This window comes from Mesoplodon bidens, assembly GCF_964165515.1.
Source record: "Mesoplodon bidens genome assembly, chromosome: 9".
NCBI lineage: Eukaryota > Metazoa > Chordata > Mammalia > Artiodactyla > Ziphiidae > Mesoplodon > Mesoplodon bidens.
In genome coordinates, this window is record NC_138166.1 from 22,883,083 (window position 1) to 23,000,145 (window position 117,063).

Below are 117,063 nucleotides of genomic sequence, written 5' to 3' on the forward strand. Positions count from 1 at the left end.
TTGCTGCAGGGTGACAAACAACAGGAATTCTAATTCATGGTTGATGGAATGACTACAGCCACTTTGGAAGATAGTTTTACTGTTTTTTTTCCAAAGCTAAACAAGTCTCACCTTAGGAGCCAATAATCATGACTCTAAGTATTTAGGCAGCTGCTTTGAAAAACTGTCCAAACAAAAAACAGCATGCAACTATGCACAGCAGCTCTATTCCTAATAGCTAAAAACTTTAAGAATTCAGGAAGCCCTTCAGTAGATGAATGCATAAGCATGTCAAGGGGAGCAGAATATGCCACCCCCAAAATATGCCTCTTTGGCATAAAGATTATTGGGGGGCTGATTAATTTTTAAAAACAACACAGGGCCTCCCTGGTGGCGCAGTGGTTGAGAGTCCGCCTGCCGATGCAGGGGATACGGGTTCGTGCCCCGGTCTGGGAGGATCCCATATGCCGCGGAGCGGCTGGGCCCGTGAGCCATGGCCGCTGAGCCTGCGCATCCGGAGCCTGTGCCCCGCAACGGGAGAGGCCACAACAGTGAGAGGCCCGCGTACCGCAAAAAAAAAAAAAAAAAAAAAAAAAAAAAAAAAAAAAAAAAAAAAAAAAAAAAAAAACAACACAGAAGAATCTCTGAAAAGCAGAATAGAATTGCCCTTTTGAGAGGGAAATTTACACTTTTAAGGGAAATCTCCATTTTTAAGGGTGTCTCCCTCTCTACCAGGAATAGAAGGATGACTAAATTTCAAGAAACTCTTATCAAAGGAGAAGCCTGGACTTAAATCTGCATAACAACCACTCCCTCCTTTACTGTGCTTGGCCTGATAACCTCTATTACCTGGATCCCCACTCCCTCCACATCTTCCTTTTGTTTTTAGATGAAGATGGTATTTAAGGATGATGGCGTAGGCCACTTTGGGGAGTTACTCATTTTTCCTGGGTCTCTCCCACGTATATAGGAGGTATTCATGTTATTAAACCTCTGTTTGTTTTTCTCCTATTAATCTGCCTTTTATTACAGAGGGCTCTCAGCCAAGATCCTCGAAGGGGAGAAAGAAAATTATTTTCCCTCCCACACACATACAGTGGAATACAATTCAGCAGTAGAAAGGAATGAAACATCAACTCACGTAAGGACACGGATGAATCTTCCGTGCACGTTGCCAAGTGAAAGAATTCAAACCGAAGGGGCTACAGTATGACCCCCATTTATACGGTATTCTGCAAAACTATAGTGATGATAAACAGATCACGGGGCAGGGGTCTGAAGTATTCCGTATGATATTTAGCGATGGACACTGCCCCTATACATGTGTCAGTGTAATGGAGCAGGGACCTGTGAGCCCTTCCCAAGACAGATGCCCCTCCCCCATGTCCTCCACCTGCCTCTTGTCTGTAGAAAAACTTTAGCCAGAGAATAACCTTCATCAGAGAAGTGAGAAAACGCAGAAGCAAAGGAAAGCAGTCAAACAAGACAGCATAATTATAGTTTAGCCATTACACAAAGTCAGGGACCTTTAGCTCCTCCTCAAGGGCTAGAGATAATTTTCTGAGCCACGTCCTTTGAGCTGTCCTGCAGATACTGAAAGCCCCACCAGGCGGAAGAAGTTAACTACATAATGACCAGACTGTAGCCATGACATAAGCTGTTCCACCTTGCAAAATTCCAAGAACTGGCCTCAAGGAAATGGGAACAAACCGACCCTAGAACTGAAGATTAGCTGTACTTAAAGCAATCAAGATGACACTGATCAGACCACCGCATGACCAATGTCAAGACGACTGTCAGAGCTGACTGTGCTGTTCCGCACATAGCCCCCTCCCTCTGCCTATACACTCCTAAAACTCCCCTTTAAAAGTTCTTCCCTGCCCCGAACAGCAACTGGAATTTGGTTTTTGGATGCAAGTCCACCTTCTCCCCAGGTTGCCAGCCTCCTGAATAAAGCAAACTTTCCTTTCCTACCAACACTTGTCTCTTGAGTATTGGCTTTCAAGTGGCGAGCAGCCAACCCTGAGTTTGGTCACATCAAAACCTATAGATTTTTACAGAACAGTGAGTAAACCATAATCAATTTAAAGTAAGTTATTTAGGATATAGGAGTGGTGCAGGATGGAACACAAAGTATGAAAAAGAATCTAACTGCACTAGAAACATATGGGAAAAAACTCACTGTAGGTTATGGAGCAGAAGGTACTGAGCTCAGTGATTTGGAAACGAATGGAATAACGGCAAAATGTACGGTTCCTAAACAGTGCACTGTATTTCATAAAGTCCTTTCCCAAAGGGTAGTAGCTAACAATTCTGAAACCACTATATCTCTAATCTGAAAAGGAGCAATGAATTGAATAAATGGCAGGTAGTGGGAGCCAGGTTCCTCACTGTTGGAGTGGTAGTTTGTAAGGGGAGAAGGCTCTGCCCTCCTAATCCTGGGTCTGAGCTTCCTGGGAGGATGGTGCGGGGAACTGACTGGCCCTAGGGAGTGCACAGCTCTTTACGCTGGGAAGGCCCTGCAGACAAAGGAACCTCACACCCAATCTTTCCACCCAGAACAGCTGGGCATTTAACTCTCAGCGCTCTAGAATCAGTTAGATGCAGCTTTCAAGACATTCTCACCCCCAAGCACATAAAGGGGTATGAAGGTCTTGTCTTATCCCTAAGTTGCCCCAGAATGCAGGCCCTTCCAGGTCCTGGGACGTGGAGCCAGGATGGAGGTGCCTGGGCCTCTGAGCAGCAGCAGAGAGCAAGGAGGGAGCCCAGTCCAGAGGGCAGGGTTCTCCTGAAGTCTGTGAGTCCTGGTGCCCTGATGAGATCCATTCCCAGTGGGGACACTGGCAGGGCCTGCAATGGTTCCATTTTCCACCTGAGTCCCTTTGATTAAGCCACGGCAAAACCATCACTGGATTCAGGTGTCTCCTGGTGGTGTTTCAAACTCTGACACAACAGCTTTACAAGGGAGCACAAGAATGTGCTTCAGAACCTTCTAAAATGAGGAGGGAAGAGTGAAATTGAAAGAAATGAACCCCGAGGAGCTTTTCCTACAAAGACCCCCCGGGGAGAGAGGCAAGAACGGAAAAGCAGGGAACTGTTGAAAAACAGTCCCCGCCAAGCACCTCCCTTGCACACGGGAAAAGCATAAGGGCCATTGTGGAACACAAAGGCCTCATTCCTGATTGAGGATGCCATGCTGGAGGCCGCCCACAAGGGGACCCTCCCCTGAAGGTCCCTGAGTGGTGGGCTGCCAAGCACATGGTACAGAGACCTGGGAAATCCCTTGACCCATCCAGCCGCGGTGTGCACATCTCTAAGATCAGGCCACTGCTCACTGAATAGTAAAGCACGAGACTCTTGGACCCAAAGAAGCAGCCCTGACACCAGCTGCCCCATCTGCTGCTAACAGTTTTCCAGTCTTCTCTTCCTGTCATGGCTGCCAGTGAACCTCTCCTGCACAGCAACTGCCCCTACCTTCCATCTGCTATGCTCCAGCCCTCCTACAGCTAAAAATTTTTAGAACAGAGTGCAGAAGAAAACAAGTGGCCATGAGCCAGAGCCTGAGGGGCACACCAGTGTACAAAGCTGTGCCCTCACCATCACCATCTGGACATGATGTGGCCCTCAGGGATTCCAGGATGTCTGGGTCAGCCTCACACGGGTGTCAACCTGGTCATGTGCACATACGTGAGCACCTGGCTGTACCTAGCTCTTAGTAGTCAAGATGTTTGATCTTAGGGAGATTTCAACTCTGTAAGCCAGGTTATATACTACAGGGGTTGATGACTGTGAAGGACAGATGCTCCCCAGATCTAGGCTGCCCAGATCTTATCTCTGAGTCAGAGAGGCAGAGGAACACAGGGTCTGTTTGCTGGAGCCAGAGGCCTCCATAATCACACGTTTCCTAAAAGGCAGGCAGGAAGTCTAGCTCCCATTCTGGAATGTGCACATGCACTTGCAGAATGAGAACAGCCCATGCAACTGACCCTTTAATTATAAAAAGAAAGAAAATCAAGTAAAGCAAATTGGCATCTACTAAGATGGCATTTTCATCCCGAACACTACTTGAGTGTTTTTTTAGGAAGGTTAATTTCATTTATAATAACTTAAAAAACTGAATATTCAGCAGCATGGCACTGACTAAATAATGCGACATTATGGAAACTTTGCAAACCACTTATTGGCATGAGAACACGCTTATGTAACAACATTGACTGAAACAAGAAGAATGCAGATTATGGAACAGATGTGAATGGGTGTGTGGTTCTGTGCACACAAGTGACACGACAACTGTGGAGCCAGTCTGGGGACTGGCCAAGGATTCTGATGTCAGGCAACAGCAACACCAAATAAGGGCCAGGCATCATCAAAAAATCTGCAAACAGTAAATGCTAGAGAGGGTGTGGAGAAAAGGGAACCCTCCTGCATGTAAACTGATAAACTGATACAGCCACTATGGAGAACAGTATGGAGGGTCCTTTAAAAACTAAAAATAAGGCTACCATATGATCTAGCAATCCCACTACTGGGCATATACCCTGAGAAAACCATAATTCAAAAAGATACATGTACCACAATGTTCACTGCAGCACTATTTACACTAGCCAGGACATGGAAGAAACCTAAAAGTCCACCGACAGATGAATGGATAAAGAAGATGTGGCACATATATACAATGGAATATTACTCAGCCATAAAAAGGAACGAAATTGAGTTATTTGTAATGAGGTGGACAGACCTAGAGTCTGTCATACAGAGTGAAGTGAGTCAGAAAGAGAAAAACAAATACCATATGCTAACACATAGATATGGAATCTAAAAAAATGGCACTGATGAACCTAGTGGCAGGGCAGGCATAAACACACAGACGCAGAGAACAAACTTGAGGACACAGCGGGGGAAGGGGAAGCTGGGACGAAGTGAGAGAGTAGCACTGACATATATACACTATCAAATGTAAAATGGATGGCTACTGGGAAGCTGCTGCATAGCACAGGGAGATCAGCTCGATGCTTGGTGACAACCTGGGGGTGGGGGATAGGGAGGATGGGGGGGAGGGTCAAGAGGGACGGGATATGGGGATATATGTATATTTATAGCTGATTCACTTTGTTGTATAACAGAAACTAACACAACATTGTAAAGCAATTATACTCCAATAAAGATATAAAAATAAATAAATAAATAAGGGCCAGGTTTCCACCTCTCCCAAACCTAGACATGCTTCCTGAGAGCAGGTAAACACAAAAAGGTTATAAATGAGCAAAAAAACTCACTTGTGGGCTTAAAGTCCTCAAGGCCATTTGACCTATATCCTCCACCCAAAGATCTAAGAGCCTTATTAAACAGGAGCAAACCAGGACCAAAAGACCAAACACAGAACCTGCCACACAGTAGATATTTAATAAAGAACTGTTGAATTAATGTAGTTGCTCCTTTGTGGAAGCTGAGTAAGGGATCTGATACATCACACAGTTCTTTATAAAATAATCACTGAAAATACCAGCCCTCTAACAAGGTCTAAGCTGACTAATTATAGAATTTAACAAATTTAGTTTAAAAGGTAGCACTAAAGAGTGTCTTTGTAAAGAACATAAAAACCTGTCACATTCTTTGTCATACAGATTGACCTGTGTGCAATGTAGCCATTTAATAAAAAGCTAGGGCTTCCCAGGTGGCACAGTGGTTGAGAATCTGCCTGCCAATGCAGGGGACATGGGTTCAAGCCCTGGTCCCGGAAGATCCCACATGCCGTGGAGATACTAAGCCGGTGCGCCACAACTACTGAGCCTGCACTCTAGAGCCCGCGAGCCACAACTACTGAAGCCCGTGCACCTAGAGCCCATGCTCCGCAACAAGAGAAGCCACCACAATGAGAAGCCCGTGCACCGCAATGAAGAGTAGCCCCACTCGCCGCAACTAGAGAAAAGCCCACGCGCAGCAAGGAAGACCCAACACAGCCAAAAATTAATTAATTAATTAATTAAGAAAAAAAGCTAGCATTTATTAAACGTCAATTATTAGCAGGTGACCACTGGAAATAATGTTCTAGACCTGTTCTAGATGTATTTTATATATTCGATCATGCATATAACCAACTCTCTAGATGTAGCAAAAGATACACAACATGAGTTGCCAATTTATTTCTATTCATGATCAGGTGGTGGGCAGAGGGGAAGAAGAGAAAAACAAAACATCAAACCATGGTCCTTTATTCTTAGAGACCTCGGTGCTCCATACACGAAGGACAGGCTTGGCTGAAATAATGGCTAAAGTGGGTGAAAATGAAAGAGTAACTTAAACGCATTTACCCAGGAATGTTTCCCAGTTGAAAAGCATGTGAAGCAGGTATCTTCAGGGCAGGTGGGCATCTGGGAGCAGAGTGGGTGTCCACCAGCATTTGGGAGCCAGGACCGGGGGCAGGGGGACACAGGGTCTGCTCTTCCAGAGGCCTGCAGGGGGGCCCTGGTACTCCTGAGACTTCACTGAGATCCGCAGCCACCCACATGGACTAAACCCCTCAAGCCAGGCTCCTCAGATACGGCTCTCAAGACAGAGCCAGGCTGTGTCTGCATCCTTCAGGGCCCTTTGACGAGCTGCCATGAAGAAGGTTGTGATGCCTCCCTGCCCTCCCTGCACAGGTCCTGCATTTCATCCTCACAGCCTCAACTTCCCTCTGCAGGACAAAGCTCCCTCATACCCAGACATCTTCTGAGACAGCTGAAAGGTCTGGTGCTCAGACCCAGGAGTAACCAGCTGGGAGGTTCTACAGAGGCATCACTGATGATCGCTCCAAATTGAAAATGCTCACTTTGGAGAAAAGGAAACCCTCGTGCACGCTTGGTGGGAATGTAAATTAGTGCAGCCACAAGTTCCTCAAGAAGTTAAAAACAGAACTGCCATGTGATGCAGGAATTCCTCTTCTGGGTCTATTTCTGAAGGAAATGAAATCAGTACCACAAAGAGATATCTGCACTCCCATGTTCATTGCAGCACTATTCACAATAGCTAAGTCATAGAAACAACCTAAGTGTCCATCTACAGATGAACGGCTAAAGATAATGTAGTATACACAGAAGATGGAAAACTATTCAGCCATAAAAAGAAGAAAATCTCACTATTTGGGATACATGGATGAACCTGGAGGACATTATGCTAAGTGAAAGAAGCCAGATGCAGAATGACAAATGCTGCATGATGTCACTTTTATGTGGAATCTTAAGTAGTTGAATTCATGGAAGCAGAGAGTATGGTGGTTACCAGGGGGAAGGGAGAATGGGGGGCTGTTGGGATATTAGTCCATGGGTACAAAGCTTTAGTTATGCAAGATGAGTAAGTACTGGAGACCTAAGGTACAACAATGTGACTTTACTAAATACTTGAAATGTGCCATTGAAAGGATTGAACTATCAAGCCATGCAGACAAAGATGAAGATTAAATGCATATTAATTAGTGAAAGAAGCCAGTCTGAATGGACTACATACTGTTTGATTCCAGCTATATGACATTCTGGAAAAGACAAAACTACAGAGATGGTCGACAGGTCAGTGATGGCCCATGCTCTGCAGGGAGGGGTGAGTTGAAAAGGGGATTGGGTTGATGGAAGGAGGTCCAAATGGGCCAGATGAGAGTGAACTTCCTCTGGTTAGAAGATTATGTGATCATGCTGGGTATGAATGAAAAAGCCTGGGGTGTGTAGTACCAGTGTGAACAAGAAGGCTACTTCTCACTCTAGGAGACAAAGGTCTTATTCCATATTACATGTAACTATTTCAGAACCAGTTCTGACAAATTTAACTTTTACTATAAAAAATATATAACAAAAATTTTCCATTAAACCATGTTTAAGTATGTGATTCAGTTGCGTTAAGTATATTCACAATGCTGTGCAACCATCCACCACTGTCCACTTCAATATATCGTTCATCATCCCAAACAGAAACTCTGAATCCATTAAACAATAACTCCTCATTCCCTCCTGCCCCTAGGCCCTGGGAACCTCCATTCTTCTTCATGTCTCTATGAATTTATCTTTTATAGATACTTCATATAAATAGAATTATACAACATTTGTCCTTTTGTGTCTGGCTTATTTCGCTTAGCATAAAATGTTTCCAACATTCACTCATGTTATAGCATGTGTCAGAGTCTCATTGCTTTTAAAGACTGAATGATTATTCCATTACACGTACCATAGCACATGTGGTTTATCCATTCATCTGCTGACGGACATTTGACTTATTTCCATGTACTGGTGATTGTGAATTATGCTACTATGAACACCCATATACAAGTATCTGTTTGAGTCTGTTTTCAATTCTTTTAGGTACATGCCTAGAAGCGGAATTGCTGCATCATATGGCAATCCTATGTTTAAATGTTTAAGAAACCACCACACCGTTTTCCATAACAGCTGCACCATTTTATATTCCCACCAACAGCACACAAGGTTCCAGATTTCTCCATCTCCTCGTCATGTGAAGCTCTTCGGGAAACCTTCCCAGGTAGCCACCTTGGGATACAAAGATGGCAACAAAATTGGGATATTCTTTGAAAATAAGATGACTTGCCCCTGCTAGAACCTGCTTCCATAGTTACTTTCCCAATACTTGGACACCTCTCCCAAACTTCTACACAAACAGTTTCTTCTGCCTTGATGCATTATCCCCTGTTGCCTGGAAAATCCCTTCCAATGCCAGCTCAGCTTGTCCTCCTCTGAGCAGTCTTCCTTGGTTCATCCAGGTCAAGTTGCTGTCCTGCCCTTGGCGCCAGGCTAACCTTTGCCCACATCACTGGGTAGTGATTGTCTGAATGTCTGTTTCCCCCAGACCAGGAGCTCTTCCATGGCAGTCTCTGAGAGGGATCCTCAGCGTCCTCAGGGCACAGGATCGATCATGGTACATTGGAAGAAACCTTTGTCCACTGAGTGACAACCAGTTTAGGCTCAGGTAAAGCCCTGTGATGGGGCTCTCCAAGATCTGCTCTGTGCTCCTGTGTATCAGGCCATATCCTGTCCTCACAGAGCCTGCTGTCGGGGTGGGGGCGGTGTGCAGGGAGGTAGATATTAAATAGTCATCAAATCGCTCTTCCATTAGAGCTATTGTGATCAGTGCTATAAAGAAATTTACAGAGGTGGCCATATACAACGGGGATCAGAATATGGCTGGTGTAAATCAAAGCTTCTACCGAGCAGGACTCAATTAACATCGGTTTTACAAATGTATAAGAAAAGTGACTTTTAGGTTGACATCTAAAGTTTGAGTACTGCATTAGTTTTCTACTAATGCTGTAACAAATCACCACAAACTTGGTGGCTTAAAAGAATACAATTATCATCTCACAGATATGAAACTCAGAAGTCTAAGATGGGTTGGCAAGGCTCTGGAGAAGAACCCCTTCCTTCACCTTTCCTGCCCTGCAGGCCACCTGCATTCCACAGCTCGTGGTCCCTTCGTCCATCTTCACACCTCCAGAAGGAAATGCAGCTCTGCCAACGCCCTGAGTTTAGCTCAGTGAGACCCAGGTCTGACTTCAGCCTACAAAACTGTAAGAAATAAACTTATATTGCTCTAAGCTACTACATTTATGATCATTCAAAAGTAGGTGGTTAGGACCTCAGGGGGCTGTGAATCCAAGGCAGTCTGTGATCCTGCCCCACCTTCACTTGCTGAGGAGGGGGGAAAAGTGAAACTAGAGCGTACAAAACAGGGAGGACACTCACAGGAGACAGAGAATTTGCGGAGGTTCAGCCAGCCTGACAGGAAAACCAGGCACATCACTGCAGGAGATGGAGACAAATTTGGAGGCAGAGGAGAAGGAGGGACAGCAAGGAGTCAGTGCCCCCTCCCCAGGGCAACACTGCAACACGCTGGGCTTTCCCAGGTGACAGCAGTGACCTCTCTCGCAAAGGGGGCAGAAAGCAGAAGTGGTGAGCGGCTCACTGCCCAGCTGCGTGGATCGCAGCTGGAGGGATCCATTTCTCGCCGGCAGCACCCGGATTTCTGAGGAGGAGCCCCCATGACGGGGCAGGGAGTTGGGGAGGGGAGGAAAGGGAAAGAGGTGGATGAGAACAACAAAGGGCATTAAAGGGTGTGTTTTCTGCTGTCTGCTTCGGGATTCAGCAGGTCTGCCCTTGAACTTCTGGGAGTGTCCCCACTGAAGGATCCCCCGACCAGGCTGTGGGTAGCCTGAAGCCCCAGGTGCGAAGCCCTCACCTCCCCACACTCTGCCACCAGCTCTTTTTAATGTGTCCCTGAGTGCAGCCATGAGAGCCAGCACAGGTAAAGAGAAACCAAAAACTTGAGCTATACTGCCACCTTCCGGAAAACAAAAGAAAAGTTTCTAATTGCCAGCCTGTATGTACAAAGTAAGTAAGCAAAGGCTTCCTTAGTTAAGGAGGTTATTCGCTACTTCAAGTGTGATGGCAGAGGCACATTTCATCAGAAACTATGAAAAATCATGGTAATATGGCATCACAGAAAGAAAACGACAATGCTCCAGCAACTAAACTCCGAGGTCCACAATGCTGTGATCTAACTGATAAAGAATTCAAAATAGCTGTTTTGAAGAATTCTATAAGCTACAAGGAAACTCAGAAAGGCAAGTCGATGAACTCAGGAATAAAATTAAAGAACAGAAGGAGTTCTTTACCAAAGAAATAGAAATTTTTATAAAGAACCAAACATGAGGGAAGGGATGTGGGAACAGATGTATATGTACGACTGATTCACTTTGTTATAAAGCAGAAACTAATAAAAATAAAAAATAAATTAAAAAAAAAAAAGAATCCACCTGCCATTGCAGGGGACACAGGATCGATCCCTCCTCTGGTAAGATCCCACATGCCGTGGAGCAAATAAGCCCACAAGCCACAACTACTGAGCCCACGTGCCACAACTACTGAAACCCATGCGCTCTAGGGCCCGCCTGCCACGACTACTGAGCCCACGTGCTGCAACTACTGAAGCCCGCATGCCTAGAGTCCATGCTCTGCAACAAGAGAAGCCACCAAAATGTGAAGCCCACGCACCGCAACGAAGAGTAGCCCCCACTCACTGCAACTAGAGAAAGCCCATGCACAGCAATGAAGACCCAATGCAGCCAAAAACTTTTTTAATTTTAAATCTTCGAAAAAGTATTGTAAAAATTGCAACTGGACCCTTATGTTTATGTCAGATGATTTTCAGGTAAAGTTCTTGAGTTTTCATGGGAGAGATGTAGGTCTAAAATTGCATGTGTGGACTGTAGCACTGTACCTCAATTTCTTTGTTTTTTGTTGTGACTATGTTGCAGTTTGTGTATAGATCTACAGATTATGTATTCAGGATATATCATATTTTTATTATGATACAATTAATATGACATTGATGTATTTCATTAATATATAACAATGATATATTATTTAGATATATGTGGTCACCCTACAGATTATATGTCTCTAAATTTAACTAAATTGACATAAAAAAACTTAGATTATATCATCTACTATCATTAGCCATAAACTATGCCTGAAGAGGCCTTGAAATATAAATGCCATCACCATAGTGATGGGGTTTTTTCTATATAATGTGTATATCAGTACAATAATATGTGCATCTACATAAATTAGTTACTTCTTTGGGGTTGTGTGCTCACAGACATTTTACTATGGGTATATAATAAACAAACACTGCTTTAGGGTTATGGTGAAAGTTTATGAAAAAGTTAGCCTCTCTCTTTTTTTTTTTTACCATCTTTGTAGCTCACCATGTGAAACAAATTCTTATTAAAGGCTGATACCTTGGCTCAAAAAAAAAAAAAAAAAAAAAAGAACCAAACAGAAATTCTGGAGCTGAGCCATTCAATTAAGGAGATGAAGAATGCATTAGAGAACTTAGGGCAAACTGGATGGAAGAAAGAATAAGCAACTTGGAGGACAGAAATCTGGAAATGACTCTTTCCTCAAAGAGAAATAAGTTTTTTAAAAAGTGAAGAAACGCTACAAGCTATGAGATTTAAAGAGAAAAACAAATATAAGAATAATTGTTATATCAGAAGAAAAGAGAGAAGGGAGCAAAGAGTATATTTAGAGAAATAATAGCTGAGAACTTCCCAAACCTGGGGAAGAAACTGGATATACAACTCCATGAAGCTAAGAGAACATCTAACTACCTCAATGCAAAAAGACCTTCTCCAAAATATATTATAGGAAAATTGTTAAAAGTCAATGACAAAGAATCTTAAAGGGAGACTGTGGGAAAAAAGGAAGTAATCCACGAAGGAACACCTATTAGGCTATCAGCATAGTTCTCAGAAGAAACTCTATGGGCCAGGAGAAAGTGGAATGACACACTCAAAGTGTTAAAAGACAAAAACTGCCAGCCAAGAATACTTTATCTGGTAGTTATCCATCAGATTAGAAGGAAAATTAAAGGCTTTCTCAGACAAACAAAGCTAAGGAAGTTCACAACCACTAGATCTGCCTTACAAGAAAGGCTGAAAGGAGCTCTTCAAGCTGAAATGAAAAGACTAATTAGTGACATAAAAGTAAATGAAAGTACACAATACTCTAACAAAGGTGAAAAATAAACAGTCAGAATTAGAAAACTGTAACTCTACATATCAATGCAGTGGTGCATTACCCACTTAATATAAAGGCTAAAAGTACATTAAAAATAACTATAGCTATTGATATTACAATTTCTCAAAAAATTCAGTTTTCATAAGGAGAGGTAAATTGTAACATCAAAAGTATTTTTTAAAAAAGGAGTAAAATGGTGGAAACTTTATAAGTGGATAAAGTTAAGGTGCTATCGGCATAAAAATGACTATTTTATCTGTGAGATGTTTTATGTAAGCCACATGGTAACCACAAAGGAAAAATCTACAGTAGAGTCACAAAACACACACAAAAAAAGGGAGACTGAGAAAATTACCATGGAAAACCACCACTTTACAGAGGTAGACAGAAACAGAGGAAAAAGAAACAATAGAGATACAAAATAATCAGAAGGCAAACAATAAATAAGATGGCAGCACTAAGTCCTTACATATCAGTAATCACTCTAAATATAAATGGATTGAATTCACCAAACAAAAGACACAAAAATGGCTGGATTGATTAAAAAACAAGACCCAACTACATGTTGCCTACAGGAGACTCATTTCAGCCCCAAAGACACACAGGTTTAAAGTGAAAATAATAAAGAGGATATTCCATGCAAGAGGAATCCAAAAGAAAGTATGCATAGCCATACATATATCAGACAAAATAGGCTTTAACCCAAAAATGATAACAAGAGACAAAGATGGTCATTATATTGATAAAAGGGTCAATACATCAGGAAGATATAATGATTGTAAATATATACACACCCAATACTGGAGCACCAAAATATATTAAACAAATAATAACATATCTAAAGAGAGAAACAGACAATATATTAATAGTAGGGACTTCAATACCCAATTGTCAGCAATGGATAGATCATCCAGACAGAAAATCAAGTAAGGAAACAGTGGAACTGAACTACACTCTAGAACAAGTGGAATTAACAGACGTATAAAAAAAATTCCATTCAACAGCAGAAGAATACACATTCTTCCCAAGTGCACATGGAATATTCTCCAGCATAGATAGTTTGAAAGGACAGAAAACAAATCTTAGAAAATTTAAGAAGATTGAAATCATACCAACTATCTTTTCTGACCACAATGGTATAAAACTAGAAATCAACAAGAGGAAAGCTTGAAAATCTACAAATATGTAGAAACTAAACAGCACACTTCTGAACAACCAATGGGTCAAGGGGGAAATAAAAAATATCTCAAACAATTGAAAACAAAAATACAACATATCAAAACTTATGGGGTGCTGCAAAAGCTGTTTTGAGAGGAAAGTTTACAGCAATAAATGCATATAGTAGGAAATTAGAAAGATGTCAAAAAACAAATTTCATAATTTGTGGTACTAGTAAAAGAAGAACAAATTATGCCCAAAGTTAGTAGAAAGAAGGAAATAGTAAAGATCAGAGTGGGAAATGAATGAAATAGAGACCAGAAAAACAATAGAAAGGATCCACGAAACTAAGAGGTGGTCCCTCGAAAAGATAAAATTGACAAAACCTTTACCTAGACTAAGAAAAAAAGAGAAGACTTAAATAAATTAAATTAGAAATGAAAATGGGAAAAAAAATGGAGACATTACAACTGATAAGGCAGAAATACATAGGATCATAAGAAATTATTATGAACAATTATAAGACGAAAAATTAGATAACCTAGAAGACATCAATAAACGTCTAGAAACACACAACCTATCAAGACTGAATCAGGAAGAAATAGAAAACCTGAACAGACCAATAACAAGTAAAGAGATTGAATCAGTAACCAAAAACCTCCCAACAGAAAACCCCAGGACCAGAAGGCTTCAATGACAAATTCTACCAAGCATTCAAAGAAGAATTAAAACCAATCCTTCTCAAACTCTTCCAAAAAACTGAGGAGGGAATACTTCCAAACTCATTCTAGGAGGTCAGCATTACCCTAATAACAAAGCCAGATAAGGAAGGACACAATGAGAAAACTATAGACCAATATCCCTGATTAATATAGATGCAAAAATTCTCAACAAAATATGAGCAAACAGAATTCAATAACACATACAAAGGATTATACACCATGATTAAGTAGGATTTATCCCTGGAATGCAAGGATGGTTCAACATATGCAAATCAATAAACATAATATATCACATTAATAAAATGAAAGAAAAAATCACATGATCATTTCAATAGATGCAGAAAAAGCATTTGACAAAATACAACATCTTTCATGATTAAAAAAAAAAAAAAACACCCCTCAGCAGATTGGGTATAGAAGGAACATACCTAACATAATAAAGGTCATATACGACAAACCCACAGAGAACATTATACTCAATGGAGAAAAACAGAAAGCGTTTGCTCTGAGATCAGGAACAGAATAAGAACGACTACTTTCACCAAAAAAACTGAAAGCTTTTGCTCTGAAATCAGGAACAAGAATGGCTACTTTCACCATTCTTATTCAATATAGCATTAGAAGTCCTAACTAGAGCAATTAATCAAGACAAAACAAAAGCATACAAATTGGGGAGGAAGAAGTAAAACTGTTGCTATTTGCAGATTATAGGACTCTGTATATAAAATAATCTCCAAAACTCAACCAAAAAACCATTGGAACTAATCAACAATTTCAGTAAAGTTGCAGGATACAAAATCAACATACAGAAATCAGTTGCATTTCACACACTAAGGATGAAACACCTGAAAAAGAAATAAAGAAAACGATTCTATTCACAACAGCATCAAAAACAACAAAATACTTAGGAACAAATTTAACCAAGAAAGTAAAAGATCTGTATGATGAAAACTCCAAGCCTTTCCTGAAAGAAACCAAACTCACAAACAATTCAGAAGACATCCTATGTTTATGAACTGGAGAAAGTAATATTGTTAAAATGTCCATATTACCCAAAGCCACCTATAGATACAATGCAATCCCCATCAAAATACCAATGGTATTTTCCCCAGAAACAGAAAAAACAATTCTAAAATTTGTAGGGAATCATAAAAGACCCCAAATAGTCAAAGCAATCCTGAGGAAAAAGAACAAAGCTAGAGGTATCAAATTTCCTGATTTCAAACTATACTACAAAGGTATAGTAATAAAAAAACAACAGTATGGTACTGGCACAAAAATAGACACATAGACCATTGGAACAGAATATAAAGCCCAGAATTAAACTGCTACTTATATGGTCAACTAATATTCAACAAGGAGCCAAGAGCACCCAGTGGGGAAAGGATAGTCTCCTCAACAAATGATATTGGAAAAACTGGAGAAACACATGTAAAGCAATGAAGCTGGACACCTATCTTACACCACTCACAAAAACTCACTCAAAATAGATCAGACTCAATACCTGATACTGTAACTCCTCTAAGAAAACGTAGAGGAAAAGCTCCTTGACATTTGTCTTGACAATGATTTTTAAAATACGACACCAAAAGCACAAACAACAAAAGCAAGAATCAACAAATGGGACAACATTAAACTTTAAAGCTTCTGCACAACAAAAGAAACAAAAATGAAAAGGCAACTTGTACAGGAGAAAATGTTTGCAAACCATATATCAGATAAGGGGTTACTATCCAAAATATATAAAGAACTCACAGCTCAAAATCAAAAAAGGAACAACCTGATTTAAAAATGGGCAGAAGAAATAAAGCCATCTTTCCATAGAAGACATTCAAATGGCCAACAGGTAAATGAAAAGATGCTCAACATCACTAATCATCAGAGAAAATGCAAATCAAAACCACAGTGAGGCAACACTCACACCTGTTAGGATGGCTATCATCAAGAAGAGAACAGGTAACAAGTGCAGGCAAGGATGTGAAGAGGACACTTACGCACTGTTGGTGGGAATGTAAATTGGTTCAACCACAATGGAAAACAACATGAACCTTCCTCAAAAAAAATTAAAAATAGACCAACCATATGATCCAGCAATTCCACTTCTGGGTATATAGCTAAAGGAAATGAAAACAGAATTTCAAAGAGACATCTGCACTCCTATTTTTATTGCAGGATTATTCACAATAGCCAAGACATGGAAACAATATAAGTATTCATCAAATGGATAAAGGTCTCTCTCTCTCTCTCTCTCTCTCTCTCTCTCTCACACACACACACACACACACACACACACACGGGAATATTATTCAGCCTCGAGGAAGGAGGACATTCTGCCATTTACGACATGGATGGACTTGCAGACATAGAAAGACAGAGTATGACATCACTTACATGTACAATTTAACAAAGCTAAATTTTTAAAAATAAAAGTAATTAGCAAGGGATGAGGGGGTGGGGGGACAGATGTTAAGAGTACACATTTACAAGTAATAAATAAGCCCTAGAGATATAATGCTTAGTACCGTACAATAGGGACAAAAATATTATAATCATCAAACTTGCTAAGAGACTATAACAATTTTTCCAACTACTAAAAAGAAAGGATAATTTTGTAATGAGATAGAGGTGCTAATTATTGCTACAATCACATTAAAATATAACAATGTCCTTAAATTAACATGTTGTACACCTTGAACTTATATAACTTTACCTGTCCAATGTATTTCGATTAAAAAAAAGGATCAGGGTCAAGGTCTGGATGAGTCACTATCAAGGCAAGGGTGAGCCTAAGGGTCACAGTCAGGTACAGGATTGGGCCAATGTCAGGTTGAAGATTTGAATAAGATTCAGTACGTGGGTGGATCTGGGTCATGAGGGTCAGGGACATAATCGAGTCCAGCTGCGGTTCAGTCAAGGTCACAGTCAGTGTAAGGTTGAGGGTCAGAACACCTTCTGGTCAGTCAGTATGATGCAAACGTGGAACAGGGTGAGGGTCAAATTCAGATGAAAAGCCAGGTCCAGGATCAGACTGAGTGTGAGGGTCAATGTGAGAGTGAAGGTCAGAAGGGTCAGGGTGAGGATCAAAGTCAGGCTCAGGTTGAGGTTTGTCAGGGTATCAGGGTGAGTCTCAGGGCCTGAATGACAACTTCAGGATTGTTGAGTCTAATAGGGTCATGGTCAGGGTCAAGAGTAGGGTCATATCTGTGTGAGGGACAGGGTCTGGGTGACAGCTGAGTTTCAAGGTCAAGGTCATAGTCTGGTTTAGTGATGAGTGAGGGTCAGGATTAAGGTCGGATTTAAATGACTTTCAGGTTCACAGTCAAGGTCCTAAGAGTTTGGATGAGAAGCATAACCTGTCAAAGCGAGCATCAGTGTTACCAGTTAGGATGAGTTAGGGTCACCCTAAGGGTCGAGACAGTGTTAGGATGAAGTCTTCAGTCAAGTTTCTGACTGACTCAGGGTTACATAAATGTAAGGGACACAGGGTCAGGGTCATGGTGAGTCAGTCAGTTAGCATTGGAGACAGGATGGGGCGGGGCAGGGCCTGGTTGGCACCCTCAGGTAAGAGTGAGGCTGAGGGTAAAGGTCAAGTTGTGGGTAGGATCAGGGATGATCAAGGGTTAGGATTAGAGTGGGTGTGTTAAAGTTCAGGGTCAAGTTAAGGGTACCAGGATCATGGTCAAGGTGAAGGTCATCAGTGTCAGGGTGAAGTTGAAGGTGAGCAATCCCTGTCCCATTTCCCAGCACCATGTGTGGCTTTTGCAGATGCCACTTTCTGAAATGTTCTTCCTCCATTTACCTGCATATCTATATTCCTCACCTGCTTGGAGTCTTCAATGTGGCCTAACCCTACCTGTCCCCTTCCACTGGGATACAAGTATTATGAAGGCAAGGATCTTGGAATGGAATGTTTTGGTCACTGATGGGTTCCAAGCTACTCAGAAGAGTGTCTGGCACAGACTAGGTGCAGTTAAGCTTGTTTAATAGATGACCGTGTGCTACATTATTTCTGGGGGAATAAAAGTACATCTGGAATTACAACAAACTGTTCACAGTAGCTTCCTCTGGGGTAGAAGTACAAGTAAGCTTCACGGCTGATGTAATACATGTCCATATTGTTTTATAATCTCAAAAAATGGCTCTTTCCATTTTAAGAGAAAACAAAGAACTTCAGGTAAAGTTCCTGACACAGTGATGGGCACAAGATACTCACTGAACCATAGCTATTACCTAAACCTCAGGAACTGGCAGTCTTCCTGGGAACCCTGGAGCACCCTCAAAGAAACCCTATTCTAGTTCTCTAGGCAGACCAAGAAGCAAGACAACATGGAGAGTCTATTTATTCAACAGCCAACTTCGAAGACAAAGCCTCAGTAGTCTGAGGGGATGCATTTCCCCTGTTTCGACTTCAGTCCTTTTCCACAAGTTTGTCCTTTGCAGGCTACAGTTTGATGCAAACAGGTTGGTTGTCCTAGATATACTTATACACAACCTTTGAGGGCACAGTTTGCAGGTGCAGATGCACAGGACACTTGTAAAAGTGGGACAGCAGAGTCTCACTGTAGCCCACAAGGAAGTAGAACTTATGTGCAGGTAGCTGCCTCAGGACCAGGGCACAGATCTCCAGCTGGTTAGCCCGGCGCTTTAGAACAAGCTGGTCGGCCAGGCAGCCTGGGAAGGTGCCCAGCATAAATTTACGAAGGAAAACATCTTCCACTATTCTCTCTGCAGCATGGTCCTCCCCATCCAGGTTACCTGAAGAGAGAAGGGCACCATGGTGAGTTGGCCAAAACTCCAGAGGTTAACATCCAAGAGCACTGGGCACTCAGTTCCACATCCCACTCCAGCCTCTTCTCCTTTCTTCTGTAAGTGGAATAACACTCTAAAGTTCAAAGAACATTATTCCAATAATCCCCAAACAAATCCTGTGAAGTACGTATTATCATTATCCTTCTTTCTCGAAAGAGAAGAATGAGGCCTTAGCCAGGGCACAAAACTCAGATGATTCTATGTAGACATAGAGTGCCCCTCTCCTTCTTTCTTGACTGCCTTACAGAAGCACTGGTCATCCCACGGACCAGAGAGATGAGGCCACCAGCTACTTCTTTTTTATTTATTTATTTATTTATTTATTTATGTATCTTTGGCTGAGTTGGGTCTCCGTTGCTGCTTGCAGGCTTTCTCCAGTTGCGGCTCTTTGTTGTGGTGCCCGGGGTTCCCACCGCAGTGGCTTCTCTTGCTGCGGAGCACAGGCTCCAGGCGTGCAGGCCTCAGTAGCTATGGCTTGCGGGCTCCAGAGCGCAGGCTCAGTAGCTGTGGCGCACGGGTCCAGCTGCTCCATGGCACGTGGGATCCTCCCGGACCAGGGCTCAAACCCGTGTCCCCTGCATTGGCAGGCGGATTCTCAACCACTGCGCCACCAAGGAAGCCCTACCAGCTACTTCTGATACGAGGGATGTGAGCTCTCTCACTGACTAGAGCCACGGCCTCAACCAGTGGATTCTCACTGTGGACCACAGAACCTTTGCACCTCTTACAGTATCTGTTAAGAGTCTCCACACTCACACCCAGCCCTTAGTACTAGAACTTGAAAAGGTTGGGGGACAGAAATCCATATTTTAAGGTAGTTCTCTAGACAGGTGTATCTCAAACATTCAAGTTCAGAACCCTCAGAGTGAACAAAATACTGTGGATCCTCATCAACTCACAGCAGTTATGTTCTATAACGTCACTCGTTATGTTCTATAAAATCACCATGAACAACGAATTAGCAAATGCTAAACCACTGCTCCTGGTGGAAATACAGTTAGGTTTCTGCAAGCCTTTGGTTACAATATTTTTATCAACAAAGTGATGTGTAGCCTTATTTTCTTTTTCTGTTTAAAGACACCTACAAATGGCTGATTAACACTGCACTCTCTCCCAACAGCTCTGTAACTCATGCCTGAAGGAAGCTTTTCTAACAATCATGCCATGTAAGGTACATCAGTCTTCTTGAAATTAGGAACACAAGACAGCACTTCAGCATCACAAGCTATTTCAAGGCAGTGGAATCACCAACAAAAAGTACAAAACTTGAAAACACGGCACTCATAGATCTCGAAAACGGTACTTGTTTACAGCATGCGAGCTGAAACTAGAAGGCAGGGACTTGTTTAACCGCAACTGGGAAGGTGCATGTGGGGTGCTTGCTCTGCCCACGTCTGAGAATGAACGTGAAAGCACCTAGAGTAGGCAAATTCACAAACATGGAATCTGCAAATAACCCGGGCAAACTGTACATACCTGTAGTGAAGGATGTGTGCTTCAATATTTACAACAGCCTTCCGGGTCATCGAATTCCAAGGGGTTTCACTCTTTTCACTGCCTCTGGGCTATTTTACATCCGTAAATTACACATAACGGGCAGCGATGCAAAACAACTGTCTTTAGGCATGCAATTTCTGTGGAAGTTCAACCGAACCCTTGAACCCTTGCCCCCCATGGAAAAAGCGTTTTGCATCCCTTTCAAATACATTTCAAAGATCCTGACCACATACGTCTGTCTATTTTACTCCTCTTTTGAAAGCGTCTGACTGATTTCTGAACCTCGCGTTGAGTACCGAGTTAAACACAATCTCTGACACGTGTTCACGTCGTGTTTACGTGACAGACAGTCACGACTGAGAACGCCTTCCCTGGGGCCAGGGGTCGGGCCCACAACACGTCCTCGTCCTCTCCCGCCACCGCGACAAGCATCGTCCCCTCACCTGTGTGCAGCGACAGCCAGCCCTTACGATGGGCGATGTGGTGCGGCGCGTGCGCCTCCTCGTAGGTCACTGGTTTGTCCCCCTTGCCCACTCGGACTCGGGCCGCCCGGTTCTGGAAAGAAAGAGGACCCGTGACTCTCCGCGACCACAGACCCAGGGCGCGGCCTGGATCACACCCTCGCCCGCAGGTCCTACCCTCCGAGGCCGCGGGCGCCCAAACCCCAGGCCTCCACGCCGCACTTACCTTGGCGCAGACCGCGGAGGTGTGCAGGGCGCGCCAGACGCACGGCAGCTCCCGGTTCCAGGACAGGACCTGTAGGGCGAGTGGGGCATAAGACCGAAACTAGGGCTCCCCGCGCCCCCGCTCCAACCGCCGGCCCCGCCCGTGCCCCCCACTCACCAGCGGCCGGAGCCTCAGACCACAAACGGGCGCCGCCATCTTGGGCCGAGAGGAGAGCAGGGCGGGGCGGCGTCGGGTTAAAGGTCAGGCGCGGGCGAGACCACACGCGAGACGGTGCGGGGGTGCGAGCCTCTCGGCCGGGCGGGGCCGCATGCAGTCCGCGCCGACCTGCTGTGGGTGGCGGCGGGGGTCCACGCTCCGGGCTTGCGAGGAGGGCGGTGTGGGGCCGGGAGGTGGGGGAGCTGAACTCTCCGCCTCCCCCCGCAGCCCTGGACACGTCTTGCACCCCTCCGTCCTGCCCCAATCGTGGTTTGCGTCGTGTTTCAGATCCGGAAACTGGATGACGCGCAACGTGAGGTTTCGCGGTCCGAGAGCTCGCAGCGGCTGGGCGAAGAGTGTTTTGGCGGCGGCGGCGGCGGCGGCGGCGGCGGCGGCGGCGGCGGCGGCGGCGGCGGCGGCGGCGGCGGCGGGCGGGCGGCGGGCGGCGGGCGGGCCGGCCGGGGGAAGGGGGCGCCCACCGCCCCGCCCCTCCCGGGCGGCGGGGACTGTCGGGGGAGCGGAGCGTCTCACCACGTCCTAGAAATTAGGCTGCTGAGTTCTGTCTCCAAATAATATCCTTTAAAAAGCAGAAGAAAAGAAAAGAAAGAAACACCCTGACTTTTATCCACAAACAGAGAGGAAATATGTTTTGGTTAAAACTTTACCTAGTTCTTGGGAGGGGCAAGATAGGGGTAGGGGATTAAGGAGCACAGCCTGCAATGTAAACAGAAAGAGGCTACAAGAAAATACTGTGCAACGCAGGGAATATAGAAATTTTTTTTATTTTAAAGTAAGTGAAGTATAATCTATAAAAATATTGAATTACTGTATCGTACACCTAACATAATATTATAAACGAATATAATATTGTAAACTCACTGTACTTTAAAAATCAGCCAGTTCTTCAAGGATGGGTTATGCAGAGGGTAGTGTTTCACATCTGACCATACCCTAGTGTCTGGTCCTTGGGGAAGGAAAATTTTAAGGGAGAAAGGGCTGATGGTCGCTTAATTCCTGGAGATGTTACAGAGCTGCTGTACTCAAACCAAAGCATTGCCACTGTAATTTGTATCCAGTAATTATTTTCAGAGGGCAAAATAGCAGCACTGGATATCCTAGTTCAGAACTCACACATAGTAATGGAAAAAGGTGGACTCTGGATTTAGGCTCAGGTGTAACAATCTTTGTGCAATTGAGCCTCAGTTCCATAATCTGTATAATGGGTTTTGTTAATAATACCACTCATAGAGCTGTTATTAGTTCTGTTAGGTTGAATCATGTGAAATTGCCATGTGAAATTGGCCATTTTGACTGAATCATCCACCCTAATGCTCCTTACGTACTGCTGTGGTTTCCTATGGAAGGGAGGACTAGATTATCATCTATGTGGAAGGGAAATGGAGGCAAAGGCAGACAGTGAGCCGCCTCACATCACACTGGGGAAGGTCCAAGAGGGACTCTTGGCTTCAGTGCAGTACATTTTCCATGGTCAAGATGCCTCTGACCATTTGGAGCTGATTTCTCCAAAAAGGGACAGCGTCTTTCATGTCCACTCTACTAGGAATATTTTATTTCTAAAATTTAAACTGTGGCCTCCAGCTGTTCTGCATATTGGATAAGGGGACAAAACAGGAATAAGATGTTCTCCAATCACAATACTATCCAAATATAAGAACTTTCAACTTTAACTGAAGGACCCTTTTTTAAAAATTTATTTTATTTATTTATTTTCGGCTGCATTGGGTCTTCGTTGCTGCGCGCGGGCTTTTCTCTAGTTGCAGAGAGCAGGGGTTACTCTTCATTGCGGTGCGTGGGCTTCTCATTGCGGTGGCTTCTCTTGTTGCAGAGCACGGGCTCTAGAGCGCAGGCTCAGTAGTTGTGGCGCACGGGCAGAGTTGCTCCACGGCATGTGGGATTTTCCCGGACCAGGGCTCGAACCGGTGTCCCCTGCGGATTCTTAACCACTGCTCCGCCAGGGAAGCCCCTGAAGGACCCTTTTAAGCTGGTAGTCTTTTTTTCTTTTTAAAGTTTCCATAAAGTTTGATAATTTGATAATTTTATATAATTTTGTGGATGTGCTCCAAAGTGGTGAGGAACATGGGATCTGGTATCTGAAATACAGCTTCCTGGCTTTGCAATTTCAGCAAGTGACTTGACCTTGCTGAGCCTCAGCTTCTCTCATCTATAAAATGGGGACCATAATGATTGTTGTGAAAACCACACTGTAAAATGCCTGATGGAGTGAGCAGCTAATGAATGTTTTTTTTAAAAAAGGATCGAGTCCCTGCTATCTGCCTCCTCTTAGGGAGATGAACCAGCCATTGAGGGTCCATGAGAACTCACTGGAACACCACCAGAGGAAAGGAGAAGAGGCTGGTTCTCCATGCAGGTGACAATGGCATGGACTTCTATCGGAGCAGCAGCAGGCGGTGCTGTCCAGCTGAGCAGGGGCTGTTGTGCTTGGGGTTCAAGTTTTGCCACTCTTCCTTAGGCCTGAAGAGTCTCCCAGGAATTCCAAACTGATCTAGATCTTTCATTGGCCTTTTGTTTATTATCTTTGTTTTATACTATGCCTTGTTGCAAAAAGGGTTTCACCTGGTTCCTTGAAGCGGGGGGTACGGAATGGGGGGAGGGCGTCACGTGAATGTGTTTGCATGATTTAAATAACTTAAAAGTGCATTTTAATGCATTCGTATGAACTGTTACATTGTTTTAAATCACCAATAGAAAAATTTTAGTAGGATATTTATTTCTATTTAAGAAAACACTAACAGTGTTTTGATGCACTTTTTGCGTCTCCCATCAATCCTGTAAAGGAGGCAGTATTGTCCAGGTTTGGCAGATCAGAAGATGGAGGCTCCGAGACTCCCCTGGGGTTCCAGAACTAGCCAAGGGTAGCAGCCTTCTTGTTCCAAAGCATGTGCACGTTCCACATCTGAGGTTCCACTGCACCACGGGGTGGGAGTGAGTGTTCAGAGCTGTGCAGGATGGAGGAATGGGCTGTGTGTCTGTGGCTGGACACAGACCACTCAGGACTGGCCCTGGGGGGACTTCCAGGGCTTGGAGAAGCCACATCTAGGAGCAAGGGACTCACATGAAGAGGCTGCCTGCTCCCCTGCTGGGGGCTCCAGACCAGAGCCTTGAGGAGACAGGGATGTCCAGCTGTTTATTCTCACACATGAGCCCCTGTGCTCTCCTCATGATAACCAGGAGGGTCCAGACTCCCTCTTTTGCTCTCAGAGCAGCGATTCTCCACGCCGGCTGCACATTAGAGCCCATGGGTCCCACACCACAAGGACAGTACTGGACAGGGCATGGCACCCGTCCTTTTTCAGTGCTCCTTAGATAATCCCAATATACAGCCAAGGTTGAGAACCAGCATCCTAAACTCCAGGTTTATATCAGAGACCCCCAGAACCTGATCCGTAGAGACCCCTTTGCAGGAGAGGGATATTGGATGGTCCTTACAGCCCTTTCCTACCACCAGTCCTGCAAGGCCATCACAGCTCTTAACTCTGAGGGGACTGGGCCACAAGACAAATAGGGGGCTGCAGTGTGGTCTGGATTTTTTTGAAGATGGTTTGTCCCAAGGGCTCACCTGTATCAAAGGAGAGAACACCGGCCAGGCCGTGGGGTGACACTGTGCAAGAGGGAGACTCTGGGCCTACCTGGACTTGCAGAGCACAGTCCGGCCTAGAACATAGTGTTTGTTTCCTGGAACTCACCAGAATCCAGCCTCAGGGAGAGTTGCCCCAGGCAGAGACGTCTGCCTTCCTGTTGGCTGTGGGATTAGCGGAGACAACTCCACTCATGTTGGTGCTCACAAGACGGACTTATTCTGATTCAGAACTGCTGACACTTGACACTTTGTAATCCTATGGTTTTTATATTACTCTTGCTAATTCGTTTTCTCCTAATAACCAACCCATTCACCAAGAAGAATCCCAGAGGTTCTCGCAACCTCGATTCCGGGAACTAAGCCAAACAACCACTGGGACCAAAGCAGAGTCTTGAACTTTCTTCTCTCTTGCATAGGCAGCCAGGGGCCTCTTACCCCATGTTTCCCTTGAGCTCCTGCTGCGTTCTCCTACCCCCACTCTGCTTCTGCTGAGGTGCAGGAAGAAGCGTCAAGTCCCAAGCTATAATTACTGACTTCAGCTTTGGGGCGCTGAGGATGTCCAGTCTCCCGATAGTGGAACCAATTAGAAGCACCCTCTGCCACACCGGTACCCTGGGCTGAACGTCAGAACTCCAGGGCTTGGAGTAGATGGATAGGAGGAGTGGGCCTCACGTGTGACAGCCATGGAGACCTCACTCCCTGATTCTCAGATGCTGTGCTAGACCTGGACACAAAAAAAATGGGCTTGATACCCTTCCTTCCGATGGGGAGCACAGAGAAGCAGGCAAGCAAAAGGAGCTTAGATAAGGACCATGACAGGAACACATAAAGGCCCCTGACACCCTCAGGTGGTAGAATGGAGGTGGGGCTGCCATCAAAGTCCGTCCTGAAGAAGTGCCAGCCTAACCAAGAACAGGTGGCAGGAGGCCCCAGGCAGACAGAGCATGAATGAAGCCGCAGAGTCCAGGGTGTGTGGGTCCTGTGGGTGAGGGTGGAAAGTCACCAAAGCCAGGACCAAGGGCACCTTGGCTCTCTCTTCTGTGGTTCTGACTTACTGGTACTTGTAAGGCTGCACTCTGATGTAATTTTGTTGAAGTTTTAGGAACTCAGGATAGGTGTGTAGCGAAAATCATTTTTTTATTACTGGCTCAGAAAAAGAGAAAGGATTTTTCTTTACTGTGCTAATTCACATCTGAGGAGCTGGGGAGAGCTACCAGATCAAGTTTACATTGGTACACATTTCTCAGCACCAGCCCTGCTAGATAATGTGTTTCAGCAAATCTAAGATAACATCGATTAGAAGACATTACTTGATATACCATTAAGAAAGAGAAACGGACGCAAATTAATTTTAAGATACCACTGATCGATTACAAGATGAATCCTGTTTGGCCTGTTAACATGTTTGAGGTCGATGGAGAAGGCACACAGCTTCCTTTGCACGAGCCTCATGGGTGCACAGACTGGTGTAGGCACAGCTTCGGGTGCCTTACGTGCACAGGCCGGCTCCTCCAAAACCAGCTTTTGTGCACTCACCACAGAGCAGGTGCTAGTAGTGGGAAGTAAGGCTTAGAGAAGTTGAATGACTCGCTCAAGGGCCACGTAATTAGCAGGAAGCAAGACCAAGTTCAGAACCAGGCCTCGAGTTTTGTATGCTGAGGGAGCTACTTCCCATCTCCAGGGAGAGGGACAGGGGCCCTTGTGCCCAGTCTTAGACTCCCAGGCCCATTTACTCCAAGATCACTGACGTGGTTCCTGCTTTCACCAAAGTTCCTGATCCCCCTGGGAGCAGCCCAGCCACCCTCCTCTGAGAGGCTGTCCCATCACTAAGCTGGGCTCCAAGGACACTGCTGCCCAGTAGCCCCATAGCAAGTTCTGTGACCTCTCAGACCCTACGATGTCTTCAGGTCTGAGGTAGGGGGGCCCTCTGGCTGTGGTGGACCCAGGAATGGCTAGGGTAGACTGATGTTTAGTGTTCTGGGCTCCAGGGCACCAGTCAAGACCCGGGTATTGTGGAAACTTAATTACAAGAGCGACACTGACTTCAGGGTCTGAAGGTGAACCCCTCTCCCAGGTCATGGAATTCCACATCAACCCCTAAAAACGGGTGATGGGAGCACCATAACTGACTCTGGAAAAATCACTTGCTCCAGGGCAACCTGTCCTGTTCCTGTACCTGAGAGAGGCAATGGTCTGTGGACACTGCCCAGGCAGTTGCAGAATACCTCAGTTGCTTGACTGTGAGTCCTCCAAGGCAGTCCTGCCTGGGGCTGCCCGAGGGCAACCTCTTGCTCAAGAGGTTACATTGAGTCTTCAGACTGGTCTGTTTTCAGAACTTTAAATACACTGGGCAAATGTTTGATGTGATTTTGTAGTTTCTTAGGTCCTAGGGATATATGGAATAACTTTCCTGATTACTAAGCAGTTATTAATCTATCTTGGATCCTGCATCCTTTTGAAAATCTGTTGAAAGCTATGAACTCTTCCCTCTCCCTTCCAAAAAAAGCACACACCTAATTTTCAGGAACTGAGTGACTGAACCTTATGTTTGGACAATGGACAGACCCAAAGTAAAGAATCCTCGGGAGCCACTAAAATAGGGAGCCACTAAAGCTGGCTTCCCTGTTTCAGATTTCAGGAATAGCTTGAATCAATTTTTAAAGGAACTGGTTGATAGTCAACGATTGTGAGAGAGATTTCCAGTGCCTGAACTTGGGGCCCAGGAATATCCTGGGTGAAATTCCTACAGTGCTAGAGAGGCAACTGGTTAGTTTTCATGGCTCTAGGGGGAAAAAGTAAGGAGAGGTATTGGTATTTCCAGGTGATCCAACATCTTAATATTTGTGTTATTTAATGATCCACGAAGAAATAAATTTGTAGTGCTTGAGGATTAGACACTCTTTTTGAGTTTCAGAAGTGAAAAGGTTTAAAGTGAATTTATTAGCAAAAGATTAGGTTTCAGGCTTCCCTGGTGGCGCCGTGGTTGAGAGTCCGCCTGCTGATGCAGGGGACGCAGGTTCGTGCTCCGGTCTGGGAAAATCCCACATGCCGCGGAGCGGCTGGGCCCGTGAGCCATGGCCGCTGAGCCTGCGCGTCCGGAGCCTGTGCTCTGCAACGGGAGAGGCCACAACAGTGAGAGGCCCGCGTACCGCAAAAAAAAAGATTAGGTTTCCTGAGTTCCAGCACTTCTTCCAGCCTCCGTTTCACACATCAGAGCCAGGTTCCCGGAACACAGGGGCAACTTTCTGGACATCAGGGGAGCAGTAGGTGGAGCATCCTGGGGCCAGAGAAGGGGCTGAGAGCCTTGGAACCCAAAAAAGGGTTACAGTCCAGAGGGCTCCGTTTTCAAGTCTGGGAGGAGGAGTTCAAGGAATAGAGAGAAGCTCCTGGTTACCATCCGGGGGCCTGATTTTCCTGGAATCACAATATACAGAGGGGAGGAGGCCCTAGGGCCCAAGCAGAGATTCCCAGAACTAGTGACACAGCTGGGATTGGGGTCTGAGGCCAGAGAGGTGACCCTGGCCCTCGGTAAGGGCCAGCACAGACGAAGGTTCCAGCTGGAGACTCAGCAGAGGAGGAGCTCCACGTTCCAGCTCACGGTGTCAAGTGGGCCACGGATGATGCCAGGGAGGAGGCCTGGCGCTGGAGGCACGGAAGTGAGATGAAAGGCTGACACCCGGGGGCAAGGCTGGGGGTGAGCCTGGAAGCTGTGGAAGTTTGGAGAAGATGAACGGCCGGGTAGCAGAGGCGCAGAGCTGAGGGCACCGGCGTCCCCATCAGCTCCGCTCTACCGATGCAGGTCTGTGGGCTGGGCAAGCTGCTTAACTGCTCTAGGCCTCCTTGCCTCGTCTCTAAAACGGGGTAAGGATGGAGCTGTTTTGGAGCCCCTGTGAAGATCCTTAGTTCGGTTTTCCAGTAACAGCCTGAAGAATGGATCTCTACTTAAAGAGAGGGGACGTGGTGGCATTTTTAAAGACACCTCTCTCGGGTGTCCACTATTTCAGATGTTCTAGTAAGCAACCCCCTCAGACAGACACTGTGATCCTCTTGGAGGAAACAGAAAAATTAAGGCACAGAGCTGAAGCCACCTGTTACTATCATTTGTGCATTCACTAGTTTCATTCATTCAACACACATTTATTAAGTGCCTGCAGTGCGCCAGGCCCTGGGGGTACAAAGTTGGGTAGTGTACAGCCCCTGCTCTCAAGGAGCTCACAAGTCTAGGGGAGAGGCAGACACGTACACAGGTAAGTCACGTTGCGCGTGCTCAGTGTTGCGGCAGAGGTGTGAACGGAGCGCTGTGGGCGTGCAAAAGCCCACAGGAACCCCTCCTGAGGCAGGGTCGGTCAACACACAAGAGTATCACGGTAGCCCTTGCCCACGGTGGGCCCTTTCCTCAGTGGGCAGGACCAGGTCACCGAGGCCGATGCTGAGGTTCGCTGGAGGGAAGGCCTACCTCTGCCTCCTCAGGGCAATTCCCCAACCCTGTCCCCGGTACCAGCTGCCTGGGCTGCAGTGCTCAGGAGCCACTCTCCACTCCAGAGGCAGAGAATGGGGCGCAGCTGTACGAAAGGCCAAGCCACCAGGGGACTCGAAGTTCACAGACAAAGGACAAGTTACCGCTTGTGTCTACACCTCCTGCCCCAGGGTTCTTATACTCCTGAGAGCATCTCTGAGCTGATCTGTGAGGTTACATCCTTCCCTGACACTGCGTAGGCAACTCCAGACCTGGGCCCCGTCCGTCACTTTGCTCCCCTCTCAGAAGCTGGGCACAGCCCCACGTGGACACCCCCATCAGAACAGGCTGCTCACGGCGGGCCTCTGGCAGCTGGACTCCTTTTCTTTCGATGCTTCACAACCGTCGTACCAGCTCGATGAGCTGCTGAATGTTTTTGTTTTGGTTGGACAGGCCATTCCGGATGTTTTCCAGCAGGCACCTCTTCAACTCAAAAATGGCCTCACTGTAGCCCAAGCTCACAGCGGCCATGGGGGGCACTCCATGCCACAGGCCAGGGATGTGCCAAACGTGCTGCTTCTCAGGGTCACAAAAGGCCAGGCCCGCCAGCGTCCGGATCCCACCGCCCTGATCCTCCATGTGCACCGTGGCTCTGCTCGCATCCCTGGGCTCGTCCGGGAACTGCTTCCTGTCTCTCGGCTTGGAGCCGGGGGCAGACGCATCCTGAAGGCTCTGGTACACAAACTGATAGTTGGGCATGTGCCCTGTTTTCTCCAGCCTCAGGAACGCATGCAGGATAGCCGGCGGGATGTCCCTCGTTTCGGCTAAACTGACCACGGTGACGTCGCTCAGCCCCATGATGAGAGTGGCCAGGGAAGCCTCCTGCTCCAAGCTCTCCCCTGCCTCGGTCAGGGCTCCGCCTATCAAGCCCCCAGAGTGTATGACCAGGATGTGGTCACAGCCCAGGTCCTGGCTGAAGCTCTCGGCCACTGTCAGGAGCTGCATGAAGGCCCCTCGAGGAGCACGGCCCCTTCCCGTGGCAAACCGCAGCCCAAACATGGTGTTGAGGAGGGTGGACTTGCCTGTGCCCGGCACGCCAAGCACTGACAGGACGACCAGGCGCGACCTCCTGTCCAGGCGGACGTGCAGCTCCTTCAGGAGCCCCGTGACCCAGCGCAGGGGGGCGCTCAGGGTGTTCCCGTCGATCAGCTCCAGGGGGAGCCCCTTCAGCAGCAGTTCCAAGGCCAAGCCTGGGAAGTGCGCGAACCGCCTCTGCCCTGCCGGCAGCTTCCCGGCCTCCACGAGACAGCTTTCGGCCTCGTAGAACTGCCCCATCTCCCGCAGGAAGTGCTCCACCCCCAGGGGCTCCGGCCAGAGGGACTCGCTGACGTCCACGGCCCCACGGTGCTTTGCTCTCAGGGTACGCATCGTCTCCGGAGACGGTCTTGGCCTTGGCTGGGCCGCCCGGGCCAGTCCCCACTCCATCCACCTCAGGAAGTACTGCTTCTCGCCCAGAGAGGGGCTGCTGATGCCCGAGATGAACTCCTGAAGCCCCCAGGCAGGGTCGTGGCCGTTCTGCTGCGTTCGAAGTTCCAGCAGCCGATGCCTCAGCTCAGCCCTGCACCTCTCAGGGGGGTCCCCAGCCCACTGGGCCTGGCAGAGCTCCCTCTCCACCTGGGCCGCCTTTCTCCACGGGTCCCCCTGCAGCCTCAGCTCGGCCCGGCGGTAGGCGTCCGAGTCCTGGATCTTCCTGGTGATCTGCTCCATCCGGTCCTTCGCCCGCTGGCACTCGTCGCAGTCCTCGTCGACCTTCAGCCCCAGCTTGCGGGCCGCGTGCGCCATGTCCTCCACGGATACCCTCCTGCAGGGGGCCCGGGTCACGTGCGCCACGATGGCGCGGACCCGGCGCACAAAGCCCGCGCTGTCCGTGCTGCTGACCTTCACCAGGACGTGCGAGGGGTCCATCTTCAGCACGGGGATTAACCTGTTGAGAAGCCGCAGGTTTGTGTTTCGCTTCCCGCGGTAGGGGCTCAGGATGAAGTAGTATTGCGTGGCCGACCCCTTCATGGAGCACAGCAGCTTGTATTCTTTCTTGCTGATGTTGTCGGTCAAGATGAACACGGCCGAGGAGATTTCCGCCAAGAGCTTAAACTGCAGCCAGTGAGAGCCGATGTCACCTCTCAGGTTGAGAAAGGCCACGGGCTCTGGGAAAATGTCCAAGTCCTCCCTGCCACTGGGAAGAAACCAGGAAATCTCCACCAGCCCATCCGCAATCTCCCGAGGGTTGGTGCCCAAGTTCAGATCCCGATGCCAGAAACAGTCCCGCTGCCTGTGGCCAGGGCTGAGCACGGCGTTGAGAAGCTGGGACTTGGAGTTGCTGCTGACCTCCATGCGCACGAAGGCAAAGGCGGGCGTTCGCGACAGGACCACGCTGTCTTCTCTGAAGCTGCCCACCGCCCTTGGGGGCTGTGACCCCCATGTCCGCACAGTCCCCCTCATGGCCCACAGCAGAAACGTGTGGTAGTGGTTTTCTGGGTCGGGCAGAACGAGAGGGAGTGCAAACTGGCAAAGGGACATTTTGAGCACGATTTCTTGTTGCAGGAAACTATCCGAGGAAAGCAGAAGGGCACAGAGAAGGTCCAAGGGGTTCACAGGCGTATCGGGTGTTGGCAGCTCGGAGAAGGAATAGATGTCCGCAGAGATGTCGTCGGCCGTGTCCCAGTAGATGATCTCCTCTTCCACCTGGCTCTCCTTCTCCACAGGCCTGGTGTCCGGGGGTACGTCCAGCACCATGGTGGTGTTCCTGGCTTCGGCGTTGAGGGCCTGCAGCTTCCTGAGGAAATTCCAGGGCAAGTCTTTGGGAGCCTGTGGAGCCCAGTTCTTCATGCTGTCACTACTGATCTGCAAGGAGTCCTGGAGGCTGAGTTTCTGTGCCTGGTATGTCTCTAGTCCCAAGAGGGACAGCATTTCTTGTAGTCTGCTCCTCTCCACTGTGGGGAGAAATGAAGATGTCAGCACTTAGCCTGCGTGTCAGGGACCCAGGTTAGAGGTGGGGAGGGAAGAGCCCAGCCTGGCGTGTAGGAGGTGGCCTCCTTCAGGGTAAAATGCAGGCACCCCCAAGCCACCTGAGACCAAGACAGAAGTAACATCACCCACCCCAGATTCAAGTGGGGTCGGCAACATGTGATATGAGAGAGGGAAGAGAAAAGGACGCCTGCGGCAACTGTTAAGAATTGGGAGGATCTATGTAAAAAAAATGTCTGGTTTCTCTTGAAACCTCTGAGACTGAGCAACACCAAGCCCAAATTTAATTGGCTGGAGTGAGCAGCTGTGCACCCTAGATGTGGAACACAGGCCCCATTCTCTGGCCACGCCTCCACTCCCTCCAAGATACTCCTGTGCTTCTGACCCAGCAGTGGATTCCCTAACCCTGTCACCAGGAATTCCCCATAGGGCACACAATCACTGATTCACTTTGGTTCTCTGGTTAATGTTCTTTGCTCTTTACAGACAAGTTGGAAAATGTGTAAAGGAAACAGGGAGTTACTACTGGGTACAGAGTAACAGAAATCACAGATAAATAACATTTTGCAAAACTGAGGTCAATAATATGGTTTTAAATTCTCACTGATAAACATATTTGGTAGAGATTATCACAAGTCTGTACTTATTTGTTCAGATTTTCAACCATAACATCCAATACAGTATGAATTCTTACAAGCACTAGATGCTCAGGACAGTAAGGCCACCTGCAAAGGTTTCATCCACCGACCCCGTTCTTGGCCACGGCCTCTTATCCATTTTCATTGCATATAATTTCCTGCATATAATTGGTAAACTTTAAATGGTAAGTCTATTAACAAAATAAATCAATACAAATCCTGCTGAGCTCCAGGATTCTCTCCATTCTTTTCTCAAAAGAGGAAGCTACTATGTCTGTGATGCTACCTTAAATGTGGATATAAACCACAGGAGGAAGCGCAGGTGATCAGCCCTCTTCTTGTTTCCCAGGAAGTCATATGATGGGTTCAGGACCATGCCTGGTGAACAGCAGGACTCAAAGCACTGGAAAAGAGGGGTCTCATTCCCCTGTAGGGGTCCACTTGCTGCCTAATGTATCTCTTCAGAAACTCCACCCTCCACAGGGGCTGAGAGAGTTCTGTGGGCTGTGCCACCACCCCAGAGAGTACAGGAGCTGGCAAACTTGTTGCAGAAACAAAAGAACTCTATGGGGAGAGAGACTGTAGTAGAAATCCATCATATACGTAACTCGGGTTTCTGAGTGTTGCCTGAATGAAACCAGGGACACTGTTTTTCTTATCCAGACAGAGAACAACTGTTCTTCAGTAGCATGGTAGCTAAGTGCGACAGGGAAAAGCCAGAGCAAACAAACCTATTAATATATGCACTCATGCCCAGTCCGGGACCCTTGGCAGATCTATTATTGAAATCACTGGATCAGACGAAAGATTCCCAAACTTGGATGTGCTTTAGAATCACTTTGGGAACTTGTTAAAAATAAGATTTCTCGGCTTTACTTCCAAAGATACAAACTCTCTGTGTTAACTCTGTATGGTAACAGGTCCCCGGGGAGTTGTCTGTCTGGCAATATTATTTATGGCACATAAAGGGTTAATGGACTAGCAGTGATTTTGATGCAGTCAGGGGTTGGAACTACCAGCCCAGATGATGTCTTCCTTCAATAGGACAGGCAACGAGAGCAGAGAGAAGAAACATACCTGTTGGAAAGTCACTGTCCTGAGCCTCATTCGGACCATCTAAAAAAAAGCAAAGGAAAATGAAGTGTCAATCAAATCAGGTGGCTTGAATTGACACAAATTAATTTTGTGTCAGAACCCTCTCTCTTCCTTACTAAGATAGCAACTTCTTCCAATTGTTCAAAATCTAAAATCCCAGTTATTGTTCACTTTGCCCTCTTTCCCCAATCCAATCTGTTGCCAGATCCTGTAGTTTCTCCCTCCATAATGAAACTCACCATCATCTCCTTCCATTTCTCTCCATTCCAAATCTGGAAGAAAAAAACATACACACACAGTTAGTTTCATCAGCAAGTTAGGACCCTTCTACCAAAAAGTTCAAGTGAAGAGCTGGTAGCTAATGTTTATTTTGAATACTATTATTAGCTTCGGTTTTTCCTACATAAATTTCATTTGTTTACAACCCCAAAAATGACACAAAGTTGTAATAGCTACACACAAAATAATGATTTGCTCTATGATATACTCCTTGTAAAATTTACTAAATTTTGTGAAAATAAAATATAAATAACTTCATGAAACATACATAGATTAATCTTTGATTTTAGCAACTATTTAAAATATAAGTTGATATAAATTCTTTGGTTTAATTTCAAGATTACCTCCTACAAACTTTATTTTTATTCTAGCATAAGGAGTTCCTGTTATCACTTAAAATGATGCACATGTATGGGGGGAGGGCATAGACTGGGGAATAGCTACAACTTACAAGTAGACATACTTGTTCAAAGTCTCTAACAGCATACTGTATTCATCAACACTAAGTACTTTTAATTACTGAATTATTTAATTTAGTGCTATTCAGATATTTACATCGGGAAAAAAGACCGTAAAACTCTAGATTTGCTAGCAAAAGGGGAATGATGGGAGCAAGACTTCTCTGTACATATTTTTATTGTTTCAACTTTTGATCAAAGTAAAAGTATCACCTATTTCAAAATTAAAATTTTATTTTTATTTTTTATTTTATTTTTTTTTTGCGGTACACGGGCCTCTCACTGTTGTGGCCTCTCCCGTTACGGAGCACAGGCTCCGGACGCGCAGGCTCAGTGGCCATGGCTCATGGGCCCAGCCGCTCCGCGGCATGTGGGATCCTCCCGGACCGGGGCACGAACCCGTATCCCCTGCATCGGCAGGCGGACTCCCAACCACTGCGCCACCAGGGAAGCCCTAAAATTGTATTTTTAAAAGCTTATAAATCAGGAAAAAATTATGACAGTTCCAGATTTATTCTCTCATGATTTCCATATAATCAGATAGATAAACAATTCAGTCTTCTTTAATCATATCTCTGGGAGATACACATGAAGAGCTGGAAAGAGAAAAACAAGAGAAGTGGAAGGGGGCTTTGGAGAGCATGAGCATGAACATACTAGAGAAAACACAGATGATTCATATAGATTGAACCATAGTGTTGAGCAGTCTAAAGATTATTTTATTCACAGTGGACAAAAGACATCAGAAGAATACTTCCAAGGAGCCTAAAATGCCATCTGAGAAGGTACAATGGTTAAAGACGAGAACGGGACACCTAGAGAAGCCTGAGATGGGATCAAGGTGGCTCTGAGAGAGTAGTTTTGAGCTGGAAGCAAGGAATAAACTTCAGACCCAGAGAAGACAGGGCCTTGCTTTGCTAGTAACAGGAGATAGCTCTGATTTGGAACAGAGAGATAATAGGTGGATAAAGTCAAGGTGGATAAAGGTGGATAAATAGGTGGATAAAGTCAAGCACAAAGTGGCTGAAGGTCACGCTGTCAGACGAAGGAAATCGCTGATGAGGCGTGGGAGGGCTTCTGAGTAGAGAACACTGGAAGCCAAGATAACCATTGGTCACCAGCAGACTACAGAAGAGGCAGAAGAGGAGGCACAGGGCTTCAGCCAAGGACACAAGTCAGCAGCAAATACAGGAGGCCAGCAAGGGCTTGGTACTGTGGGCCAAGGTCTCCACTATATTTTCTGTTGGACAAGAACTGGTCAGGGTGGGACAGGCTTGGGTTCCAACCCAGTGGGGATGTTGGGCTCAAATGGAACACAAGGGGCAGAATGTGGACAGGACCTACCACTGAAATGAACTCTAAGTGGGGTAATTAAAACCATCTCAGCCATCAAATTGAATGACTGTTTTTTTCAATTATTAAAGTAGCCAGTACTCATGCTGTAGAGTTTTTCACCACATTTTGGAATGTTTGTTATTGGGCAGTAAATGGATATTTAAGACACTATTTGACACGTTGGGGCTGTTAGTGTTAAGAATGAGCTATGGACACCGACATGCAAAAGAATGAAGTTGAACTCCTACCTCACACCATATATAAAAATTAACTCAAAATGTATCAGTGACCTAAATATGAGCTAAAACCATAAAACTCTTAGAGGAAGACATGAGGGTAAATCTTCATAACCTTGAATTTGGCAATGGATTCTTAGGTATGACACCAAAAGCACAGGCCACAAAAGAAAAAACACATAAACTGGACTTCATTAAAGTAAAAATCTGTATGCATCAAAGAACATTATAAAGAAAGTGAAAGACAACCTACGGAGTGGAGAAAATATGTGCACATCATATGTGATTGGGTCTAGTATCTAGAATACATAAACAACTCTCACAACTTCATAACAAAAAAGACAAAAAAAACTCAATTAAAAAATGGACAGGGCTTCCCTGGTGGCGCAGTGGTTGAGAGTCCGCCTGCCGATGCAGGGGACGCGGGTTCGTGCCCCGGTCCGGGAAGATCCCACGTGCCACAGAGCGGCTGGGCCCGTGAGCCATGGCCGCTGAGCCTGCGCGTCCGGAGCCTGTGTTCCGCAACAGGAGAGACCACAACAGTGAGAGGCCCGTGTACCGCAAAAAAAAAAAAAAAAAAAAAAAAAAAAATGGGCAAAGAACTTGAATAGACATTTCTCCCAAAAGATATACAGATGGCCAACAAGCACATAAAATGATGCTCAACATCATTACTCACTAGGGAAATCAAATCAAAACCACAGTGAGATACCACTGCACACCTACTAGGATGGTGATTTTAAAAAAAGGATGGAAAATAACAAGTATTGACAGGATGGGGAAAAACTGGAACCCTTGTATCTTTCTGGTGGGACTGTAAGTGGTGCAGCTGCTGGGGAAACAGTTTGGCTCTTCCTCAAAAAGTTAAACACGGACTTACCATTTGAGTGAGTAATTCCACTCAGAGGTGTATACCCAGAAGAACTGAAAACAAGGACTCAAACAAGTACAGGTACATGCATGTCCATAGATAGCATCACTGTTCACAATGCCCCAAATGTGGAAACAACCCAGATGTCTGTCAACAGATGAATGGATAAACAAAATGTGGTCTACCCATGCAATAGAATATTATTCAACCTTAAAAAGGAACAACATGGACGAACCCCAAAACACAATGCTGGGTGAAAGAAACTAAACAAAAGAGGGCCCATATTGTACGACTCCATTTATAGGAAAATACAGAATAGATAAACAAAGGCTTAACATAGATTGGTGGTTCCTATAGGGACTGGGAGGAAGGAGGGATGGGAGAAACTGCCTAACGGATACCCAGTTTTACTTTCAAGTGATGGAAATGTTTTGGAAATGAATAGATAAGTGGTGATTTCACAACTTTGTGAATGTACTAAATGTCATAGAATTATTCGCTGTAAAATGTTTTCCCAATATTTTTCCTTTTTAAAAATTGTGTTAAAATACACATAATATAAAATTTACTATCTTAAACATTTTTAAGTGTACAGGTCAGTGGCATTAAATATATTCACATTGTTGCATAGCCATCACCACCATCCATCCCCATAACTCTATTCATCTTGTACATACGAAATTCTATACCTATTAAACAATAACTCCTCAATCTCCCCTCTCCCCAGCCCCTGGCAACCACCATTATATTATACTTTCTGACTTTATGATTTTGACTACTTAACTCACATAAGTGGACGCATACATTATTTATCTTTTTGTGACTGGCTTATTTCACTTAGCATAATGTTCTCAAGGTTCATCCATGCTGTAGCATGTGTCAGAATTTCCTTCCTTTTAAAGTCTGAATAATATTCCGTTGTATGTATATACCACATTTTGGTAGTCCATACATTCACTGATGGACACTTAGGTTGCTTCCATGTTTTAGTTATTGTGATTAATGATGCTATGAACCTGGGTATACAAATATCTCTTTGAGACATTGCTTTTGATTTTTTTGGGTATATACCCAGATGTGGAATTGCTGGATCATATGGTAGCTCTATTTTTAATTTTTTGAGGAGCCTCCATACTGTTATCCACAGTGGTTTCACCATTTTACATTTCCACCAACAGTGCACAAGGGTTCCAGTTTCTCCACATCTTTGCCAACCCATGTTCTTTTCTGTTATTTTTATAGTAGCCATCCTAATGGGTGTGAGGTGGTATCTCATTGTAGTTTTGATTTGCATTTCCCTAATGTAATTAGTGATGTAGAACATCTTTTAGAGTGCTTATTGTCCATTTGTATATCTTCTTTGGAGAAATGTCTATTCAAGGACTTTGCCCATGTTTGAATCAGGTTTTTTTTTATTGTTAAGTTTTAGGAGTTCTCCATATATTCTGATATTAATCCTTTATCAGATATATGATTGCAAATATTTTCTCCCACTCTGTGGGCTGCTTATACTCTGTGGATAGTGTCTTTTTGATGCACAAATTTTTTAAATTTCCATGAAGTCCAATTTGTATATTTTTTCTTTTGTTGCAGGAGCCTTTGGTGTTACATTCAAGAAACTGTAGCCATATCCAAATTCACGAAGCTTTTGTCCAGTGTTTTCTTCTAGACCGAGTTTTCAGTCTTACATTTAGGATTACATTCATCCATTATGAGTTAATTTTTGTATACAGTTTTAGGTAAGAGTCCAACTTCATCTTTTGCAAGAGGATACCCAATTTTTCCAGGACTATTTGTTGAAAAGACTGTCCTTTATCCATTGAATGGCCTTGGCACCCTTGTCAAACATCATTTGACTGTATATGCAAAGGTTTATTTGTGACTTCCTATTCTGTTCCATTGGTCTGTATATCTGTTTTTATGCCAATATCACATTGTTTTTTTTTTTTTTTTTTTTTTTTTTTTTTGCTGTACGCGGGACTCTCACTGCTGTGGCCTCTCCCGTTGCGGAGCACAGGCTCCGGACACACAGGCACCGCGGCCATGGCTCGCGGGCCCAGCCGCTCCGCGGCATGTGGGATCTTCCGGGATAGGGGCACGAACCCGTGTCCCCTGCATCGGCAGGCGGACTCTCAACCACTGCGCCACCAGGGAAGCCCTATCACATTGTTTTGATTACTGTAGCTCTGTAGTAAGTTTTGAAATCAGAAATTGTGAGCCTCTAGTTTGTTCTTCTTCAAGATTGTTTTGGCTATTCACTGTCCCTTCAGATTCCATATGAATATTAGAATGAATTTTATATTTTTGCAAAAACTGTCATTGGGTATTTGATAGGAATTGCACTGAATCTGTAGATTGCTTTGGGTAATATTGATATTTTAACAATGTTAAGTCTTCTGGGGGGAAAGGCAAGATAGGGGTAGGGGATTAAGAGGTACAAACTACTATGTATAAAATAAATAAGCTAGCCCGGAGGAAGATGGCGGAAGAGTAAGACGCGGAGATCACCTTCCTCCCCACAGATACATCAGAAATTCATCTACACGTGGAACAACTCCTACAGAACACCTACTGAACGCTGACAGAAGACCTCAGACCCCCCAAAAGGCAAGAAGCTCCCCACATACCTGGGTAGGGCAAAAGAAAAAAAGAATAAACAGAGACAATAGGATAGGGACGGGACCTGCACCAGTGGGAGGGAGCCGTGAAGGGGGGAAGGTTTCTACACACTACAAGCCCCTTCGCGGGCGGAGACTGCAGGTGGCGGAGGGGGAAAGCTTCGGAGTAGCGGAGGAGAGCACAGCAACAGGGGTGCGGAGGGCAAAGCGGAGAGATTCTGGCACAGAGGACCGGTGCCCTCAGGCACACACCAGCCCGAGAGGCTTGTCTGCTCGGCCGCCGTGGCGGGCGGGGCTGGGAGCTGAGGCTCGGGTATCGGCTTTCAGTCGGAGCGCAGGGAGAGGACTGGGGCTGGCGGCAGGAAGAGAGCCTGAAGGGGTTAGTGCACCACGGCTAGCCCGGAGGGAGTCCGGGGAAAGGGTCGGGAGCTGCCGAAGAGGCAAGAGACTTTTTTCCCTTTTGTTTCCTGGTGCGCGAGGAGAGGGCATTAAGAGGGCTGCTTGGGGAAGCGCCGGAGACAGGCACGAGCCGCGGGTAAGGCACGGACCTCGGAGACGGGCATGGGCCGCCGCCGCCGCCACCCGCCGCCGCCGCCACCCGCCGCCGCCCGCCGCCGCGGCCCGCCGCCGCCGCCGCCGCCGCCGCTGCCGCCGCCGCCGCAGGGCCTGTGTGCGAGCGCGGGTCACTGTCCGCCCCGCCTTCCGGGGGGCCTGTGCACCCCGCCACTGCCGGGGTCCCCGAGACCCGGGGACGGCTTTCACGGGAAAGCGCACGGAGCGCCACGGGCTGCTGCAACGTCACGCCGGCCTCTGCCGCCGCAGGCCCGCCCCACACTGCGCGCCCCTCCCTCCCCTCTGCCTGAGTGAGCCAGAGCCCCCGAATCAGCGGCTCCTTTAAACCCGTCCTGTCTGAGCGAAGAACGGACGCCCTCCGGCGACCTACGCGCAGAGGCGGGGCCAGGTCCAAGGCTGAGACCCGGGAGCTGTGAGAGCAGAGGCAGGGAAATCTCTCTGTGCAGCCTCGGAGGCAGCGGATTAAAGCTCCACGGTCCATTTGATGTGCCCTGCGTCTGTGGAGTGCATGAATGGACAGCGAATCATCCCAAATTGAGGAAGTGGACTTTGAGGACAAGATTTAAGACTTTCCCCCCTTTTCCTCTTTTTACAACGAATTATTCCAAATTAAGGAGGTGGACTTAGAGAGCAAGATTTCAGACTTCTCGCCCTTTTCCTCTTCTTACAACGAATTATCCCAAATTGAGGAGGTGGACTTGGAGAGCAAGATTTTTGATTTTTCCCCCTGCTCTCTTTTTGTGAATGTGTATGTGTAATCTTCTGTGTAAGATTCTCTCTGTATAGCTTTGCTTCCACCATATGTCCCAGGGTTCTATCGGTCCGGTTTTTTTTTTTTTTTCAATAATTACTTTCTAATTTTAATAACGCTACTATATTTCATACTTTATTCTATTTTACTTTACCTGCTCTTTCTTTTTTTCCTACTCTCCCTTCCTCCCTCCCTCCCTCCGCTCCTCCTTTCCTTCTTTCTTTTTCTTTCCTCCCTCCCACCCTTCTTCTTTCCACTTTCTTTTTCTTTCCTTCCTCCCTCCCTCCTGTCTTTCTTCCTTTCCTTCCTCCCTCCCTCCCTCCTTTCTTTCCTTCTTTCTTTCCATCCTTCCTCCCTCCCTCCCTTTCTTTCTTCCTTCCTTCCTTCCTTTCTTCCCTTCTTCCTTTCTTTCCCTCTCTCTTTCTTTCTTCTACTAATTCTTTCTTTCTACTTTTTCTCCCTGTTATTCTGAGCCGGGTGGATGAAAGGCTCTTGGTGCTGCAGCCAGGAGCCAGTGCTGTGCCTCTGAAGTGGGAGAGCCAACTTCAGGACACGGGTCCACAAGAGACCTCCCAGCTCCACAGAATATCAAGCAGCGAAAATCTCCCAGAGATCTCCATCCCAACACCAGCACCCAGCTTCAGTCAATGACCAGCAAGCTACAGTGTGGGTCACCCTATGCCAAGCAACTAGCAAGGCAGGAACACAACCCCACCCATTAGCAGAGAGGCTACCTAAAAACATAATAAGGCCATAGGCACCCCAAAACACACCACCAGACGTGAACCTGTCCACCAGAAAGACAAGATCGAGCCTCAACCACCAGAGCACAGGAATTAGTCCCCCCCACCAGGAAGCCTACACAACCTACTGAAACAACCTTAGCCACTGGGGTCAGACACCAAAAACAACGGGAACTACGAATCTGCAGCCGGCAAAAAGGAGACCCCAAACACAGTAACATAAGCAAAATGAGAAGGCAGAAAAACACACAGCAGGTGAAGGAGCAAGATAAACACCTACCAGACCTAACAAATGAAGAGGTAATAGGCAGTCTACCTGAAAAAGAATTCAGAATAATGATAGTAAAGCTGATCCAAGATTCTATTTCCAAGATCCATAATCTTGGAAATAGAATAGACAACATGCAAGAAACAGTTAACAAGGACCTAGAAGAACTAAAGATGAATCAAGCATCGATTAAAAACACAATAAATGAAATGAAAAATACTCTAGATGGGATCAATAGCAGAATAACTGAGGCAGAAGAACGGATAAGTGAGGTGGAAGATAAAATAGTGGAAATAACTGATGCAGAGCAAAATAAAGAAAAAAGAATGAAAAGAACAGAGGACAGTCTCAGAGACCTCTGGGACAACATTAAACGCACCAACATTCGAATTATAGGGGTTCCAGAAGAAGAAGAGAAAAAGAAAGGGACTGAGAAAATATTTGAAGAGATTATAGTTGAAAACTTCCCCAATATGGGAAAGGAAATAGTTAATCAAGTCCAGGAGGCACAGAGAGTCCCATACAGAATAAATCCAAGGAGGAATACACCAAGACACATATTAATCAAACTGTCAAAAATTAAACACAAAGAAATCATATTAAAAGCAGCAAGGCAAAAACAACAAATAACACACAAGGGAATCCCCATCAGGTTAACAGCTGATCTCTCAGCAGAAACCCTACAAGCCAGAAGGGAGTGGCAGGACATAATTAAAGTGATGAAGGAGAGAAACCTGCAACCTAGATTACTCTACCCAGCAAGGATCTCATTCAGATTTGATGGAGAAATTAAAACCTTTACAGACAAGCAAAAGCTGAGAGAGTTCAGCACCACCAAACCAGCTTTACAACAAATGCTAAAGGAACTTCTCTAAGCAAGAAACACAACAGAAGGAATATACCTACAATAACGAACCCAAAGCAATTAAGGAAATGGGAATAGGAACATACATATCAATAATTACCTTAAATGTAAATGGACTAAATGCTCCCACCAAAAGACACAGAGTGGCTGAATGGATACAAAAACAAGACCCATATATATGCTGTCTACAAGAGACCCACTTCAGACCTAGAGACACATACAGATTGAAAGTAAAGGGATGGAAAAAGATATTCCATGCAAATGGAAATCAAAAGAAAGCTGGAGTAGCAATTCTTATATCAGACAAAATAGACTTTAAAATAAAGACTATTAGAAGAGACAAGGAAGGACACTACATAACGATAAAGGGATCGATCCAAGAAGAAGATATAACAATTGTAAATATTTATGCACCCAACATAGGAGCACCTCAATACATAAGGCAAATACTAACAGCCATAAAAGGGGAAATCGACAGTAACACAATCATAGTAGGGGACTTTAACACCCCACTTTCACCAATGGACAGATCATCCAAAATGAAAATAAATAAGGAAACACAAGCTTTAAATGATACATTAAACGAGATGGACTTAGTTGATATTTATAGGACATTCCATCCAAAAACAACAGAATACACATTTTTCTCAAGTGCTCATGGAACATTCTCCAGGATAGATCATATCTTGGGTCACAAATCAAGCCTCGGTAATTTTAAGAAAATTGAAATTGTATCAAGTATCTTCTCCGACCACAATGCTATGAGACTAGACATCATTACAGGAAAAGATGTGTAAAAAATACAAACACATGGAGGCTAAACAATACACTACTCAATAACGAAGTGATCACTGAAGAAATCAAAGAGGAAATTAAAAAATACCTAGAAACAAATGACAATGGAGACACGACGACCCAAAACCTATGGGACGCAGCAAAAGCAGTTCTAAGGGGGAAGTTTATAGCAATACAATCCCACCTTAAGAAACAGGAAGCATTTCGAGTAAACAACCTGACCCTGCACCTAAAGCAATTAGAGAAAGAAGAACAAAAATACCCCAAAGCTAGCAGAAGGAAAGAAATCATAAAGATCAGATCAGAAATAAATGAAAAAGAAATGAAGGAAACGATAGCAAAGATCAACCAAACTAAAAGCTGGTTCTTTGAGAAGATAAACAAAATTGACAAACCATTAGCCAGACTCATCAAGAAAAAAAGGGAGAAGACTCAAATCAATAGAATTAGAAATGAAAAAGGAGAAGTAACAACTGACACTGCAGAAATACAAAAGATTATGAGAGATTACTATAAGCAACTCTATTCCAATAAAATGGACAACCTGGAAGAAATGGACACATTCTTAGAAATGCACAACCTGCCAAGACTGACTCAGGAAGAAATAGAAAATATGAATAGACCAATCACAAGCACTGAAATTGAAACTGTGATTAAAAATCTTCCATCAAACAAAAGCCCAGGACCAGATGGCTTCACAGGTGAATTCTATCAAACATTTAGAGAAGAGCTAACACCTATCCTTCTCAAACTCTTCCAAAATATAGCAGAGGGAGGAACACTCCCAAACTCATTCTACGAGGCCGACATCACCTTGATACCAAAACCAGGCAAGGATGTCACAAAGAAAGAAAACTACAGGCCAATATCACTGATGAACATAGATGCAAAAATCCTCAACAAAATACTAGCAAACAGAATCCAACAGCACATTAAAAGGATCATACACCATGATCAAGTGGGGTTTATCCCAGGAATGCAAGGATTCTTCAATATACGCAAATCAATCAATGTAATACACCATATTAACAAGTTGAAGGAGAAAAACCATATGATCATCTCAATAGATGCAGAGAAAGCTTTCGACAAAATTCAACACCCATTTATGATAAAAACCCTGCAGAAAGTAGGTATAGAGGGATCTTTCCTCAACATAATAAAGGCCATATATGACAAACCCACAGCCAACATTGTCCTCAATGGTGAAAAACTGAAACCATTTCCACTAAGATCAGGAACAAGACAAGGCTGCCCACTCTCACCACTCTTATTCAACATAGTTTTGGAAGTTTTAGCCACAGCAATCAGAGAAGAAAAGGAAATAAAAGGAATCCAAATTGGAAAAGAAGAAGTAAAGCTGTCACTGTTTGCAGATGACATGATACTATACATAGAGAATCCTAAAGATGCTACCGAAAAACTACTAGAGCTAATCAATGAATTTGGTAAAGTAGCAGGATATAAAATTAATGTACAGAAATCTCTGGCATTCCTGTACACTAATGATGAAAATTCTGAAAATGAAATCAAGAAAACACTCCCATTTACCATCGCAACAAAAAGAATAAAATATCTAGGAATAAACCTACCTAGGGAGACAAAAGACCTGTATGCAGAAAACTATAAGACACTGATGAAAGAAATTAAAGATGATACAAATAGATGGAGAGATATACCATGCTCCTGGATTGGAAGAATCAATATTGTGAAAATGACTCTACTACCCAAAGCAATCTACAGATTCAATGCAATCCCTATCAAACTACCAATGGCATTTTTCACAGAACTAGAACAAAAAATTTCAAAATTTGTTTGGAAAAACAAAAGGCCCCGAATAGCTAAAGCAATCTTGAGAACGAAAAACGGAGCTGGAGGAATCAGGCTCCCTGACTTCAGACTATACTACAAAGCTACAGTAATTAAGACAGTCTGGTACTGGCATAAAAACAGAAAGATAGATCAGTGGATCAGGATAGAAAGCCCAGAGATAAACCCACGCACATATGGCCAACTTATCTTTGATAAAGGAGGCAGGAATGTACAGTGGAGAAAGGACAGCCTCTTCAATAAGTGGTGCTGGGAAAACTGGACAGGGACATGTAAAAGTTTGAGATTAGATCATTCCCTAGCACCATACACAAAAATAAGCTCAAAATGGATTAAAGACTTAAATGTAAGGCCAGAAACTATCAAACTCTTAGAGGAAAACATAGGTAGAACACTCTATGACATAAATCACAGCAAGATCCTTTTGGACCCACCTCCTAGAGAAATGGAAATAAAAACAAAGATAAACAAATGGGACCTAATGAAACTTCAAAGCTTTTGCACAGCAAAGGAAACCATAAAGAAGACCAAAAGACAACCCTCAGAATGGGAGAAAATATTTGCAAATGAAGCAACTGACAAAGGATTAATCTCCAAAATTTATAAACAGCTCATGCAGCTCAATAGCAAAAAAACAGACAACCCAATCCAAAAATGGGCAGAAGACTTAAATAGGCATTTCTCCAAAGAAGATATACAGACTGCCAACAAACACATGAAAGAATGCTCAACATCATTAATCATTAGAGAAATGCAAATCAAAACTACAATGAGATATCATCTCACACCAGTCAGAATGGCCATCATCAAGAAATCTAGAAACAATAAATGCTGGAGAGGGTGTGGAGAAAAGGGAACACTCTTGCACTGCTGGTGGGAATGTGAATTGGTACAGCCACTATGGAGAACGGTATGGAGGTTCCTTAAAAAACTACAAATAGAACTACCATATGACCCAGCAATCCCACTACTGGGCATATACCCTGAGAAAACCATAATTCAAAAAGAGACATGTACCAAAATGTTCATTGCAGCTCTATTCACAATAGCCCGGAGCTGGAAACAACCTAAGTGTCCATCATCGGATGAATGGATAAAGAAGATGTGGCACATATATACAATGGAATATTACTCAGCCATAAAAAGAAACGAAACTGAGCTATTTGTAATGAGGTGGATAGACCTAGAGTCTGTCATACAGAGTGAAGTTAGTCAGAAAGAGAAAGACAAATACCGTATGCTAACACATATATACGGAATTAAAAAAAAAAATGTCATGAAGAACCTAGGGGCAAAACGGGAATAAAGACACAGACCTACTTGAGAATGGACTTGAGGATATAGGGAGGGGGAAGGGTAAGCTGTGACAAAGCGAAAGAGAGGCATGGACATATATACACTACCAAACGTAAGGTAGATAGATAGTGGGAGGCAGCCGCAGAGCACAGGGAGATCAGCTCTGTGCTTTGTGACCGCTTGGAGGGGTGGGATGGGGAGGGTGGGAGGGAGGGAGATGCATGAGGGAAGGGATGTGGGAACAGATGTATATGTATGACTGATTCACTTTGTTATAAAGCAGAAACTAATTTAAAAAATAAATTAATTAATTAATTAAAAAATAAATAAATAAATAAATAAATAAGCTACAGGGATATATTGTACAGCACAGGGAATATAGCCAATATTTTATAATACCTATAAATGGAGTATATAACTTTTAAAAATTGTGAATCACTGTTGTACACCTGAAATTTATATAATATTGTAAATCAACTATACCTCAATAAAACAAACAATATTTAGTCTTCCAGTCCATGAACTTGGTAACTCTTTCCACACATTTATATCTTCTTTAATTTCTTTGAAAAATGTTTTATAATTTTATTGTACAAGTCTTTCACCTCCTTGTTTAAGCTAATTCCTAAGTATTTTATTCTTTTTGACACTATTGTAAATGGAATTGTTTTTTTAATTTCCTTTTCAGGTTCTTCATTTTAGTATAAAAATGCAATTGATTTTTGTGTGTTGGGTTTGTATCCTGCTACTTTGCTGAATTCATTTATTAGTTCTAATAACTTTTTTTGTGGATCTTCAGGATTTTCTATGTATAAGGTCATATCATCTACAAAGATAATTTTACTTCTTCCTTTCCAATTTGGATGCCTTCTTCTTGCCTAACTGCTCTGGCTAGAATTTCCAGTACTAGATAGAATAGAAGTGGTAAAAGTGGGCATCATTCCCTTGTTCCTGATCTTAAAGGAAAAGCTTTCTGTTTTCACCATTAATGTTGTTCATATATGTCTTTTATTATGTGAAAGTAGTTTCCGTCTCTTCCTACTTTGTTGAGTGTTTTTTTTTATGATGAAAGGACATTAACTTTTGTCAAATGATTTCTCTGCATCAGTTGAGATGATCACATGGGTTTTTTTCTCCTTCGTTTTGTTGATGTGGTATATTACATAGATCTATTTTCATATTGTTAAATCATCCTTGCAATCCAGGAATAAATCCCACTTGGTCATGGTGTATCATCCTTTCAATATATTGCTGAATTATGTTTTAATATTAGTGTTTTGTTGAGGATTTTTGCATCAATGTTCATGATGGATATTGGTCTGTAGTTTTCTTTTCTTGTAGTGTCTTCATTTCGGCTTTGGTGTCAAGATTATGTTGGCCTTAGGAATGAGTTAAAAAATGTTCCCTCCTTTTCAATTTTTTGGAAAAATTTGAAAAGGGTTGGTATTAGTTCATCTTTAAATGTTTTGTAAAATTCACCAGTGAAGCCATCAGGAGCAGGGCTCTTCTTTGTTGCAAGGTTTGTTTTTTTTTTTTTTTAATTATTGTTACTGATTCAATCTGCTTACTCCTTATAGGTCTATTCAGATATTCTATTTTTTTGTGATTTAGTCTTGTTAGGTTAGGTCTATTCAGATTTTCTGTTTCTTTGTAAATTTTGTGTTTCTAGGAACTGTCTATTTCACCTAGGGTTATCCAATTTGGGGGCATACAATTGTTCATAGTACTCTATTTTTTATTTCTAAATGTCCCCACTTTCATTTCTGATTTTAGTAATTTGAGTCTTCCCTATTTTTTTCTTAGTCCACCTAACTAAGGGTTTGTCAATTTTGTTGATCTTTTCGAAGAACCAACTTTTGGGTCACTGATTTTCTCTATTCTCTATTTCATTAATCTCCACTCTAATCTTTATTATTTCCTTCCTTGTGCTAGCTTTGCATTTAGTTTGTTCTTCTTGTCCTAGTACGACTTAAAGTTGTAAAGTTAGGCTGTTTATACGAGATGTTTCTTGTTTTTAATGTAAGCATTTATAACTATAAATTTCCCCCAGTACCACTTTTGATGCAGCCCATAACTGTTAACATGGTGTGTTTACATTTTCATCTATCTCTTCTTAACTATTTTCTGATTTCCTTGTGATTTCATTTTTGATCCACTGGTTGTTTAAAGGGACGTTGTTTAGCCTCTGCAATTTTGTGAATTTTCCAGTTTATGTTATTGATTTCTAATTTCATCCCACTGTGGTCAGAGAAGATACATTGTGTGATATCTGTCTTTTAAAAAACCACTGAGATTTACTTTGTGGTCCTACATATGGTCTATCCAGGAAAATGTCCCATGTGCACTTAAGAAGAATATGTATGCTGCTGTTGTTGGGTGGAGTGTTCTGTATAAGTCTATTAGATCTAGTTGGTTTATTGTGTTGTTGAAGCCCTCTATTTCCTCGCTTATCTTCTGTCTGGTTGTTCTATCCATTATTCTGAGTGGGGTATTGGAATCTACAACTATTATTGTAGAACTGTCTATTTTCCCCTTCAATTCTGTCAGTTTTTGTCTCATATATTTTGATGGTCTGACATTAGGTGCATAAATGCTTATAATTATTATATCTTCTTGCTGTTTTGAAATATTTGTTAACATGTAATGTCCTTCTCTGTCTCTTGTAACTGTTTTTGATTTAAAGCCTATTTTGTCTGAAATTAGTACAGCCACTGCCATTCTGTTTTGGTAATTATTTGCATGTAATAATTTTCTCCATCCTTTTACTTTTACAAGTTTGTGTCTTTGGATCTCAAAAGTAAGTCTCTTATACACTGCATATAGTTGGACCATGTGTTTTTATCAATTCTGCCAATCTCTGTCTTTTGATGGGAGAGTTTAATCCACTTACATTTAAAGTAATTACTGATAAGGAGGCACCTATTTCTGTGTTTGTGCTATAGAAACAAATTTTCTATAGACCTATAGCTTTTTGCCCCTCATTCCCTGCATTCCTCTCTTCTTTTGTGTTTAGTTGATTTTTGGGGTTTTTTTTGTGGTATGGGGGCCTCTCACTGTTGTGGCCTCTCCCGTTGCGGAGCACAGGCTCCGCATGCGCAGACTCAGCGGCCATGGCTCACGGGCCCAGCCGCTCTGCGTCATGTGGGATCTTTCCGGACCGGGACACAAACCCGTATCCCCTGCATCAGCAGGCGGACTCTCAACCACTGTGCCACCAGGGAAGCCCTAGTTGATTTTTAAGTAGTGAAATGTTTGAATTCCTTCTTGATTCCCTTTTGTGTATATTCTATAACAATTTATTTTGTGGTTGCCATGGAGATTACATTTAATGTCCTAATGTTGTAACATTCTAATTTGAATTTATAGCAGTTTAACCTCAACAACATACAAACACTCTGCTCCTTTACACTCTGTCCCCACTGCTTCTGGGTTTTGATATCACAAAATTACATCTTTATATAATGCATGCCCCCAAACATAAACTAATAACTCTTTAAATGCATTAGTCTCCTAAATTACATACAGAACAAGATTTGGAGTTATAAACCAACAGTAATGCTAGCTATTACATTGATTTTTTAATTTAAATATATTGGTCTCTTAAATCATTTAGAAAACAAAAAATGCAGCTACAAACCATTGTTACAATAATACTAGCTATTATAATTGCCCATTTATTTGCCTTTACCAATATCTTTATTTCCCCGTACAGCTTAGGGTTATGGTCTAATGTTCATCTTTGCAGCACACCCTTGCGCACTTCTTCCAGGGCCAGTCTAGTGGTCACAAACTCCCTCAGCTTTTGTTCATCTGGGAATGTCTTGATTTCTCCCTCATTTTTCTTTTTTAATGTATTTATTTATTTTTGGCATTGGCAGGCAGATTCTTAACCACTGCGCTACCAGGGAAGTCCCTCTCCCTCATTTTTGAAGGACAGTTTTGCTGGATACATGAATCTTGGTTGACAGGTTTTTTTTTTAAAGCACTTTGAATATATCTGCCTACTATCTTCTGGCCTCCAAAGTTTCTAATGAGAAATCTGCAGATAATCTCTTTGAGGATCACTTGTGTGTAATGATTTGCTTCTCACTTGCTGCTTTCAAGATATCTTCTTTTTCTTTTAAAAATTTAATGATAATGTGTCTTGGTGTAGGTCTCTTTGAATTCATCTTACTTGGAGTTCATTGAGCTTCTTGAATGATTACATGTCTTTCTTTAGATTCAGGAAGTTTTCAGCCATTATTTCTTCAAATATTCTCTCTGCCTCTTTCTTTTCTCCTTCTGGGACTCCCACATGAGTATCTTGGTCCTTTTGATGATGTCCAGTAGGCTCTATGTGCTTTTCTTCAATCTTTTCTCTTTCTGTTCCTCAGCCTTGATCATTTCCATTGTCCTATCTTCAAGTTCCCTGATTCATTCTTCTTCCTGCTAAGTCTGCCTTTGAATCCTGCTAGTGAATTTTTCATTTCAGTTATTGTACTCTTCAGCTCCAGAATTTTGTTTTGGTTTATTTTTAGGTTTTCTATCTCTTCATTGATATTCCCATTTTGTTCACTCACCGTTCTCCTGACTTTCTCCATATCTTCCTTTAGTTCTTTCAGCATCTTTAGGATTGTTGTTTTAAAGCCTTTTTCTAATATATCTGCCATAGTCTTTTCAGGGACACATTTTGTTGATAGATTTTTTTCCTTTGAATGGGCCATACTTTCCTGTTTGTTTGTATGCTTTATGATGTTTTTGTTGAACACCTCTGAATGTAATAATGTAGTAATTCTGGAAATCAGATTCTTCCACCTTACCCAGGGTTTGCTATTGTTATTTTTTGTTTGTTTTTTGGTTTTGATTGTTGTTGGCTGTCTCTGTGCTGAGGATCAGCCTAAGGTGTAAACTTAAGGTCTTCTCTGGTCTTTTCTGAGCATTTTCCTGAGAATGCACAATCACTTTCTAATTTTCCCCATATATGCAGTTGTTTCTTGCGGGGGGGTGTTTTTTTTTTTAGTTATTTATTTTTATTTTTGGCTGTGTTGTGTCTTCGTTGCTGTGCATGGGCTTTCTCTAGTTGTGGCGAGCAGGGGCTACTCTTCATTGTGGTGAGCGGGCTTCTCATTGCAGTGGCTTCTCTTGTTGTGGAGCGAAGGATCTAGGAGCGTGGGCTTCAGTAGCTGTGGCACGCAGGCTCTAGAGCACAGGCTCAGTAGTTGCAGCGCATGGGCTTAGTTGCTCCGCGGCATGTGAAATCTTCCTAGACCAGGGATCGAACCCGTGTCCCCTGCATTGGCAGGCAGATTCTTAACCACTGCACCACTAGGGAAGCCCCTATGCAGTTGTTTTTGAATGTTCTAGTCTTTAATGTGTGGCTTACAAAAGAGGAATAAGCAAAAAATGATGCAGAGAAGGTGTTGGCCTTTTAATTCCCCTGTAAGTCACTTCAGCTGGAGGGGGAGAGGCTTGCAACAATGTTTGGAGGTGTGACAACTGCTGCCCCCCTCTTTGTCTTCACTTCTGTGATCAGAAGCAGCAATCAGCAATTAGAGCATAGATACCTGATATTTGGAGGGCAGGGGTTTTTTGTCCACCCTCATTCCCACAATCTGTGTCAGGTTGCTCTAAGATCATGTGCACAGCTGCCTGCCACTTGGCTGGGAGTGGGAGATGGGTAGCTGCTACTGTGTTTAGAGCTGAAACTGACCAAAAATAACTGCAGTTTACCCTCTAATTCTTCCACTGGAAGTTGCAAGCCTTTAACAGACTCTAGAGTTCCAGAATAATTACATAGACAGATTCTGCCAGCACAACTGCTGTCCAGGTGGGGAGAGGGATTCCTGGTGCTTCCTGTGCTATCTTCCAGAATTCTCTTTAATGATTTAAAATAAATGTTTTAAAAGAATGAGTTATGAAGTAATTAGAGTCCTCAGACTTGAGATAAGGCAAATACATTCTATAGGATGATTATATAAAGCACAAACCAGGCAAAACTAACCCTACATCTATGCTTTTGGAAGTCTGGAGAGTGGTTACCCCTGGCAGAGGCAGGGTAGGAAGTGATTAGAAGGTGGACTTCTTAGGTGATGTTTTCGTTTGGCTTCTTCTCCTGGATGCTGGTTAACATAGGTCAGTTCATGTTTGTGAAACTTTATCAAGCTATGCACTTACAGTATGGGCACTTTTCCATATGTATATTATACTTCTACAACTTTTTTTTAATCTTATAGGTTGAAGAGCTTACTTTAAGTCTTAAAAATAAAATATGTACTGAAGAGGAATTCACATACCTCAGGAAGAAATTTTTTAAAAATAATTACACAAGGCTTATTCACTGGAGAGACACACAAAGATAGAATTTGGGGGAAGGACCAGAAGGTCTCTGAGCCTCAGTTTCCTCAAATGAAACAAAGGACCAATAATAACTATCTTATGAGGCTGTTGTAATAGGGCAACCTAGCTCACAGTATGCCAGTAAGGTCGTTTCTTTTCCTCAGCCCACTCTCAAATTTTCTTTCCTGGTTTTCTATAGCAATGCCCTCTAATAGAACGTCTTGTGATGGAGCAAATGTTCTATTTCTGCACTGTTAAACATGCAGCCACTCGCTGTATGGCTACTGAGTACTTGAAATATGGCTAGTGTGAATGAGGAAGTGAATTTTTTATTTTGTTTAATTTTAAAGTGTGTGCCTAGTGGCTACTGTATTGAGTAGCCAAGATCTTGAGACACTGAAGGGCTCTGGGCAATTACTGCTTGATCCCAACTTTGCTATGAGCCTTGACCATGAACTCCCATAGTGCCAACCTTCTAGAATTTAAGTTCCATGAAGACCAGGACTTTTGGCCATTGTATTCACTACTGTTTCCTATATTCACAATCCCTACAACAAGGCCAGCACATGGTAAATAGTCAATAAATATTTGTTTGAATGAGTAAAATAAAATTGGATTAACCCAAACGTATTTGCATATTTTTGTGGGGTTATTTTTGCATAACGCTATTAATATCCAATAGAACACATTCATTTTGAGAAGCACCAAACTAATGAAAGATAGATGAAAGATAGATCCAAAATGATATGAAAGATAGATCCAAAATGAGTTATTAAGAGAAATTAAGATGTCTAGAGTGTGGCCACCACACCTTAAAGCTGAAGTCATGAGGGGCAGCTACAGCCCCACCCCACCAAATCCCCAAAGAAAGAAAAACCAGCTTATAAGGACCATGATCAGGAAGACTATAAGTCCCAGTCTCCTAGGGACAGTCCCAATTCATACCTCTTGTTCCAACAAAACACACTGTTCACTCTCAGGTGTGTCCAGTTTAGAAACTAGACAGTTGCCCTCAACACAGCTCAGAATGGCAGGAACAGCAACGTGCTGAAATTGGAGTGATGTGTTCCCGGTAAAACTGTGTGGTAAATACCTTTTTAAAAGTGAATCCTATTTTGAATATATGAGGGAAGCTTAAAAGACCCTTAAATGGGTCTTCTTGTAAAAGGGAAAATAAAAACCTTATGCTTATTTATTTTTGAGGTCCATGATCCACAGCCCAGGGTGGTGCTAGAATCCAGAATCCCAATGGGCCAGAAGAAACAAATCTGCTTCCGAATAGACACAAGCCCAACTTTACCTGCAATGGCCACAGCTGTTCGTCTCTCAGATGCTTTTATTTCTGGGACCACTTCTCCCAAATCTGAGTGTCTGAAACAATTTCAGAAGAAAATTATAATTAAATTAATGAAATACCACTTTCACCTATCAAATTGGCTGCACATCAAAATCTCTTGAGGAGCCTTTGGAAACTACAAATCCTGGTTACACTCCAGATCCTCGAAACTGGAATCTCAAAGCCAGGCCTGGGCATCTCTGCTTTTAAAAGTGCCCACGCTGGTCTAGAGAAACCAGCACTCTCAAAACCTGTGAGACAGAGCAAACAGCCATTCAGAAAAACATAAAACTATACATATCCTTTGACCAGTAATTCCACTTCTACCCGAAGGAAATAATTAAAATTTAGTTACAAATATGTGGATGACAACTTTATATATAATAGTGAAAAACTGGATGGTTTTTTTTTGGCCATGTTGGGTCTTCATTGCTGTGCACAGGCTTTCTCCAATTGCAGTGAGCGGGGGCTACTCTTCGTTGCGGTGCACGGGCTTCTCATTGCGGTGGCTTCTCTTGTTGTGGAGCATGGGCTCTAGGTGTGTGGGCTTCAACAGTTGTGGCACGTGGGCTCAGTAGTTGTGGCTCGCGGGCTCTAGAGCTCAGGCTCAGGAGTTGTGGTGCACGGGCTTAGCTGCTCCGTGGCATGTGGGATCTTCCCGGACCAGGGCTTGAACCGGTGGCCCCTGCATTGGCAGGCAGGTTTTTAACCACTGCGCCACCAGGGAAGTCCCCTGGATGCCTTTTAAATCAAAGTACAATAATAGAAATTATGGTACAGTCTTATTCTGCAATCATTAAAAAATATTCTATGGATCTCATTTTGTGGACAAAAAGATGTTGTATGATATGTTATGGAATGATGTTAATGATATGTTCATTAGTGGGGGAAAGTCAGGTTATAGAAGAGTGTGTACAGTGTGATTACTATTTAATAAAACTATGTCTGTTTATCTATACGTGTATACAGGGAGATCTAGAAGGACGTTCATCAAAGTTAATAGTGTGGGCAGGAAGTGATGATCCTGAATTAATTTAAGTAGGCTTGATAAGTACAGTCTATTTAAGAATAAACTATTTTAGGTATATCATAGGAATGAGTAAATGTGTTGATTTCATCAGAAGTCAGGGTTCCATTGTTGAAGAAAGGGTGTACAAATAAGGAATGGAAGAAGTTAGAAAAAGAATTCACAGAGCTATGCTGGAACTGGAGGTCCTGGTGTGTACTCATGATTTCTATATGCAAGCTCGTTGTATACATGTGTATCCATTTGTGTAAACGTGCATATATTTCTTAGCTCTGTCTGAAAGGGCCACGAAGCAAAGACACTATAGTACCAGTGAGCATACCAAGCACCCTTTAATATCATTCCACACTAACAGATACCAGGTCTCCTCGGAGAAATTACAGATTCCAGGGCTGGAGCAGCAAAAGAACAAGATGAGCCTGAGCATCTTATTTCAGAAAATTAGGAAGTGCTCAAAAAAAGAAAAAAGAAAATGCTGGGGCATGTCACAGGACACAGGAGCCAGCTTGAAAGGGCTCCCACTACCAAGTGTGAGTCAATTTGGGCCTGAATATAATTAAATACAGTAATTAATTTAACACCATTGAAAAACAGGTATTAATGAGCCTGTATAGATAACAAATAGATAAACAAATAGATAAACAAATAGATATAACAGAATGCTAATGTGAAGGGTGCTGCAGCTGGCACAGCATCACTTTCAGAATCATCCTAATCAAGAATGGTTCAAGCTGGCAACACCAATGAATGCCAATTCTTGCAGTAAAATGTTGACAAGGAGCAAGATACTTGCCCAGGCTCAAAATGTTTCCTCACAGATTGCTTAATAGGTGCTGGAAGAAAAATAAAACCTAGCAATTATACTTGGCTGGGTAATCAAAGCCAGTGACCATGGGGACAGATGGCTATGTGTGCCCCCAGCTGTGGTACCCTGAGGAAGGACACATCATCACCTATACAGCATTCTGGCTGAGAATGTAGAACCCTGATCTCATCATAAGGACAAACCCAAAATGAAATGTTATGCTAGAGGGGGAGAACAATATTATCTCAAAGTATGAATGTCACAAAAGAAAAAAAAAAGATTGAGGAAATGTTCCAGATTAAGGGTGCTAAAGAGACAAGAAAAAATGCAATACCTAACCCTAGACTAGATCCTGAACTAGAAGGAGGCAATTGGGGGTCTACTGACTAAATTGAAATATAGGTGCTGTCAATGTCACATTTACTGATGTTGATAACTGTACTGTGGTTATGTGAGAGAATATCTCTATTCTTAGGAAATAAGACACTGAAGGATTTAGGGATAAAGGGTGATGATGTATGCAAGTTACTCTCTAATGGTTAAGAAAAAAATTATATACATGTGTATTTATGTGTGTGTGTGTATACCCATGCATACACATAGAGAGAGACAGCAAGAGAGAAAGAATGATAGATGAGAATGGTAAATGAGCTAAAATGTTAAGAATAGGAGATTCTGTATAAGGGGCCTTTTTCATTTTGTAATTTATCTCTAAGTAGAAATTATTTCCAAATAAAATGTTTTAAAATTAATAGTGGTTATGGGCTTCCCTGGTGGCACAGTGGTTGGGAGTCCGCCTGCCAATGCTAGGGGACACGGGTTCGTGGCCCGGTCCGGGAAGATCCCACATGCCGCAAAGTGGCTGGGCCTGTGAGCCATGGCCGCTGGGCCTGTGCGTCCGGAGCCTGTGCTCCGCGACGGCAGAGGCCACAACTGTGAGAGGCCCGCATACCGCAAAAAAAAAAAAAATAAAAAAATAAAAATAAAATTAATAGTGGTTAGTTATTTCTGGGTAGTATGATACCCGTTTATTTTGTCTTATTTGAATTTTTTAAATAGAAGAGGCATGTATTGATTTAATAAAACTAAATGAGCTATTAAAGTAATGCTGTTAGTCAGGGTCAGGGCCAGAATCAGATATGTGTGTACCCCAAGAAAACTTGGTAATCGGGCACCCCTTCAAACCAATGTTCTTCCAAGAGTGTACAAGTTTAAACTTTAGTTTGTGGCAGGCCCCCTCAGAGACAAGCAATCCAGTTCCATTTAATTCATCAGAAAGAGAACTGTTTTGTGTTAATCAAATCCACCCTCCTAGAGGAAAGAAGGATTTCAGGACGCTTGGTTGTTATTCCAGCATGTTCCCTGAAGGTCTCATCCTCAGCCCTCTCCGAAAGGAGTTGCAGTAACCTCAGTGGTCACTGTGTTCACGGCTGTTTTAGCCACTTTATCAGTGCAGAGTACTAGGCAACTCTCTGACTTAATCTGACCCTGATGCTGATAAAAATGGGACTTTTCATTGTCTTCTCTTCGTTTTTCTGAAACGAACATATATTGCTTTTGTAATAAGAAAAAAAGGTAACCTTAAAAAAAGAAAACATGACTGGTTAAAAATAGTTTCCCAGAGGGGAAGAAGCAGGCCCGCCCTGGTGGTGGCATGGAGCCCTGTGCTGAGACCCAGGTAGGACAAGGGCAGAGGACAAGTAGTTACACCCAGGGCGTTGCCCGGCCTCTTCCCACTGCACACAGGCTCTCAGGACACACTCGCCAGAATTTCCCAGGAGGGGAGCTTAACTCCAACCCTATATTTTCCATGCAAGAAAGTAGAAAACAAGAGTGAAATGATCACAGGGACAACCCTGAGTTTGTGCTAATTTCTGAAAATATACATATAAATCTGTTCTTCATTCTTGCCAACAAAGTTCACACCTAATTGAGTCTCTGTGTTGTAAACTGGAAGCAGAGGCAAGTCTTGCAAGAGAGAACAGCAATAGAATGTCACCTCTGTGCAATGCTTTTTAATTTACAACTCTGCTTTCAATACCTGTATGGCCTGAATTGTGTCCCCTCAAATTCCTATGTTGAAACCCTTTTGGATATATGGCCTTTAAGGGAGTAATTCAGGTTGAATGAGGTCACAAAGGTAAGGCCCTGATCTGATGCGATTGGTGTCCTATGAGAGGAGGAGACCCCCAAGAGCTTGCTCTCTCTCTGCAGGTGCACAGAAAAAGGCCAGCTGAGGACACAGTGAGACAGTGGCCATCTACAAGCCAGGGAGAGACACCTCAGGAGAAACTGAATCTGCCTGCACTGGGATCTGGGACTCCAACCTCCAGAACTGCAAGAAACGAATGTCAAGTTACCCAGACTGTGGTCCTTTGTTATGGCAGCCTAAGCAGCCCAACATCACCAAGCTAGGAAGCACAGGGCCAGAACCCAAACGTGAATCTTCTGGTTCCCTTTTGGCTCACTATTTGTAAGGCTCAGATAGGTTTTAGGTAACTTATAATTATAGCTGGTAATTACAAAAACCACAAAAAACAGCCCATCTGCCAACTCCAAGTCTTGCCAAGCCTGCTCTTGCCTCCACAGGCAGACAAGACCAAGGGAGTGAAAACAAGCAGTGCTTCCAATGGCCCCAGACGTGAGCAGAGCGGCCTTCTACAAAGCAGTTTTTGCAAACTGCTAATGTCTTTTTCTGATTCCAAAAATAAGACAAATATACAGAAAAGTACCAAGAAAATGCCTTTGCTCTTTTGAACAATTACTCAATATGTTAACCGATCCTCCCCGACCCCTGCCTCCTACTTCTGACCTATTCATGTTGCTGTAGCTCATTGCATTAATTGATATATAGGACTACATTCTCTGCATCCCGTTTTTCTTCCTCATTAAGGGCTATTTAGATTTTGGTCTTCTCCTGAGGCCCATGTGGGTCCTTTCAAGACCCCAGGGCATACAGCCAAAAGTGGAACCCAGCTCAGGCCCTGCCTGGGGGCCACCAGCACAGAGGTCCGGCCCAGGCATGGGCTCCTGGTCTCCATGCTGCCCAGGCCTGTAGCTTCGGTGCCGTGGCATCCCGGCTCAACTTCCCTTCTGGGGGCACCTCCCCACACAGACTTCTCTCCAGGGCAAGAAGTGATCTGAATGCCACCCTGAGGGCCAAGCGTGTCTAACAGTTCTTTCTCACGAAGTTAGGAAGCAGACATCCTGGTTTGTGCACAGGGCTCCCTTCAAGTCTGGCAGGCAGAGTCAAGACCCTGACAACCCTGGGTCATCCGCCTCACTGGATGTCAGTCCTAGGAGACAGGGCAAGGCACACTTTCTCTGTCCTTCATTCTCTTTTTCCATTGCACAACAGAATTACCTGAGGAGCTTTTCTATTTCTACCCGGAGATTCTGATTCAGGAGACCCATCTCTGAAAGGGAGATGCCTGCTACCACCTCAGAGCTGGGCACTCCTTGGACAGTGCCCCTCAAGGCCAAGAATAAACTGTCCAAACCTTGCGAGCAGGGCTAATTCCTAGCAACAAACCTGGCTCCTTCATTGGGTGGTGCCAATAAAACAAGATGGCACAGAAAACCTAACAAAAGGAGACTAAAAATGGGGCAGCTGCTTACCACAATGTAGTTGACAGTATATTATTAATAACTTTGGATAATAGTTTGACCCAATTTTTGCTGTTTGATGCTAATAGCTTTCAAGATCTTCCACTTCCTGACCTGCCCCACATCTGGGCCAGCAGACAAGAGAGCCTGAGGGCTCCTTTCTTTGGTGTTAGCTAGGGACCCTCACCCCATTACAACACCCCAAACAAAACAAAAAACAAAACAAAACCTGAGGCCAGTTGCTCTACCCAGAAAGCCTCACTAAATTAGTAATAAACTTTTTCAAACCCTCTTGGTGGGTTGAACTGTGTTTCCCCAGAACATATGTTCAGGTCCTAACTCGCTACTATGAATGGGACCTTATTTGGAAATGAGGTCTTTGCAGATCTAATTAGTTAAATTAAGATCATGTCATACAGGGGTAGGGTGAGCCCCTAATGCAATGAATGGTATTCTTATAAGAGGAAAATTTGGATACACAGGGAAAAAAACATGTGACGATGGAAGTGGAGACTGGAATGATGCATCTACAATACAAGGAACACTGAGGATTGCTGGCAGCCACCAAAGGGTAGGAGAGGGGCTTGGGATAGACTCTCCCTCACAGCCTCCCAAAGGAACCAACTCTGCTGACACCTTAGTTTCAGACACCTGGCATCCAGAACTGTGAAAAAAAAGATTTGTTTTTTTTAAGCCTCCCAGTCTGTGGTACTTTGTTTTAGCATCCCTACCAAATGAAGACAATGGATGTGTGGCTCTTGACAGCTGTATTAGTTTCTGCCTCTCTTGACATGGGTTCTCCCCTGTATGTGTCCACATATCACTCTTTTTTAAAATATTTTTATTTATTTATTTTTTTGGCTGCATTGGGTCTTCGTTGTGGCACGCGGGATCTTCGTTGCAGCACGTGGGATCTTTTTGTTGTGGCGTGCAGGCTCTTTGTTGCGGCGCGTGAGCTTCTCTCTAGTTGTGGCGCATGGGCTTCAGAGCATGTGGGCTCTGTAGTTTGCGGCACACGGGCTCTCTAGTTGAGGCACATGGGCTCAGTAGTTGTGGCACGCAGGCTTAGTTGCCCTGCGGCATGTGGGATCTTAGTTCCCTGACCAGGGATCGAGCTGAGGTCCCCTGCATTGGAAGGCAGATTCTTTACCACTGGACCACCAGGGAAGTCCCATGTCTGTGTCTCTTCTCTGCTTCTTTTAAGGGCACCAGTCACTAGATTCGGGCCCACCCTCACCCAGAGCAACCTCAAATTAAGTAATCACATCTGCAAAGAACCTATTTCCAAAAAAGATCACATTCACAAGTACTAGGGGATAGGACTTCAACATATGTTTTGAAGGGAACACAATTTGTCCACAATATCGGAGCCAAAACTAGGGGCCATCCCACCTCTGCAAGGTGACCACACACTTTGAAAAGTTTAAAACTCACTGTGCAGCAGTGGGGACTGGCTGAGAAAACATACATGAAAAGTTTCCATCAAACAGCACATGAGGACAAGTAGATGTCAGTTATTATGATGTAGGTAATAGACAAGCACCGTGAAGCCTGGCACTTTAGTCCCTGTAATGTGCTGGCACATGCAGGGAGCGTGGCAGAGGGACCCACTGCAGTCCTGCCTTTATGCACCTAGAATTTCCTGAAGGCAGGAGAGGCAGCACACTGGGAAAGGACACCCACCTCCTATGTCAGGCAAAGGTGTCCTGCCTACTGCTGATGCCCCTCCAGCAGGACCCTGGGCCAAAAATCATTGCTACACCCCAACCTAAGAGTGTTGCAAGGAGAGAAGCAGTGTAATGAGCAACCAGGTCTTGGTCCCAGGTTCGTGCCATGTAGATTCACCATACAAGAGGAAACAGCTCTAAAATGCTGCCCCAGTCCTCCAGGAGTTTATACTAGGGTTAGGTTGGGGAGATACTATGAACACTCATTACATGAACTCTACAAAATACAGGTATGTTCATCTTTTTTTTTTTTTTTTTTTTTTTGAGGTACGCGGGCCTCTCACTGCTGTGGCCTCTCCCGTTGCGGAGCACAGGCTCCGGACGCGCAGGCTCAGTGGCCATGGCTCACGGGCCCAGCCACTCCGCGGCATGTGGGATCTTCCCGGACCGGGGCACGGACCCGCGTCCCCTGCATCGGCAGGCAGACTCTCAACCACTGCACCACCAGGGAAGCCCCAGGTATGTTAATCTTTAAAACAAAGCTGGCCGTCCCTGTCCTGTACACCTAATCAGGTTGCTACAGGGACCCAGAGAGATTTACACATGTGAAGCAAGTTTATATAAGGCAGTGTTCTCTTGGATTTATCCACACATTTATTTCCCACTAGGAACTTTTCTAGGAGTTTGGGATATATCGGCAAAGGACATAAATGTCTCTGCTCTTAGCTTACGTTCAGTGAGGGGGGGGGAACTGACAAGAAACAATTTTTGAAAGTTTTAAATAGAAGATACACTGGGAGGTGTTAAGTGCTCTGGAAGAAAGAAAGTGTACACTAGGATCAGGGGACCGGGCATGTGGTGACCGGGGACCGGGCATGTGGGGCACAGACTGCTGTAATTAGGTCAGGGTGAGCCTCCTAGAGAAGGGGACATGCAAGGGCAGGCTTGGTAGGAGAGGAGGGTGTAAGCCACGCGGCTCCCTGGGGAGAGCGTTCCAGGTGCCACGCAGCCCCGGAGGCGCTCAGGGATCCGTGGGAGGCCGGTGCAGCTGTTATGGAGTGAGCAGGAGGAAGGCAGTAGAAGAGAGAGGCCAGGTAAGACCGAACTATCTGGGCCATAGCAAAGACTCTGGCTTTTATTCTGGAGGATGGGCTGAGTGCAAGTCGACATGCCTGTTTGATGTTGAGAACAGATTAGAGATGACAAAGATCAGACCTGGGTGGAAGCACCAGAGGTGACAACACAGGGCTGGGCTCTGAAAGTCTCTGTGAAGGACTGGACAGAGTGTGTGAGAAAGACAGAGTCCAGGAAACCTCCAAATGTTCAGGTTCAGTAGAGCTGCTACTGTCTCGAATGGGAAGGCTGTGGATGAGCATGACGGGACCATGAGCAAGCTAGTGCTCATGTCCTGGCCCAAGACCCGTGGACGACCTCCATGGAGATGCTGAGCGGCACAGGGGCCGCAAAGGGCTGGGGCCGCTTAGGGAGGGCAGCACTCCACAATGTATCCAAAAGACCACTGTTGGCTCCCTTCTTACAGACACACAGTCTGCCCACAACAAAGGCAGAGCACCTTGCTATTGATCCATGAGAACAGAAAGAAACGATGATGTGGAAAAACTAAGAGATCAACTGGAAAACTGCTGTGAGCAATGAGAGAATTCAGTAAGCCGGGGACATACCAAACATTTTTTTTTTTTTTTTTTTTTTTTTTTCCGGTACGCGGGCCTCTCACTGCTGTGGCCTCTCCCGTTGCGGAGCACAGGCTCCGGACGCGCAGGCTCAGCGGCCATGGCTCACGGGCCCAGCCGCTCCGCGGCATGTGGGATCCTCCCGGACTGGGGCACGAACCTGCGTCCCCTGCATCGGCAGGCGGACTCTCAACCACTGCACCACCAGGGAAGCCCCCAAACATTTTTTTTTTTAAACCCAATTGTCTTCTTATATACAAAGAAGTTTAGCGATGTGAAAGGAAGAGTCCCATTTAGAGTAACAACAAGAAAAAATTTAAGAATACACATATAAATGTGCAACGTCTATATGAAAAGAATTTCTAAAAACTAAAGAATATAAAACACTTGGACAAATGAAAAGCCATATCCTTTGGGGAAAGGAAGGCTCACTATAATTTTAAAGTCAATTCTCCCCAAATTAACTAATAAGTGAATTTAGGTTTGAAAACAGAGGAGCTGATTCTATTCAGAAATATTTGTGCAATAATAATCAGGAAAATTCTGAAAAAGAACAGTAATGAAGGCGGACAAAACCTGCGAGACAGTAAAACATAGTACAAGCCACAGTAAGTTAAGGCTGTAGCACTGGTTCATGAATAGACAGAGTTCAGTCAAAGAAGAGCCTAGAAACAGGCCCAAATACAGGTGGAAATTTTGTCCCTGATCCAGGCAGCTCTAAGTATCTGGTGATTATTCAATTACAACAACATGGAAAAAATAAAGGTAAATCGCTACTACTCCTTTCACCAAAATGAAAACTACCTGGATCTAAGAGGTAAATTAGAAAATGAAACCAAAAATGCACTGAAAGAAATATTAAAGACTTAAAAAAAAGATCTCAGGGCTTCCCTGGTGGCGCAGTGGTTGAGAGTCCGCCTGCCGATGCAGGGGACGCGGGTTCGTGCCCCGGTCCGGGAAGATCCCACGTGCCGTGGAGCGGCTGGGCCCGTGAGCCAGGGCCGCTGAGCCTGCGCATCCAGAGCCTGTGCTCCACAACGGGAGAGGCCACAGCAGTGAGAGGCCCGCGTACCGCAAAAAAAAAAAAAAAAAGATCTCAGAGCAGGGAAGGCTTCATACAGTCAAAAGGTAAATAACAAAGGAAAAGCATTTGTAACACAAACAATGAAAGTTCGTTTTCTCAATGTACAAAGATCTACAAATCCATGAGATGGAGCCAAGAATCTAAACAGAAACAGAGTAACAAGAGGCATCTCCAAAAGGCATCCTGGGTTTAAAACAGAACAAGGAGGAGGACACCAGTCCACACTGTGCCCTGCCTCCCGGGAGGATGCTTCTCTAAGGAGGATGCCAGTTTCTCAGACAGGAACAGGGGGCAAGGTGCCTGAGATTTCATTTATGTTCCTTTTATACCTTTTGAAATTTTTACCATATGCATATATTACTTGTTTTTAAAAGTAAGGCAACTAACAATTTTATAAAAAGTTACAACGCGGAGAATGTAGGACAGAACCACTACTTCTGAACTACATGCAGGTGGTCTCGCTCAGAATATACAGAACTCCCGGAGGGAATTCTTCTTTAAAAGAAAGAGCCGCCTCTAGGTTATTCCATGTTCAGCCATATTTCGTAAAAGCATAATTGAAAGTACAACCACTCTGCCAATACAGACAAACCAAGTGAATACAACAAACCAAGTGAATACATTCTTACTTCAGTTTCGTCCCGAGCGTGCGGGAGAGACAGGGCATGTGCTTTGTGATCAGAACAAAGTACTGAGTCCAACATTTTTGTTGTGCCTCAGTAACCAAATTTAAACCCACTATCCATAATGGGGTCATGTGGCATCAAGTTCTAACTTAAACTTCTTAGGTGGGCCTCAATTTCCTCATCCATACAATACGGATAATAACAGTACTTACTATAGCGTTGTCGTGAAGATTAAATACCATATTATAAACAAAAGCACTTAGAACAGGGCCTAACAATACACTCTTTGGAAGTAGGCAGGATCTAAGTTTAAAAGAACATTCCCTTGGGCTGGAAAGCCCCTGCCAGGGGCTCATGGTTGTGGATAAGAAGAGGCTCTCCTTGAGCTGGGGGAGAGGTTCGCCACACGGCACTCCATCTGATGAAGCACTGGCACATCTGTCACCTACAAGGAGGTAAGTGGGCTTTGGTGAGCTGCTCTGCAGAGCCAGGGATGATTCAGCTACAACACCCCTCCCAGTTCTCTCGTTTTCTCCAGTGGGGACACACTGGGGGTGGTTGCTGGCTCACTGGGCAACCCCAGATCTACTGGGTAAGAGCAAGGTCTGCATCCCGCTGGCAAAGCCATGTGTGTTCTCTGGAAGCCACAGCAGCTCCTGAGCAGAGGCCAAGGGCTCCTGTTCGACCTCACCCAGGAGCAGTTACGTACCTTGCCTGATTTGCTCAGTGTCTCCTCCCCGCAGTGTGATCTGTGGGCCTTTTCCTCCCCACCCCTGGCCTGGCTAGAGGACCCATCCTCCACCCACTGTGAAGAGCTTGGAGCTCTTGTGGCCCATTTGGACCAGGCTGGGCTTCAGTGGGAAAGCTGAGCCCTTCCCAGAAGGGGAAGCCCAGGATCCTTTCCCTCCCCACAAAATGTTGGTGTTGGGAGAGAAACTTCCTGGACAGGGAAGACGAAAGGTTGAAGTTAAGTCCGGGGTACTTTTAAATGTCCAGTGGATGTTAATGGGAGTGCTTTCAGTTCCAAGGGAGATGAATCCTGCGGGAGTGACCAGGAAGGCAGGTGAGGGGCTTGGTGGGGCTCCTTGCCTCCCACACTTTGAGTCCAGGACAGGTCTCATTACATCACTCCTGGCCCAGTGCAGAGACTACTTAAGTGCTACGATGACCACATTTTCTGAAACAAAAACCTGAAGGTGGGGCTTCCCTGGTGGCGCAGTGGTTGAGAGTCCGCCTGCCGATGCAGGGGACACGGGTTTGTGCCCTGGCCCGGGAAGATCCCACATGGCACGGAGTGGCTGGGTCTGTGAGCCATGGCCGCTGAGCCTGCGCGTCCGGAGCCTGTGCTCTGCAACGGGAGAGGCCACAGCAGTGAGAGGCCCGCGTACCGCAAAAACAAAACAAAACAAAACAAACAAACAAAAAAACCTGAAGGTAAGAGTTTACTTAAGGATATGGATGGTAAGAATTCGATGTTAGCAACCGGATCTAAGAAATGAGGACTGACTATTTCTGAAGAAATATAGGAGTCAGGGAGGAAGTTTCTATCTTTGAACATGGGGTGAATAAAGATGCCATTAGCTTCCTATTTCTTGACTCAATAATTCCACCAGACAGGCAAAACTTTTAAAGTCTGATGTCCTCACATGTTGGGAGGTGGAGAGAGCCCTTAAAATGTGGTGGTGGAAGGGTAAGGTGGTACAATCATTAATAAGCATACTTTGGTAGTATCAGCTAAAACAATGGGCTGGCCCTCTGACCACAATTCTTTGTATCTACTTCAGAAAACCACTTGTGCGTGTCCAGAGGGAGACACCAATTGTGCAGCATTATCTTACAAAGAAAACTGAAAACATTCTTAACTAAATAACATAACCATGACCCAGAATATTATATAAATGTCAAATTTTAGGTAGATCTGTTCTTTGTTCTCACATGAAAAGCATTTCAAAGCATATTGCTGGGTGAATAAAGCAAGCTGCAGAACAGTATGAGTCCATTTATGTAAAAAAGGAGCAAATAAGTGTTTAAGGTGGCAAATTTTACGTTATGTGTAAAATAATAAATTTTAAAATTTGGGGGAAAAACAGAGCAAAGAACAAATATAACATGTAAATGCAATAGAAAATGTCTGTCGGGATACCTGCCTAACTAAGATAGGCAGGGAGGTTGGGGGGTAGCGGGGTGGGGGGACTCTAGTTGTATCTGTAAGGATATCTCTCTGATAAAAATAATGGCCTAATTTAAAAGACACCAAAATGTTTAAAGTGGTGGTCTACAGAAAGTCAGACTACACTTTTTATTCTGTTTTATACTTTTTTTTGTTTTTCAAATTATCTACCATTAACAATCTGAAATATATATATATATTTTGCACAGCTAACTAGGTTTGCTATCCCTCTAGGTGGGTATGGATGGATGACTGTAAACTTGCTATGGCTAGCAGCCCCTTCGAGACAGGCTGCAGATGGTGAGGACTATAGACCTTGGTCCCCGGAAAATGCACACGGACCCCAATGCTGCATACGGTTTCAGGGAATGCAGGACCCTGGAAGCCCACCCAGTCGTGTACCCCAGGTTAAGAACCTCTGATTTGGACATTTAAAGCTGCAGAAATGGATGCAATCATGCAGAGAACGTGTGCTAGGTAGGAATTAGCAGAGATGGGCTACGGAACCCAAGGAAACCCCAGCAATGAAGAAGCAGGCAGAGTAAAGAAGAGATGGGGGCCGTCCGGAGTGGAGGCCCGCAGAAGAGGGTAGATGGTAGCAGGCTGATGAGCTCCATCTCCCCTGTCCCCGCCGCCTCCTCCATACTGCTGTCACGTGGATTCCCCAAGAGCCTGATGACAAATATCCTTCAGTGAACAGTGGGCAGTAAGCCCACAAAAGGAGGCCAGGTCCTGTAGTCTGGCCCTGCCTCCGTCTCTGGCCTTGTCTCTCCTTAATTCCAAACGCACTGGGCTGTGAGTCATCTCAAATTCTCAAATATATCTTTTCCTTTGATGCCTTCATTCTTGTCCTTTTCTTTCCCATAAGGGCTAGCACATTGGTAAGCTCCTCAAAAACTGTCAGAATTTCTTCTTTCCTTCCCAACTCTCTTACGGAAATTGTCACTTAGAAAAGAACACCAGATTTGGAGGCTCCTCCATGAACAGCCCAGCAGAAATCACGGCTCCCCTCCCATCCCGGCCCTGAATCTCTGGACTTGTTCCTGCAGCACCTAGTCTTACAGGCTGTATGTCTGCTGACTTGGAGAGGCCACAGAAGCTTAGGAAACCAAGTCTCCCTGGCTAGACTCTGGTCTACCAGCAAAGCCTGCAGACATATGGAGACGTAGACTGTCCCCAAATTTGTATATACCACAATAAGTACATAGTTCGTTCCATGAAATGACGTAAAGTATACTAAAAACGCTGTGACCTCAGCTTTGCAATGGGTACCCCTCAGAAATAAGTACCAACTGCAGACTCATGAGATCCCTCAAAAATAGTCAGGACTGCAAATATCAAATCTGCACTTACATGACCTTCCACAGAGAGACAGTTTAGGGACTACTGGCCCACAGAAGGGCACACCAGCCGAGCATTAAGTCCGCCTCTGACTTAATGTAGTGGGCTGGGATACCCAATGCACCAGCACTTTTTAAAGGCTTCAAGGCAGCCCCACACAGGCTCAGCCACCCACTACTGCCTCCGGTGCGCCCTGCCTCACCTTTTCCTGATACGAGGGCCAGGAACCCAGTGGGACCTTGAACCTCTGGGTGACAGCCTGGCATTCTGAGGGATGAGCTGTTTATTCTAATTACAAGCTCAAAGTACTGGGTACTTCTGACCGCTCCTCCCCAAACCTAGACAGACAGCAGGTAGATGGGAAATACCCATGACTTGGCTGGAGTCAAAACCCAGCTCGCTCCATCAAGGCCCACTGCAGTGAACTTCCCTCACCTGTAAGGGGCCTGATATCCATCTTCTCTGCCTCTCAGCCCACCATTCCCCCCACCCCACCCCATGCGCTAGTAAAAGCCCTCTGTGATGTGCAAGGATGCGCAGCGAATTGCTACCATAACCAGTGTGTCTCAGTGTGTCTGAGACACACTGAATGGTGGACAGCAGTCAAATGAAGCCTGTTACCAACTAAGCAATGACCTTGACACTAATTTTCCTCCTCTGTGAAGTGTAGCTGTTGCATTAACTCTTGTCATTCCCAGCTTTCACGACTAAATTACCAAAACAAAAAGTAATCATAATGAATTGCTGAGGTTTTACTTTGCAAAAAAAAAAATTTTTTTTTTTAATTACAAACTCAGTGGGTCACCATCATTTCCTAAAAGAAAGAACATTTTCACACCAAGACAGTGGAATGGAGGTGATGTCAGAATAGGGGCAGCCACTGTACCCGGGCCCGCGGCCCAGCCCAAGCTGGAGGCCCAGACCAGGCCGAGGCAGGGTCTGCCCCGGCCCCTGCTCCGGACGTTCGGGGACATCCAGGCTGCATCCCGACGGCGGTGAGAACCCAGCATCAACTCCAACGCGAGCAAGTGGAGAAAACAGATGCGGAAGGCAGGGCGGCAGACGCCGGGCGAGCACCAGACGCCGCGGCTCCAGGCCGGGGGCGCCGCTGGGAGGTGGGGGGCTGCCGATCCCGCACGCCCTCCCGCTCCGCCCGCCCCCCACCGCCGGCCTCCGCGCCCCGGGCCCCGGAGCCCGCCCCCGGAGCCGAGATCCTCAGCCCGCCCCCGCCCGGGCCGCCTCCACCCGAGGTCGGCGGGAGAGGGCCGCGGGGCCTGGTGGGCGGGCGGGCGGGGGTCCGGGGCCGCAGGCCGGGGAAGGCCGCCAGCGGCGGCCCGCAGCCCCCACCCCGCAATCCCCCGCCACGGCGCGGCCGCGAGCGCCGCACTCACCCGGGCGACGCCATGAGCGCGGCGAGGTCTCGGCGCTGCCGCCGCCTCCGCTTCCTCCGAGCTGAGCGACTCCGCCGGGGAGGGGCCTCGCACCGGCCGCCGGCCGCCCGCCCGGGCAGCTCCAGGCGGCGGGGGCGCGGGGAGGGCCCCGGGTCAGCCGGAGACGGGTGTGAGTGGGCCCGGAGCCGGAGGAGAGTGAGGCCGGGTATCGGCTCCGAGCGTGGGGGAGCGGTGGAGACTCGGGGAGGGGGCCCGGGGTCGGCCTGGAGCTGCCTGGGGGCGGCGGGGGCGCGGGCGGCACGGGGCAGGCACCGGGGACGGGGGCGGTCCGCGACCCGCAGCCCCGACCCGCCCACCTGCCCAGGTGCCCAGGTGCCCGCAGGCCGGGACTCGCCGGGAGGCGCCTTTGGTGCCGCACCAGCCGAGAAACTGCCCCGGGGGCCACGAAGCAGCTGCAGGACCCAGGTGAAGTCACCACCTCCCTGCGAGATGAGTTTGATTTCCTTAAGAAAAGCCTTTTCTTTAGCTCTGGAGGACGAGGCGTTATTATTAGTAAGCAAAACGATAACTTTGCTCTATCTTACTTGGTATGCTGCCTTGCCCGAGTTGCTGGCCTCTCAGAGCCGGTTACCCATTGTAAAAGGTGTGTCAAATCACACTGAAGCCCTAAGGACTGTGGAGGCACTTTTTATTAGCCTTTACATTATATTATTTACCAATAATAATGAGTCTGTAATTCCTGCGGTGGGTTTCACAGCATCAGCGATGGGTACTTGAGCCTCAGTTCCTGTCTCGGCAAAATGAGTTTTCAGAGATAAGTGAGCTCTTCTAAGTAAAAACACTTAAAAAGCTCTGGATAATGAAACACTGTTGATCACATTCTGTGTTATATTAAATATTATTAATAATCATTATTATTTTTACTACTAATAAGAACAAGAGACAGTAGAGCTGTGACTGAAAGCCTTGGCTCTGGAGCCAGACTACCTGGGTTGAAATCTGAACTCTTAACCAATTACCAGCTCTGGAAGCTCAGGCAAGATAGAAGCTTCCCAGGGCTGTAGTTTCCTCAGTTGAAAAATGAGGATAATAGGTCCCTTCCTCTCTCTGAGGATTGAATGAGTTAATATTTGTAGAGTGATTAATACATTGCCTGGTAAATGGCCTCTTAACCTCCCGTGAATCCATCACATCCTTCTTTCCTTCAGTAAAATGGAATCTCAGAATTGCTGCCTTGAGTTCAGAAGATAATGCTCTGTAAATGTGAGCTGATAAGTAAAGCCACGGGGGTTTGTGAGACCCAAAGTAGGTATAAATCTAAGAGGACCAGGGTTAAGGAAGAGTTTGAGGAGTGGGCAACTGCTAAATGGCCTGATGCAAGGCAGTAATGACTGCCATTGGAGTGGGGGAGGTCAGGTACTTTTTAAAAATAAGCTGTTGGTTTTAAAACATGTTTTGAAATAATGAATAGTGTTAATTCAATGAAATTATTCTTCCTCAGTATGAGTTTTACTAGGTATGTAGCATTTCACTGCATGGTGGACCATCATATGTTTTAACCAACCCCTATTATTAGACAAAATTTTGCTGCCAGTGTTTCATTATTATAAAGAATGTGGACAGTAAATATTCTTACAGCCAAAACTCCCCACATACATCCATGAGTATTTCCTTAAGCTAAGTTCCCAGGAGTCAGATGATACTAGTATTTTAAGTCTTTTCAGATACATATATAATCTCTGTATGTGTTTGTGTACTTATACACACATACACAAACACATATATACTAATATACATATACACATATACTTACATATATACATACATGTATACGTATACACACACGTATATATACACACATAGAGACTGCTGTCCCAGCATAGTCACCAACACTGATGATAGTGCCAGTTTGCCAAAAATCTCAATAAATTGCACAGTTTCTTTATCACTGCAAATTTGATAGGTTAAAAAACAGTATTTTGGCAAAATGGCAGGCTAGGAAGTTCCAAGCTCACCTTTTCCCATGGAAACACGAAGAAAACAACCAGAAGCTGTCTGAACTCATTTTGTAGTGTCTCTAAAAAAGTTAAAGGTTTACAGCAACCAAGCAAACATTCAAGCAAGAAAAAGCCATCCTAAAAATGACAGCAAAGTTTTGTGGCATTTTCACTTGCCATCGCCCCACTCCTTCCCCAGTGTGGCAGTGGTCTTGTTCTTGAGAAGGTAGCATCCTGTTTCCCAGTCCCCACGGTCCTGTCACCTTGAACTGGAAGGAGCAGAGCAGACCTTATTTGTACACTACCTGACCTGTAAGAAATGGTAACGGTAGTCCTTCAGTTTGAAAGGAAAGGATGCTAGACAGTAACTCACAGCAGTGTGAAGATGGAGAGATCTGACAAAGAAATACATGGGCAATATAAAAGGCAGCATTACTTTAATTTTGGTAGCAACTCCACTTTTTTATTTCCAACAGGACCTAAAGGACAAATACATTAAAATACTTATAAATTATAAATCTATATTATTGGACACACAACATATAAAGGTATAATTTGTGACATTAATAACATGAAGGGGAAACAGAAATGTATAGGAGTAGTAGAGTAAAACATGTCATTACAAAAAAAAAATCAGCTGAACACAAAAGAAGGCAGTAATAAAGACAAATGCTGTAAGACTTTTTTTTTTTTTTTTTTTGCGTTACGCGGGCCTCTCACTGTTGTGGCCTCTCCCCTTGGGGAGCGCAGGCTCCGGACGCACAGGCTCAGCGGCCATGGCTCACGGGCCCAGCCGCTCCGCGGCATGTGGGATCCTCCCGGACCGGGGCACGAACCCGCGTCCCCTGCATCGGCAGGCGGACTCTCAACCACTGCGCCACCAGGGAAGCCCCAGACTTTTTTATTAAGTAGCAAAGTGACAGTAGTAAGTTCCTCCTTAAGTGTAGTTACTTTAAACGTAAATAGATTAAACTGTCTGATCAAAAGGTAGAGATAGGCAGAATGGATTAGAAAAATGATCCAAATATATACAGTCTGTAAGAGACTCACTTTAGCTCTAAAGACAGAAGATTGAAAGTGAAAGGATGGAAACATATTCCCTGTAAATATTAACTAAAAGAAAGCTGGGTAGGCTATACTAATTCAGACAAAATAGACTTCAGTTTAAAAACTTACAAGAGATAAAGAGAGACATTATATATTAAACAAAAGTTAATCCAACAAGACAATTATAAACATGTATGTACCAAAAAGAGCCCCCAAATATATGAAGCAAACATTCACAGAATTGAAGGGAAAAATCATTCCACAAAAATAGTTGAATACTTCAATAATCATTTTCAATAGTAGATAGGAGAACCAGACAAAAGATCAATAAGAAAATAGAGAACCTAAACAATACTACAAGTCAATTGTACCTAACAGATGTCACCTGAAAAAAATGCACATCCTAAAAGCTGACAATTATGTTTTATTAGGACTTTCTGAGGACTTAAGCCCAGAAGACAGCCCCTCAGATAGCTCTGAGGGGCTGCTCTGAAAGGGTAAGGGAGGAACCAGGATACATAGAAGTTTTGCAACAAAAACCAGGTAGTTGGAACATCAAAAGATTACTGTTAATTAAAGAAAATCCAGACATATCAAGTTAATGAATTTAGCACTTTTCTATGTATGGCAAGATGCAAAACTATGGACTCATTGAAATCATTCCTTTGATATGCACCTTAACTATCTAAGGCCAGTATCCTGTTTTTAACGATCCTGAATTTCCTCGGGGTACACAGTCTGGGACGGCTGCAGGGGCTGATGGCTTGGTGGCTGCAACATACTTTGTTTACTGGTATGGCAGTCCACACAGACATATACAGAACACGCCACTCAATAACAGTAGAGTACACATTCTTCTCAAGTGCACATGGTACACTGTTTGGAATAGACCATACGTTAGGCCACAAAACAAGTCTTAATAAATTTTAAGAGACTTAAATCATCTTTAAAGATCTTTAAAGATACTACAAAGTTATTTTTCTGATCACAGTGGAATGAAACGATACCAAAAGAAGGAAAACCAGAAAATTCACAAATATGTGGAAATTAACACACTCTTAAAAATCCAATGGATTAAAGAATAAATCATAAGGGAAATTATGAAATACCTTGCTAAAAATAAAAACACAATATATCAAAGCTTATGTGATGCAGCAAAGTCAAGGCTAAGAGAATTTTATACCTGTAAACATCTATGTTAAAGACAAAGATCTCAAATTAATAACCTAACTCTATGTCTTAAGGAACAACAGCAACAACAACAAAATGAAGGCAAACCAAACTCAAAGCTAGCAAAATGAAGGAAACATTAAAGTTTAGAGCAGAGAAAAAATAGACTAGAGGATAAATAGAGAAAAATCAATGCAATAAAAAGTTGATTCTTCGAAAAGATCAGCAAAATTAACAAATCTTTCGCTCAACTCACTAAGAAAAAAGGAGGAAAGACTCAAATTACTAAAATCAGAAATAAATGTGAGGACATTACTACTGATTTTACAGAAACAAAAATAATTTTAAGAGAACATTATAACAGGTGTACACCAACCAACTGGATAACCTAAATGAAAAAAAATTTCCGGGAAACACACTATCAACTATAACTCAATAATGAAGAAAGAAAAAATCTGAATGAATCTATAACAAGTAATGACATTGAGTTGGTAGTCAAGAAACCTCCCAACAAAGAAAACTGTGGACCAGGTGGCTTCACTGGTGTATTTCACCAAATACTTAAAGAAGAACTAACTCAAATACTTCTCTAACTCTTCCAAAATGTTAAAGAGCACCTCCGATTTTATGAGGTCAATATTACCCTGATACCAAAGCCTGACAAAGAAACTATAAGAAAACTACAGATCAATATCCCTTATGAATATTGATACAAAAATCCTCAACAAAATCCTAGCAAACAGAACACAGAAACATAGAAAAGGATTATACATCATAACCATGTGGATTTATTCCTGGAATGCAAGGATGCTTCAAAACATGAAAATCTATCAGTGTAATATATCACATTAATATGATGAGGGAAAAAAAAACACATGATCATCTCAATTCATGCAGAAAAAAAAATCTGACAAAATTCGACAATCTTTCACAACATAATACACTAAAACTAGGAACAGAAGGAAACTTCTTCAGTATGATAAAGGTCATATATGAAAAATCCAGAACAATGATGAAAGCCTAAAAGGTTTTCCCTAAAATCAGAAACAAAAAACAACAACCAAAAAAAAGAATGCTCTCTTTTGCCACTTCTGTTCAACATAGTGCTATAAGTCCTAGAAAGAGCAATTAAGCAATAAGAAAGAAAAAAAGGCATCCAAATCGGAAAGGAAAAAGTAAAATTATCTCTGTTTGCAGATGACATGATCTTCTATGTGGAACATCCTAAAGACTCCACCAAAAACTGTTAGAACCAATATATGAATTCAGTAAATTTGCAGGATACAAAAGTCAACATAAAAATCAGTTGCATTTCTATACACAAATAAAAACCTATCCAAAAAGGAAAGTAAAAAAACTAAAAATCTCGTTTAGGATAGCATCAAAAAGAATAAAATACTTAGGAATAAGCTTAATCAAGGAGGTGAAAGACTTGCACACTAAAAACTATAAAACACTGATTAAAGAAGTTAAAGAAGACACAAATAAATGGAAGGACATCCCATGTTCATGGATTGAAAGAATATTGTTAAAATATCCATACTACACAAAGTGATCTATAGTTTCAATGCAATCCCTATCAAAGTCCCAATGGCATTCTTTACAGAAATAGAAAAAATAATCCTAGAATTCACTTGGAACCATAAAAGACCCTGCATGTCCAAAGCAACTTTACACAAGAAGAACAAAGCGGGAGGCATTACACTTCCTGATTTGAAAATATATTACAAAGCTGTGGTCCTGGCAATAAAACAATGGAACATAGTAGAGAGCTCAGAAATAAGTCCACACATCTACAGTCAACTGATCTTCGAGAAGTGTATCAAGAATACTGGGAATTCCCTGGCAGTCCAGTGGTTAGGACTCTGTGCTCTCACTGCCGAGGGTCAAGGTTCAATCCCTGGTTGGGGAACTAAGATCCCACAAGCCAGGTGGTGCAGCCAATAAATAAATAAATAAATAATACAAAATTGGGAAAGGATAGTTTCTTCAATAAACAGTGATGGGAAAACTGGATATACACATGCAAAAGAATGAAGTTAGATCATTGTCTCACACCATATAGAAAAATCAACTCAAAATGCATTGAAGACATAAACATGAAACCTTTATACATAAAACTCTTAGAAGAAAACATGAAAAAAGCAAAATATTGGACTTTGCGATGATTTATTGGATATGAAACCAAGAGCTCAGGCAACAAAAGCAAAAATAGACAAGGAGAATTATATCAAACTAAAAAGCTACTGCACAGCAAAAGAAAGAAATAACAAAATGTAAAGGGAAGCTATGGAATGGAAGAAATATTTGCAAAAGACATATCTGATAAGAGGTTAATACCCAAAATATAGAAGGAACCATTAAAAATTGGGCAAAGAACCTGAATAGATGTTTCCCAGAAGAAGACAAGCAAATGTCTTCTGTTATACAAACAGGCATATGAGAAGGTGTTCATCAGGGAAATGCAAATAAATTAAAAAATGAGATATCACTTCACACCTGTTAGAATGGCTATTACCAAAAAAAATTAAAAATAAAAATAAAAGATAACAAGGATGGTGAGGATGTTGGTGAGGATGTTGAGAAATGGGATGCCTTGTACACTGTGGCTAGGTATGTAAATTTTTGCAGCCACTATGGAAAACCTATGGAGGTTCTTCAAAAAGCTAAACATAGAAATACCTTATGATCCAGTAATCCCACGTCTGGGTATATATCCAAAAGTATTGAAATCAGAGTCTCAAAGAGATATCTGAACTCCCATATTCATTACAACATTATTCACAATAATCAGGATATGGACACAGCCTAAATGACTATCAATAAATGAATGGGCAAAGAAAATGTTGTATATAAATACAGAATATTAGCCTTTAAAAAGCAGCAAATTCTGCCATTTGGAACAACCTGGATGTAACTGGAGGACGTTATGCTAAGTGAAATAACCAGACACAGAAAGACAAATCCTGGGACTTCCCTGGTGGTCCAGTGGTTAAGAATCCACCTTCCAACACAGGGGATGCAGGTTTGATCCCTGGTCAAGGAACTAAGATCCCACATGCTGCAGGGGCAACTAAGCCCGCTCACTGCAACTACTGAGCCCGTGTACTCTGGACCCTGTGTGCCACAGCTACTGAGCCCACGCTCTCTAAAGCCCGCACACCACAACTAGAGAGAAGCCCACGCGCCAAAACGAAAGATCCAGCATGCCACAACAAAGATCCCACGTGCCGCAACTAAGACCCAACGCAGCCAAAAAAATAAAAATAAAAAGACAAATATTACATTATCCTACTTTTATGAGGAATTTAAAATAATCAAATTCAGAACCAGAGCATAGAATATTGGTTACCAGGGGCTGATAGGAGGGAAAAATAAAGAGGTGTTGGTTGGTGAAAAGGCACAAAGTTTCAGTTACACAAAATGAGTAGGTTCTGGAGATCTGCTACACAACTTAAGCCCTAACAATAATATATGGTATACTTAATCTGCAAAGAAAGTAGATCTTACGTTAAGTGCTCTTACCACAAAAGAAAAAAAATGTATGATAAATATATAAGTAAACAAATAAATAAATAATAAAATTAATAAATGAATGGAGTGAGAGGAAACTTTAGGAGGTGATGCATAACTTTATGGCCTTGATTGTGGTGATGATTTCACAGGTGTATACTTATCTCCAAGCTGATCAAGTTGTATACATCAGACATATACAGCATTTTTAAGTCAATCATACTCAATCAAGAGGTTAAGAAAAGGTCAGCTGCATTTCCATACATTAAAGATGAGTAATAACTAAAAAGAAATTGAGAAACTAATTCTGTTTATATTAGCATCAAAAAGAAAAAATATTTAGAAACAAATTTATCCAAAAAGGCAAAACATGTGAACACTGAAAACAACAAAACAATATTGAAAAACATTAAAGAAAATATAAATGGAAAGACATCCCATTTTCACATTGGAAATCTTAATATTAAGATGTCAGTACTAACAGCAATCTACAGATTCAATGAAATCCCTATGAAAATCCCAAGCATTTTCTACAGTAATAGAATAATCCATCCTAAACTTCATAAGGAATCTCAAGGAACACTGAATAATCAAAACCGTTTTAAAATAAAGTACAAAGTTGGAACTCACACATCCTGATTTGAAAACTAACTACAAATCTACAATGATCAAAACAGTGTAGGGCTTCCCTGGTGGCACAGTGGTTGAGAGTCCACCTGCTGCTGCAGGGGACACGGGTTCTTGCCCCGGTCCAGGAAGATCCCACATGCCACGGAGCAGCTGGGCCCTTGAGCCATGGCCGCTGAGCCTGTGCTCCGCAATGGGAGAGGCCACAACAGTGAGAGGCCCACGTACCACAGAAAAAAACAAAAAAACAAAAAAAACAGTGTAGTACTGGCATATAGGACAATGGAATAGAATAGAGTCCAGAAAATCTCAAATATATTGTCATATATATAATTGAAGTATATTTAATTTACAGTATTGTGTTAGTTTCAGGTGTACAGCAAAGTGATTCATTTATATATATATAATATTCATTTATATATATATTATATATAATATATTTTTTTCTGATTATTTTCCATTATAGGTTACTACAAGATATTGAATATAGTACCCTGTGGTATACAGTAAATCTTTGTTGCTTATCTATTCTATGTAGAGTAGTTTGTATCTGTTAATCCCATACTCCTAATTTATCACTCCCCCCTTCCCCTTTGGTAAATATCAGTTTGTTTTCCTATGCCTGTGAGTCTCTTTCTGTTTTGTGTATAGGTTCATTTGTATTATTTTTTATATTCCACATGTAAGTGATAGCATACAATATTTGTCTTTTTCTGTCTGACTTACTTCACTAAGTATAATATTCTCTAGGTCCACCCATTTTGCTACAAATGGCAATATTTCATTATTCTTTATAGCTGAGTAATATTCCATTTTATATATATATATACATATATACATATATACATATATATATACATATATATATATATATATATATATATATATCACATTTTCTTAAGCCAATTGTCTGTTGATGGGCACTTGGGTTGTTTCCATGTCTTGGCATGGGGTGCATGTATCTTTTTGAATTAGAGTTCTTGTCTTTTCTGGGTATCTACCCAGGAGTGGGGCTGCTATATGATAGCTCTATATTTAGTTTTTTAAGGAACCTCCACTGTTCTTCATAGTGGCTGTACCAATTTACATTCCCACCAACAGTGTAGGAGGGTTCCCTTTTCTCCACATGCTCTCCAGCAGTTGATATTTGTAGACTTTTTGATGATTGCCATTTTGACCTGAGTGAGGTGATAACCCATTGTGGTTTCAATTTACATTTCTCTAATAATTAGCGATTATGAGCATCTTATCATGTTGCCCATCTGTATGTCTTCTTTGGAAAAATGTCTATTTAGGTCTTCTGCCATTTTTTTCATTGGGCTGCTTGGGTTTTTTTTTTTTTTGATATTTAGTTGTATGAGCTGTCTGTATATTTTGCATATTAACTCCTTGTTGGTTGCAACATTTGCAAATATTTCTCCCATTCTGTAGGTTGTCTTTTCATTTAGTTGATGTGCGAAAGCTTTTAAGTTTGATGTAGTCCAGTTCGTTTACTTTTGCTTTTATTTTTTTGCCTTGGGAGACTGATCTAAGAAAATATTGCTACAATTTATTTATGTTCGAGAATTTTTGCCTGTATTCTCTCCTAGAAATTTTATGGTATCATGTCTTATACTTAGGTCTTTAAGCCATTTTGAGTTTATTTGTGTATATGCTGTGAGGGAGTGTTCTAATTTCATTGATTTACATGTAGCTGTCCAGCTTTCCCAATACCACTTGTTGAAGAGACTGTCTTTTCTCCATTGTATATTCTTGCCCCTTTTGTCACAGATTAATTGACCATAGGTGTGTGGGTTTATCTCTGGGCTCTATATTCTGCTCCATTGATCCATATATCCCTTATTGTACCAATATCACACTGCTTTGATTACTAGAGCTGTGTAGTATAGTCTGAAGTCCAGAGGATTATGCCTCTGGCTTTATTCTTTTTCCTCAGGATTGCTTTGGCAACTCTGCATCTTTTGTTTTTCCAAATAAATTTTAGGATTATTTGTTCTATTTCTGTGAAAAATATCATGGGTATTTTGATAGGGCTCACATTAAATCTGTAGATCGCTTTGGATAGTATGGCCATTTTAACAATATTAGTTCTTCCCATCCAAGAGCATGGGATATCTTTCCATTTCTTCGAATGGTCTTCATTACCCTTATCAATGTTTTAGACTCTTCAGTGTATAGTTACTTCACTGCCTTGGTTAAAGCAGTGAAGTAACTTCCTCAGAGAGGCCTCGCCACCCCCTGCCCACTGTGGACCCGCCGGTACATGTGAGGTGATGCTCTGTCCTTTCCCACAGTGCTCACCACCTTGGCAATGACTGGATCTCCACTTCTGCCTCCCCCACCAGGTGGTGAGCCCCCCGAGGGCCAGGCTGGCTGTCTCGTTGACAATTGTGTCCCCAAAGGCAGTGAAGTAATGAGTAATAAGTATTTTATTATTTTGGACATGATTTTAAATGGGATTTTTTTTTTGGCTGTCTCTTTCTGACATTTCATTGTTAGTGTAAAGAAATGCAACAGCTTTCTGTATATTAATCTTGCATCCTTCTACCTTGCTGAATTCATTTATTCTAATAATAGTTGTGTGGACACTTTAGGGTTCTCTATATGGAGTATCATGTCCTCCGTAAATAGTGACAGTGTTACTTCTTCCCTTCCAAATTGTACTCATTTTGTTTCTTTTTCTTGTCTGATTTCTGTGGCCAGGACTTCCAGTAGAAGTTGAATAGAAGTGTTGAATAGAAGTGGTGAGAGTGGGCATCCTTGTATTTTTCCTGAATTTAGCAGAAAGGCTTTCAGTTTTTCACCCTTGAGTATTATGTTGGCTGTAGGTTTGTCATAAATGGATTTTATTATGTTGAATTATGTTCCCTCTATACCCACTTTGGTGAGTTTTTAATCATGAATAGATGTTGAATTTTGTCAAATGTTTTTCTGCATCTATTGAGATGATCATATATTTTTTGTCTTTCCTTTTGTTAATGTGGTGTATCACATTGATTGATTTGTGTATGTTGAACCATCCTTGTGAACCTGGGATGAATCCCACTTGGTTGTAGTGTATGATCGTTTTTGTTTTGTTGGCTTCAGTTTGCTAATATTTTGTTGAGAATTTCTGCCTCTATAATCATCAAGATATTGACCTATAATTTTCTTTTTCTTTTCTTTTCCTTTTTTTTGTTTTTGTTTCTGTTTTTTTAGTGTCTTTGTCTGGTTTTGGTAACAGGGTGATGGTGGCTTCATAGAATAAATTTGGGAGTGTTCCCTCCTCTTCAATTTTCTGAAATAGTTGGAGCAGGATAGGTGTAAATTCTTTGTATGTTTGGTAGAATTCCCCAGAGAAGTTGTCCAGTCCTGGAATTTTGTTTGTAGGGAGTTATTATTATTATTATTATTATTATTATTACAGAATCTAGTTCACTTCTAGTGATTGGCCTGTTCAAATTACCTGATTTTTCTTGACTCAGTTTTGGCAGGCTATATATTTCTAGAACCTTGTCCATTTCTTCTAGGTTGTACAATTTGTTGGCATATAACTGTAATAGTATTCTCTTTTGATTTTTTTTTGTATTTCTGAGGTATATGTTGTTATTTCTCCTCTTTCATTTCTTATTTTGTTTATTTGGGTCCTCTCTCTTTTCTTCTTGGTGAACCTAGCTAGAGGTTTGTTGACTTTACCTTTTGAAAACAAACAGCTCCTGGTTTCATTGATCATTTTTATTGTTTTTAATATATATATTATTTATTTCCACACTTATCATTATTATTTCCTTCCTTCTGCTGACTTTGGGTGTTGTTTATTCTTCTTTTTCTAATTCTTTTAGGTGGTAGGTTAGGTTTTGTGTTTGATATTTTTCTTGTTTCTTGAGGAAGGCCTATATCACTATGAACTTCCCTCTCAGAACTGCTTTTCTGCATCCCATAGATTGTGTAATGTATTTGCATTGTCATTTGTCTTGAGGTATTTTCTGATTTCTCCTTGATTTCATTGTTGACCTGTTGGATTTTTTAGCAGTATGTTGTTTAGTTTCCTTATGTTTGTTATTTCCCCATATTACTTTTTGCAGTTGATTTCTAGTTTCATATCATTATGGTCAGAAAACATGCTTGTTGTAATCTCTATCCTCCTAAATTTGTGAGGCTTGTTTTGTGACCTCCTATGTGGTCCATCCTAGAGAATTTTTCTTGTGTGCTTGAAAAGAATATGTATTTGGATGTAGTGTCCTGTAGATATCAGTTAAGGCCAACTGGTCTATTGTGTCATTTAGAACCTCCATTGCATTATTGATTTAATTTCTGGAAGATCTGTCCATTGGTGTCAGTAGATTGTTAAAGTCTCCTACTATCATTGTATTATTGTCCATTTGTCCCTTTATGTCTGTTATTATTGTTTTAGTATTTAGGTGCTCCTCTATTGGGTGCATGTTAATGAGTGTAACATACTATTCTTCCCTTTATCATTATATAATGTCCTTCTTTGTCTTTCTTTATGGGCTTTGTTTTAAAGTCTATTTTGTCTGATATGAGTATTTCTATCCCCAGTTACCTCTCATTTCCATTTACATGAAATACATTTTCTCATCCCCTCACTTTCAGTCTGTGTGTGTCTTTCACTGTGAAGTGAGTCTCTTGTAGGCAGCATATTGTAGGGTCTTTTTTTTTTTTCAGTCTGCCACTCTATGTCTTTTGATCAGAGCATTTAGTCCATCAACATTTAAAGTAATTATTTATTGGTACATACTTATTGCCATTTTAAACCTTGTTTTCCAGTCATCTTTGTAGTTCTTTTTGTTCATTTCTTCTTTTTGTTTTTCCTTTTGTGGTTTGTTGATTTTCTTTTGTAGTACACTTGAGTTCCTTTCTTTTTGTTTTTTGTGAATATATTGTCTGTTTTTGATTTGTGGTTACCATGGAGTTCAAGTATGTTGACCCATACTATATATATTTGCTTAAAACTGATAGTTGTTCAACTTCAAACACATTCTAAAAGATGTACCTTTTTATATACCCCTCTGCCACATTTTGTGATTTTTATGTCCTATTTTACAACATCATGTTTATTCTTTTGCTGTTAATTGTAGTTATCATCACTTTTACAGATTTTTAATTGCTTTTTAAGCAATCCTCAATCCTTTCATATGTTTGCCTTACCTATTGTGATTTCCCCTTTCCTCTATTCTTGTTTCTTTTATTTCATTTTTAATATATTTATTTATTTATTTATTTATTTATGGCTGTGTTGGGTCTTTGTTGCTGCTCGCAGGCTTTCTATTGTTGTGGTGCATGGGTTTCTCATTGTGGTGGCCTCTCGTTGCAGAGCATGGGCTCTAAGCGTGCAGGCTTCATTAGTTGTGGCACACAGGCTCAGTAGTTGTGCCTCATGGGCTCTAGAGTGCAGGCTCAGTAGTTGTAGCACATGGGCTTAGTTGCTCCATGGCATTTGGCATCTTCCGGTACAGGGCTCAAACCCATGTCACCTGCCTTGGCAGGATGATTCTTAACCATTGTGCCACCAGGGAAGCCCCTTGTTTCTTTTCTATTTGGAGAAAACCCTTAAATATTTCTTTAGGCTAGGTTTAATATTGCTGAATTCTTTTAGTTTTTGCTTGTCTGAGGAATTACTTATCTATTCTTCTATTCTAAATGATAATCTTGTTGGGTAGAGTATCCAAAGTTGTAGGGTTTTCCCTTTCAGGAATTTGAATTTATTGTTTGACTCCCTTCTGGCCTGCAAATTTTCTACAGCAAAATCAGCTGATAGTGTTATAGGCGTTCCCTTGTGACCTACTCTTTGTTTTTCTCTTGCTGCCTTTAGAATCCTCTTTTTATCTTTAAATTTTGCCATTTTAATTCTTATATGTCTTGGTATGGGTCTGTTTGGGTTCATCTTATTTGGGATCTTCTGTGCTTCCTGTCCCTGGATATCTGTGTTCTTTTTTACACTTGGGAAGTTTTCAGCCATAATTTCATCAAATACATTTTTGATTCCCTTCTTTCTCTTCTCCTTCTGGAACCCGTATTATGCATCCGTTGACATGTGCTGTATTATCCCATAGATCTCATATATTGCTTTTTTTTTCTTTTGTCTTTCTGTCTGCTGTTCTAGCTGGGTGATTTCCATTTTTCTGTCATCCAGATCACTTATTCGTTCTTCTGTGTCATTTAGTATGTTATTCATTGCTTCTAGACTGGTATTTATCTCAGCAACTGAATTATCTAATTTTGGTTGGTTCATCTTTATAGTTTCTAGTTTCTTGTTACAATGCTATGCATTTCTAATGATAATCTTTCTTAAGTCCTTTAGTTTTTTTTTACTTTTTGCGGTACGTGGGCCTCTCACTGTTGTGGCCTCTCCTGTTGCGGAGCACAGGCTCCGGATGCGCAGGCTCAGCGGCCATGGCTCACGGGCCCAGCCGCTCCGCGGCATGTGGGATCTTCCCGGACCGGGGCACGAACCCACATCCCCTGCATCGGCAGGTGGACTCTCAACCACTGCGCCACCAGGGAAGCCCAAGTCCTTTAGTATTTTTAATACCTCCTTTTTAATTGGGTTCTAGTAAACTGAGGTCTGTTTCATTATTTGTTCTTTCAAGGGATTTCTCTTGTTCTTTTTTTTTTCCTTTTTTGCGGTACGTGGGCCTCTCACTGTTGTGGTCTCTCCCATTGCGGAGCACAGGCTCCGGATGCGCAGGCTCAGCAGCCACGGCTCACAGGCCCAGCCGCTCCGCGGCATGTGGGATCCTCCCGGACCGGGGCATGAACCCATGTCCCCTGCATCAGCAGGCGGACTCTCAACTACTGCGCCACCAGGGAAGCCCCTCTTGTACTTTTAATTGGGAATAATTCCTCTGCCTTTTTATTTTACTTAACTTTATCTCTATGAATTTAGGAGAAACAGTTGTCTACTGTGATCTTGAAGGGGAATTTTTATGTGGGAGCATCCCTGCGTAGACTGTGTGTGTCCAATATTTTTGGTGCAAGGGCTGGTTTTGGTATGGATGCCAGCCACATCTTTCCTCTGAGTGTGCTGGCTGTTATCCCCTTGATAGGGGGTGTGGTTGGTGTTTCAGTGTCTAGAGCCTGTGCTGGATATGAGGTGGTTCTTTCTCTTTGTTCATGGCTGTCACTGCCCTGCTGGGGGCAGGGTCCATTTCCCAGTTGGAATAGAAGCCTTGAGGGTTGGGTTTCATCAGGCTCTGTTACCCTCGAGTGTGTCGCCTGACCCAAAGTTTGTAATTGCTGAAGTAAGTGAGGCCTGTGTGGTCACAGCTAACCTATGGGTCACCCATGCAGGTGTCCATGGTTCCACTCAGAAGCATCCCAAGGTTCCGTCCCTTTCTCTGTTATGTTCATCCAACATTTAGTGCAGGGCTGTGGTGTGGAGTAGGCTGGGACTGGGGGTTGGGGCATTGTGGCTGCAGGAACTGAGGTGACTGTGCTTCATCTGAGATCTGGGCTGCCTCTTTGGCAGACTTCTCCAAGGACCTGTCTGCCCCAGATCTAGTGCTAATCTGTGGTGTGTCTAGTGCTAATCTGTGGTGTGGAGCGGGTGGAGTTGGAGCACTCATGCTAGGACATAAACCACTGTGTACTCCTGCCCAGGGCCAGTCTGCCTGAGAGTCAGTGCTTAGCATTTGTGCATTCTTATGGCATCACCCAGTGTGTGCACTGACAATGTCTGCCCAGCTAGGCTTGGTGCCCCAGTGCATGTGCTGACAGTGGTCTCTGTGGTTCCACCCAGATCACACCCCAGGTGCCCTGGTCTGTCTCTGCATAACTAGACTGATCTTTGCCCTGATCTTGTGCCAGGCTGTGATGTGGAGTGAGCAGGAGTGGGGTATTCATCCTTTTGGACTGGGAAGAGTGGCAAGGTAGCAGCAGCCAGTACAAGGCTCTCTCCACCCTGATTCTTATCAAGCCAACATGCAGGCACTGCTCACAAGTAGAGTCTAGGCTTCCTCAGCCCTTCTATCTGTCTCAGCGGATTTCCCAGCAGACAAGGGGGCTTGTCTCCTCCCTACAGGACCCCAGAACTGGGATGCCCATATTTTTAGTCAACCTGCTCCCCAGGGTGAGAATTCACCTATGTGGACTACTGTTCCTTACAGATCCCTGCCAGGGGTGCAGGTTCTGACCCAATGCCTTTTTTCCCCATCCTGCACAGTTACATGGACATCTTTCTTCCAGCTTTGGCTGTATAGGAGTTCTTTTGCCAGTTTCCAGTTAGTTTTCCGTGATTATTGTTCCACATGTAGATGTACTTTTGATGTGTTTGTTGGGGGAGGTGAGCTCCATGTCCTCCTACTCTGCCATCTTGGTCGCCCTTGGCCCAATATACTTTTGACTTAAGTACTACGGCCGTTTAATGTGGAAAGGATGGTCTTTTCAAAAATGGTGCTAAGAAAACTGAATATCCACATACTGAAGACTAAAGTTGGACTTATACCCCACATCATATACAGAATTACTCAAATGAATCTAAGACCTAAACATACAAGTTAAAACAATAAAACTCTTGGAAGAAACATAGGGGAAAAGCTTCCGGGCATTGGATTTAGCTATAATATTTTGGATATGGCACTGCAAGCACAGGCAACAAAAGAAAAAATAGATAAATTGATCTTCATCAAAATTTCAAATTTTTGTTCATCAATGGACACTATGAAAAGAGAGTGAAATGGCAACCTATAGACTGGGAGAAGATATTTGCACATCACATATCTGATAAGGGATTAATATCCAAAATTCATAAGGAAACCCTACAACTCAACAACAAAAAAACAACCCAATAAAAAATGGGCAAAGGGCTTGGCTAGACATTTCTCCAAGGCAGATAGATATACTTAAAGCCTCCGAGTATATGAAAATATGCTCAACACAATTAGTCATTAAAGAAATGCACATAAAAACCACAATGAGATACCACTCCCCACGTACTAAAATGGCTACAATCAAAACAACAAAAAAACCCAAGTGCTGATGAGAATGTAGAGAAATTGGGACCCTCAGACACCATTGGTGGGAATGTAAAGTGATTCAGGCACTGTGGAAGACAGTTTGGCAGTTGTTCAAAAAGCTAAACATAGAAATTCCATATGATCCAACAGTTCAACCTCTAGGTATATGCTCAAAAGAATTCAAAAGAGGGACTCAAACAGATACATGCACACCAATATTCACAGCAGCAATTAATCACAATCGCTAAAAGATGGAAATAACCCAAATGTCCATCAACAACTGAGTGGATAAACAAAATATGGTATAAATATAAAATGGAATATTATTCAGTCATAAGAAGGAATGGAATTCTGAATCATGCTACAACATGGATGAAGCTTGAAAACATGCTAGGTGAAGTAAGGCAGACACAAAAGGATAAATATTGTATGATTCCATTTAGATGAGATAACAAGAACAGGCAAATTAATAGAGAAAGAAAGTAGATTAGAGGTTACCAGGGGCGAGAGGTATGAGAAATGGGGAGTTATTGCCTAATTGTTACAGAGTCCCTAGAGATGATAAAAATTTTTTTTTGGAAATAGATATAGTGATGTTGTGGTTGCACAACATTATGAATGTAGTTAATGCCCCTGAATTGTACACTTAAAAATGATTAAAATGGTACATTTTATGCATATATATGTTACCACAACAAAAAAATTATAAGAGAATCAATTACATATCTCAGAGTCTTTTAAATATATTGTTGAAATTAAAGAATTACTAGAGGTTATGTTTGCATAATCTTTTAAGTATACTAAAAACAATGGAATTGTATACTTTTAAGTGTTGAATTTTACAATATGTGAATTTTAAATCAATTTTTTAAATTAACCATATATATGTCTATAAAGTCATTCTCAAAATGTTTCAGATTAAAACAATATGGACCACATCTCTGACCACAGTGCAATTAAACTAGAAATTAATAAGACAACTTAATAATATTTCTATGTTTAGAAATTAAGAAACTCACTTTTTTTTAACATCTTTATTGGAGTATAATTGCTTTACAATGGTGTGTTAGTTTCTGCTTTATAACAAGGTGAATCAGTTATACATATACATATGTTCCCATATCTCTTCTCTTTTGCATCTCCCTCCCTCCCACCCTCCCTATCCCACCCCTCTAGGTGGTCACAAAGCACCGAGCTGATCTCCCTGTGCTATGCGGCTGCTTCCCACTAGCTATCTATTTTAGGTTTGGTAGTGTATATATGTCCATGCCACTCTCTCGCTTTGTCACAGCTTACCCTTCCCCTTCCCCATATCCTCAAGTCCATTCTCTAGTAGCTCTGCATCTTTATTCTCGTGTGTGGGTTTATCTCTGGGCTTTCTATCCTGTTCCACTGATCTATATGTCTGTTTTTGTGCCAGTACCATACTGTCTTGATTACTGTAGCCCTGAAGTATAGTCTGAAGTCAGGGAGCCTGATTCCTCCAGCTGTTTTTTGTTTGTTTTTTCTCAACATTGTTTTTGCTGTTCAAGGTCTTTTATGTTTCTACACGAATTGTAAAATTTTTTGTTCTAGTTCTGTGAAAAATGCCATTGGTAATTTGATAGGGATTGCATTGCCTCTGTAGATTGCTTTGAGTACTATAGTCATTTTGACAATATTGATTCTTCCAATCCAAGAACATGGTATATCTCTCCATCTATTTGCGTTGACTTTCTTTGATCAGTATTTACAGTTTTCTGCATACAGGTCTTTTGCCTCCTTAGGTAGGTTTACTCCTAGGTATTTTATTCTTTTTGTAGCAATGGTAAATGGGATTGTTTCCTTAATTTCTCTTTCTAATCTTCCACTGTTATTGTATAGGAATGCAAGAGATACCTGTGTATTAATTTTGTATCCTGCAACTTTGCTAAATTCGTTGATTAGCTCTAGTAGTTTTCTAGTGGCATCTTTAGGATTTTCTATGTATAGTATCATGTCATCTGCAAACAGTGAGTTTTCCTTCTTCTTTCCCCAATTGGATTCCTTTTATTTCTTTTTCTTCTCTGATTGTCATGGCTAGGACTTCCAAAACTGTGTTGAATAATAGTGGTGAGAGTGGGCACCCTTGTCTTGTTCCTGATACTAGAGGAAATTCTTTCAGGTTTTCTCCATTAAGAATAATGTTTGCTGGGCTTCCCTGGTGGCACAGTGGTTGAGAGTCCGCCTGCTGATGCAGGGGACACGGGTTCATGCCCCAGTCCGGGAGGATCCCACATGCCGCGGAGCAGCTGGGCCTGTGAGCCATGGCCGCTGAACCTGCGTGTCTGGAGCCTGTGCTCCGCAATGGGAGAGACCACAATGGTGAGAGGCCCACGTATCGCAAAAAAAAAAAAAAGAATAATGTTTGCTGTGGGTTTGTCATATATTGCCTTCATTATGTTGAGGGAGGTTCCCTCTATCCCCATTTTCTGGAGAGTTTTTATCATAAATTGATGTTTAATTTTCTCAAAAGCTTTTTCTGCATCTATTGAGATGATTATATGGTTTTTACTCTTCAGTTTATTAAGATGGCGTATCACATTGATTGATTTGCATATATTGAAGAATCCTTGAATCCCTGGGATACATCCCACTTGATCATGGTGCATGATCCTTTTAATGTGCTGTTGGATTCCATTTGCTAGTATTTTGCTGAGGATTTTTGTGTCTATGTTTATCAGTGATATTGGCCTGTAATTTTTTTGTGTGATATCTTTGTCTGGTTTTGGTATCAGGGTGATGGTGGCCTCGTAGAATGAGTTGGGGAGTGTTTCTCCCTCTGCAATTTTTAGGAAGAGTTGAGAAGGATAGGTGTTAGCTCTTCTCTAAATATTTGATAGAATTTGCCTGTGAAGCCATCTGATCCTGGACTTTTGTTTGTTGGGAGTTTTTAAATCACAGTTTCAATTACAGTACTTGTGATTGGTCTGTTCATATTTTGTTTCTTCCTGGTTCAGTTCGGGGAGGTTGTACCTTTCTAAAAATCTGTCCATTTCTTCTAGGTTGTCAATTTTATTGGCATATAGTTGCTTGTACTAGTCTCTTATGATCGTTTGTATTTCTGTGGTGTCCATTGTAACATCCCCTTTTTCATTTCTAATTTTATTGATTTGAGTTTCCTCCCTCTTCTTCTTGATGAGTCTGGCTAAAGGTTTATCAATTTTATTTATCTTTTCAAAGAACCAGTTTTTAGTTTCATTCACCTTTTCTATTACTTTCTTCATCTCTATTTCATCTGTTTCTGCTTTGATCTTTATGATTTGTTTCTTTCTACTAACTTTGGGTTTTGTTCTTCTTTCTCTAGTTGCTATGGGTGTAAGGTTAGGTTGTTTATTTGAGATTTTCCTTGTTTCCTGAGGTAAGTCTCTATTGCTATAAACTTCCCTCTTAGAACTGCTTTTGCTGTGTCCCATAGGTTTTGGATTGTCATGATTTCATTTTCATTTGTCTCTAGGTATTTTATGATTTCCTCTTTGATTTCTTCAGTGATCCATTGGTTGCTTAGAAGCTTATTGTTTAACATCCAACGTGTTTGTGTTCTGTACATTTTTTTTCTGTCATGTAGTTGATTTCTAATCTCACAGCATTGTGGTCAGAAAAGATGATTGTTATGATTTCAATTTTATTAACACATTATTGACCGGAGACGTATTAATACATCTTTTGTTACCCGAACGGTATTGACCAGAGACGTATCAATACATTCTTAGAGAGTGCTACAATTAACATCACTGTGCAATTTGTTAGAGCTTAAATTGATCAAGGTTCTTTATACAACTTACAATTACCGTTATCATTCACATTTTGCTCCATTAAGTTTTTGTTCCAACCTTGTATATATTATATACGTAAAATCTTCCAAAATGACGCATTGCAAAATTTTGAGTGAAGAAGAATTTTTCAGTCAGTTTTATGCAGATACTTTCTCTGTTTGTCTGAGCGACATATGTACTAGTGTCTCAGAAGATGATAGTTTTTCAGAATACAGTTCTGATTCAGATGATGTGAATATTAGACCAATAAAAAGATTTTAAAAAATAGTGACTGATTCTGATACAAAAAGTGAAAATGAAACTCAGGGTGCTGGAGAATGCACCTTTGCTTCTACAGAATAGTGAATTGAAAACAACATTTCATGAAAATTAGAAGATTTTACAGGTATGTCAAGTGTCTCTATTGAAGGCAATAATCCACAAAGTGTTAGTGAAATAACAGAATTAATTTTTGGCCAGCCAAAATAAAAATCACCAGCTAAAGGCATTACTTTCTGCAAAAATCCCTGGGTCAATAATCAGTAAAATTTACCAAGGCTCGCTTTGTGGCCCAGCATGTGATCAATCCTGGAGAATATTCCATGTGCACTTGAGAAGAACGTGTATTCTGCTGTTTTGGATGGAATGCTCTATAAATATCAATTTAGTCCATCTGGTCTAATGTGTCATTTAAGGCCTGTGTTTCCTTATTGATTTTCTGTCTGGATCATCTGTCCATTGATGAAAATAGGGTGTTAGAGTCCTCCACTGTTTTTGTGTTACTGCTGATTTCTCCTTTTATGGTTGTTAGTATTTGCCTTATAAATTGAGGTGCTCCTATGTTGGATGCATATATATCTACAATTGTTGTATCTTCTTCTTGGATTGATCTCTTGATCATTATGTAGTGTCCTTTTTGTCTCTTGTAACAGTCTTTATTTTAAAGCCTATTTTGTCTAATATGAGTATTGCTACTCCAGCTTTCTTTTGACTTCCATTGGCATGGAATACATTTTTCCGTCCCCTTACTTTCAGTCTGTATGTGTCCCTTGATCTAAAGTGGGTCTCTTGTAAACAGCATATATACAGGTCTTGTTTTGTATCCATTCAGCCAGTCTATGTCTTTTGGTTGAAGCATTTAATCCATTTACATTTAAGGTAATTATCCATATGTATGTTCTTATTGCCATTTTGTTAATTGTTTTGGATTTGTTCTTGTGTTTTTTCTTCCCTTTTTCATTCTCTTCTCTTGTGATTCGATGACTAACTTTAGTGTTGTGTTTGGATTGCTTTTTCTTTTTTGTGTGTATCTATTGTAGATTTTCAGTTTGCTGTTCCCATGAGGTTTTGATATAGACATCTGTATATAAACAACAATATAGATTGTTTGAATTCAATAAAGACAATATAGGTTGTCTATAATTTCAAATGCATTTCCGATATCCTGCATTTGTGCTCTCCTCTTCTCACAATTGCTGATTTTGATATCATATTTGTGTGCAGATGATTTCCTACCTTTACTGTATGTTTACCTTTACCAGTGAGCTTTTCATTCATAATTTTCTTGTTTCTAGTTGTGGTCTTTTCTTTTCCACCTAGAGAAGTTCCTTTAGCACTTGTTGCAAAGCTGGATGGTGGTGCTGAATTCCCTTAGCTTTTGCTTGCCTGTAAAGCTTTTGATTTCTATGTTGAATCTGAATGACAGCCCTGCTGGGTAGAGTATTCTTGGTTGTAGGCTCTTCCCTTTCATCACTTTAAGTATATTGTGCCACTCCCTTCCGGCCTGCAGAGTTTCTGCTGAGAAATCACCTGACAACCTTATGGGAGTTCCTTGTATATTGTTTGTTGCTTTTCCCTTGTTGCTTTTGATATTTTTTCTTTGTCTTTAATTTTTGTCAGTTTGATTACTATCTGTCTCAGTGTGTTCCTCCTTGGGTTTATCCTGCCTGGGACTCTCTGCACTTCCTGGACTTGGGTGACTGTTTCCTTTCCCATGTTAGGGAAGTTTTCAGCTATTATCTGTTCAAATATTTTCTCAGGCCCTTTCTCCCTCTCTTCTCTTTCTGGGACCCCTATAATGCAAATGTTGGTGCATTTCATGTTTTCCCAGAGGTCTCTTAGACTGTTCTCATTTCTTTTCATTCTTTTCTCTTTATTCTGTTCTGCGGCAATGATTTCCACCATGCTGCCTTCCATGTCACTTATCCGTTCTTCTGCCTCAGTTATTCTGCTACTGATTCCTTCTAGTGTATTTTTCATGTCAGTTATTGTATCATTCATCTCTGTTTGTTTGTTCTTTAGTTCTTCTAGGTCTTTGTTAAACATTTCTTTTGTCTTCTCGATCTGTGCCTTCATTCTTTTTCTGAGCTCTTGGATCATCTTTACTATCATTACTCTGAATTTTTTTCAGGTAAGTTGCCTATCTCCACTTCACTTAGTTGTTCTTCTGGGGTTTTATCTTGTTCCTTTATCTGGGACATATTCCTCTGCCATTTCATTTTTTCTAACTATCTGTGATTGCAGTTTCTGTTCCACAGGCTGTAGGGTTGTAGTTCTCTTGCCTCTGCTGTCTGCCACCTGAGGCTGTCTGGTGGGAGGGACTGGTACCTGCCCACTGGTTGGTGGAGCTGTGTCTGGTCCCTCTGGTGGGCAGGGTCGTGTCTGAGTGTGTGTGCATTATCGGGTGGCTGTTTATTAAGGAAAACTTTAAGCAGCCTGTCTGCTGATGCATGGGGCTATGTTTCAGTCCTGTTGGTTGTTTGGCCTGAGGTGTCCCAGCACTGGAGCCTTCAGGCTGTTGGGTGGTGCCAGGTCTTGGTGAGAAAATGGCACCCTCCTAGAGGGCCCATGCCAATGAGCACTCGCCAGAGCCACTGCCACCAGTGTCCCTTTCCCCACAGTGAGTCACAGTTGCCTCCTACCTTTGCAGGGTACCCTCCAACAATAGCAGCTAAGTCTGGCCCAGTCTCTTATGAGGTCACTGCTTTTTTCCCTGGGTCCTGGTGCACATGAGACCCTGTGTGCACCCTCCAAGAATGGAGTTTCTCTTTACCCCAGTCCTGTGAGAGTCCTGTGGTCAAACCCCAGTGGTTTTCAAAGCCAGACTCTCTGGGGGCTCTTCCTCCCATTCCCAGGCCCCCAAGCTGAGGAGCCTGACATGACGCTCTGAACTTTCACTCCTGTAGGAGAACTGCTGTGGTATAACTATTTTCCATTTTGTGGGTTGCCTACCCAGTGTGTATGGGATTTGATTTTATGGTGATTGCACCTGTCTTACCATCTCTTTGTGGCTTCTTCTTTGACTTTGGATTTAGGGTATCTTTTTTGGTAGGTTCCAGCATTTTTTTTTTTTTTTTGGTCAGTGATTTTTCAGCAGTTAGTTGTGATTCTGGTGTTTCCATAAGAAGGGGTAAGCTCACATCCTTCTACTCTACCATCTTGCCTCCTCTCCTTCCATTAACTCTTTTCAGGGACAGATTTTGTTGACATATTTTTTCCTTTGAATGGGCCACACTTTCCTGTTTTTCTGTATGTCTTCTAATGTTTTTGTTGAATACTGGACATTTGAATCTAATAATGTGGTAGCTCTGGAAATCAGATTCTTCCCCCTTCCCCAGGGTTTGCTGTTGTTGTTGTTTTTGATTGCCATAGGCTGTCTCTGTCCTGAGAATCAGCCTAAGGTGTAAAGTTAAGGGCTTATGTATTTCCTGAGACTCTTCTTAGGCATGCGTAATCACTTTCTAATTTTATCCATATATGCAGTTGTTTTTTAATAGTCTAGTCTTTAATGTCTGTCTCCCAAAAGAGGAAAAGCAAAAAATGAAGTGGGGGGTGAAGAGTGCTGGCCTTTAAATATCTTGAAAGACACTTGAGCCAGATGGGGTAGGGGCTTGCAATAATGGGAGGAGGTGCAACAACAATGGCTCCCCTCTAGCTCTATTTGTCTGCACCTCTGTGATCAGAAGCAGCAATCAACAATCATATAACAGATCCCTGACATTTGAAAGAAAGGGTACTTGTTGCCCACCCTGACTCTCACAAGCTGGGTTCAAGTTGCTCCAGGAACACAGTCACACAGATTGTGTGTTGGGAATTGGTAGCTGCTACTGTGCCAAATGCTGATTATTGACAGAAATTTACCATCCAAGGGTTCCCATAAAAGTTACCTGTGTTCAACAGACTCCAGAGCTCCAAAACAGTTACATCAGATGATTCTGCTGGTGCAATTTTTGCCTAGCTGGGTAGACAGATTCCTGGTATTTCTGGCTCCACCATCTTCCCAGAAGCCTCCTTTAAAAAAAAAAAAAAAAGTTTTGTTTTCATTCATTTTCTCTGTCATTTTTCTAATTTATATTTCATTCATCATCTCTGTTCTAATTTTTATTATTTATTCCTGGTGCTAGCTTTTGGTTTAATTTCTCCCTCCCTTCTAAGGACAGTTTGGGGCAGATTTAGGATTCTTGATTGACACTTTTCAGTGTTTTTCTTTTGGCACTTTGAATATACCAGCCCACTGACCTCTGGCCTCCAAAGTTTCAAGTGAGAAATCTGCTGATAATCTTACTGAAGATCACTTTTATGTGATGAATCACTTCTCTCTTGCTGCTTTCAAGATTTTCTTTTGCTTTCAACAGTTTCTTTTGCTTTCAACAGTTTCTGTGTCTTCAGTGTGACCTTCTTTGAATTCATCTTATTAGGAGTTCATTAAGGTTTTGAGTGTTTATGTTCATGTCTTTCTTCAAATTTGGGAAGTTCTTAGGCATTATTTCTTCAAATAATCCCTTTGCTCCTGTCTGTCTCTCTCTTCTTCTGGGACTCCCACAATGCATGTTGATACTCTTGAAGATGTTCCACAGGTTCCTTGGGCTTTGTTCACTTCCCTTCGATCTTTATTCTTCCTGTTCTGCAGACTTGACAATTTCAATTGTTTTATCTTCTTCTTCACTGATTCTTTCTTCTCCTACTCAAATCTGCTTTTGACTGGGATCTAGTGAGTTTTTCATTCAAGTTATTGTACTTTTCAGCTCCAGAATCTCTTTTTGGTGTGGTCTTATATTTTCTCTTTATTCATAGTTCCATTTTGTTCATACATAATTATCTTGACTTTCTCTGTGTCTTCCTTTAGTTTTTTGAGCATCTTTAAGACAGGTTTTTTTTTTTTTAATTCTTTGTCTATTGGGTCTGCCATATGGCCTTTCTCACCAGTTTCTGTTGATTTTTTTTTCTTTGCATGGAAAAAAATTTTTTCCTGTTTCTTTGCACATCTTATAATTTTTTTCCCTGAAAATTTAATATTTGAATCTAACAATGTAGTAAGTCTGGAAATCAGATTGTTCCATTTCTCAAGGGTTTCCTTTCATTTTTGTTTACTTTATTAGTATTTTTATTGTTTTATGCTCTCTTTCCCAGGGATCAGCCTGAGGTATAAACTTAAGGTCTTATCAGGTCTGAGTCTGTGTTTTTCCTTAGACATGTATGGTGATCTGTACATGGGTTGCTTTTGAATGTCCTAGTCCTTAAATGTCTGGCTCCCAAAATAAGGAAAAAAGATAAATAAAGATGGAGAGAAAAGTGCCAGCTCTTTAAATCTCCTAGAAGTTGTTTCAGCTGTAGGGCTTGGGGCTTGCAACAATGGGAGGGGTGGTGCAGCAATGACTGCCCACTTCTATGTCTGTACTTCCATTATCAGAAGCAGCAATCAACAATCAGAAAACAGGTCCCTGATATTTGGAGGACAGGGTCCTTATTGCCCACCTTGGGTCCGCAAGCTGCATGTAAGCTGCTCCTGGTACAAATGCACAACTGACTGTCTCAGAGCTGAGGGTGGGGGATGGGTAGCAATTGCTGAAATTGACCAAAATTAACTGCAATTTCCCATTCAAGCCTTCTCCTTGAAGTTGCAAGTCTGAATAGACTCCACAGTTCCAACATAGCTATATCAAGCAGATTCTGCCAGTGTAATTGTCCAGGAAAGAAGACAAGGTTCCTGGCACTTCCTACTCTGTCTTCCCAGAATCCCAAAGCTCTTTTTATATATTGCTGAATTCCACTTATTAATGTTTCATTGAGGATTTTTTGCATCTGTATTCATGAGAGATATTAATCTTCAGTTTTCCTTTCTTGAATGGTCTTTGTATGATTTTGGTATCAGGATAACACTGGCCTCACAAAACGAGTTGGGGAATTTCTCCTTTTCTGCTTTCTGGTAGATAATGTATAGAATTGCTTCTTCTTTTAATGTTTGGTAGAATTCTCTGCTGAAAACATCTGATTCTTTCTTTGGAGTTTTTATGTTTTATTTCTATTTTATTTATTTATTTATTTGGCCACACTGCATGACATGTGGGGTCTTGGTTCCCTGACCAGGGATTGAATACATGCCCCTTGCATTGGAAGCATGGAGTCTTAACCACTGGACCGCCAGGGAAGTCCCTTCTTGCGAGGTTTTAAATTAAAAACTCAATTTCTTTAATATTTATAGAACTATAAAAATTTGTCTTCCATATTGGATGATTTTTGAGGAATTAGTCCATTTCACTTTAGTTGTCAAATTTAGGTATGTAAAATTATTTATATTTCCTTATTACTCCTTTGAAATCTACAAGATTTGTAGTGGTATCCCACTTCATTTCTGATATTGCTAATTTGCATCATTTGGCAATATTATTGATCTTTTCAAAGAACCATCTTTTGCTTACTTTCTCTATTGTTTTTCTACTTTCAATTTGCACCTCTGGGTTTACCCTGCTCTTCTTTTTATAGGATCCTAAAGTGAGAGCTTACATGATTTTCTTGAGACTTTCCCTTTTTTCTAATGTAAGAATTTGGTGCTATAAATTTTTCTCTAGCACTACTTTAGTTATAGCCCACTCATCTTGGTATGTTTTAATTTCATTTTCATTTAGTTCAATGTATTGTTTTTATTTCCCTTGAGACTTCCTCTTTGACTCAAAGATTATTTAGCAACTTGTTTCCAACTGTTTGGAGATTTTCCTGTTATCTTTCTGTTACTGATTTTTAGCTTGGTTCATTTGTGGTGAGAACACACACAGTATGATTTCAATTATTTTAAATATGTTGAAGATTGTTTTATGGCCCTATCATGGTAAGTGGTCTATCTTGGTAAACTATCCATGGGAACTTGAAAAGAATGTGTATTCTGCCGTTGTTGGGTGAAGTGGTGTGTGTGTGTGCGTGCTGCATCCTGTTAATTTATGGTACTGTTGAGTTATTATATAACCTTGCTGATTTTCCATGTAGTTCAGTCAATTATTGAAAGAGGGGCAATGAAGTCTCCAACTATAATCATGGGTTTGTCAATTTCTCCTCTCAGTTGTGTCCGTTTTTGCTTTAAGTATTTTGCAGCTCTGTTTGGTACATACAAATTTAGGATTGCCATGTCTTCTTGATAGACTGACCCTTTCAGTATTATGAAATGCCCCTCTCTGACCCCAGTGATTTTCTTTGCTCTAGAGTCTACTTTATCTGACATTAATGTAGCCACTACAGCTTTTTTCTGATTGTTTGCATTGCATATCTTTTGCCATGTTTTTACTTTCAACCTACATATACCATTAATTTTGAACTGAGTTTCTTGTGGGGAGCATATAGTAGGGTCTTGTTTTTTATCTACTCTGTTCTTCTCTTTTAGTTGGTATATTCAGACATTTACATGTAATATAATTATTGATATGCTAGGACTTCAGCAGGGTTTTATGTTTCATTTTATTTTGTTTCTTATGTTTTCTTCTTCTGCCTTCCTTTGGGTTACTTGTACCTTTTTTTTTTCTTTTAGAATTCCATTTTGCTTTATCAATAGTGCTTTTGAATGTATCTCTTTGTATAGACATTTAGTTGTTGTATTATATTATGCACACGTAACTTTTCATAGTCCTCTGGTGTCAAGATTTCACCAGTTTGAGTCAAGTGTAAAAACCTTTCAATCCTTTCAGTTCCTTTACCCTCTGTCATTTATAATACAATTGTCCTAAATGTTTCCCCTACATGCTTTGAGATCCACAGACAATGTTACAATTTTTGCTTCACTCACCAAATATAATTTAGAAAACTTAAGAGAAAAAATTCCATTGTATTAACTAATATTTTTACTCTTTCTATTGTTCTATCTCCTTTCCTGATGTCTCAGGAATTCTTCTTTTATCATTTCCTTTCCAGTTCAAGAACCTCCTTCAGCCCTTTTTTTAAAAAAATAGGGTGGATCTACTGGTGACAAACCCTTCTAGTTTTCCTTCATCTGAGAATGTCTTGATATCTATACACTTTATTCCTGAAGAATATTTTCACTGCATATAGAATTCTTAGTTATAGTTGTTTTCAGCACTTGGAAATGTGATGCCCCTTCCTTCTGGCCTCTTTGGTTTCTGATAAGAAACTTGCTGTAATTCAAATTGTTTTTTACTTATAGGTAAAGTATTATTTTTTTCTTTCTGCTTTCAAGATTTTTCATCTTTAGTTTTCAGAATTTTGACTATGATGTATCTTGGCATGATATTTTGGGGGGTGCATCCTATTTTGGGTTAGCTCAGCTTCTTGAATCTGTAGCTTTATGTCTTTTGCCAAATTTTTTTTCAGTCATTATTTATTCAAATATGTATTCAACCTCACCCTCCTTCTCCTCTCCCTCTGGGATGCAGATGAGATAAATATTAGATCATTTGTTATACTACCACAGGTCCCTGAGGCTCTATTCACTTTTTTTTTTCCAATCTATTTTTCTCTGTTGGTTAATTTCTATTGTTTTATCTTTACTTTCACCAATCCTTTCCCTATCATTTCCACTCTGCTACTGAATCCATCTAGTGAGTTTACTATTTCCTTTATTGTAATATTCAGTTTAAAATTTTCCATTTGGTTCCTCTTTATATTTTGTATTTCTTTGCTGAGACTTTCTAGTTTTTTGTTTCAATCATTTTCAGAATTTTTTAATTAAAGTATTTTTATCATGCCTGCTTTAAAACCTTTGTCAGAAAATGCCCATCTCTGTGTCATTTCTGGTTTGGTGTCTGATGATTATCTTGTCTTTCTCAAGTTAAGATAGTCTTGGTTCTTGGTATAATGAGTGATTTTCAGTTGTACCCTGGACATTTTGATTACTGAATTGAGACTCAGATCCTATTTAAACCTTCTGTTTTACAGGCTCCTCTGACATCACATCAGCACAGAAAGGAAGACCCCACCTCAATTCTACCAAGTGGGGGTGAAATTCCATCACCCTGGCTGGGAGGGTATGATGATTAATTTTATATGTCAGTTTGACTGGGCTATAGGATGCCTTGATCATAAAGATTATTTCTGGATGTGCTGTGAGAGTGTTTCCAGAAGAGGTTAGCATTTGAATTGGTGGACTGAGTGAAGCTGATGGTCCTCCCCAAAGTGGGTGGGTATCATCCAATCTATTGAGAGCCTGAACAGAACAAAAGCTCAAGCACAAATGCTTGAGCTGATATCAATCTTCTCTTGCCCTTAGTGTTCCTGGCTCATCTCTTCTTCCCACCTCCCTCTAGTTTCTCAGGAGAACCCTAATACGAGGCATGAGGGGTGGGGGGAAGAGGGGAGAGTGCCTTGTAACTGCTCCCTACATGTTCATGACTTTCATGAACACTATGTCATGTTCATGACTTTCATGAACACTATGAAGGATGAAAGGTCTCATTATCATTGGGTGGCCATGACAATCCCAGCTTCTCTTGGTCTTTTTTGAAATCATCCCAGCAAAACAATCATGGAAGTCTAGGTTCCCCACTTAATCTTTGCTGAGGGGGATTACGGCCCATTTTGTTCCATGGTGTTTGGCTGCAGTAAAGCAGTTATTGTCTGTAAGTTTTCTGTCTTGCTAAGTTGCCTCTTTCTTGGTCCTTGTTTATTTCCCCCCCCAAATTCATATTTTGAAGCCCTACCCCTGAGTGTGGCTGTATTTGGAGATGGGGCCTCTAAGGAAGTAATTAAGGTTAAATGAGGTCATAACGTTGGGCTTTGATCCAATAGGGCTAGTGTCCTTATAAGGCACACCAGAGAACTAGTGTTCTCCCCATGCAGCCCCACTCCCTATGTAGATGCACCAAGGAAAGACCATGTAAATATATAGTGAGAAGGACCAGGAAGAGAGCCCTCACTGGAAACCAAGTCAGCCAGAACCTTGATCTTGGACTTCTGACCTCCAGATCTGTGAGAAAATAAATTTCTGCTGTTTAAGGCACCCTGACTGTGGTACATATGACAGTCCTAGCAAACTAATACAGATTCCCTTGGCTCAAGGTTTTTCATGGGGTTGCAGTCAAGCTGTCAGCCAGGATCATCCCAAGGCTTAAATAAGGAAGGATGAATTTCCAAGCTCATTACTATGGTGTTGGCAGGATTCAGTTTCTTGTGGGGTGTTGGGCTGAGCGCCTGTTTTTCACTAGCTATTGCTATGAGGCCTCTCTCAGTTGCTTGGCACAGGGGCCTCTCCATAGGGCAGCTCACAATATGGCAGCTGGTTTCCATCACAGTGAGGAAGTGAAGGAGCAAGGCAACAAGAGAATGAGAAAGCAAGAGTGTCTGCTCAAGAGAGAAGCCAGTCTTTTACTTAACCCTAATCTCAGCAGTGACATCCCATCACCTTTTCGATTCATTAGAAACGTCACTATATCCAGCCCACACTCAAGGAGAGAAGATTAAAAAAGGGCCTGAATACTAAGAGGTAGGTATTGTTGGAGGCCATCTTAGAGGCTTTCTACAAGCTTTCAATGGCCAAATGTGGGACAATTTGAGCAGCATAATAAATGACACTAATGGATTAATACTGATAGAATAAACATTCATGAGTCCATACTGTTATAAACAAAATAATTGAATAAATACAGATCTTCAAAATATGATGGGGTTATGTCCTGATAAACCCATAAGTTGAAAATGCATTTAATACACCTAACTTATGGAACATCATAGCTTAGCCAAGCCTATCTTAAATGTGCTCAGAACACTTACGTTAGCCTAAAGTTGGACAAAGTCATCTAACACAAAACCTATATTATAATAAACTACTGAATATCTCATGTATTTTATTGAATACTATGCTGAAAGTAAAAATCTAGAATGGTTGTAAGGGTACGGAATAGTTCTAAGTGTATTGGTTGTTTACCTCCCTGACTGTGTGACTGACTGGTTCACTGCCACTGCCCAGCATCACAAGACAGTATCATACTACATATCACTAGCTCAGGAAAAGATCAAAATTCAAAATTCGATGTACAGTTTCTACTCAACTTCTATTGCTTTCACACTGTCGTAAAATCAAAAAATTATAAGTCAAACCACTTTAAGTCAGGGACTGTCTGTAAATAAATGGAGGGGAAAGGACAGCTCTTCCTTAGAGTAGAATTCCATTTAACAAAAGTAGAAAGAAAACAGGAAATAGAAAATCACCATTTGGTAAATACCACAGTAATACTTGCTGTGAGCAAGAATGAAGTCTAAAATTACTGGATGAAATTCTGATTTAAAAAATAAGGTAAATGCAGTCTTAAAGTTTCTCCCCACAAGCTACTTATTAATTTAAAAAGAAAATTTTTTAACTTTACAGTGGAGAAATCTGATAAATAACAACTTAACAGAATGATCAGACTTAACCAGTAATGACTTACCAATTTCACGTACCTCTAATATGATGCACCAAGAAGGGCACATCACTTCTGTAATCGTCTTGCCAAAAATGCGTCAATCAGAAAACCCAAATTGATTGATTTCTCATCAATCAGAAAACCCCAATTGTGGGACATCTTACAAAATAATTTTCCCATACTCTTCAAGTGTCAAGATCATCAAAGACAAAGAAAGACTAAAAATTGTCTAAGATTCCAGGAGGCTAAGGCAACAGGATAAACCTACGCAACATGGGATCCTAAATCGGATCCTGAACCAGAAAAAAAGACATTGCTTGGATAATTTTTTTTTTTTTTTTTTTCTTTTTGCGGTATGCGGGCCTCTCACTGTTGTGGCCTCTCCCGTTGCGGAGCACAGGCTCCGGACGCGCAGGCCCAGCGGCCATGGCTCACGGGCCCAGCCGCTCCGCGGCATATGGGATCCTCCCAGACCGGGGCACGAACCCGTATCCCCTGCATCGGCAGGCGGACTCTCAACCACTGCGCCACCAGGGAGGCCCGGATAATTTTTTTTAAGAACCATCTTTTATTGAACTATTTTATTTTTAAAAATTTTTATTGGAGTATAGTTGCCTTACAATGTTGTTAGTTTCTACTGTATAGCAAAGTGAATCAGCTATATGTATACATGTATCCCCTCTTTTTTGGATTTCCTTCCCATTTAGGTCACTACAGAGCACTGAGTAGAGTTCCCTGTGCTATACAATAGGTTCTCATTATTTATCTATTTTATACTTAGTATCAATAGTGTATATTGACCCCAATCTCCCAATTCATCCCACCCCCCTTTCCCCCTTGGTATCCATGTTTAGATAACTAACGAAATTTAAATGGAGACTGTAAATTAGTAAAGAGTATTGTATAGATGTTAATTTTCTCAAATAATTATATTACAGTTATGTAATATACTAACATTAAAAGCTGGATGAAGGGTATACAAGAACTCTGAGTATTGTTATATTTCAAACAACTTTACAGACGTATAATTTACCCACTAGCAATCCTGCTCTCCCTCAGCCCTAGGCAACTACTAATACACTTTGTCTCTAGAGTTGCCTATTCTGGACCTTTCATATAAATGGAATCATATGGAAATGGAAGCTTTTTGTAACCGACTTCTTTCTTTCAGCATAATGTTTTCGAGGTTCATCCACTGTTATGTGTTGAATTGTGTACCCCCAAAAGATGTTGAAGTTCCCAGTACCTGTGAATGTGCCTTTATTTGAAATTTGGATCTCTGCAGATGTCAAGTAAAGATGAGGTCATTAGCTGTGGTGGGCCCTAATCCAATGATTGAGTCCTCGTAAAGAGGGGAAATTTGGACACAGAGATAGATACACTTAGAGGGAAGATGAGGTCAAGACACAGGAAGAACACCATCTGCAAGCCACAGAATGCCTGAGGCTACCAGAAGCTAGAGGATAGGCATGGAAAAGATTTTCTTTCACACCCCTCAGAAGAAACCAACCCTGCCAATACCTTGATTTCAGACTTCCAGCCTCCAAAACTATGAGACAATAAATTTCTGTTAAGCCTCCCAGTTTCTGGTACTTTGATATGGCAACCCCAGAAATCGAATATATTCATGATGCATATTATCAGTACTTCATTCCTTTTTATTGCCAAAATTATTCCACTGTGTGGCTGTATGACATCTGGCTTATCCATTCAACATTTGGGTTATTTTGACCTTTTGGCTAGCATAAAAAATGCTGCTGTAAATATTTGCATACAAGTTTCTGTGTGGACATGTTTTAATTTCCCTTGGGTATATACCTAAGAATGGAATTGCCAGGTCATATAATTGTATGTTTACCTTTTTAAGGAACTGCCAAACTATTTTCCAAAGTAGCTGCACCATTTTATATTCCCACCAGTGAAGTGTGAGGGTTTCAACTTCTCCACATCCTCACCAACACTTGTTACTATCTGTCCTTTTGATCATAGCCAAGAGAGTATGAAGTAGTATCTAATTGTGGCCTTGATTTGCATTTTTGTAATGACTAAGGATGTTGAGCTTTTTTTGTTTTATGTGCTTATTGGCCATTTCTATATCTTCTTTGAAGAAATTTCTACTCAAATCCTTTGCCTAGTTTTTAATGAGTTTATCTTTTTTATTGACTTGTAAGAGTTTATATATTCTGGATACTGAATCCTTATCAAATATATGATTTGCAAGTATTTTCTCTCATTCTTTTTGCTTTCTTGATGGTGCTGTTTGAAGCACAAAAGTTTTACATTTTTATGAAGTCCAATTTGTCAACTTTCATATCTTTTATTATATTTGCAAAACTTCAGTGCATCTAAAATTACTTCAACATAAAAAAACTATAAAAATCTATGTAAAAAGTTTAGAAGACTATGTTCTAGACTACCAAAAGGAAGTAGAAATGGAATTTTTCATTTGCTATTCAATACAGTTCTGTTTCTTTTCTTTTTTCTAGATTATACAAGTGATGCAAATTCTCTGGAAATTTTAGAAATTAACATTAGTAAACTAATGTAGTAAACTCACCATCCAGGGATAACCATCACTGTCACTGAAATTTATAGTCTCACACAAACATATAAACATTCATAAAAATTGAGGACCATTTGTTCTATGAGGGGAGAGCCATGTAAACAATGTGGGGATGGATGACTCATGGACTAACAGGAATTTGTGTTGCCATGCTACACCAAGGAGAGGTGGTGCCCAACCAGGGCCATTCAGAGGGCGATGGCTTGAACTGGCTTTACAAGGTGAGTGATGGCTGTGCTTTAGGGGAAAAAGAGAAGTTTTCTAGAGGGCAACCAGGAGTAAAGGAATGTCAACGGAGCAGTGATGTAAACCCCTGATAGTAAGCCAGACTGGATGACACTGGATTCTGAAGGGCCTTCCATGGCATGGGATGCAATCCATGCAGGCCACGGGGCATCCTTGAAGACTTCTGGACAAAGACATGGCCGGGGACCATGGAAATGTCTGAGATATATTTTATATTCTGCGCACTCACATGCAGATGACCATATGTCCTGGTTGGTCGCAGACAGCCTCAGATTACACCTTTGGTCCTAGAGTTGCACCCCCTTTCACTCTCAAAAGTGCCCAAATTTGGAGGATAAATATTATCATCTACACACACACACACAAACACACACAACAGAACTTTCACAATTCTCACCTTTATTATGCGAAATGCACTGAGATTTTGCATTCTATTTTATTTCATTAAAATATATATATATTGGTTGCAACCCATTAAACTGACTTTGACACACTAATAGCTCCTAGCCCAAAAACTCTGACCTAGATGCCTGTCAGGTCTTGGGAAAAGGGGGAAGAAGACAGTTAAGTTTGGATATGTACAGTTTAAGGCCGTGGTTCTCACCCTTGGCAGTGCATCAAAATCAACTAAAGCATTACTGAAAATGCACATCTTCAGGTCCACTGCATATAAAGCTCTACTACGTGTATTTCTATGGAAAGAGCTGTAACATATTTGACAAATAACACATGAAAGGGGATGAATACTTACAGAATTAAGTTCAAAGCAGAACCACTACTTTCAGGAGTATGTGACAGCCTGGGATGGAACACGGCGCGGGGGTGGGTCAGAGGGCACGGCCGCGATACCTCCTGGGTGTTCGGCGGGTCCCTGTTAAACCAACGACCGCCCCTCTCTCCGCCAGCCTCCCTAGACCCTCACTGACCCGGGAGGTAGGGTCGCGGGGCGGCAGAGACCAGAGGAGAGGCAACCGGAGGCGCGGCCGCTCCGGGTCGCCGGGGCCTGCTCCACTCGCCGGCGCCGGGACGCGCCGGGACGCACCACAGCCAGAACGCCGCCCCATAGTGCCCCGCGGCGCGCACGCGCAGGCGGCCGTTCCCAGCTTGCAGCCCAGCGCGGCGACCGAGCCGGCCGGGGGCCGCCTCTGGCAGCCCCGGGCCGGACGCCCCTGTCCCCAGCAGCGGGGGCAGGATGGCGCTGAAGCGGATCCAGAAGGTAAGGAGTCTTCCCGCCCTCAGGCTCCTTGCTAGTCCGAAGCGTCGATTCGCGAGCGGGGGTGGCGCGGCCGCCAAGTGAACGCAGCTGAGAAGGGACGGAGTACGGCCACACCTGCCACTGAGAGAAGCAGAACCAGCCCCCGCGCGGCCTTAAAAGGGCACCGCGCTGCGTGCGGGGCGGGGCGAGGCCACGTGGCTAGCGTGGGGCGGAGCGGGGCGAGCGGAGCGTCTCGACCCGGCACTTGGAACCAGCTGCGGACTCGCCACGCCTTGGGCCATGTGCGCGGGCTTCCTGGGCAGAGTGACGGCGGCGGGCCCCAGAGGAAGGAGGGTATGCTCTTGTCGGGGTGTCTGGAGGGCTGAGCAGAGGAGTCGAGTTTGGAGCTGGGCCCTAAGGGATGAGTAGGATCTCAGCAGGTGCAGAAAAGGGACAAGGGCATTCGTGGCCCGGGAGAGACGACGTGGTTGGGCTTGGGGCGGGGAGGGGATGACTGGGGTTTAAGCGCTGCTGGAGCAGGGGATGGGAGTGGGTGGGCCTTAGGGGCAGTGCTGGGATAATTTTTTAATCCTGTAAGTAATCGGGAGTCCTTGCAGGCGTTTAATATATTAACTAGAATTTGGAAAATGCACAACAGTAGAAGAAAGAAAAGGTATTTTCACTTCTGCCATATTTCACTTCTGTTTGTTGACATTCTAGCATATCTACTACCAATATTTTACCTATACTTCAAATAAATTATGCTATATTTTGTATCCTGCTTTTTCATATAGCATTAAACGTGGGCATTTTTCATGTTGTGAAATAGTATTCATAACTGTAATTTTTTTTTTCCCCGGTACGCGGGCCTCTCACTGTTGTGGCCTCTCCCGTTGCGGAGCACAGGCTCTGGATGCGCAGGCTCAGCGGCCCTGGCTCACGGGCCCAGCCGCTCCACGGCACGTGGGATCTTCCCGGACCGGGGCACGAACCCGCGTCCCCTGCATCGGCAGGCGGACTCTCAACCACTGCGCCACCAGGGAATCCCCATAACTGTAATTTTTAACATTAGCATTCCGTAAGTACACTTCCAGTAACTTATTTAATCATTACCTGTAGTGAATAAACACACTGGACATGGATGTCAGAGGGCAAGGCACTTAATCATTCCCACCCTCCGTGTCCACATGTTTTTACAGGTGTTTTTTTGAGACTTAGATGATACATGTTTAGTACATGTTTGGCATATATCAAGTGCTCAGTATGAGTTAACTGCCCCTGATATTCTAAATTTTATATAAAGTAAATAATGCTGTAATAAGCATCATTGTGTGGTGAGCTTAGGCTTGATTGCCAGAGGTGAGATTGCAGGATCTCTAAGGGTATGGCTCTTTTTAATAAACAGCCCTCCAAAAAAGAATGTTTTCGGCAAATTATTCTCTGAAAGAGGTCATCTGTCATCCTAGGACTTTGAGACAGGTGAATGACATGCTCAGATCTGTGTTGTAAAAAGAGCCTTCTGGCTCTGATGTGGCCTGGAGTGGGCCAGACACTGGAACAAAGGGAGAGTGGAGGGTATTGTGAAAGTCCAGCAAAGGCTTCATCCAAGTGAATGACCATGGAATGGATACCGAGGCAAGAACTATACTTGGATGATGTGGAAGGGCAGAACTGACAAGACTTGAAAAAGAGTATGTGGTGAAAGTGAGAGAGGGAGGTGCACAAGATGGGTAGCTGGCTGGATGGTAGTATTATTGCCTGTGTTGGGGAATCAGACATTGTGAGGGCAGGGAGCAGGGTGCGGGAGATAAGGAGGGTAGGTTTGAACTTACATGTGTGAACATGTAGGCTGGTAAGATTTACAAAAAGGAGAACTAGGAGTAACAAGCTTGGACCTTGAGGATCACATGGGAACCGTAGATGTAAGGTAATTGAGGTCACAAGGCCAGGGAGAACTTTCCTTGGTAGGAACCAATAAAGGAAGTAAGCAGAGCTGGCTTCACCAGTATGTGACTCATAAGGTCTCACAGGGCCCCTTGTGAAGGGCCCTGCCCTTGGTTTAATGCTGTGCAGTCACCGTCTTGAAATTCTCAATAATTTTGACCAAGAAACCCCGCATTTTCATTTTGCATGAGGACCCTGCAAATTCTGTATCAAGACCTGGGAGAAACAGCCCACAGTGGTCAGAAGACATCACTGGGATGACTTAGGAAGCCCTGGCTGCAAGTAACAGAGACCCAGCCACCCTTGCTCACAGAACTGAAGGTCCATAGAGCTTTGGAAGTGATTTTGGAGCTCCTGCTCTGTTTTTGTGAAATTCTCTGGACTGAGTAGCTCTGGGCCCCAGAGCCCACTGGACATACCCTGGGAGACAAGGAGGCGTTGGCTTCCAGAAGTTCTCAGAAAGCCCAGCAAATCTTTTTTTTTTCCTTTACCCCTTGTTATGAATCATTTCACATGCTCATTCTTGAACCGGTGGATAGTAAGGGGTGCAGCTCCTCTTAGACCTGGGGCTGAAGGTGAGTCTGCCTCTCCTGAGGGACTGGAACTGAACAGGAGCTCTTTAAGACAGAGGAAGAGGAGTGGATGCCAGCAGTATGAGGCCTGATCAGTAGGTGGCCTTGCACTAGCTGTCCCCTTAGCTCCCAACCCACAGCCCTTGCCAACCAACTTCATACCTTTTTTAAAAGATTTTTCCAAAGAGTTGAGTATTTGTGCATGAACTTTCAGTTTATTGATAAAGTATTTCCTTCAATTAAACAGGAATTCACATTTAAAAATCTGAATATGAGTCAGTGTAACATTTCTAAATGTCTTCAACAGGGACAGGAATTTATGTGGCAGCTTTATATTTATGTTTACATTAATGATTATTTTTTGCTTTTTAAGGTAATATGTATCCTTTAGAGAAAATTTGGAAAATACCCCAAAATGCAGTCTTTTAAAAAGTCATCTGTAGCCCCATGAGATAATTATGGTTAACGTTTTGATAAGATTTCATTCCAGTCTCTTCAGTGTGAATGTATGCTTCTGACTATCATAGTCACATGGTACATCCAGTTTTATATTCTGCCTTTTCCCCCTCTTTTTACCTTAATGTTGTTTCATGACTTTTACTCCTGTAGTCTTTAGAAACTATAATTTTTAATGATTGCATAATACTTGATTTAGCTTTTCAGAAAAAGTTAACTCTTTTTCTGACTATGAATGTTAGTTGTTCTTCAGAGAGAACTTGGAAAATCAGGAAAGTATAGATAATACCCTATTTCATCTACTCTAAGATGAACTTTTTTTTTTTACATTTTCACATCTCTGAAATTGGGATGCTGCTTAAAATCGCTGTCAGCCCGGCAGCAGCTGTAACTTGGTTTTCACCATCTGTATGTGAAAGCCATGTCCCAGCAGTGTATATTGAGGTTAAGTGCATTGTTGGTGTGTTGAGTAATTGCTTTAAAAATGTCTTCAAGGGGCCTCCCTGGTGGCGCAGTGGTTGAGAGTCCGCCTGCCGATGCAGGGGATACGGGTTCGTGCCCCGGTCTGGGAGGATCCCATATGCCGCGGAGCGGCTGGGCCCGTGAGCCATGGCCGCTGGGCCTGCGCGTCCGGAGCCTGTGCTCCGCAACGGGAGAGGCCACAACAGTGAGAGGCCCGCATACCGCAAAAAAAAAGAAAAAAAAAAAATGTCTTCAAGAAGATACTGTGGGAGGGAGACACAGGAGGGAAGACATATGGGGATATATGTATATGTATAGCTGATTCACTTTGTTATAAAGCACAAACTAACACACCATTGTAAAGCAGTTATACTCCAATAAAGATGTTTAAAAAAAAAGATACTGTGACTTAATGCTGAAAATAAATGCTTTTGTGGACACAGGCACAGAAGCAGAACAGTGGGGAGTAAGCTTTATACCAATGGAATAAATGTTGCTGGAGAAAGGACTGCAGTTCTTTGTTTCCACGCCAAGCTAGCCAGATGCTTCATAGACCACAGAAAGGAAGGTTCCACCTACCCTCAGGTCGGTGAGGCTGGGTCACCTTTATTCACCGAGGTTTGTGCAAAGAGATTGTGTATTGTGGGCCTTTGCGGAATGGGTATCAATGGCTTGGAAGAAAACTCCAGAAACAGTATAGTGGAGGACTGTTTAAGAATTGCCACATCATCATTGCCTGAAAGGCACAGAGGATGATCGTGAGGACATCCGTGACCCAGGGTTAGTATTGGACTCTAAACGGGAAGAATCTATTTATTTATTTCACTTGTTTTTCCTTTTTTGTGTGTGTGGTATGCATGAGTGATTGAAAAACAGAAGCATGTGCCCAGGTGAGCTTAAAGCTGAGTTTTAAAATAAAAAGTTTTAAGTGTAAAGAATATCATATGATATCACTTGTGTGTGGAATTTTTTAAAAATGAGACAAATTAACTTATTTACCAAACAGAAATAGATTCATAGACATAGAAAACAAATTTATGGTAACCAAAGGGTAGAGGGTTGGGGGCGATAAATTAGAAGTTTGGGTTTAACAGATACGTACTATAAAATAAACAATAAGGACCTACTGTGTAGCACAGGGAACTATATTCAATATCTTGTAATAACATATAATGGAAAAGAATCTGAAAAAGAAAAAATATATATATGTGTAACTGAATCACTTTGGTGTAACCCAAAACTAACACAACATTGTAAATCAACTATACTTCAATAAAAAAAGATTTTTTCTAAAGATAGCAAGAACACAACCCACAGAATGAAGGAAAATATTTGTCAAATATCTGAAAAGGGACATGTGTCCAGAATATGTAAAAATTCTTACAACTCAACAATAAAAGACTGTCCAATTAAGAATAGAAAAAAAAAGAATGCATTTGGTCTTAGTTTAATTGCCAGTGTGTTTTCTTTCTTAGTTGTATATAAGATGGTCGTACATTGAATGAGATCTTGGATTCAGTGAAACAGTAACATAATTGAGTGTGTAACTATTTAAAGTGTAATGGTTTGCTTAACTATTTTCCTCTGGTCATCTGCTATGCTTTAACCTTTTCCCTTTTCAGGACTCACTTTTATCATCAATGTTATTTATAACAATAATTATTACACAGTTTTAACCTGCCTAGCCCTTTACAATTTATAAAATATATTTTTTATGTGTTTATTGAATAGGTAAGAAATTCCCATGATTCAAAATGCAAAAAATACAAAAGGGTCTACAGGGGAAAGTCTCCCATCCACTCCTGTCCCCAGCCATCCAGTTTTTCTCCCAGGGTGTCATCAGTGTTATTAGTTTCTTCTGTACTCTTCCAGTACTAGATATCTCTACCCATTCCTCATTCTTCCTTTTTGTAATAGTAATGACTGCATCCTCTGTGCACTGTCAGCCTTGACTCTACTGGGTATACTTGGGAACGGTTATACACATTACAAAATTATAGCCAAACATTAGTGCTGGCTGGTTGGCAGGCACGTGTTATAATTACAACTGAACAGATAATTATACTGAGGCCCAAAGAGGTCAAAGTTATTTTCCCAGTGACAGAGCTGGGACTCAGACCTGGGTCTTCTAGACACTATTGGGAAAACACAGGAATGCGATATATTAGTGAACTAGTTCTTTCAAATCACACTGTTCTTCCTTGAAATGCCAGTTAGCATTTGAAACTCCTTGGTGCTAGTTGGAACCTGTCAGTTGAGACCCACTTCTGGGCCTTCAGGAATCATCAACTCTTAGTAACCTTTCACCACACCTTTTATGAGGTATATGTGCTCTAGGGACAGGGAACAGCCCACGCGAATGCCTGCAGGTGTGGAGAAACCTGCTGAGTTGGGGGGGAATTGGCCAGTACTGCTAGCTTTTCCTGCCCCTGACTGCTCATCTGGTCTCTCTGGGATTTGCCTTAGTGCAGAGGGTATAAACAATCCCCTACAGAGTGGTAGTGGAGGTGTGGAGGACACAAAGCAGAGGGAAGCAGGAAAGGAACTGTTCTGAGGTTCCAGGAGCCATACTGCATTTTTGAGCATGTCCTCTGGTCCCCTCACATGACCTTAGTTGTTCCCCAAGCTCATTTCTGTTGTGACAACTAGCAATGCTGAGTACTGAGTGCTTACCAAGTGCAACCTATTTAGATACATTAGATACTAGCTAGGAACTGACCGGTGGTATACTGGTAGGTGTTTAAAAACCAACCCTCTGGGGCTTCCCTGGTGGCGCAGTGGTTGAGAGTCTGCCTGCCGATGCAGGGGACGCGGGTTCGTGCCCCAGTCCGGGAGGATCCCACATGCCGCGGAGCGGCTGGGCCCGTGAGCCATGGCCACTGAGCCTGCGCGTCTGGAGCCTGTGCTCCGCAATGGGAGAAGCCACAACAGTGAGAGGCCCGCGTACCAAAAAAAAAAAAAAAAAAATGTCGGCAAAGTTGTAGTTAAACTGCAAAATCCCCATCACCAGTGTCTTCTGTTTCCTTGAGCCTTATGGAATTTCTGCTGACTCCTTGCTGTGGGCCCACCCATCTACAACAGGGAGCTTGGCTGATGCATGTATGTCTCCAGGTCTATGAGGCTGAGGCCTCAGGCAAGACTTGAGAAGCTGGAGGCCCTCACAGCAAGAGTGATGTGAGCAGCAAGCGTGCCTTCTCTGTGGCCTTTGTAAATGGTTAGGGTGGCAGGAAAGAGCACTGCTCCTCCTGTGAGCCACCTCGTACCGACCTGTGGCTGCCCCTCGTAGCCAAGCCTTACATGACGAGCAGACCATACTGGTCACTCCCCACCTGAGGGCCTGGGTCCCAGACCAAGGTCGGGACTGCAGCCCTCCCACCTTCCTGCTACTGACTGCTTACTCCCTGTTTAAATCATAACAGAGACTCAACTAGGAAGGTTTGGGTTGGTTGGTTGGTTGGTTTTTAATCTCTCAAGATGTGAAGTATTTGTTTACTGGATTTCACTTACCATGCAGCATAAATAAGTTTTCTTTTTAGGGCAGGAAAAGCAACGATTTCATTTCTCTAACTCTAGTAATGTGGCCATGTGTGGCTGGAGCAGAGAGATGTGATCCTGGTGGTTTTTAAGAAAATGCTTTTCTTGCTAATTGACACTTCTGTGGAGGAAGACTTTGAATAAACACCTATTCTTTCCTACTGATGGCTGTGGTCTGAATGATTGCGTCCCCTCAAAACTCCTATGTTGAAATCTTAACCCCCAAGGTAATGACATTAGGAGGTGGGGCCTTTGGGAAGTGAGGAGGTCCTAACGGAGGGCATGACATTAGTGTGCTTATACAGGAGGCCCCCAGAGAGCTCCTTTGCCCCTTCCACCATGTGAGGACACGTGACGGCCATCTGTGAACGAGGAAGTGGGCTCTCACCAGATACCAGATGTACCAGTGCCCTGATCTTGGACTTCCAGCCTCTAGAACTGTGAGAAATGAATTTCAGTTGTTTGTAAGCCGCCCAGTCTGTGGTGTTTTGTTACAGCAGCTCGAATGGGTGGAAACCCTGGGGGACACCACTGTGGCAATTCTTTTTCTTAACGTTGTTGACTCCTTCTAGGCAGTGGGCTCCGGAAGGCGTTTACCAGCATGGTCCCTCCACACTTGGGCCCAGATACCTTCAGGACACACCTGCACTCAGAGTGTGAAGGACACTGACCATTTGGAGCCCTGCTTTCCTGCCCTGGATCTGTTATCCAAACGCACCAGGAGAGCATCAAGAAGTAAAGAAGATCTGAGTCTATCCACGTGCAAGAAGAGTATACAGGCTTGTGTGAATGACAGAGCAATTTGCTAAGGAGAGGAGAGAAGAGTCCTAGGAATGACCTGTGGAGACATCTCACATTCTCAAACCAAGGAAAAACCAAAAAGAGGGAGATGGCCAAAAGGAAATAGGAACTCAGGAAAAGCAGGAGTGGGAGGGAGAGGGGCGTGGACAGGATCTACACACAGCAGCCAGAGGGATATTTTTTTAAATAAATAAATAAATAAATAAATAAATAAATTTATTCATGGGTGTGTTGGGTCTCGGTTGCTGTGCATGGGCTTTCTCTAGTTGTGGCGAGCGGGGGCTGCTCTTCGTTGCGGTGCACGGCTTCTCATTGCGGTGGCTTTTCTTGTTGCGGAGCACGGGCTCCAGGCACGCGGGCTTCAGTAGTTGTGGCGCGTGGGCTCAGTAGTTGTGGTGCACGGGCTTAGTTGCCCTGCGGCATGTGGGATCTTCCTGGACCAGGGCTCGAACCCATGTCCCCTGCATTGGCAGGCAGATTCTTAACCACTGCACCACCAAGGAAGTCCCCAGAGGGACATTTTTAAAAGCATCCCTAGATCAGGGACTTCCCTGGTGGTCCAGTGGTTAAGACTCCATGCGCCCAATACAGGGGGGGCCCGGGTTCGATCTCTCGTCAGGGAACTAGATCCCGCATGCCGCAACTAAGAAAGATCCCATGTGCCACAATAAAGATCCCACATGTGGCAATGAAGATCCCGCGTGCCACAACTAAGACCCGGCGCAGCCAATAAATAAGTAAGTAAACACAAAAGCATCCCTAGGTTGCATCCTCTCTGTTTAAAGCCCTCCAGGGATTCCATCACACCTAAGAATAAAGTCCTCCCCCTGACCCACAGGGTCCTACAGGATCCAACCCGCACCCATGCCTCCTTCCCTCTCTTTTTCTCTGGGCTCCCACCTCAGAGCTCCAGCACCTCTTGTTCCCTCTGCCTGGAACACTTCTCTCCAGATCTTCCACAGCTGGTCCCCCACCCTCCCACCCCCGTATCCAGTCTCTGCTCCTGTGTTACCTCTGGGAGGCCTTCCCTGATCTGTCAAGCTGAAATAGGCTACCACACACTAGAGCAGGAAGTGGAATCCTAATGTCCCCACCTTCCCACACCAGGGACCCCCTCAGCCTTCTTTCAGTGGAGCCTGGGTCTCCCTGCTCTTCCCTCATCAGTATGGATGGACCGGGTCACCACACTGAGCTGATCTAGTGCCAGAACAAAGAGACCTGCCTCTTTGGTCTGCACAGCCTGATTCAGGCAAGGTAGGGCCTCCCCCAGTTGACTAAAGTGTTGAAAAGTGGTCTCTAGTAGGCCTTTGGGATCTAGGACCCCCAGGCTGGGGACTGGCAACCAAGTGGATGAAGGAAACTGGCAACTAGGACGTGTTTAAATAGGAACATTCCCAGGGAAAGAAGAGAAAACAAAGACACGTGGAGCCAAAGAAAATAAGGAACAAGAACAATACGGCTGTCTGTGGGTTGAACTCCCCTAGAATATGGAGGCTAAAGGAACTGGGGTGGATCAGAAAGTCACCTGAAGGTCAAGTCTGAGGAAAAAAATGACAGCAGAGATGTTACTGAAGACAAAAAAAAAGACTAGAAATCGGGAGAGCTGGGAGGCCTCCATTTACTAGAGTTCATTTTTCCGATGCAAACACATTAGCAAAGTCAAAGTGGAGAAACGAGGAGACCTGTACACTGCAGAAGATCCAGGGTGGTTGGGGAGTAAGGAGGGCCGCAGACAGAGCTGCTGAAGGCAAGGAGTATTTGGCCAGGACCGAAGGTTTCCCCGGGGTGGGACCAGGTAACTGCTCTGCCCATCAGAGAGATGTCAAGAGTTTCTGCCTGTAAGACAAGCAACAGTGATGTGAACAGAAATGAAAATGGACATAACAAATGAAAAGTATTTGTGCCCAAATAAGGTTTACAAGCCCTTAAATGCACAGTCCAGACCCCAACACCTTAAGATTTTGGTAACTGATTTGGCAGCAAAATCTGACCTGAACTGCCATGAGGCTATTTAGAGTCTTTCTATAACCCATTTAACTGATTTTTCAGACGTCACTGCAGAAAAATGAACACGTTTGATTACCAGACTCTGCTCGGGTTCCTGTGGTAGAGTTTATAGAGTATAAAGGGTATATGCGATATTTTCTTAAAGCTGAACAACTCTGAATTCCAAAGCAT

At 42.9% G+C, this 117,063-nt stretch overlaps 3 protein-coding genes across 5 annotated transcripts; 1 reads left to right on the top strand and 2 right to left on the bottom strand.

Annotated features, from left to right (window-relative positions):
* Positions 1–18,743: 18,743 nt before the first annotated feature.
* MRPS24 (mitochondrial ribosomal protein S24) lies at positions 18,744–21,663 on the bottom strand. Its single transcript, XM_081243849.1, has 4 exons — positions 21,569–21,663; positions 21,413–21,481; positions 21,169–21,280; positions 18,744–19,174 (listed from the first exon to the last, which is right to left on the bottom strand). The coding sequence occupies exons 1-4, from the start codon at positions 21,605–21,607 to the stop codon at positions 18,891–18,893; spliced, it is 504 nt and encodes a 167-aa protein (XP_081099975.1). The 5' UTR covers positions 21,608–21,663; the 3' UTR covers positions 18,744–18,890.
* A 7,679-nt stretch (positions 21,664–29,342) lies between these two features.
* Positions 29,343–106,958, bottom strand: LOC308622412 (up-regulator of cell proliferation). 3 transcript variants are annotated; one of them, XM_081243846.1, is made up of 6 exons: positions 106,673–106,958; positions 95,661–95,784; positions 54,970–55,040; positions 34,679–34,711; positions 34,422–34,460; positions 29,343–32,672 (listed from the first exon to the last, which is right to left on the bottom strand). In XM_081243846.1, the coding sequence occupies exons 4-6, from the start codon at positions 34,692–34,694 to the stop codon at positions 30,079–30,081; spliced, it is 2,649 nt and encodes an 882-aa protein (XP_081099972.1). In that variant the 5' UTR covers positions 34,695–34,711; positions 54,970–55,040; positions 95,661–95,784; positions 106,673–106,958; the 3' UTR covers positions 29,343–30,078. The 3 variants fall into 3 exon arrangements, with proteins under 3 accessions (XP_081099972.1, XP_081099973.1, XP_081099971.1); XM_081243847.1 differs by lacking the exon at positions 95,661–95,784 and having other exon boundaries at positions 106,673–106,829; XM_081243845.1 differs by lacking the exons at positions 95,661–95,784; positions 106,673–106,958 and adding an exon at positions 70,414–70,566.
* On the top strand, positions 106,726–115,003 carry LOC308622413 (uncharacterized protein; the record flags this gene model as incomplete). Its single annotated transcript, XM_081243848.1, has 2 exons — positions 106,726–107,137; positions 114,657–115,003. The coding sequence occupies 2 exons, from the start codon at positions 106,726–106,728 to the stop codon at positions 114,752–114,754; spliced, it is 510 nt and encodes a 169-aa protein (XP_081099974.1). The 3' UTR covers positions 114,755–115,003.
* Positions 115,004–117,063: the final 2,060 nt, after the last annotated feature.

Bases quoted from the DNA above. Each gene is read 5' to 3' on its own strand.
- LOC308622412 (XM_081243845.1), bottom strand. The intron at 34,712-54,969 runs GTAAAGTTGGGC...TTTTTCTTCCAG, and splicing joins AACAGCTGTGGCCATTGCAG to ATTTGGAATGGAGAGAAATG. The intron at 32,673-34,421 runs GTATGTTTCTTC...TTCTCCCCACAG, and splicing joins GGACAGTGACTTTCCAACAG to TGGAGAGGAGCAGACTACAA.
- MRPS24 (XM_081243849.1), bottom strand. From the start codon at position 21,607: ATGGCGGCGCCCGTTTGTGGTCTGAGGCTCCGGCCGCTG. The intron at 21,482-21,568 runs GTGAGTGGGGGG...CTCGCCCTACAG, and splicing joins GTCTGAGGCTCCGGCCGCTG to GTCCTGTCCTGGAACCGGGA. The intron at 21,281-21,412 runs GTAAGTGCGGCG...CTTTCTTTCCAG, and splicing joins CCTCCGCGGTCTGCGCCAAG to AACCGGGCGGCCCGAGTCCG.